Here is a 144,179-nt window from a genome sequence, read left to right on the forward strand (position 1 = left end):
ATGGCATCTTCCTCTCATCTGATTACATGACCTATCCATTTGAGGCGTGCTACCTTAATGAATTTTACAACGTCAGGTTCTCCAAATCTTCTATACAACTCAAAATTGTAACACCTGCGCCACAAACCTTGTTCTTTTATGCCTCCATATATTCGTCTTAGTATTTTTCGCTCAAAACGTTTGAGCAATTTTTGGTCATTCTGTGTTACTGTCCAAGTTTCTGAACCATATGTTAGCACTGGTCTTATTAGTGTTTTGTATACAGTCAGTTAAATTTTTCTAGGCATTTTTGAGGCCATCTGTCTTCTTAAGCCATAGTAACACTTATTGGCGAGCACTATTCTTCTTTTGATTTCTTCACTGACGTTGTTATCTTTGGTTAGCAGCGACCCTAAGTATATGAAGGTGTCAACACCTTCCAGTTCTAGGTCATCAATTATTATTCGTGTAGGTGTCGGGTTGCTTGACCTAGCGCAACACATATATTTGGTCTTCAGTTAACCGGACAAGATCAAACGGAATGCGAAATTCTACCATAGCAAGTAGAAGTTTATTTCTATTAACGGAGTCGTATGCGGCTTTGAAGTCAACAAATATGTGGTGGGTGTCGACGCCGAACTCTAGGGTTTTTTCAAGGATCTGCCTCACTGTAAATATCTGGTCCGTTGTTGATTTATTAGGACGGAAACCGCACTGATATCCTCCCACTATTTGTTCGGCGTAGGGGAGGAGTCTTTTGTACAATACGTTGGACAACACTTTATATGCCATATTGAGTAGAGTGATGCCTCTATAATTATCACACACCATCATGTCTCCCTTTTTGTGTATAGGACACAGTACACCTAACTTCCAGTCTGTGGGTGTTTCTTTCGGTTGTCAGATTGCAGTTATCAGTTTATGAATGTGTTTCATGAGGGAGTCGCCACCATTTTTGAAAAGTTCGGCAGGGAGATTATCCGAACCGGGAGCTTTATTATTTTTCAATGTTGCGATGGCTTCTCTAATTTCTTCTTCGGTGGGGGGTGGTTGCCGATCATCTTCATTCATTTGAAACATGGGATTCTCAATCTCGCCATCTTCGTGGTTGCCGCTAAGCAGATGTACGGCCACTACAAAATTCCCGGAACTAAAATTTGACAGAGATAGTTTAAGCAGAAATCGAAAATCTTTTTTCTCCACATGCGTCATTTTTCCAAATTTTATGCAGCTGTCAAAAATATACTAATCGTTACATCGCGCTAATATTCGACGTGTATGTTTTAAAAAGGTTAGACTTTCTAGAGCTAATGTTTTATTGAGATTTCAAGGCCCTAATCGGTGAAGGAGTTAACTTTGCATGCCACTAGATATTGCTACATTAAGACGTTTTACAAAGTCCAAATAAAAATCTTATAGATAATGGAAGTCCTTATTTTAAAAACCAATCATAATTCAGTTATTCTATCTTCACCAATCATTTTATCTATAGGAAAAAATGTTCCTTGAAACGCCTCTGGTCAGTGGTAATAGTTTGTTGGAGTAGGTCAAGATATTTATTTATGATTCAAGCTACCGCTCGATCCTGCCTTTGTCTGCCGGTGCAGTCGCTCAATTTTCTAATATAATAGCCAATTATCATGAAAACTGGATTCGGATGATACGATACTGAACGCCGACCTTTACCCAGACCCAATTTTTCTATTATTAGCTATGTACGACTTCCAACTACAGAAAAATGCTAGCAATCAAATCCGAGCCACCGTTATTCTTCCTTGTCAAATAACAAAAACGTTTTTCTTTCTGGTGTGGAGGTTTGTTTTTTATTTATTAAAGATATTGTAGTTATTTAAGTAATATTACCTTACAGAACCTGATCAAAAATATATTAATGGTTAATTAGTAAACTCAAATACTAGTAAAAATTAAAAGCTTAAACAAAAATTACTAGGTTGTGTAATCTTTATCACCTTTATCATCCCGGAGGTTGTGTAATAATTAGGATATGGATTAAAATAAATAATAAATGCAATTAGTTTCAAATATACTTTAGCCAAGAAATTTCGTTTTTATCAAAATCTCTTCGGCCTTCATTTTTTTTGTTGCAGTATTTAATATCGATTTTGTCTTAATATCTGGCCCAAAAAAGATGTTTCTCTAAAATGTTGATCTGTTAAATGTTCCTTTAGTACCTCATTACTGATACCTCTTTATTGGTCGTATTTTTCTTGGTTGTACTTTTGTGTCAGTGGTGTATGCTGTAAAAAGTATTTTACACATGCACATTTAAAATTTTTAAAGTTTTATGTATCCACATTTCCAATACATGTACATTCATAGTACTATGACTAACAAGATAAGATATTGAGTATACTGAAGCACAGTATATTGCTTAAAAAGAATTCTTTTTAAGCAATATACTGTGACTGAAGAGAGGGGAGATTGAAGTCTTGTTGTAGTTGGAGAAAAGCAAGTTCGTGATGTACGTTTAGTTTGAATGGTTCGCTTATTGACGAAAATGATCAAAACATTCTAACATTAAAAAAAAACAAAATCTTAAATGTACCAACTGGAAGTAAATCTAGTGCAAAGAAATTTTCTAAGTTCTTCTTCTTTTTCTTCCTCTTTATAAACAATTCTGCTTGTTCATTGGCGGATTAATACCTCTATGGAAGGTTGTCACTACATCTTTTGGACGGTCGTCCGATACTTCTTCTGTCGATTGGTGACTTGTCTCTTTCTCTTTTGACGTCACGGGTCTACTCCATTCTGCTTATGTGATTATTCCATTCGTTACATTTTCTTCTAATGTCTTCACTTCTCTTTCGATCTCTCAGCGTATTTCCTGTAATTCTTCTCAGAACTCTCGTCTCTGCCGTTTTCAGTAACTTTTGCCTTGTGGCTGTGTCTTATTTCTGAGGCATATATCATTATTGGTCTTACCCTGGCTTTAGAAATTCTTGACTTCATCTCAGTGTTAATGTGTCTGTGTCGCCATATTATTAAGGCATCCTGCCAGTCTATTTGCTTTTTTTACTTGATCTCTCACTTCTTTGTCTAGGTCTCCATAGCTAGACAGTGTAATTTCCAGGTATTTTATTTCCATTACTTGTTCAATACTGATGCCATAAATTTCTATTTTACATCTGATTGGTTCTTTGTTGACTACTTTTGTTTTAATTTTCTGAGATGAGATTGTCATATTAAATTATTTTGCTCTTATGTTTAATCTGTGGACCAGTCTTTGTACACTATCTTTATCTTGGGCTATCAATATTGCGTCGTCTGCGTGACAGAGTATTTTTATTTCTTTGTTTCCCATTCTGTATCCTCTTCCTTTGTTAACACTTTTGATGATTTCATCCATGAACAAATTGAAGAGCATGGGGCTCAATGAATCACCTTGTCTTATTAATGCTGCCTATTTCTACAGGTTCTGTAAGTTGTCCATTTATTCTGACTTTCGATTTTGTTGTTTTGGTAGACGTTTTCGATAGTTTTTAAAATATTTAGGGGACCTTCTTTATTATACAGAAGATGGATTACATCTTTGACTCTTACTCTGTCAAACGCTTTCTTTAGGTTAATCAGACACAGAAGTACTGGTCTATTATACTCTAGTGATTTCTCGGTAATTTGCTTTATAACTCTGATTTATTAACACTTGTAAAATTTTACTTGTAAGTTTTAGCGTAGTTTTTAACAAGTTTATACCTCTGTAGTTTTCTGGCTATTTTTTATCTCCCTTTTTGAATAGTAGAATTATTTCGCTCGTTCTTCATTCTTCCGGTATTTTATTGTGTTTTATAATTTTATTAATTAATGTTGTTAATTGTTCTGTCATTTTGTCATTAAACCTACATGCCTCTTATGTAATATTGCCTTGGAAAAAACAGTCCGAGACACACAAATTCGAGATGGCGGTACTATTTACAATAGATCGATACAAATCGATACGCTGATGACGTTGACGAAGACAAAACCAAGTACACGTTGGTTACTAGTGATTCCATAGCAAATTCACCTACCTTGGGTCGCTGTTAACTATTACCAAAAAAACAAGCGAAGAAATTAAAAGACCAAAAAAACCTTACAAATAGGACATACTGTTGAATTCTTCTTCTTCGCGTGCCATATCAGAATTATCCGACGTTGGCGATCACCATTGCGAAAGCTTCTCGATCTTCTGCAATATGGAATAACTGTCCTGCATTTGTTATCTGTGTCCATTCGCGAATGTTTTTTAACCAAGAAACTTGTTTTTTTTTATACCTCTACGGTCCTCTATTTTATCTTTAAGTTCCCAGATAAGACATTTTTCGATGTTTAACGGTCTTTAGCAGTTCTCTATCTTTGTTGACGCTCCTTAGTACTTCTTCATTAGTTTTCCTTGCTGTCCAAAGTATCTTCAGTATTCGTCTATGAACCCAAATTTCCAATGCTTCAATTTTGTTCATGATCGATACTTTTAGCGTCTACACTTCTGCACTATACAAAAGTATGGACCAAACATAACACTTAACCATTCTTTGTCTTAGTTCTAAACTGAGATGATTATTGCAAAGAAATGACTTCATTTTCATAAAAGTAGTTTTAGTCGTTGCTATTCTACGTTTTATTTCTATGTCTGGATCTAGTTGGTCCATTATCACAGTTCCCAAATATGTCATTTTGTGGACTTTCTCAACTTGAACTCCGTTTAATTGAAGTTTTGCATCGGGATGTGAGTCACGACTAAACACTAAAAATTTGGTTTTGTTTGAGTTTATTTTTATACCCATTTCCTCTCCTACCTCGTGAATACGATCAAGCAGAATTTGGTAACCTTCAATATTATCTGAAAAAATTACTGCATCGTCTGCATATCTAACCACATTAAGTAGTTCCCCGTTGATTTTTATTACATATGGTTGTCTCTCAAGTGCCTTTTTAAATAACTGATCCGACTAAATATTGAACAATGTTGGCGACAAAATGCAACCTTGTCTATCTCCTCGTTGTATGGAGATTTCATCGGTGTAGTTATCTCCAATTTTTACGATAGCAGTTTGATTCCAGTACAAATTTTTAATGACACAAATATCCTTGTTTTCTATTCCGATATTTTTCAGTATTTACATTAATTTTACATGCTGTACTTTATCGAATGCCTTTTCGAAGTCCACGAAACATGCAAATACATCTTTTCTTTGGTAACGGCATTTTTGTAATAGGATGTTAAGAGCAAAAAGTGCCTCCCTGATTCCCATAGCATTTCTAAAACCAAATTGGGTATCTTCGAGATCTTCTTCGCATTTTCGTCTAATTCTGTTGTAAAGTATTCTTAGGAAAATTTTGAGAGTGTAGCTCATTAGGTTAATTAATCGATATTCTGAGCATTTCCTCGCATTGTGTTTTTTAGTTATTGCGACAAAGTCTTACTATTACTTTTATGTTATCATTCTCTATTAGTTTCAGCAACTCAGTTGGTGCATCATCTGGACCACAAGCTTTTCTAATTTTAGCATTATTTATAGCGTGTTCTACCTCGCATTTCATAATTTCTGGGCCGTCAGTACAGTTTTGGTAGAATTCGTCAATATTATTCCTGTCATCTTCAAACAACTCTGATATATACAGCTGCCATTATTTTCTTATTTCGTGCTCATTTACAATAATTTTGTTATTATTGTCAACGAGTACAGAGGGAACACGTTTTTTAAATATGTTACTCATTTCTTTTAGTTTTTTGTGCATATTAAATAAGTCGTGTTTAGATATTACATCCTCCATTTCGTCGCACCTTTCTCTCGTCCATTTTTCTTTTGGTAATTTGATCTCCTTTTTTATTCTTCTCTGCAGGTGTCTATATTCTGTTTTATTAGATTTTGTCAGTCGATGTTGTTCCATTAATTTCAAGATGTCGTCTGTCATCCATTTATTTTTCTTGATTAAGTTTTTTCTATAATCATTATACTGTTGACACCATGTTCAACATCATACTGTTGACACCAAAAACAATTCCATTCAAGAAACATCCAAAGAAGAACTAATTATTATGTACAAAACACTACCAAGGCCGGTCCTCACATATGAAGCAGAATCACGGACTCTAACGCAGAAGAATGAAAGACAAGGGCAGTGGCCAAAAGAAATAATTTCTAAATTATACCAACTCTTTAGTAAACCAGATATCATAACGTTCATTAAAACACAGCGATTTGGATGGGCTGGACACATAATACGAATGCCAGTGCGTAGACACCCAATACGAAAGAATACCTGTAGGAAGAAGAAGCAAAGGGCGACCATGAATTAGGTGATTAGATAGAGTTGAAACCAACTTCGGAATATTAAAAATCAGAAGATGGCACCAGGTCGCTAGAAATCGAACAGAATGGACGAATCGACGAATCTTAAAGCAGACCAGGATCCACAAAGGATTATCGAGGAGCCAAAGATCATTATGATGATGATAACAATGTATTCAGAGCTTATAGACCGTGTCTGTAAATATTTCTTTCTGACACTTCGCCTGCAACTGCGGCAGACAATATCAAAAGCAATACGGGAGTTTCCAGGGATTTATTAGTTGGTCTAAATCGGCATTGAAATTTTAGGTGCGTCTGAGAAGATGTTTTATATTTTGTAGCATTGGGAGCCATATCCTGCTTAGATGAAGACACTCTTCTATACGATTTGAGTTAATTAGGTATTTTAAAAGTTCGATAAAATTTGGTGACTGTCTGGCAATACTATATTCTGCAACGGCTAATTTTCGCAGTGATCAAGACGACAGTTCCACTTGTGTTTACTCAAACGAGTATTCGCACTATGTTTTGTTGTTATCCTTTTTTGTTACTCCACTCAATCGTCTAAGCATTCTCATTTTCTCCACATCTTGGTGCTAAAAACTTGTACTTTTTACATACTCATCGAAAACTCCTTAGTTATTGAACGTCCACCACAGAATCTCTCTAAGAACTCTATCATTGGATTTCTTAAGATCAATGACTATCAAATGAACATTTGTTTCTTAATTCCTGGATTTTTCCATCAACTGCCTTATGATAAAAATTTCATTTGTTGTTGATCAGCCTTGCATAAAAGCAAACTAGTACATATTGCAGTACTGCAGTACCTATTGCAGATTTAGCTGAATAAGGATACTTCCTTCTATAGGAAATTCCTTAAAACACAATGGAAATCAAACTTCTTCGTCTCAGAAATTGTTCTTCTTCTTTGAGTGCCTCTCCTATCAGAGATTGGATATCATTAGGGCGATTCTAATTATATTTACTGCTGTTTTAAATAATTCGTTAGTGGTAGAGCCAAATTTCTCTATCTCTCTCAAATTTCTCATCCAGGACATTCTTCTACGGCCTCGATTTCTGCGTCTTTGGATTTTTCCTTGCATTATATTTTGTAGGAATGTGTAGTTTTGTCCTCTCATCAGGTGGCCTAAGTATTCAAGGTTTCTTTTTTTTATATTCAGTTGTATGTACCTTCCCTAACTTTCCAAGCCGCTATTTATATAGAAAATGCTGACTTGCCAGATACGCTACATATTTATAACGAACAAAATAAACTTACAGTTCAAAGTCAAGTAACAACTTGATATCTCGCAGCAGTTGATTCATGATAAATCATACATCGATAGGGTATCAAATACAATACCATGGAATACCATCAAACGTATTATATGAACTGAACCCAATTCGAATTAGTTTATCGAAAATTGCACAGAATTTAACAGCACAGAAGCACTGAATAAATTTCTTTACCATAGGATAGATTACCTTTTCCAATGTGGTACTTAGTTCGAATCAGAGAGTAAAATTTTAACACACATGCCACAAGAAAATAGTTAAGAATCTTTATAAAAGTTTAAAAATGTGTAAAGCTTTGATAAAATTAAAAAGCTACAGTTTATTTACTAGAATGGAAAAGAATCATACTAGAAAAATATCTAACCAACTCACGTCGCCAACGGATTTACGGGATACAAAAATATGAATAAAATGAGGTTTAACGTTTAACGTTTAGCTCTTCTTCTTGTTCTAGTTCCATGACCGTTATCGATCGTTGGATATAATGTTGGCTACCATATTCGCTATCGTAACTTTATTGACAGCAGCTCTAAATAACGATGTAGTTTATTTTCCATACCATTGCCTTTTTGAGCCATGATGTTCTTCTTCTACCAGGACCACGATTACCTTGGATCTTTCCCTGAATGATCAGATGTAAAAGATCATATTTTTCAGGGTGTCTCATAATGTGACCGAAGTATTCCAGCTTGCGTTTCTTTATTACATTGACCAGTTGTGTTGTTTGGTTCAGCCGTCTAAGGACCTCTTCATTTCTAACTCTGTCGACCCAGCTTATTTTCAGTAGTCGTCTGTATACCCACATCTCAAAGGCTGTCAAGCGTCTAAGGATAGCCTCAGTTAGAGTCCACGCTTCCACTCCATACAGCAGGACAGGAAAGATGTAGCAAGATGTCATTCAAACTCTAAGGTCAATGCTAAGATCGTGACTGCAAAGTACGTTTCTCATTTTTACAAAGGCTGCTCGGGCTTGTTCTATTCGGCTTTTAATTTCTGCGGTTGGATCCCAGTTCTCATTGATATTATTGGCGAGATACACGAGTTTCTCTACTCTGTCCAGTGTGACATCTCCGACTTTTATACCGTCATCCTGTATATAATTTTGTTTGATAACTATCATATATTTAGTTTTCTTAACGTTGAGTTTTAATAAATACTGATCACAAGTCTGTTTTATTTTGTTCATTAGATTTTGAAGGTCTCCGCAATTAGCAAGCACTAAGGTATCGTCGGCATATCTAATATTGTTGACGGTTACTCCATTCACAATAATACCCTCGGTTGTCTCCATTGAGGCTTCCTTAAATTAAAGAAGCCTTAAATTATTAAGGCTTGTACCTAAACGTTTATGTACAAGTAACTAAAGTATTTTTATATATATTTGGGTATCACATATGCAGCAACTTAAACTTATTAGTTCGTAAGGTATTATTATACAATTTTCAATTTATTTAAATTTTTCAATGGATTGTATATTTGTTTATCTTTTATTTTGTGATATTGACGATTTATGTAATTTTAGTAAATTTTAATTGTTATTGTTATTTTTTTGACATTTTGTAAGCTTTGTCCATAAAATTGTATAATTTTCAGTGACAATAAAGCATATTTCTATTCTATTCTAGGTATATTGTGTAATTGGGCAAAATTCTCAGACGTTCAAACGAAACACAGGAATAAAACAAGGGGATTTCATGCTAAAACATTTTTATCATTGTGTTAAAGTTAAGAAATATTTTAAAGAAAAGTCATTGTCAAACACAATAAACTAGTAATAAACTGCCTTAAATTCCATTATTCACTGGTACACGTATTATTCATCTCTGAGAACACTGAGTTATTCCTTAATTATTATTGAACCAGATTGGTATTTCTTTGTTTCTCGCATTATCTAGAAATTTGCAGACTATGTATAGTCATGTTTTAATATTGTGTAAGTTTAGCAATTTATATTGTAACACTTCCAAAAGTCGTTCAACTTTCTTATTCAAGGAACTTACAAGAACCTCTAAAGGGCGAACGCCATCGAGTATTATTAAGGGCAAACGACAATCTCTAAGACTCTCTCTAAAGCATTATGAGACTACTTTTATTATTTCTTTCTTTCAAACCAATTCATCCGTGCTTAAAGATAACAGGTAGAGCATCAATAAAGGAATCATTTCGGCAAAAGCAGACGACCTTTTGATCCTTTGAAAATTAGTGAACCTCACGCACTGCTGATTGTGATTTGTTTTCTGCTCTTCGAATACGGTGTAATTAAACTGTAATCTAGCTAAAGCTCAGTCGAGCACATTTTTACATAGGCGCATCTTGAACTGATATATATTTATGGTTGTGTAAACTGGACAAAATATCGTTTTTTAGCGCCAAAAAAGATATAGGTCAATTAGTTAATAATACCAGTATATGGGAAATAAGTCAATACTCACAATTTTAAGTAGTTTTTATTATTTAATGATGTTCATCATTAGTTAACAATATTTAATAATGTTCTTTTTTATTTTAAAGAAGTATCTAATCCTCGGTGGTTACAGAGTCAAGATTCTTCCTTAGTGTAAAGAAAATTTCGGTTCAAATACTACCGGAGTAAACATTTAAATAATAAATATTATTATTATTTAAAAAGTTTTTGAAACTGTTTTCTTATGGCATGTCTGAGTTAAATAGTATGTTTAGAGTTAAACCACAACTGCTGTAATGAAAATTACATTTTAAAATAACGTTATTTATAAATGTAATTTTTATTACAAATAATTGTTACTTAACCCCATACAAACATAATATTTATATTATTTGTTAAATCAGCACATACATTTATAACTAGGAACACATTATATATATATATATATATATATATATATATATATATATATATATATATATAATGTATATATAATTCATAAAATTACACTCATGATAGAAAAAAATGAGAGCTACATGTCGAGTATGAAGCATGTTCAATCATTCCGCAAATTCTCCCAAATGTTTGCTCTCACAAAATTCTTTTAGCTACGCCCATGGCTAACAAATTCTTAGAAGAATTATGCTACGCTTTCTAATTGGCATATTAAGGACAAATCATGGTCTCCTATAATCCTTTCCTTTTTTAGAAATAAGTCTTGTGTGTTTTGTCTATCCACTAACCCTTCACTTCTAAGAACGGGTATAATTCTCCCGCTTCCTAAAAAACCTCCGAAAATCAATTTAGTCCCTTTCACCCGAGTTACTTCTCAATTCTAAGGTATAATTAGGGCAAATCTCGCATGAGCCAAAAAAATCCCCTTTTTAGAGAAAATTTATGCTGTCATACTGATTTCGAAAACTATTACTTTATTTGTGTACCAGATTTAGAGTTAAGCAGGTCAACTAGGCGGTAAGTCGTTTATTCAGATTATGTCTTGTAACTGTCCCGCTAATTTCGATTGTTTTTTATTAATTATTGACTTTATGTCACTTCTGTTTGCCTTCATACATCATACATCATACCTTATACATCCTACTGCGCATATCGTATATTGTATCTTGTATCCGGAATGTTGTAAGTTACATATTGCCTATTGCATCTTACATCATACATCCTACTGCTGCATATGTCTGGCTGTTGAGTTCGCTAGATATCATCCTGCCGCTGTATTACATATGACACTGTTCGTGTTTCTGTTGACACAACATCGATGAATTGTTTATTGTCGCCCTTTGACAACAACTACTGCATTCTTACCTGAGATCATACCTCTCAGACACGTGCTAATATAAACATGTAAGTACATTTTAATAGCAAAAAATAAGTCACCAATCGGCAAAAGAAGTATCGGAAGACCGCGCAAAAGATGGAGTGACAAACTTCCATAGAGGTATTAATCCGCCAATGAACAAGCAGAGTTGCTTATAAAGAGGAAGAAGAAGAAGTACATGTTGTTGTTTTCTTTTATTCGACCCAAAAACCGAGAGTTTTACAAGCAGAGACACTAAATCCCGTTTTTACAAACCATTTGTATTTTGAGATCGATTTCCGAAGTGGAAATTGAAACGTCAATAAACGTAATTTAACCTTTAATTGTGGCTTATTCCCATTTAAATAGTAATTACTTTAAAATGCCACAAGAAAATAGCTTTAGAACAATAGTAAAGTTGTGTTTAAGTGTTTATCAAAAGTATTTGAAAATGCCAAAACAAAGTGCAAGTAAATCAATTCTTCTGACAAAGTGGTTTAATAGTAAAACTGAGTTCAAAATTATTGATGACAACCATATATTTTGCACGGATTTTAACAAACCGGTAAGTGTTATGTTTAATTTAATTATTGTTTGAATTTTTAAATATTTTTCTAAAAATACACTATAGCCCAAAACAAACAGTACTGAACTTGTAATTATTTTATTGTTTTAAAAAATACATAAATTGATGGTTTGTGGTGCCCGTTTAAAAACGGCAGTTTTAGCCATGCCACAAATGTATGCATCTGGAGATGTTAAGTCTGGAAAATGTCCCTCAAGAAATTGACGAACTGCGACAGCAGTATGGTAAGTTGCCCCATCCTGCTGAAAAATTGGTCTCGAAATGCCAAATTACGTTTATGACAAAATTTACGTAGATCAGGGATGAAGCGTGTTAAAATTTGTATGTACCTCTGTTGATTAAGTGCGACTTGCCTACCATTTTCTTCGATAAAGTATGGACCAACGATTCCGTTTTCCGAAACTGCACACCAGACACTCACTTTTGGGCTATGTAAAGGAACTTCTTGAGCTTCATCTGGACTGACAAAGCCCAGAAATCGATTTGTGCTACGATTTACATGACCTGAAAAATGAAAATGTGCTTCGTCTGAAAACCATACATTTTTCAAAAATTCAGGATTTTTATACTGTAATGCAATAATTCTGGCACAATATTCCACTCTACTGTAGTAAACTCTGGGATGTAATTGTTGATGTACCTGAATCACATACGAAAATGCACCCAGCTTCTTCAGGATTCTTTGCAAGGAAGTTCGTTTTAAGCCAAGATGCAACGCTGTTCTTGTCTGGCTGGCTGGCTTTCGGATTTCCCAAGATTCGCTCAAAAACACATTCATGGTTATCGTTGTTGTTAACTGTCCTGGGACGCCCTGAGTTTCCTTTTCGTTGACATAATACATTATCCGTATTATGTCAACGATTTGTCAACTTTTCAACAACGTTCAAAATTACAGCATTACTTGGAGAACGTTTATTAAACCGTTGTATGAATTGATCACACACGTATTGCACTATTACGTCGGCCGATTCCGTATGAGCGAAAATAATACTGTCAATATTAAAGGCCATCGTATGGTTTCTGGATTTTGCAGGACGGTCAAGTCTCATGGAGGTGTAGGTATATATATTAGGAATAATGTAAGTTTTAATCATTTGAATCTTGAAAATCTCCCTTCTGAACAGCATGGTGAGATTACAGGTATTTTATTAAATAAATCTAATGTGCAGCTTATTACTGTCTATCGTACTCCAGATAGTGATTTAGACAAATTCTTTACCATTATGGCTAAAGCTCTTAAAAAAATTAATGTTCATAAACCTGTTATAATTACGGGTGACTTTAATGTCCATTTTAATGAAACAGACATAGGAGCTTTAAAACTCTGTATTTTTTTTAGATCTTACAAAAAAAGTTAAATTTAATACTCGAGGTAATAGATGTCTTGATAATGTTTTCGCAAATATTGATGGTACCACAAAACCTGTGGATCTCACTCACACATCTGACCACAGAGGTATTTCCTTTCAGATAGCTTACTCATTCACAAATTGTGCAACCAGAGTTTGTTATAGACCTATCACAGGTGAAGGACTCTTCAATCTGAACCAGATTTTGGTAAATTGCAACTTTAATTTTGTATACAATGATAATTTGGATATTAATTTAAAATTTAAAATTCTAATTGATGTGTTATTAAATTCCTTAAATATCTCTTTTCCAGAAAAATCGAAATTGCTAAATAAAAATAATCCAGGTAAAAAAGTAAACTGGTTCAATGACACTTTGAGCAAAATGCGCGAGAGACTTCAATTTATTATAGCAATAAATAAAAACGATCCCATTGCTGCACCTAGAAGTACCATTATCAAACTTAGAAAAGAGTACAGGGAAGCCATCAAGCTTGCAAAATTAATGCTAATGATAGGTTTATAAAAAATTCTGGCAACTCTCAACAAGCCATGTGGAAACTTATTAATGGTAACAAACATAAAAATGTTTTCACTGATAATTCTAAACTCAATGCAGATAGTTTTAATAGCCACTTCTGCTCAACTGCTGAGAGAGTAATAAATAAACTTAAGGTTCCTCAGCTAACTCTTGATGACTATTTAAAGTATATACCACAGGAAAATAACCCGTGTTTTAGTTTTCAGCCAGTAAACTTTAGTACTTAGCTATTACAGAAATAAAAAATAGTAACAGCATAGATCCTGATGGATTTAACACAAAAATTATTAAAACGATTAAAAATATAATTGTTCAACCTCTAACAACTTTAATAAACCAATCAATATCTTGTAATACTTATCCTCAAGTTTTCAAAACTGCAAAGGTAGTACCTCTGTTTAAGAATAAAGGCTCTATTGATGATTATAACAATTATCGATCCATTTCTTTGTTGCCCATCTTATCAAAAGTTAATAAACGAATTTTAAAAAATCAAATTAATCTACATTTTGAATCTAATAAACTGTTTGCCATAAACCAGTACAGATTCCGAAAAAATAAAACTACAACTGTAGCTATTGATCATTTCACTAGCAATATTTTTCAAGGGTTTGAAAAATATCTTGATACTCTTGCATCGTTTTTAGATCTTACTAAGGCTTTCGATTGTGTCACACATAGTATTCTGCTTAGAAAACTTCCTTACAATAATTTTCATAGTAATGCTATTCAACTAATTGATTCATATCTATCAAATCGTGATCAATATGTTACCTTCAACCAGTGTGATTCTCAAAAACAATCTCTGTTGTTTGGTGTCCCTCAAGGCTCGGTTTTGGGTCCAGTATTATTTCTTATCCATATTAATGATCTAGTGTACTCACAAAATGAAACAGTTAACACTGTTTTATTTGCTGATGACACTACTTTCTATGTAAGCTATCACCCTTCTGAATTCGACACCCTTGATTGCCAAACATCTGAAAAAAACTTATTCAATTGGTTTTTAACTAACCGTCTCTCTTTGAACAACTCTAAATCACAAAGTGTTAATTTTACTTTAAGAAATAACACTTGTGTTGAAAACGTTGCTTTACCACAATGTGTAACCCGAGCTAAGTTTCTGGGGATATATTTGAATGCAAGATTAACCTGGGAACAACATATACATAATCTATCGAAAAAGCTTTCCCGACAACTTTTCCTCTTCAGGAACCTTGTACAAGTGACTTCCAGTGAAACTATTTTAACCGCTTATCATAGTAATTTTCAATCTCATCTGACATATGCTATTTTCTCCTGGGATTACTCTTGTCATATTGATAAAGTGTTTGCACAACAAAGAAAGTGTGTTCGTATTATTTCTGGACTCTGTTATAGAGCAGACTGTAGAAACTCCTTTAGAGCTTTAAAAATTTTAATTTTACCTTGTGTATACATTATGCAGTGTCTGTTGCACATTAAACAAAATCTTAGCCAATACAATGCGTTTGTAGATTTTCATAATTATCCCACCAGATTTATCCCACCAGATTTATCCCACCAGGTCGACTCAGCCTGAATAAAAATGAGTACCTTGGGTAAAACCAGGGGTAATAATAGACGGTTGAAGCGTAGCACTGGCCATGTTACCTTCCTTGTATACCGTAGGCCCTAGATATAGCAGACTACCCTGCTATACTCCCAAAGCCGCGACAGCGGTATAAAACGGGAGACTATTATTATTATTATCCCACCAGATTTAACAATAATCTTATACCAGAATTTGGACGACTTGAGAGATCCAGAGATGGTTCAAGGTATTTAGCCATAAAATTCTACAACTTAGTGCCAGCTAGAATAAAAGCTCTTAATTTTCATCAGTTTAAGGCAAAAATTAAGAGTTACCTTATAGTGAATGCCTTTTTTACATATGAGGAGTATTTTACTTCCGATTTGAATTTGTTGTAATTGTCAAGAGTATAAGTTAAAACACTGTATCTATGTTATATGTTTTATATTTATATTTACATATGTGTATATTAACTATATTGACATATATTTTTTTTTTTTTTTGATTTGTAAAAAATACTTTTGTATTCATTTATTACGAATAAACCATCTATCTATCTATCTATCTATAATGCTCCACAAGAAACACTTTCTCCTCTGTACTTAACACCATTTTTAACAATTAGACCTTAATAATTAATTGTGTAAGGATTACTTGACAGGTCTATACTAGTTAATTTGAATACTAGGCCTTAATAATTAATTGTTTAAGGATTACTTGACAGGTCTATACTAGTTAATTTGAATATGACAGCGCGCACAAAGAGACATCTATGTTTCAGTTTCAGTACTGTTTATTTTGGGCAATACTGTATAAACTAAATATAATTTTACGTTAAAATGTAAGTTTTGGAATAGGACTGCCATTGATTATGAAAAACTTATTTATTTTAATGCACTGATTTTAAAATTATTTTAGCAAAGGTGTAAACATGGTTTTGACACTGACCATTTCATCATAACAAAATACGTAATTTTGTTACGATAAAAGTGTGACATTTTACTAAAACCTCTGATATTTTTAACGAAAAATTCTACGATCAAATCTCAAAAAATATTTTATGTAGGAGATACTTCGGGAAACATGTTTTATAAAATTGTAACATATAGTGTGCTTGATTAATGTTTTTTGTCCGTTTAAAATTCACTAAGGAAATTGCCCTTTATCTTAATATCTTGTATATACAATTTTAATAGAGGTGAAAACTAATTAAATTAGGATATTATATAATAATAATTTTAAAGTGGCGAAGTACTACAAGTTTATTGGTTAACTTTTTTATTTCCAATTTTCAGATTGTATGTAAAAAAAAGTTTCAAGTTGATCAACACTTGGGTACTGCAACGCATAAATCTCGTGCGCAAAAGCCTCAAGATTTGGTTCAGCAGCTCATAACAAATAAAACGAAAGTTTCTTACCAACAAAATTTTAATAAGGATCTCTGCAGTTTGCTGATTGGTTGCAATATTCCAACAATTTTTAAAAAAGTTCTGCAATAAAGATGTTGTACAAGTTCCTTCTGCTACGGCCCTACGAAAAAAATATGTAGATTCCAGCATGCATTTTACTGTTGAAGCGATTAAAACTGCAATTGGGAATAATCCAATATGGATATCTGTTGACGAGAAGACTGATGTTAAAGGACGGTATATTGCAAATTTGGGTATAGGAATTTTAAACGGAAGTGGGTATAGCACCGGATATTTAGCTCCCGTTAAGGAGTAGCAAAAAACGAACAATGTAACTATTTGTAGATTTGTAAATAAATTTCTGAACTTTTTTTTACCTCAACTGATACCAACTGAAAAAATTTTAATATTGTTAAATGATTTTGCGTCATATTTGATCAAAGCTAGACAGCATTTAAAAATATTTTCCAAATTTGATACACATTTCCTGTTTAGCACATGCTAAATAGAGTAGCAGAAACTGTAAGGACATAGTTTCTAATGGTCAATACCCGTCAAATAAATAATATTATTAACCCTGCGGTGCACGGGTTGGGTCTGTTGGGCCCATTCAGTTTTTCTAATATCTCTATTCGGTCAGCGAATCTAAGTACGGTCCTCGCGGTCTAGGTACCTTTCGACGGCATGGCCAGCTATAACTAATACAATTTTTAAATGAAGATGATTACTTGGCAACATCGCACTTAACGAAGCCCTTAACGATAACTTTTCAACGAAATCATATTCCACTTATCAATTTTGCAGAGGCGTACCAAAAATATTTTTAATTATTTATTTAAACACATAAGTAATTACGTAAAAATTAAATCTAGGACCGATATAATTATTAAATTATCATGTGTCTTTTAACAGGTATCTTATAGTTGTCTAACAAAATAAAATAAAATTTTATTGTTATTATAGAGTACCTAATACACTGCTTCAAAAAACAGAAAACTTTGGAAAATGCTTATTTTTTTCATTAGACTAACAATCTGAAATTTTAACATACGTTCTCGTCATTACACATCATTCTCTATTTATAGAATTGCTGTTGCTGTAAACGTTATATCTGTTTTTCTTAATTTGAAAGTTTCCTTATGTTTGTTTATATAAATATAAAAACATAGTATAAAGTTCATATAAATTAAAATGAAGTAAGCTAAACTATTATCATGTGAATACGTGTATATAGTAGTGCATTTGTTTATTTTAGTAAATTCTTGAAATATGAAATGAAGATGGCACTAACTACCAAAGAGTTAATATCTTTGTTAAAAGAAGACTCAGACTGTGAAAATGCTAACTCACTTATTGTGGTTTATTTGCCGCCGAGATTAGATTAGAAAGTTTCTGATGTAGAAAACATTGATGATAATATTATTTGTGAAGAATCAATAAAATCGGATATTGCAGGTACATATGAAATACAAGTGATTGGAAATTCTGACGATTCTGATTATGATATTCCTCTGAACCACAGATAAAACGTCCAAAGAAAGACCCAGGCAAAAATAGTAAATCCAAATTTGTCTCAAGTTGTAACAACAGATACTCCTTCATGCGCAGTAGTAATTCAACATCAGTCTGATTGATATTTAGACAATATAAAAGCCAACCATGGAGGCAAGTCATACATTGAAGTTTTTTAACTTTTTTTTTTTTTGATAAAAAAGTAATTGAGAGCATTCTATATTTTACAAATATTTATGCATCGCATAATCACCGTCACGATTTTGAAATGAGTAAAATAGATTTAAAAAAATTATTAGCATATGTATATTATCTCGTTCACACTCTGCTTCAAGTTGAAATGCATTGGTCAAAGGATGAGGGTAAAGAAGTGCACATTATAAGAGAAAGTATGAGCCGACATAGATTTATATATATAATTTATAATAGTGAAGAAACCGCTACATCAGTGTCAAACTTAGTATATGGACGTCAATCTAAATTTGCTTTACCAGATGAAACCAGATTCGACACTATTGGCCACATTACAAAAAGAGACGATAGTGCAAGAATGTAGGATGTGCAAAAGTAATACTATTTATTTATGTAAAAGGTGTAGAATGCAACTACTCCCCGAATGTTTCGAAAATTTTCACCTTAAAATTTAATTTACATTTTAAATACAATGTGGTTCTTAATTAAAAATTGTACTGTTTTCCTTGAAAATGAGAAAAAAAATCTTTTTGGTTGTAAATTAGTCTTAATTTATGCGTTTTTATTCCAATCTAATAAATTAATTGTCAAATTTCTCTTTGTATATTGAGCGGCCGTTAATGGGTTAATACTATATAAAGAATAAACTTGCCTCAAATTTACTTTACTTACCTCAAAACTATTTTAAAGTTAATAATAAAGTCTATTTAATAAATATTTTCCCAAGAAATAGAGCACACTACGCCTATGCACATATTTAATGTATAACGAATAAACTAACATATCAAATTTCTGTCATTCCCATTCTTTCTAAGAACGTAAATATATATAGACCAGCAAAATATTGATAAGTTTACCGATGTTTCAAACTATTCATTGAACTTGTCTCACTATACACTCGTGAATCGCACCAATTTATATTGTTACGGGGGCAAATTTTTATGAAACTATCTTACCTTTTTGCTTATTTAGATGGGCGAAGCATGCACAATAAAAATGACCCCGGTAAGAATTTACTGCTAACATTTTACACGGTTGCCGCTATCGTTTAGTTCAATTTGTAGATTAGTCACCTTTAATTGAAAATTGTCCGACTATATAATCTCCCAGTTACTAATGCGTATTGAAGCGATAGTGTCGATGTTATATCTGTTTTCGTTCTCTCAGACCCAACCCGTTCCTTAATGTAAGTATTTTTTTATGAAAGTACAAAACAAGTGCATTGTTTTTAGAGCTTAGCAAAACAATGTATTCTTACGAGGGAGAGGTAAAACGTTTGCAATGTCTCTACGAGGAAGTTGCAACCGGCGAGGAAGAGAATTATGAAGATTCAGATTTAGAAATGAAGATGGTAATCATAACACAGAGTCTGAATCCGATTTATCAGACACTGAACTAAACTTACAAGAATGTATTCCACAAGGTGGGTCAAACCAACACCTTTATTACAATACCAAGGATGGAATGATATGGAATAAGACATGCGGATCACGAAATGTTGGAACTAGACGAGAAAATATCATCACAAGTTTATCGTGGAGGTAGAACTTCAATTTTTGAGTTTTGGGAAAAAAATGGTACGGGCATATGGTAATGACATATTTCCGGCAACGATGGCTCTCCGCAGATTTAGATTTCTTTTGAAGTGCTTACGCCTAGATGATATTTGTACAAGGGACGAAAGGAAACAAGTCGACAATCTTGCAGCAGTTAGAGTCGTATGCGAAGATGTAGTTATATAGAAAAATATTATACCATTGGTCAATATGTCATTATCGATAAGATGCTTTTAGGCTTTAGAGGTCGCTGTAGTTTTAGAATATACCTTCCAAACAAACCGGATCGATACGGTCTGAAGGTATATTCTTTGGTGAATTCTCGCACTTTCTATACTTATCAATTAGAAATCTATGCCGGTATACAACCATCAGGTCCATATTCTATCAGTTCTGTAGCCTACGATGTGGTTAAGCGGCTTTGCAAACCAATCTCCAAATCCAACCGGAATGTCACAATGGACAATTGGTTAACATCAAATTGAAGTCGCATAAAACTTACTGACAAATCATAGTCTAACAATTGTAGGCACCCTACGGAAAAACAAAAGGCATATCCCAACCGAATTTTTATTGAACAATAAACCGCTAAAATCAACTATGTTTGGATTTACTAAAGATATGACGATATTGTCCTATATACCAAAACCAAAAAAACATGTTGTTCTTTTGTCAACCTTACACCATGATGACCAAATCGATCCGACAAGGGGTGACGAAAGTAAACCTGAAGTAATAACGTTCTATAACTCTACGAGAGGTGGTGTGGAAACAGTTGATCAACTTCGAGGTACCTATACTGTCGCAAGAACTACAAAACGTTGGCCCATGGTCATCTTTTATGGATTGGTTGATGTTGCTGCAATAAATACAGAGAACTAACAAAGTGGATCTAAAAACAAGCAAAAGAAGATGAGTTTTTTTTAAAAGAACTAGGTCTTCAGTTAGTAATGGACAATATGAAAGAAAGAGACCAATCTCCTCATTTGGCACGCGATATAAGATAGCTTGCTGCTAAACTCAGTGGTGTTGGACCAGTACAAGCACCTCCGGAATTGCAAAATAAAACGGGGCGTTGTGCTTTTTGTAGAGATAGTAAAACTCGATACTCGATGTGTCACTATTGTAAAAAATTTATTTGCTTGGAACATACCGTACCTCTTTGTCGCATATGCATTGATGAAAGTTATATACAAGCTGTTTTTTTAAACATCGGCCATATTGTAGTACGTAATTTCTTATATATTTTTAGCTTTAGTATTATAATACAAGTTCATTTTCTTTTAATGTCTTTAAGTTGTCTTTAGTAGTAGTTCTAATATATGCAGCGCAAACCTGTTGTTACAAAATTAAACAAAAAATTCTTAGTTTAATTTTTGGGCTTCTCAGACCCAACGCTCTTACATGTATCAAAGTATCATCCGTGTACCGAAGGGTTAAGATGGGGAATTGTGAAGATAATTTAATTTTACAGGTAGAACCCTTAATTATACAATATTTTAAGTTTGCTCCTTTAACTTCATATGAGGTAGAAAGAAGTTTTTCAGCATATAAACAATTATTATGAGATAGACAGCAAAGTTTTTCTCTAGAAAATTTAGAGAAACATTTAATAATATATAGTTTTAACTGTAATAATAGTATAATAAAGAATTATGATGATGATGAATGATGATAATCATCAAAGAATAAATAAATATAATGATGTAGATAATACAAATTTCAATAAATATTTTTGTGACTTTAGCATAAAATAAATGAAATACCTTCAATACAAGTATTACTGCGTTTTTTATTTATATACATTAAATGCATAAAAGCATAAAAAGCATAGTTTAGTGCATATTTCAACTGTTTTTATGTATATTTGCATACATATTTTAGGGTTTTTTAAGTGCATATTTCCCGAGCTCTAGTCATCAGCGTCCACTGTACCTACTCCACTATCGTTTATGAAATATTTTACATCTGTTTTTATTTTTTCAATTGCAGCTGCCACAAAAATAGTAAGAGATAGAATACAACAGACTAATATTGACCATACATCGCCCGATAGGATGTTTAAAGCATTTGAGCGACATTAAAATGAAGGTTACTCAATACAAAAGTTCTGCTACAACTTATGGCATTCCCAGAACAACATTGAAGCGGAACACAGATAAGTTGAAAAACATTGAAAATGTAAGAACTGCAAATGACATAGACGTTATTATCAATAGATAGAAATGGAAAAAGAAGAAGGTAAGAGCATCCTTGAAAAGACTAGTAACAAGAAAGAATAACACAAACTATACAAGTTAGAATAAAAACAGATTAGAGTAATAAGTATTTCTAATAAAAAAAATATATCTTATATGTATATGATTTTGTCTGCCTGTCTCTGAAATTAATGTTAGTTTCACTAAAACATGTTTATTCTCAGTAAAGTATCAGATAATTTTTTACCATTTATCTTTTTCATAAAACTGTAAATTGGACGAACCTAGAAAGAACTTGGAAAAGCCTAAAGTTCCGCCTCTGTCTCATTAGCAAAAGCAATTTGGAAAACGGAAAATACCGCTGAATCTCTCAGGAAAAGTTGTTTTCACTTTCCACCTTCGTTAAACTTTCCTTCCATGGGTGAACGCCCTTAATATTGTCTTTTTGGTTTGGTTTATGAGGGGTTTTCTGTCCGTTAAATGCGCTGCTTAGATTTATTAGTATCTTATACAAGATTTTATCGGAAAAGGAAATGTATTGTATAACTGGAGTCAGTAAAAAAATAGCCAATAAAATGTTGGTTTATGGAGATTTTATACGTTCTTCTTCCATTGTAATTGATTACCGAAAGAATGTTACGATGAAGCTCAACAGTTTTATTATGTGTGTATCTCAATTTTTTGACAGTTTTCCGTGGTTGGAAAAATAATTGTCTTGTTATAGCAATAAGGAAGTGCGATAAATTAGACGGGAAAAAATGTAGTCCACATTTCAGTCCGTTTATCAGGAAATAACATTTTATTTTGGAGGTTTTAGATAGACATATAAATTTCAAAAAAACTGTGTCAAAGATGTATCTGGATTAAAGACCTAAGCGGATAAAGATATAATGTGACATTTTTTGAAAAAACTATTTTTTTGCCTTTTGTAATGTAACTTTTTTCAACTAAAACCAACACTAATGTAAGTTTTAGTTTATCAAAAATCTCCAGTAACTTAATATACAAAAAAATACCAGCTAATAAAAATATTACCTACCCTAGGCGTAACAATTGTTTTAGTGGAAAAGTATACCTCTATAATTGTTAACACACTCACGATTACCATATTTATAGATAGGTGTAAGACAACTATTTTTCCTATATTATGGAAATACAGATGATGATAATGATAAATTGAAAATTTGTTGCAACGGGAAAAAATACACTTCTTAATAAGTGCTGCAGGTATACCATCAGGCCCTAAACAATATGTAGTTTTTAAACGTATGATGCCCTCAAAAACATCAGTTAGAATAAATGGCAGAATCTAAAAATCCACACTATAGTCCAATTCAAAATTAGTTAAATTATAATCTCTATCATTATATGTACCTGAAAAATAAGTGGCAAATAGAATAATTATTTCATTACCACTCTGAGCTATTACATCTCCGCACCTTTATTAGACATTACATTAGGATAAGCACTAGACCCACGTGTAGCACTAACATGCCTCCGAAAAGAGCGAGGATTACTTGAAAGATTTGCTTGAATATTCTGTGAATAGTTCTAATAACATACTGCTTGTAATGATTTTAATCTTTCCTGTAAGCTATTTTTGTCTGTATGACTAGCTCAACTAATTCTCGTGAAAACCAAACTTTAAAGTTCAATGATTTAAACCGTTTGATAGGAACAAACATATTGATGGCATCATATAAAATATGGTAAAAATTTTCTATGCAGCAATTATCTGATTCATCTAATACCTTGAGGAATTGAAGCTAAATATTCATTTAAAATTAATTAATTAATTAATTACATTTTTTAAAATCATGATAGAAGACATCATATTTAAGAAACAAATTTAAATAAATTTTAAAATTTAAACATGCATGTAACAATATAGTATAAGCTGAATGAATGTAAAGGGGTAAGATCAGCTCCAATGCGCAAATTAGATCTCATTAAAGTTCTACGATGTTTTAAACATGCGATAACTATTGCTGAATCATAATCTGACTTTAAGAGGTCTTGGTTTATCTGTTAGTCGACCAAGACAAAAAGCTTTAAAGGTGTTGTTCGTTACACCTATTTTATTGAGAATTCCTTAGACCTCATTTCTATCGTGTTCAGCCCAAATGTTAGATTTACTGATATGGTTTTTAGATACATTATATATAATAATATTTTTGGCTCTCCAGGTCCTGCCCTGTATATCACCAAAAACTGCATCGGTACCTTTGACATCTGTCAATTTTGAATGTTATCATTTGAAGCACTACTTACTGATTTGTTGCCAGTGGTATATTCTTTACTAATTCTAAGATCTTTTTTAGTTTAAATTGTTTCAAAACTTGTTTCTAAACTTTTCATCTCCACGCTTATCTTACTAATTTCCTCCTCCAATTCAATGATATTCTGGGTGCTGGCAATGTTCGCTTCACTTAAAGTATTTTCAAGTGCACAGACACGATTGTTTAGGTTTAGGGCATTCATAATCCAAGGTACACAATCCTTACACAAGTAAGGCATGATTCTGGTAACTAATAATACACATTTTAACTCCGTTGAACTAATTCCAGCACAGCTCCTGCACATCACCCTCTTGAAAAAATCACATGAGTAATCAAACACTTCACCGAAGTTCTTAAGCTCTTTAAAAATGCAGTTTACAGAACACTTAAAACATTTGGCTTTCATTTTGAGGTTAGTTTTAGATAATGTCCAATTTACCAGTAAATTTAAAAATATACACCAAAGTTTTTTTAATTCTGAAGGAATTTGCAATAATTAGGATATAATAATATAGCACAAACAATTTTTAAACAACAATTTGAGAAAAATATTAAAATTTTAGAACACCAAGTAAACAATGTATTTAACCTTTTTTCTTCAATTCATATTGTGTAGGCCAATGATATGATAGTGTCTCTAATATGAGTTTCAAGTATAACCAAACAAAAATACACGAGTTGTACCGTTTTGAAATTTATGTTCAATTTGCCAGTCACAGATAATTAATTTTTTGAGAAAAAAAGCTCAAAAAGCCTCAAAAGGCTTAGTAGCTTGTGCGAAACTAGGTTTATTGAACGTCACACTACTACACTTTGTTGAACTTTGTTGAGTTATTTGAACCTATTTGTATCAGTCTCGAAGAAATTTCCCGATCTGGTCGCAAAAGCTCAGGAACAGCTAGTGCTAGGCTCTTGGTTTGTGAAAAGATCTTAAGCATTACGCTTCCATTATCCATATTTTTTTAAAGTGTTTCTTACAATTTCCTTAGTTCTATTAAATGTTCCAAATTTCCAATATTATCTCTACTCTGGAAGATTTAGAAAAAAATTCTTAAGTTGAATTTGAAAAACTCTATTTATGCCTCTAAATTACCTAAAGATATTTTTGGTACTGAGCTTCAAATTCCAAGAAAAAATAAGGGGTAGTTTAAACGAAAGATTTATCAATAATTAAGGTATTTTGATCAAATACTCCTTCTTAGTTTTACTAAACAGTTGACAAAACTATCTCCACATTTTGAAGATATGGTCTCTGGCAGAACTGATAGGAGATTATTTAATCTGGTTTAACAGGATATGAACTTTGAAGACTGATACAAAAGTTTGAAAAATTTTGAGTTTTGTGATAAAAGTTTTTTTTTAAACATCAACAGATTACTTATCAGTTTGTCCCAAACCCTTCTTTCAGTGCGTCACTAATTTTGACGTCATATACAATTTTAAGAATGTCGAGAATTATTGCATGACATTTTAGTTAAATCTGACAGTTGCAGGATCGTAATCGGCTAAATGTGAAAAGGTTGTTTTTTTAAAATGTGGAGTAAAAACTTTATGAATTCAATTTTTTTTTAAATGTACATATTAGAGGTTTTTCTTGAAGAGTATGAAGGGTAACATGTTGGCCTAAAGTGAACAAGAAAAAATGTAAAGACGCTAGTAATTATTTCAGTAGGTTATGGCAAACTATATTTTGATACAAACCTTCACTAAACATTCTGTATACACAAGTTCTAATAATATGTTCATATTTATTGGTTAATGAAGGTCCTAGATTTTCACATACTGAAGTACTCAGTGCAACAGAATAGCTAGCATCTGTTTGAATGCCTTCATTTGCCAATCGTCTTACTGTTGGTAACGATACCCCTAACGCCTCGGCAACACGCTAAAATGTATAGTATTTAAACTACCATTAATATTTTTTAGAATAATTTAAAACTTACTTCACGAAAGGCAGAAACTGGTAATAAATGTGTCCCAGCCTCTTTTTCTAATTGAAAATAATTTAATAATTATAATATTAGTTCATTCTCGGTATATCTCGGCATATTTAAAATATTTTTATATCACTGTAAAATGTCTGAAAATACTAACCCGGAATGAAAATTGTTGACATTGTCAAAGTATTGATTGGATATCTATTTAGCGTATTATAAACTCCAACCAATTATATATCCGTAAGTAGAATTCGTTTTAATATGCAAATACCCGTGAACGATACATAATTTTTTAAGTTCTATGTATAATAATCACAGACTCACGTTTTTTTCTGTCACTTCTAGCTTAACGCATTAGAGAGAATTCGATCAACTATGACGCACTGAAAGAAGGGTTTGGGATGGACTTATATTCCTATTACTACGGCCAGTGTTGAGCGCTTAATTTCAACTATGAGGCGAGTAAAAAATAAAATTATAACTATATTGGCTCTTATTATTATGTATGCCATTTTATCTTTTTTAAATAAAATTTGCATTTCAATAAATATTTCTATAAGTTAAAACATGCTATTATTATTATTTTTGGCAAGCCAAGATTTCCAAATAATATAATTTAAAAGTAATATATTAACCCTTTCAGTACCACTTTTTTTTTTCAGCAAACGAAAAAATATTTTTTGCCTAAAATATACTTCACACAGTTCATATAACACTTTTTGGAGATTAAAAAAATATAACATGTATATATAAAATATCTATTATGGGTTCATTCATACCCAAAAGTACTTAACAAATCTTAAAACACTAGCGCATATGAAACATAAAAAAAGCAATTTCTTTTCTTTTGAAGGAATTCCAAAAGTATGCATGTCTCGTTTATACTTTAACGAAGAGTTTCTTAGGGCCATGTCAACTGCATAAGAGATTAGTAGAACAGTCTTTCGACAAAAGACTGACTTTCAGACCCATTTCCTTGATATCTTGTTTACTAAAAACATTAGAACGAATGATCAAACAGACTGGAATGGTGGTTAGATAAGAAGAAATTACTTCCAGACCTTCAATTTGGATACAAAAAAGGATGTGGTACTATAGATGCTCTTGCTACATTAGTAACGGACATTCAGGATACATATTCCAATAATACATACCTACCCACAATATGTTTAGACATAGAAGGTGCTTATAATAACGTTTGTCTGGACATCCTTATGGAAAAAATGATTAGAAATTTTCATATACCAGCTACATTAGTGAAAACCATTCTCAATTTTACACTTCCAGAAAAATTTATTTGAGATCAAATAACAATAAACTTATAGGTCCTCGATATAACAACCTAGGACTTCCACAAGGGTCAGTTTTGAGCCCTTTATTATTTAATCTATATACATCTAATTTGCACAATGTCTCCCTAGTAAATAACAGTCTTAATATAATACAATAGGCTAATGATATTCTTATATATTCATCTTCCAAAACATATGAAAAGTGCATACAAATTTTGGGAAAAATGGACGACTACTCCAATAGCTGGTTTAAAGAATATGGGTTCGAAATAGCACCAAGCAAATCTAGTATATTTATTTTCACGAGGCACAATCTTCCAAAAATAGACAAGTTAACAGTGAACAGTCGGGAATATAATTTATGTTCTTCAATTAAATACTTAGGGATGATTCTTGACCGTAAATTAACTTGGAAGTTACACATTGACTTCATGTTAAATAGATGTAATAAGGGATTAAATTTCCTTAAAGCAATTTCTAAAACTTGGTGGGGAACCGATGTAGAAACTGCGTTACTTTTTTATCGATCGTAGATAAGATCAATCAGAGATTATGGATGTGTTTTCTATGGTTCAGCAGGTAAGTATATCTTGGGGAAAATAGACGTATTTCAAAATACAATATTACGCATTTGCCTAAGTACTATGAAATCAACTCCAACCAATTCATTATATGTTGAAGCACTAGAATTTCCACTCAAATATAGAAGAGAATATCTTAGTCAAAAATTTCTGATTAATATTCGTCATAGAAACCTCTCTCTTTACTGCAGTATTTGGATCTACAAAAATTCTCCTCCACTTTATGATGCTTTAAGAAATCTCTCAAACTGCAATTACACCAACTCATACACATATGATAATTTAAACTTTGAAGAATTTTATGATTTTTTGCAAACTATTACGGTAATTAAACCAAGGTACCATGTAAATACTGCAATCAGCTACAATATTTTAAGGAATTTATTAGAAAACTGGTCAGCATCAACAGTTATTTATACAGACGCATCAAAGTCTTCTCTTGGCACTGGATGCGCTTTTTATATTCCATCAAAAAGTATAGAAAACATGTTTACTCTGGATCATAATTTTTCAATTTTTACTGCTGAAGCTATAGTAATCTATGAAGCATTAAAGTATTTTAAGAATTCCAATGACAACTCCGCAATAATTGCATCTGATTCTTTGTCAGTTCTTATAGTCATTGAGACTATATCTTTTCCTAGCAAAAGCACAAATATTTACATCCTTCTAATTAAAAAAATTATTTTTGAATTACATCAGGAACAAAAAACAGTTAGATTTTTGTGGATTAAAGCTCTCATAGGGCTTGAGCATAATGAGAATGTAGATATATTAGCTAAGAAAGCCATTGATTCTGGTGCGAAAACAGATTATAAGCTCTGCATACCAGATTTATTTGTAACAATCAAGAATACTGTAAACAATCAGTGGAAACAAAAATATTATGAATATAGTCGACACTCTAAATCGCAATATGCCCTCATACAACCCTCAATCCCGAGTGAATTTTGGTTTAAAAATTACTCTGTTCCACGTAGATACATTACATCTATTATCAGAATGAAATCAGGACACGCATGTTATCCGGCTCATCTGGCAAAACTTAAAATTGTAAATTCCAATTTATGCGAAGTTTGTCAAAAGAAGCAGATTTGAACCACAATTTCTTTGAATGTACAAAATATATACAACAAACTGACGACTTAATAAAAAATTTAATGAAACATAAAATCCTTCCACCCTATAACATGTGTAACCTTTTGTCATTAAATAACAAAAATGTATATAACTACTTAACAGAATTTATTTCGAAAAGTAACCTCAATTTGTAAGTCCAGTTTAGTATCCTTTAGGTAGTAACCTTTGTTTTATCCCATTTGTTTTAAAGCTACTATCCGTGACCCGGTCTAGTTTGTGTTTTAATTTAATGTCTTGATCGGTCCATAGACTAGAAGCGAGTAACCATGTTTGTTCCATGGATAACCAAATAACCAATAATAAATATATCGTGATAATTATTTTCTTTTCTTTCCTTTGGGAAGAACTTAAAAAAATTGTGACTGGCTGAATGGCAAATGCCTATACCAAAAAAAAAAAGAAAAAAAAAATCTAACCATCTTGTTACTACAATTCCATCACAAGAGATAATTTGTTCCGTTGATCATCTCTCGTTTTTTGAAAAACATTTTCCCGCAGTTAGAGGTGGATTAGAAAATCTATTGATCCTCGCAGTACCAGCAACAAGTATTGATTTTTAGTTGAGAATTTGAAAAAGGTTGTAGCTCGTAAAATAATTGTCATAGTACAATGCATACTTATTAGGTTCAAGTACTTTTGATAATTGCAATACGATAGCTGCATCCTGTCCATATTTCAAATAAGTTCTATTTTTGTGGTACTACGCTGATGGATTAGAAAATTGTAAATCAATCACTTTCAACGCCTAATAAATACAGATTTCATGGATTGGGTTTGTTTTTGATGTATTGCTTTGTTTCTATCTGCAGTTCTCTACATCTCTTTAGGACTGATTCAAAAACTGGTCGAACTTTCCATAGTTTGTCGTTGCTCTGTCTGGGTTCTAGATTGTCAACACAATGTAAGTGGGTGCAAAGTTTGAAAAAACGATTTAATGTCTTACTTTTCATCATTAAATAATTCAGAAATGTAGTTTTTCTTATTCGTAGTTCAGAAATCATTCTTAAAATACCAATAAATTTAATTTAAAATGTTATAAATTAATATAATTTCTATTTTAAAAACGATTTTTAAAATGTAAATCGAAACGTCACAATAAACGTATTCTAATCTTAAATTGTGGTTAATTTAAAATAGAAATGGTAAATTATACTTGTTCTTGTTCTTGTTTGAATTTAGTAAAATATTAGCGAAAGTCGCTATATTTTTTTTATTGCTCACGAAAGAAAGTGTAATTTTTATTCATATTTTATATTTTGTGTACAATTAAATGGCTTACAAGTGATTTTTATTCATTGTTTTGTTTTCCGCACGTCATAAAGAACTTACTATAAACAACTGTTTTTTCGTCGTAACCTTTCCATTATTCACGTTCCTAATAAAAGCCACTCACCAGCTAATTAATCAAAATTATGGGCCGTTCATCAGCCCAATCGTTTAGAAGTCCACTATTATAAACGACAAGCTAAATACCAAATAGATTCGAGACCTTCAGACACAATTCCGTCCAGACGAAAACAGACCTTCAAAGGTCCCTTACATTCAGTCAAACTAGCAAGTGTATTGACTTCTAAAACGCGACCTACTACTTAACTTCAGAATTTGAACACAAAATAGAAATTTTACTTATATATAGGGCTTGTATACTGCTATTTTCCGGTTGATCATGCAAAGTTGATAGGTTAATGGGATATATTTTGGGAATGTGGTAGTTAGCGGGATAATACGAGGTTACCGAGATAAATAAGAAAATAATTTGTCATCGTAAATAAATATAAAATTTCAATTTAATTTATTTTTAGTTGATGTGTCATATTTCTCTTTCATGGACTTTTTGATTAAGTATCATTTTAACAGATCTTAAGCTCACCTCTTATAACCTGTAATTTTTATTAATTGAAATTTTGAAGAGACTTTATATTTTAAATATTATATTTATATGGAATTAAGGCACAATTGATTGTAATGAAAATTACATTTTTAACTAATGTAATGGAATGCCTGATCAGATCCTACAATGGAAACTAGGAATGCAGACGGGACTTCCCATCCCGCACTTTGTCCCACGAAACAGGACAGCGATTTTTGCTGCAGGACGGGGCGCGTGACGGGACAACGATTTTTCTGCGGAAGCGGACACGGAATGGGACTGGAGCTTTGTTATCGCAAAAACTGCACCTTTATTATTATCGGAAAGATTTGGTAATTAAAGTTATACAAGTATCTGCATTATGTTTGCAATATAAACATATTTATATAAATTAAAAGGTTTTCTGATTTAAAATTTCATATTGATTAAACACAATTAATACATTTAGAATATCAGAAAATTTTAAAAAATTTTTCGACAATGCTTTTTGATTTATTGCGATGCACGCCTGGTATGCAAAAGATTTTTTGGTTTAGTTCCTCCTAATAAAACGTCACCCGACATCCCCAGATAATGATAGCTTTGAATCTAACCGTGAACGTGATAAATAAAAAGAAATTTCTTTTTCCTTATTTGCTTTTGTGTAAGTAATTTAAAATTAATACCATTAAAATACAAGAAGTAGAATAGGATTTACTAAAACCAATAGAAGGTTTCTTAAAAAACTGCAAAAAATTTACAGACTTACTAAGAAGGGTAAAGTATGATACACTTCCCAGTGTGGTCGTATACATAAATTTATTACTCGAATTATTTATAATTATTTATAAATAAAAAATTATTTTTTAGCAGCAAAAAAAAAAGATTATCAAATACTACAATAAAACACATTGGGTGTACTGTATTTATCTAGTAATCAATCCCTGCTATAAATTCGATGCTTTCGATTTATCTTGTCATGTGTGCAGATTTCGAATAGAAATCTACACACATGACGAAATCGAATTAAGCCTAGCTGAGGTAAAAAGAACGATCAAAACTCTAAAGAACAAAAAAGCAGAAGGTCCCGGCGGAATACCAAATGAATTGATAAAAAACGGATCGGAAAAGTTATTCCGTATGATACATAAAATGTTTGAGAGAGCACTGAATGGAGAAGACTTACCGGCAGAATGGACCCAAGCATATATGACATCAATATACAAGAAAGGAAATAGAAAAAACTGCGAAAACTATCGGGGAATCAGCATTATATCGTCTATAGGCAGACTGTAAGGAAAGACCATAAAGGAAAAATTAGAAATATATATACAAGATAAAATCGGAGAAGACCAGGCAGGTTTCACAGCGGGGAAAGCATGCTTAGATCACATTTACACGGTCGAACAACTAATAGAAAAAAGAATGGCCAAAAATAGATCCGTTCATCTGGCTGTTATTGATCTTAAGAAGGCATATGACTCAATACCTAGAACCAAACTATGGGAAGCAATGGAAGACATCGAAGTTCCACGAAGATTAATAAACGCGGTAAAAGCACTCTACAAGAATAACGAAGTAGCTATCAAAACGGGCAATAGAATATGCAGTCCATTTAAGACGACAAAGGGACTACTACAGGGTTGCTCCACATCCCCCACCCTGTTCAAAATATTCCTGGAAAAAACCCTGAAACCATGGAAAAGAAAGTGCTAAGGAATGGGTATACCAGTAAGGAACGAATATCTATATACGCCAAGTTTTGCCGACGACCAAATAGTGATCGCACAAGACGAGGATGACCTCAGTTTTATGATGAGAAAACTGGAGCAGGAATATACAAAGAATGGGATGGAAATAAACCTAAAGAAAACTGAATACCTAACAACGGAGAATACAGAAATAAAACAGCTGGTAATAGACGAAGGTAAACAATACAAAGGAACAGACAAGTATAAGTATTTAGGCTTCATAATATCAAACAAAGGAACAACGGAGGAAGATATAAAAAATAGACTAGGACAAACAAGAGACTGCATACGAAAATTTAACCCGGTACTATGGGATAAGAACATCAGCATGAAAACAAAGAAAAAAATATATAATACCATGACAAGAAGTATCCTCGCTTATGGGTGTGAAAATTGGACAATAAATAAGAAAACCAAAAACAAAATAAGAGCAACAGAGATGGAACTCTTAAGGAGAAGCTGCAAAGTAACAAGAAGAGATAGAATAAATAACATGGAGATTAAGAGGAGAATGGGAATGAACTCCGACATAATAGACTACATCGAACAGAAGAGGTTAACCTGGTACGGACATGTCAGAAGAGCAGACCAAAATCGATGGATAATTAGAATAACAGAGTAGAGCCCGATAGGAAGAAGAAAGAGAGGCAGACCCCGAAGATCTTTCAGAGATGAAGTGGACGAAGCAATGAGTAGAAGAAACCTACAGGAAGGGGACTGGCTAAACAGGAAAAATTGGAGAAAACGGTTGAGTGAAGGAATACAGTGAAAACTGTGGAAATCCTTGTATATATATATATATATATATATATATATATATATATATATATATATATATATATATATATATATATATATCGATTTATCGGAATGGGACTGTTTCTTGAAATAAGAAACAGAGACAAAATTCAGAGAGTTGTATAAAAAAAAAATATGAAAAAATAGCTTCAACCCTGAAGCAACAACTAAGTTGATCTTCTTCGGGGTCCTCTAGTGGTAAGGACGATCTTAAAATTTTGTCACGGTACAAGAAAAGCTTACGCCTTGACGACGAACTGGATCGATATCTAGCAAAATAACGAGAAGGCCATGGCTCGTTTGGCCAGGTATACCCTATCAATTCCAACTACGTCCATCTCAGCAAAAAGGTTTTTCTTCAGAGTCGCCTTCACCATGAGGAAACAAAGTAGCCGGCTTAGCTGTGATTCAGTGGCTACGATCCTTTGAATCCATTTGTATTAAATCCATTGAATCCTTCCACATCCTTGAATTGTAAAATTCCATTTTACACAACATATTATTTTACCCACCATCCCGACGGAAAAGCCCATGCAGGATCGGCAATTCTAGTCAGATCATATGTTAAACATTTTACAAAGTTATTCCACACCTAAAATTCAGAGCATTTCAATCAGAATAGAAACATTCCCGGGGCCATTGATTGTCGCCGCTATTTATTTACCTCCTAGACATAATATCTTAGTTGAAGAATACGACAGCATCTTTCAATCCCTTAGCTCGCACTTCCTGGTAGCAGACGATTAGAATGCCAAAAATACTCTATGGGGATATCACGACTAACTACAACGAAAGGTAGAAACCTACATTTGGTCATTACAGAAAAACAATTCATTCTTCTTATCCACGGGACAACCAACATACTGGCCAGCAGATAACAACAAAATTCCGGGTCTTCTAGATTTTGCAATATTTAAAGGTATACCTAGCATTCAAAAATAGAGATTAGTTTTGATCTAAGTTCGGACTATAGCGCCATAATAATAACATTAAGCACAAAAATGTGCCATTACATATAAAAAAAATTCTAACCTAAAAAAGGAGAGTGCGTGCAAAATGGCAAAGGTCCCGAAATCCACTCGATAAAACACAGCTAAATAGACTAGCACACCAGCTAACGTCAGCGCTAAATCAAGCTTGTAATGACACCTTCAATTTTTATATTAACATCCTCTCTGCAGATGACTTCTCTATATGAAGAGCACCTAAAAGATTCAATAAACTTTTTGGAGTTCCTCAGAGAAGTGTCCTTGGTTCCTTCCTGTACCTAATCTTTACTGCTAACATACCTAGCAGACATAGCATCTTAAAAGCTGCAAAATTACTTGCATACATTAGAGACTTGGTTTTGACAAAATGGAAAATTAAAGTATAAAATGAAAAATCAGCTCAAATCACATTTACAACAAGAAGATGCACTTGTCCACAAGTTAGTCTAAACAATGCACCATTCCTGCTAGATATGTTATGAAATATCTTGGGTTGCATTTGAACCGAAAGCTCACCTGAAAGCAACACATGAATGCCAAAAAAATTAAAAGCTCAAGCTCTGCTCAATATAAAATTAAAACAAATCAATTAGTTACTTGGCAGAAAGAAACAACTGTCATTGGAGAACGAAATACTGCTTTACAAAGATATACTAAAACCAATATGGTTTTACAGCGTAGAACTCTGGAACTATAGCGAGTCTTTAAACAACAAAAATTTTGCAGACCTTTCAATCAAAAACATTGCGTATGATAGCTAACGTATGTGAGCATGCGAACGTGGTATGTGAACAATGCAACCATCCATAATGAGCTAGAAGCACCAACCGTCAAAGATGTCATATCCACTTCACGCGCCAACAAGGCCAAAGCACCATATTCAAATTGTAAGTGAATTATATCAGCCACCAATGGAGAAACGAAGACTGACGAGGACTTGGCCAGAAGACCTGGTTACATAGGTGAAAATGCAGAACTGTCGATGGACGGTACCCAAATCAAGCCAATATTGTCATCAAATTTACTAATTACTGAATGTACTGTTTATAAGTAGATTGTAAATATGCATTTAAAAAAAAAATAAAAAAATATTGTCAAGCACTTGAAAGATAATATTCCAGCACCAAAAGATATGCGTGGTAAACACAGCAATCGCCCGAATACGATGCGTGAAGATATAATACATCAAATCGATTCGCATATAGTACATTTCCCAAAAGATCCCGAAACCGAACCCAGATCGTTGCTAAGTCTATACGCAGACGATACAGCGATAGCTTAACAACACTTAACGAACTACAAGATTAGTGTATACAGTGGAAGATAGCTGTCATTGTTGACAAAACACAGACTGTCATGTACGAAAAAAGAATAAGCGGACCAAATGGGGTTCTATCCCTATTCGATACGCAAATAGAATGGTCAAATCAAGCCAAATATCTAGACATAACGTTAACGTTGGACAAAAAGCTGACCTTCACAGAACATGTCACAGAAACGGTCCAGAAAGCTAAAATAATTAGACGTCAACTCTCATCATGAATAGGTTGGAAGAGTAAACTGAGATTTAAAACAAAGATTAGGATGGCAAACTGTATAATTTTATCAACACTAACATACGCATCGGCCGCATGGGGACACACTTGCAAATCGAACGGAAATAAAATACAAATAGTTCAGAATCATATGATCAGAGACGCTTTGTATATACATAAATACGCTCCATTAAGGTACGTATTTAGTGACTCAGAACAAAAGAAAATCCTGAGAACAATGGAAAAAAAAGCACGGGTGATTTTCAACGATCTCAGGAACCATCCTAGTAGACTATTAGGAGAGTTAACAGACTATGACGAAAACCAAAGGACAGTACATATTGGACCCAGACAGCAGCTAGCTGAACCTAGAGAAGACACAGAAGAACAGTGAAGAAATGATAGCCATGCAGTAGTCGAATAAACGCAGTAACAGAAGGCTCGAAAAAATATATCCTATCCTTATATTGTAGTTCTTTTATTTAGTTATTTTTATTTTTAATACTTATAACCTTCTGTTACAGCAGCCATGCAGCACCAATACAATACAAAAAAGTAAAGTGAATGCTGATCAACAGCACAGGCAGAAAAGCTGTTCAGCTAAAAGGCCCTTCAGGTAGGGGAAAACGGCCAAGTTCGCGGAAATTGAGCATCGAGGTCACGGACCGACAAACGTGTGCTTGATGGCCAGACCCTTCGGGTGCTCAGCCGACGAGGAGAACAAAAATTATTTTGCCAATTCGGAGGACCGAGCACATACAATCCGGGCGCTGTCCGGAACACACATTTTGGTGCACAAGTCCAAAGTCATGTAAAAATTAAAATTCAGCCAGTCGTAAGGAGAATGCTCTTCTAGCTATTCCATTGGAACACACATGTCACTTGGAACGGGGTTCTACAAAAATTGTTGTGTGTGTGTCTCAAAAGATCGTCGCACTATAGCCGCACTAAAAATGAAAACAAGTGATTTGTCACCTGTGCTAAATATGCAAAAAAATTTATAGGCTTTATCTTCAAAAATACGAGCCTGATATATACGTTATCATTCAGAACGATAAGAAGTAAAGCCTCAAGAAAATACGACTACTTTTTTAGGCACTTTATTTCAAATTATAACTACTTGTTGCAGTTTCGCAACGATATATAAACATTTATATAATATTAAGAGACTTTGTGGTAGTTTTGATTCTCCCCGTATATCAAGATTCCATGTACAAGGGTGCATCTGTGTTAAAAACTACATATTACGAGACGGGCCATCTGCAAAATGACACACATTTGAGATAAGAATAGGAAGAGTCGAGTTTTATCTCTCAAACCACACACATGTGTATGAGCGTTTGGGTAAAAGGTACCCAGAGACTTGGCATCGATCCTTTGACCGAGGAAGTCGGTTTGATGCAGAAAAGTTGCAATATGAAATTTGTGGTTTCTGGTATACGTCGATGAAGACGTCGTTGGTAATAGCGGTTGGTGCTATGATTTATGGGGTAAGCTACAGTACATCATAATTTTGTTGCTGCATGGGCTAAGTACGTTTATTTGGTGCCCAATTATTACATATTGTGTCGCGATTTTGAACTTTTGAACTTTATTGAGAACATTAAACGTTATTACCTTTACGGAGATTTGTATATTTATTAGATTATAATAATTTCACTATTATTTTTGTATGTATATCACAGGGTTGTGTAGTTTATTACCTTATATATATTAACTCATAATGTGTATTATGAGTATACGTTTGAATTGAGTTTATTAATTTGTTTTTATATGACATATATATTCATATTTTTATTTTTTTTATAATATTATTTCTCTGTATAACGTGGTATATATACCAAATTATTTTACTGCTTTCGGTCAGTAATTTTTTTTAGAATCGACAGTTTTGTTTTGTTTATGGTTCTCTTTTTGTGTGTCGTTTTTCGTATTGACTAATATTTAAGTTTGTATATATTCTTCTTTAGTTATAATAGTATATTGGGTTATGTATATTTATGTTTAATTTTACTTCTTGTTAAAATAGAGTTTTATACAGTCCCCTAACTTTCATTTCTTTTATTTTAATATACATACCCAATTCGAAAGGGGGAAACCAGCGAGTTCTAGATTGAACAAAATATCTTCTCTCCCCCTTCAGGATGACCCCAATTTTTATATTGAGGTCATCGTATGTGCAGAACGCAACACTACTCATTTGGAAAGCCACGGTCGAACATTTAGTAGACTTGCGACAGACTAGAGAAATATTGGCAGAAACCGATGGAGACGTAAAAAAGGAATCTAATAACTAAAAAACGCTACATGAGAAGAAGGCAAATTATTTTTACACAAAAATAAAAGAGAATATTACAGAAATTTCGGAGAACAAGGATGAGAAGGAGCTGTTATTATTTGATTATCAACAGAATAATGCCTCTTCTCCATGTAGCCAGTGGAGATGTTTTTTTTAATTAACTGTGGCAATACAACTTTTGTGTCTTTGCAGCCAGTTCTGGACAATCCTACCTTTTCATGTACGATGAACCCATAGCCAAGAAGGAAGCTAATAATATTGTTACCTTTTTACATTATTTTTTTAAAACTAAACCATGGCTTAGTATTTTAACACTCTTGCAAATACTAATAAATTTGCTAAAATTATACAGAGGTATTCAGAACCAGGACTTCTGTGTGACCACAGCTTCAGATTGATTTAAAAGGAGGAAAGAAAACAGGAGAGGATCATATCACCAGAAGGATGGGTTACGCTGCTAAAAAATACATGTCGCAAATTTATAGTGGTTCCAGTTTCCTAAGAAATAATGTTAAACTTCAGTGGGAATTTTAAAAAGTGCGTGTCAAACCAAAGAAAACAAAAAGTTGGTATATCTACATATCGAGTGATGGAGTACACAAAGAAAGCCGTGGAAAGCAGTATTTTAGCCAGTTCTTTCCTTAAGGACCTATTTATTCTCCAGAAACATGGCATTACTTTGACTTTACCTCTTTCGCCACTACACCTCTACTCTTTTCTGTTACCTGTTCTATCTATCTATCTAATTAGCCTTCTTCGGTCCATCTTTGGACATAGGCTTCTCAGATCCTTTTTCATTCATCTCTGTCTGTCGCTAGTCATCCACCTAGAGCCCATGTGCTTCTTGATATCATCTGCCCATCTCTTTTGGGGCCTTCCTCTGCTTCGTTTATATTCCCACGGTCTCCAGCTTATAAGAATTTTGTTCTATCGGTCTTCTTTTTGTCTTATATTGTATCCTGCAAATCTCCATTTCAATTTTGCAACTTCTTGTCTAACATCCCTCACTTTTGTTTTCTCTCTTATCCACTCGTTTCTCTTTTTATCCATTAATCTTATGTGCAACATTTATCTTTCCATTGCTCTTTGGGTTTTTATGATTTTGTCCATGTTTGCTTTTGTAAATGTCCACGTTTGGCAACCATAAGTGAGAACAGGGAGTACGCATTGATTGTATACTTTGGTCTTAAGATGCTGTGGATATCTTTTGTTTTTAAGAATGTAGCTTAGTTTGCCAAATGCCGCTCATGCCAGTCTAACTCGTCTTTTTATCTCTGCTGTTTGGTTTTCTTTGTTAAGTTTTATAATTTGACCCAGATATATATAATCCTAAACTTGTTCTATTTCATCTTGTCCGATCCTCATTGTGATGTCTTCATCTGTATTTGTTATGATTTTGGTCTTGCTGTAATTCATATTAAGGCCTATCTTTCCAGCTTCTACGTCCAGTTCTTTTATTATTTCAAATAATTCTTCTTTTTTATCGGTTATCAATGCGATGTCATCAGCGTACCTTAGATGGTTCAAGCGTTGTCCACAAATTTTTATACCTTTTTCTTCCCATTCTAATCTTTTAAAAATATCTTCCAGAGCCGCAAAAGTTTCGGTGATATTGTGTCACCCTGTCTCACGCCTCTATTTATTTGTATTGGATTTGTTCCTTCATATACTTTAATTGTTGTTTTGGCTTCCTTATATAGATATATTGGCTATTAGTTCCGTATATCTGTGGTCAATTCTGCTGTTAATCATAGAACTTTTCACTGCCCAATGTTCGACACTGTCGAAAGCCTTTTCGAAATCTATGAACGCTATATATAGAGGAATGTGGTATTCATTTGCTCGTTCTATTTTTATAAGAATAATTATTTTATAATTATTCTTATAAAAGTTATAATAATTTTCATACTTAGTAAATGGTCACTTGTGCTAAAACCTGCTTGTTCTTTCGACTGGTATCCGTCGAATTTTGTCGTCAATCTATTAGTTAAAATTTTTGTTAGGAGTTTATACATTACATTGAGGAGTGTTATAGTACGGTAGTTTTTTATCTGCTTTATCCCCTTTCTTGTGTAGGATAATGGTTACGGATTCCTTCCAGTTGTTTGGGATTCTTTTTTCTTTTAATGCCTTGTTAAAAAGGGAATGTAGAGTATTAATTACCACTTTTCCACCATATTTCAGCATCTCTGCAGTTATTTCATAGGTCTAAATTTTGGTATTTTAAATATCATTTTACCGTTTTCTAAAATAAAATTAGAAGACTTTTCTAACGACGAAAAACAAACTTGTACTAAATATAAGCAAAAGCATAGCTCGTATATGGAACTTGCTTTGCTAAAAGACAGTTCAAATCGAGAAAATCATATCTACAATAGGGATGGGGAAAACCTACCGGTTTTAACCGAAAACCGGTTTTTTACTTCGCAATAACCGGTTTTATCGGTAGTTTTTTTGTCCCGGTTATAACCGGTTTCTTATTTTTAAAGTAAAAACCGGTTATTAGGTTTTTACGGTAATTAGGATTAGGTTAGGTATTATTTTGGATCTAAATCATAATTACTATTCTCAAGTAATTATTCCGAACAAAACCATAATTCAAATTTTATTTTATTTTATAAATAAAATAAAAGGGGCGTTTTGTCAAAAACCGCCATCCCTAATCTACAATAATACTCATAACATTTTATGCCCAAACACAAATGCTGAACAAGATGAAAACACAATTGTATTATTATATTAATTACAAAATAAACAATGAATTTTACTGCAGAGTATGTGTAAAAAAATTTGCATTCAACTCCTTTCATACATATATGAAAATAAAAATATACATTTTTATCAAAATATTGATTCAATCCTTCATTGTTAGTAAGTTGTTATTAATTCTGTTTCTCTTTCTGCTATGTCTTACCTATAGTAATATAGGCAATCATTACATATGTAGTGATTGTGCAAATTGACTCCCAAATAAATTTGTAACGGCGAATGCGTGTATAGAACCAGCAGTCCCACTGGACTGCCACACCCGTTTTTTTTTAAGTTTTTCGTTGCAAAAAGGGAGGAACTCCAAGGTTTTCTTTTTGATATTAATATCCAATCAAATTTCCAAAAATATTTTTGAATATATTCTATATGACGTAGTAGAGTTTATCTCTACATATCAATAAAACATATAAATTAATAGAATTCGTAATAAAATAGTTTTTTGCTTCTCCTGAAAACAAAGATGATAAAATGGAGTTGTATTCTTTTTGCACCCGTGTCTTCAATTGCGATGTTCATCTGATAATACCTGTTTTCCAGCATAAAGCTTCGCAAAATATCTTTAGAAACCGATTTACTGACGATCATTTAGCTTCACTACTACAAATTAGCTCATCTCAATTTCTACCAGAATATTAACAACTTTTAGAAGCTCAGTCATAATTTCATGTGTAACACACGCTTTTATACTCTTCTAATGTATAATCAATTTTTGTACCTTTTTAAGTTATAAAAAATTTGGTTTTTTCAATAATTGTTATTTTTATCTGGCCCTCCCTTTAAGAAGTTTGCACATGCCTGGTTTTCTACGATGCATTCAACGATTCACTACATTGTATATTGTCAGTAAAAGTCACTCAGTAAAACAGTAATATTGTCATCCATTATAAAATGACCAAATTGTAACATTTATATATAACATTATACTGATATTGTCTTGAATAAAACGTGTGGCACAAAAACAATAACACGATTACAAATGCATGGCAAATTGAGTTGGATTGGATCCAAAACGTTCTTTCTAGAACCGAATAAGAAACGTTACGAGGCACAAACCGAATTTATGGTGTACAAAAAACTTTTATCACAATACAACAACGTTTTTATACAGAATTGGATCGATTTATGGTAATTTCTTTAACTCTCTGATTAGTTTTAGATGTCGGAGTGTCGTGGGAAGTTTCAGATTTTTTGTGCGATGACCAAGCGAAATAACTATATATACATCGGCCAAAAAAGCCGATATAAAACAGATTATGCTATTGTGGAGACTGGATTATGTATTCATTCCAGATAAGTTAGTAATTTCTTAGATATTAACCAAATATGTTTATTATCAATTTTAGAGGTCAATGTCACCTTTCATACAAGAATCTAAGATGGGAATAATAATCGCAATATCAAAACAAAGAAACTCGATAAATACACGTAAATAATGTGTAATCAGTAAAAATAAAAATAAAAAAAAATTGTACGGTAGGCGGCACAATAGACTAAAGTATTTTCCACCTAAGAAGACCGCTTTGCAATTAAATGCTGGTAACCTTATTACCAGCGGACCAGATAAACGGAGATATATTTTACACTACCTTTATGAATAACCTTTTACTGCTCTGTTCTCAATCAGCACTGCTCAACAAGTTATCGTTTATTGGTATTAACATTTAATAATAACAGTGAATTTATTACATGTTAATTTGTATTTTTAATTTCTTCTGACGTATCGTATAATGTAGGTTTACCCAGTAATCAAAGTTATGCCTTTACAAGAACATATTATTTGAAAAATAAGGAGTACCATATGTAATAATAATTATCATCTCCTTTATACACACTTTAAAAATTTGTTTAGTAATGTATTTCTTAAATCCACACAATTCATACATTCATGCTATTTAAAAATATCTTTCTGTTATCGACAAAGTAGATCAAATTCAAACTTCGGTCATCATATTACACTTCTGTTTATCGTTAAAAATAAATTGGTGATCGTGGGTTGTATTGGTGTTATTTAATAATTTAGCAAAATACATATTTAGCAAAAATCTTATTTAAAACATGCGAACGGTTTTTGCAATCACAATCAATGCAGTGTTTATGCTTGTTTAGCATTGGCTGTTAAATAATTTGTGTTCGATTGTTTCATCTGTTGTACAACCCTCGTCCTTTTTAGGACGTAATAGTTTTAAGGATGTAGTAGTTGTATATAAGTACCTTTTTTTTATAGTAGTGAAGTGAAGCGGTACTTTAAAGTAAAATGAGTAATTTGGAAGAAAATAAAATACAGTCGAAACGTAGAGTGTTATTTCCAGAAGAACGGCGTTTAGTTTTGAAGGTGGAAAGTTATTTCAATTTAAATAAAAATAATGTGGGTCCATTGACATCTGTTATCGCAGTTTAGAAACGCACATGCGATGCTTGCGGTATCTCAGAGAGGACATTGCGAAGAATTAATAACGTGAGTGAGGATGAAATAAATAAAGTAAGCAAGAGAAATCGTCGACATCCAAAAACTTTAGATTTGTACCAGTCAATTAAACTTGCAATTAAAAATATACATAACATGTATAAAGCCAAAGAACATGTAACAATTAAGATGAACAATAAAGCGTCTGATAGTCCGAAGCAAGTTATATTTATAGATGAAACTTGGATTTTCGCTAAAGGAAATATGTCAAAATCATCCTGGCAAGATGGCACCACGAAATGTTATTCTTCTAGTAGTTCCGGTAATGGTAAACGCTACATTTTACTTCATGCTGAAATGATGAGGGTTTTATTCCTGACGCTAGTTTAATTTTTTCGTCCACAGATAATGCAGGTGATTACCATGTGCAAATATGGGTGCAAATATTTTTGAAGAATGGTTTGAAGAAAATTTTTTAAAAAAATTGGAGCGACCATCCATAATAGTGTTGGATAATGCATTCTACCACTCAAGAGAACAAGAGAGATTTCCTTCAAGCAGCTGGACAAAAGAAGAAATAAAGTTATGGTTGAGAGAAAAGAAAATTTATCACAGTGACATATTTTTAAAAGTCGATTTACTTCAAAGGTATGGAGGGCACAAAATTTAAAAGAAATTTGTTACTGGCCAAATGGCTCTTAAATATGGCCATGAAATTCTTCGACTTCCGCCCTACCATAGCCACTATAATGCAATTGAGTTAGTTTGGGGTATAGCCAAAAATTTTTATGATAAACATGCATCCAAAACAACAGACAACAAACAACTTAGTTTATGGAAAGTATCGCTAGAACAAATAAAGTCAGAACAATGGCAAAATGGTATTAGACATACGGAAGACATAATCGTTCAGTCTTTTCAAAACGAGCGAGTTATAGATGAGGTCCGGACTCTAATTATTCGGATAGACAATTTAGAAATTAAGATAGTGACGACTCTGATAGTGAAATATCAGACAGTGAATAGAACAAATCGTTTGCTAAAAAGAAGTAAAAAAAAGTGTTTCGGGAATTCAATTTGGACTTTGTGGTGTGTTTTAATTAAACGATAAAGTACCTTCGGTCTAATTACTGGACTGCATACTCTCAATAGCTTTGGTATTAATTACTGGACTACACGTACCGACGAACTATTCTACCCCTACCACAAAACTGAGCTCAAAATGAGCAGAATGAACCTTAGCGGTTTCTTATGGGATTTTACATGGTTAATGAGGCAGAAACGGCTTAGCCCCTTTACTTCTAACATAAAGCCTTAAATTCTTTTGCTTAATAAATCTTATCTTACAATTAAAGTAACTTATATTTTTAGCAATTTTGCGAAAATATTTCGACATTTTGTATAACGAACTTCCCTTCGTTACATAAATGGACTTTTTCAACTGTCTGCTGTAAATATAATAATAGTCGAACTGATAATTGTAAAAATCCGACATTGTATTTATATGAAATTATTTTAAAATGAGAAGTGTCATAAAAATTTAAATAGATGATTCAATATTGTTATTAATTGGATGACATTTATGACTTTTAAGTTTGACTGTTCGAAAATCGTTACGAATCGAATTCTACATAGTATCGATTTTTTATGTTTCTGTTTGTTTTACCACATTTTTTATTGACAGCAATTCTTTTAATTTTTTTAGTTTCTGCGTTTTTAGTTTTAATCGATATCAATAACCGCTATTTAGTGACGCTACCCGTGACGAATATTCGTAGCGCTCGCCTTACTATAGAGAAAAAAATAATACAACGCCAGGATGGAAGCTTCGCTTCAAAAATAAATTAAAATTACACGAAAAAAACTGTACAATAGGTCAGTGACAAAAGTTCTCCATAGAACTGGGTATGACTTAAACAGATTGCAAAAAGATATGGAGATAAGATTCATAAGAAGGCAAAGACCGGAAATGAAAGACTTGATAAACGTAAATCATATTACCAAAGATGAGTTTACAACATATCTCATACAACAAAATAAGATCAAATAAATTAACGCAAATAACAGAAAGCGAAGTGGAAGTGGAAGTTTTAGACGAAAGAATAGTATCGATCGAAATAACAACTGAAATCAAAGAGAGTCATTATATCCATACATCCAATAATATTCAACCTCATATTGGATTAGGTGACGGTGACTGTAACAAGTAAAAACGAAAAAGTGATACCAAATGGGAAATATAAATAACATAGTGTGCAAGTGACGCAGTCCTGATACGACTAGCAGAGAATGAAAACGACTTTCAGAGAATGCTTCAACCGAAAGGCTAGAGTCCAATATGAGCATATCGCCACAAAAATCAAAAAGGGGATCGCCTCCTACTTCTAGAGGTATTTTCTCCAGGTCTCCATTGTAATTAACGACAAATAATCAAACCAGTCTCGAAATTCGAGCATCTGGATGTAGAAATATCTAGGAAACTGTAAAGTCTATCTAGGAAACTGTAAACTGCAAAACTAGCAAATAAAATAGCTATTTTATGTAAGTATTAGGATGTGTAAGAGATGTAATGTGGAAAAATATGGATATGAGATAAGTTGATGATATAATAATGACAAATGCGATATAAACGAGAAATACAGAAATACATAGAATATAAGAAATGATAACCTTGGACATCATTTACTTACAAAACAGTGAGAGACGGAGTAACAAATTGTAGTATATTATAATAGAGAAAAGAAGAGGAAGTCATAACACATGTCAATGTCAATTGTACATAAATATTTCGACCGTTAGTTAAAAATATAAGTAATTTAAACCATGCCTAATCCTTTATATTCTTCCCTCACATCACACTAATTTGGCGACGAGGTAAATGGTAAAGTGATTGTGTATATTTTAAGGATTTCGTTTATGTACATATTTTTAGTGTAGACATTGCTAAAAATGCCAAAGAATGGAAGCGATATCCAGGCCGGGGAGCCATGTGGATTACGATCACAGCCCATAACAGTTGTACATGCAGGGAATATGTCTTCATTAGCAACGTTTAGAATTGGTGATGATTTTGAAATATTTGAAGAAAGGTTAGAACAATATTTATTGGCTAATTTAGTAGAAGAAGGAAGAAAAGTTGCTGTATTATTAACATTACTCAGTGAAGACATTTACAAAGTGTTGAAAAACCTATGTGCACCTAGCAAACCAAAAGAGAAATCATTTGATGATATTATGGCACTATTAAAAAGCCAATTTAAACCTCGCATTGCAATTTATAGAAGAAGAATAAAATTTGAAACATTGAGACAGGAAGACGAAACTATAAATGAATGGTATATTAAAGTCAAAAATATGGCAACTCAATGTGAATTTGGTGATAAGTTAATGTATAGAGTACAAGAGAAATTCGTAGTTGGAATAAAACCAGGCCCAATATTAGACCGTTTATGTGAAGAAGATCCTCATAGGACTTTAAAAGATCTTTTAGAAATAGAACTGGCAAAAGAAGCAGCTTTGAGGGAATCCAGAGGAGTGGACATAAATTATTCAGAAGCCAAAAGGGAAGGTGGTAAGAAAATTCAAGCAAGACAACCAGGTTCATCAAATCAAACTGACTGGTAGGATATTTGTAAGTAATAAAAGAGATAATTTGTGTTTTTATTGTAATAAACCAGATCATGATTTTAAAATGTGTAAGTTTAGAAAATTTATTTGTAATAAATGTAAAAAAGTAGGGCATATTGCAGCAGCATGTAAAGTTAGGGGAAACAATTTTATAGAAATGGATAATAATGTAGATGCTGAGGACAATACCTCAGAGGTAGATGGTATGGTGGAGATGCTGCAGATGGATGTTTATAATGTTGAGGCTTATATTAAACCAATGTCAATAACCGTTTTAATAAATCAGCAACCTATTGTTATGGAAATAGATACAGGAGCTGGTGTTTCTTGCATTCCTTTTAGTATGTATAATCAATGTTTTTCAATGGTAGAGTTAAAGCCAAGTTTGATTAAATTAAAGTATTATGGTGGACCAGTGGTAATACCAAAAGGTAAAATTGAGGTACAAAGCAAAATAGGTGATAGAGTTGAAAATGTTTCATTGACAGTAGTGGAGGGAGCTACTAAGGCACTGTTAGGCAGAGATATCTTTATAAAATTTAACTTATCCATAAAAGGAACAAAAGTCTATATTGGAAATCATGAATTAGGTTTTAGTAAGTGTACCCAGATTAATGAAATAAGTATAAATGAAATTGACTTTAAATCACAATTAAATGTTTGATTAAGAAAATATGAGAAAATTTTTGATGATGAATTAGGTAAATATATAGGTGAGCAAGTTCATTTAGAAATGGAAAAAGATGTTAGGCCAATTTTTCAAAAACCACATCAAATTCCTTTTGCATTTAGAGAGAAAGTAAAGGCAGAGTTGCTTAAGTTAGAGAAAGAGGGGGTAATAGAGAAAGTAGAAAATGCTTTGTGGGGTACACCATTGGTACCTGTACTCAAACCTAATGGTAATGAAGTAAGGGTATGTGCTAATTATAAAGTAATAATTAACAAATATTTAAAAGACTCGAATTATCCACTTCCTTTAATAGAAGATATTTTTGCTGCTTTGAAAGGTGGGGAAAAGTTCACTAAACTAGATTTTAAAAACGCATATAATCAGTTAGAAGTAGATCCTGAAACATCACATTTACTATCTTGGAGTACACCTTATGGAATTTTTAGAGTTAAAAGACTCCCATATGGAACAAAACCGGCTTGTTCTATTTTTCAGTGTATAGTGGAGAAAGTTTTGCAGGGTTGTAAGGGCACAGTCAATTATTTAGATGATGTAGTAGTTACAGGGAAAGATAATAAAGAACATTTAGAGAACTTGGCTGAGGTTCTTAAGAGACTTTTAAAAGCAGGATTTAGGTTAAATTTGAGTAAATGTGAATTTGTTAAAGATTGTATTTTTTATTTAGGACATAAAATTTCAAATAGGGGGCTGGAAACGGATAATAAAAAAGTAGAAGCAATTGTGAAACTGCCAAAACCAAAGAATTTGATGGAGTTAAGATCATTTCTTGGTATGATAAATTATTATTCTAAATTTATTCCAAATTTGGCAGATAGGGTGAATCCATTATATAAACTTCTAGAAAAAAATAGCAAATATGTATGGACAGATAATTGTCAAAATTCATTTGATGCTATTAAGAAGGAGATAACTTCGAGTCATGTGTTAATGCATTTTGATCAAAATAAACCTATTAGACTAGTTTGTGATAGTTCAGAATATGGGTTAGGTGCTGCATTATTGCATGTATTGCCAGATAGATCACAACGACCAGTCTGCTTTATATCAAGGGTCTTAAATAAGGCAGAGAGAAATTATGCTATGGTTCATAAAGAAGCCTTAGCAATTGTTTGGGAAGTACAGAAGCTTTATCATTACTTAGCAGGTAGAAAGTTTGAAATTTTGAGTGATCATAAGCCCCTGCAGGCACTTTTTGGTGAGTTTAAAAGTCTCCCGAAAATGGCCTCAGCAAGGTTACAGCGTTGGGCATTGTTTCTGTCAGGATTTGATTATGTTTTTAAATGTATTAAAGGAGCTGATAATGTGCAGGCAGATGCTTTGAGTCGACTTCCTCTAGAGAAAACAGTAAGCGAAAAAGAGGAAGATGTTGATTATCTACATTTTATAGAAGGGTTGACTCCCATTGATACCCTCAAGGTAAAGGTAGAAACCAGGACAGATCCGGTGTTAGGTCGTTTGTTTAACCATATTAGGTATGGATTCCCAGAGACAGTAGATGAAATAATGAAACCATTTTTAAATAGAAAAGAAGAACTATCTGTGGAGAAGGGGGTGATTATGTGGGGATTTCGAGTAGTAGTGCCAACAAAGTTAAGAAAACAATTGCTGTTAGAGTTGCACAGTACACATGAAGGAATTTCCAAGATGAAAGCAAATGCACGAGCTTATTTTTGGTGGCCAAGTTTAGATACAGACATTGAATCTTATGTAAATAATTGTAAAATTTGTTTAGGGTTTAGAGCAGAACCAAGTAAAGCTAAGTTAATATCATGTGAAAAGGGAACATGTATGTTTGAGAGGGTGCATGCTGATTTTCTGGGTCCCATAAGAAATAAAATGATTTTGATAATCATTGATACTTTTACCAAATGGCCAGAAGCATTTATTATGAATAATTTGACCGCTGGGGAGACTATTGAAAAATTTAGAGATTGTTTTACTCGGTTTGGTTTACCTAAAGTAGTTGTTACAGATAATGGCCCTCAATTTTCATCAGGTGAATTTTCAAAATTTTTACATAATAATGGTATTAAACACTCTACATCACCACCATATCATCCAGCAACAAATGGTTTTGCAGAGAATTTTGTTAAGACATTTAAAACCGCTGCTTTGAAAGGATTGAAGGATGATTACAACTGTAATAATTCTTTACAAACTATAATCAGTAAGTTATTGTTTCATTATAGAAATTCAGTACACTGTACTACAGGTGTATCACCCTCCAGTCTTATATTTAAACATAAAGTTAAAACCCGATTAGATTTGTTATGGACATGTAGTGAGAATCAGAGTTCTAAATTAATTGATAATAAATTAAATAGTAATGGACGAATTGAAACTTTTCAAGTGGGGGATAAAGTCCTTTGTAGAGATTATCGTTATCCTAATCGTAAAACATGGGCAAAAGCAATAATAGATGAACTTTTAGGTGACAGGATATATTTGTGTAAGTTAACACAGGAAGGTTTAATTTGGAAAAGACATTTGGACCAGATTTTGCGAGATAAAGGATCTGATTCTAACTACGATAGTCTTAATGAAACCATTGTAACTGATATAACTAATAATAATAATACAATTAGTAACAGTGTTGGACCCCTCTCAGCTCTAAGAGAAGGGGAAGTGTTAAAACAAAGTGATATTGAAGCAAGAAATTTTGAAGAGTCTGGTAATGAAGTAGCAAGTGAAGCAGTGGTTAGTAAGGTTAATGAGAAACCAGAGACCAAAGAAAGTGTGACAGCAGTTCCAAGTAGGCCAAAAAGAAATGTAAAACCACCTGTGCGTTTAAACTTATAGTGGGGAGGTATTGTAGTATATTATAATAGAGAAAAGAAGAGGAAGTCATAACACATGTCAATGTCAATTGTACATAAATATTTCGACCGTTAGTTAAAAATATAAGTAATTTAAACCATGCCTAATCCTTTATATTCTTCCCTCACATCACACTACAAATAATCAAATAAGAGATCTTTGCTGTAAAATGGGGAAGAACCAGCAAGTTACGCGAATAAATAATAAGGACTAGACTGAACACCCTAAATATTTAAGACCAACAGCCACCATACCACCAGGAAGACCCTTTAAAATTTAAAAGATGGCGAGATAGTTGACAGTTAACGTCATTAATACGACTACAGCGTTACGGTCGAAAAAGAACAGGACTAAGGTCCAAAATAAGAAGAAGAAAATTAAATTAATTCAAAAATTTTAATAATATAAGCATTTTTCCCAATTTTTATGTTTTCCCAAACAATTGAAAACAAAATGGATTAAATTATATAGTGGCACCATCTTTTGAACAAATGACACAGTTTGTCTACTTCATCAAAATAGATTTAAATTGAGATAATGTACACTAGAGGACGCATTCCCAGCACCTTCATAAATTATCTCGCATTGTTGGTTATTTTAGTAAAATATTTTTACCATTACTATTTTTTTAAATACACTTATTTTAAACTTAAATTGTGGCTTATTCCCAATAAAAATAGTAATTGCATTCAGATGCCACAAGAAAATAGCTTCAAAACAATATTTATTTTTGGTGCCCTATCTATTGATGCGAACCTAAAGCTGTTCATTTTTGTTTAGTTATTTAGATTTCAACTAAAAGTTTAGATAGTACATAGTACCCAATAAAGAACGAAATTACTAAATTTTGATTCGCTCTAAATACACTGCGCTCCAAAATTAACGCATAATTTTAAAATTCTTATTTGGATCTTTTCTGCTTTATGGTTGTTTTAAAACATCTTAAATAAAAACTTTCCCTTTTTTACAAAAATTATTGAAATTAACAATATAACATCATAAATCTAAACATCTAAACAAACAACTGATCTAAACAAACTAACATTATAAATTAATGACGAAATTGAAATTTTTGAAGTTGAAGAAAATACTAGTACCGTGTACTAGTATCGAGTATTGCCTCCTCTGGCATGTATTACTGCTTGATAACGATCTCTCATACTGAGAATAATCGTTCTGATTTTTTCTTGATCAATTTGATCCCAAATTTCAACCAACCACAAAAACAATTCATCTAATGTGTTTGGTGCATTAGGTAGTTGTCGTAGTCGTCTGCCTATGATGTCCCAAACATGTTCTATTGGGTTGAGGTCAGGACTTCTCGCAGGCCAATCCATGGCAGGAATTCCAACCTCCTGACGATACTGCTGCACAATTCTTGCCGTGTGTGGCCTGGCATTATGTTGCATAAGCATTAAATTATCCCCAATAAATGGTGCAAATTGCACGACATGCTCTTCTAAAATGTCTCTTATATACCTCTGCGATGTAAGCTGACCGCCATCTATTGTAACTAATTCCGTACGAGCCTCTAAATTAATCCCACCCCACACCATTACCGAGCCGCCGCGATACTGTACAGTCCCTACGGTGTTAAACTGTGCGTAGCGTTCCCCGGGCCTTCTATACACTCGGTTTCTCCTGTCATCAGAAAAAAGACAGTACCTGGATTCACCGGTGAACAATATTCTTCCCCAATCGTCATTATTCCAATCAACATGTTCACGAGCAAAATGCATTCTTTGCCTTCTATGGTCTCTGGTCAATAATGGGCCAATTGGTGCCCTTCCAGGTTGTAGGTCGTTTTCGGTAAGTCTTCTTCTAATCGTATTTTGGCTGGTTCTAAAGTTATAACGATCCAAAAATTTATTTTGTAGAGAACTTCTGGTGTCTCAGTATACGAAGTGTCAAAAACCGGTCTTGATTAGGAGTTGTAACCCTTCTACGGCCTTGATCGGGTCTTCTCGATTAGACTTCTAGTCTACTCGAGAGAACACTTCCAGTAACAGAAAAATGTATTAACAATCTTGTAATGGTTGAGTGGGTGACGTTAAAACGTACAGTGAGTTCTACTTGAGTGTATCCTTATCCGCGTAGAGTAACAATTCTAAAACAGTCACTTTCTGATAAATTTCGATTTTCTTGCTGCTGGTGGTTCATTTCAAAGAAAAAACACTTAATAAACTTGAAAAACCCTTTAAACGTTCAGCACAACGAAATCTAACCCAACTAAATTCGAAATAAAATGAAGCACAATTAGCATGTTTTTAATTTTTTTGCAAAAATTGGTAAAATCATCAGCGTTTTTTACCGTTCTTTCGATAAATTTTACAATATACGGGGGGTAACAATAATATATTAGCACAAAAATCGAAACATTAAAATTATTTGATTTACCAGGGTTTTTAAAATTATGCGTTAATTTTGGAGCGCAGTGTATTTGTATTTAGGAATTTTTTCACCGAAAATTAAAGCACAAAAGGTTTTGTGTCAGCAGTTAGAAGATGAATGATTTGTAGTAAACATTATACATAAAATTTGCTTTGTCAATTAATTATGTAGATATTCTATGTGTTTATTTATAGTAATACAGAATAGTTTGTCAGCTTACTGTTCAGTTAAAAGAATATTATCTAGTGTGGCATTCTACCTTTTTGTCGTATTTTTAGTCTGTCTTGATAAGCTACGAATAATAAGGCTTTATTACAGTGGTTCCCATTCTTCATGAATATTCTTATTGTTTCAAGAAAGTCTACATCAGTAAGTATATTTCGACTATTAAAAGCGGGAGGTAGTGATTTTTGTTGTAGTGATGAGTTGTATGAAGGTTGTATGTGTCCGATAATGACTATGTCAAAATATTCCCAAGCTCATTGAATCAACTACAGATAATAAAACTAATTAAGTAGGTATACTAAAATGCAGAAATCATTTACTGATCCTTCCATCACATGTAACCAAATTTAAAATAAAACACATACCTGTAGTATTATTTAACAAATAATTTCCGAGCTTCGAATTTTAGGATAAATATTGCTTATTCCCAGAAATGACAGTTACAATTATGGTGAGAGCGTTTTTGTCAGTTTAAGATTTGGCGAGAGCGCTAAATTATTTTTTTTTATTTGAAAATAAATACTGCATTATGTTAGCATTGTATTTTAAATTATTTATGTTCTAATTTTACTTTAGAAAACATTTACGCCATAAATATAATAATCCAGTGTACATACACATCTATGACTAAATTACTGAAGTACAGAATTAAATTAATTTCTTTTTAAGTTTAGACATTACTCCCTAGATGGCACTTATATGAATTAGATACAACTGGTTGCCTAATAATTAGTACTCATAGCATAAAGCTTCAAAGCTCTCAGGTGCATTCGTCGTCCCCTGCAAACTGCTCGACATTTCTGCCCATATTCCTGGCGAAAACTTAGCCGATTTTGATACATAATTATTGATCAGATAGTCCGTTCCAAATGAAATCGGCAGTCCTTCCATAAAACATTGTTCCAAATCTCAGTTACACCTTGCGGAATTGCGTCTTCAAAATCTGCAAATACTGTTCTTAAAGCGAGTTTTTTATTGAATTTGCCAATTTGTTCTGTGCAGTGTATATGTACGTTTTTGTTTATTTGGCAATAAGAAGAAACCCAAAGGTATATTGTGATTTTCTTTTAGACCATGGATGGAGAACATTTGCTTAAAGAACTTTAAGCAATATGCAAAAGCCCCATTTATAAAAATAGTGTCAAAATCTGCTAAATATTGTAAATTGCTCTTACAGGAACACATAATAATTTGGTTTTCCATGGTTTACCATTAGAAACTCCTCGTTTTTGTTGGTTTTCACTTTTTTTATTTTTAATATACCCTGAGTTTCTTCTATACATTTTGGTAATATAGGTAGAAGAGATCGGCGGGCGCTTTACATATTTTTTCGACCAATCCTACATCTTTGTTGGTAAAGGTACTAATATCGCCATTTCATTATTCCTTATGTTAAATTTTCATTGGTCGTTTACGGATGTTTTCTACGGCTTTTTGCTTTAAGGAATTACTTAAAATTTGACGATTAGGTACATTTTCGTTTAATTTACTATGATTGTTGTCATTCATAATTTCCGTCACCACGTCGCCCCCTTGAGTTTTTTTTTCTTTCGTCTGCGCACAACGCTTGCCATTATTTTTTAAAGGCTTTTAAAAATAATATTTAAAGCTATTCAATACAATCAATTCAGATATATCTTTCCCTAAATGCTTAAGTCTTTTGAAGTTTTGTAAACTTAATCTATCATTTGCATATTAATAGCTGCATTTTAAAAGAGTAATAGAGTTTAATAGAGTAAATCAACCACACTTGACGACGTTAACAGTGTTAATTTGGACATTATCAATCATTAAGGACAATTAGTGGTAATTTATAACGAAAGGTGGTGTATGATTATCAATAAAATTCCGTGTTTCAGAATTTTCAATGTAGATGGATCGTTGAATGAGCGCGGTTTTTCTTTTTAATTTAGAAAATTTTGGTTTTGTGAACACATTTTGTGAGTGCTGCATCTGTAGGAGGAGAAATGATTTCACCAAAAATGCGTTTTATGGAGGTACTTGCGTTGGCGCAAGTATTATCAGAGTTTTCACTTAGGTGATGTGGCTTTATTTGGAGGTACTGGAGCACACTCATACATAGTGACAGAAGTCGAGCTTGAAGTTTTATTTGTAAGATTGGCTGAAAGAGTTGTTTTAGAGAAATGTGGTAATGTATCAGCTTTCTTCAATTTTATCTTATGGAAGAGGTGTCGATAGGTTGGAGAATACTGCTTCCGAAGTGTCTTTAGTTTCTTGGAGATTATGGAGATTTGTATTTGAGCTTACAGTTGGAACATTACTGGGATTCGTAAAACACCGGCTAGCTATATGTCCTTTATGCTTTGCATTTATAGCAGGTTAGACTATCCTGAGAAATGAGGATTCTATAGAAAGTACTTTTGTAATTTACTGTAAACGAATCAGATACGGCAAAATTGTATGGACTGACAGACTTGTCTTCCGAAACTTAGTATGTCACTATATTCCGGTAGGTTTGAACCAATCCTACAAAAAGAAATCGGTGAATCATATTTAAGCCAATATTTTTTAATTCTACACAAAGTACATCATGAGGAATAGTTGGAGATACATTTGACAATATAAGTCTCTCTAAGCTGGTATTATAAGTCGACGTGCCTTTATAATTTCATCTTGAACTTCGATTGAGCGTGGGAATTCATACAACCCTCTAACAGTTGCTTACTAGATAGATATATGCAAATTCTACTATTTGATAAACGGAAACAGAAAATAATATTTTTGGGTCTTATTATGCTTCCTAAAGGGATAAGGTAATCCTGAAGACAAGCTCCAACGATTGCGCTGAAAAGTATAGCCTGATCTTTTTTTGGAAATTTCTGCTGGACTAAAGCTGTGGAATATGACAAAGGGTATTAATAGAAACAAATTTGATTTGCGGCTTAATAATTATTGCACTAAAACTTAACTAAAGACTATTCTTAAATCCCACCGTAAACTGCAAATTTTGTAGGACCGAAGAAAAACACTGTTTACTACTGTACCGTCAGGGATGCCCTTCCGCTAAAAGCTGTAAACTTTACTCAAACTCAAATACCAAAATATTGCTATTAATTAAATGTTGATGATTAAAGTGTACAAATTACATTATCAATGATTTACAACCGCAAACAGAAGTTTACAACCGAAAATGTCAACAAGACATCAAAGTTTCAATGTGACCTAAATTTTTTTACCCGCCAGTGTATTTTAAAAAAGATGAGATGTTAACTTTATCAATGACCAAAAACTTGATAATTGATAAATAATATACATGTAACTGACCAATTATTGCAATAAATTGACCTTTTTTGAACAATTGTTCAACTTTTGAGATGGTGGTATAATTGGTTTATTACATTAGCTAAATGGGGGATTATAATCACTTTGCTCTTCATGTCTCCTAGATTGTTAATGTAATAATCTCTTTCTTCTTCCTCTTCTTTCTTCTCCTGAGATTATATCTTGAAAGTTATTGATCGTCAATGAATAATTTAAACAAAAACAGGTGCACACACACAGTTCAAATAAAACTAGTAGAAATTTTGCCCCAAGCTTTATTTTGAAAATAAATTATAAATAGGATTCATTTTTACAACATTAATACATTTAAAACATGTATAAAAATGCAATTATAATCCAGACATCATAGTCGATGCGTTCAGATTTCCCTGTTTATTTACAATAACTGTACAATATTAAAAATCATTTTTTACTAACTGGAAATCAGAACTCGTCCACTACTAACTTACTAAAATCAGTCTCGAATATATAAGCACATTTCTTCAAGATCTACAAAAGTTAAAAACTAAAAAATACTATTAAATACATAACAAAAAGGTATAAAAAAACATTCTCGACTCCAAAATGGAACATGATCTATACGTCAAGTACTGAACTAAAAAAATAACTCGTTACTAAATTATCATGAGGCTTTTTCTTTGATTTAAACTTGCCAAAATGGTGTAGTTCTCAAATCTAAATAAAATATTATTTTTAAATATTTGCAATATTATTTAGGTTAACACAAAATCTGTAAAAGGTGTTAATGGGATTGGATCAAAAATGTACCATGTCAAAAATCTATATCAAGGAAAAGAGATTAATAGGAATATGTAATAGGCAAAGAATAAAATGCTCTTAGGACTAGTACTGATTAGACAACCAGCTCATCCCATCAGTCATTACATGTTTAAAATAGTATTTTATAGTTAGATAAACAACTTACATCATAACATTCGAGTAATTAACTTGCCAATGTAATGAAATTTTGAGTCTAAATCTTGTAAAGCACAAGTATATGGATTTGCACTGTGGATATCAATGTATAACAAGTAAGGATAAATGAGGAACTCTATCTTAAAGGATACAGTAAAAGATCTTTAGCAGAAATTGGTTGTGGAAAAATCATTGTAAATACCACTTAATGTTAGATTTTGGTAGAAAGAAAAAGTCAAATACCGAATATATTAAAAAAAAAAAGATTTTGGTTAACCTAATCTTTGACTGACGAAAACAGTACAATAACACAATACTGAACATAAATTTAATAAAAATCAACTATTTCAAGTCAATAAGTTTGTTATTTTTGTCAAAAATAATTAGATCACATAAAAATTTGAATATTTTTGGCAGTAAAAGTGGAATATCAATTAGCAATGAAACATTCCAACCTCATTAATGATAAAGTAATATTCATTAGAATTAAGTTATTATTTGGTAACTAATTGTTTTTTAATTATAATACTTCAATTCGATTGAGTTAAGTCGCAATATGACTAAAATAAAAGAAAAAAAAAAACAAAATATGGTTAGAAGTTTTGAACATAAAATTCACCAATTCTCAGAATCTAAAAATGATGTCAATATATTGTTATTTGCATTTTGTCTAGTTGAATTGAGAACTGTTTCTAATGGTTCATTAATATACAAAAAGATTCCAAATATATCAATTATATACTGTAAATATTTTATTCCCGAATGGTTTTACTTTAACTGCACACAAAATTAAAACGCTACAGTGTTGTCACACTGCATGATGATAACTTATTCTCGGATCTAAGTATGATATGGTATAGTCTAAACAATACTTTGTCTTTTTTTCTTTATTGTTTATTGATACAATAACAAATAAAAACACAAAATTAAAACTCGACGTAACTTTTTACTATAAAATTGGAAAGACCAACTGACAAATATTAAAATTACACATTTTTGGCATTTTTCCTAATGCTTAGTTTATATGCAGATTATTGCAGGTGCACGATTCGTAAGTGGTGGTGAGAGAATATGCATTTTATTTATGTTAATTAATAATATAATACTATTAGAGATTATTAATGTATCCACAAAAATATCACAATATGTGACTTGTTATCAGCGGCGGATACAGGGGTAGGAGAAGGGGACCTACAACTCCCTCCCTTCGTTACATTTATCTAGATTTTCGTTTACCCTGTACACATTTCTGTAGGCAGAAAGAAAGTATTTTACTACTGTTGTTTAGCTTATACGTTTGTCCGGTTTAGAATATTCGTTTAAGGCTTTGATTGATGTGATTTGACTGGAATCTAGTCTAAGAGGATCTATGATGACGATTATTTAATTCCCCCTTTCGAAATTTGTCTATATCCGCCTCTGCTTCTTTCTTCACAAATTCACAGTCATGTTTTGAGAATTTCTTCCTCGGACGAAGCCAAAGAAAAAATTTTTCGAAAGCTTCCTGATGGTGTTTCTTAAGGTTACACTATTAGTTCATCCATCTTCCTCTTTAACTGCTGGCTGCTAAGTTTCTGTTTGAGCTGGAAATAGCTGTTCAGTCTGGTGTTGGCGAATTCCTGAAATAGAAAAAACATTGTGAAAAACTAGGTAATAGGTTTTTTAAATTTTATTTTCATGAAAATTTTCCATTCAAACAAGTGGAATTTTATAAATGTTTCTACACTCGATCGCAAAATTGTCTACGACACTCTGATTTCAGTTGTTTCAGATCGTTAATTCTTATAAGTGGTTCAAAGATTTTATACAAAAAGTGATTTCAGTAGATATTTTAATAAAAAATAAAACCAATGACAACCGAAGAAGCAGCTGAAGTTACAACACCAGCAAATATAGTGTCTGATGCACGTATACGTTTATAATTTAGTTATATATATAGTCCATTGCATATAATAATTAATTTAATGCTATAATAAACTTCAGTAAGTTTAATACAGTTTTTAATTTTTTTCAAAGAAAAAATTGCATTTCTGCTATAGCACCTTTAGATAGGGGTGATATACTTTTGGGGACGGGCATTTCGTTAAAAACTCGTACAGACTTTTGACAGGTACATCATGCTGTCTCGAAGAACACGTGATACCTTTTGATCGTGCCTAGACTATTCAGAAATAGTAATAATTACCAAAGCAAGTTAACTACCCCATGAAGTCACCTCCTGGAGGGACCAATCTCATTTCTTTGTATTACATGCAAACTATATAAAAAATTATTTGTAAGAACACTTCTAATTTCGACTAATCTATTGATCAAGTACACTGTATCCGAATTTAAGGTGCAATATGAGTTGCGTAAAATACTTTTACACAAATTTAAAAGATTTTATAAGTGGGTTTCATAGGCATCGTTGCCAACCCTACTGTTTGAACAGTAGATTAACTGTTTTCGCCATTACATCCCTGTTTTCTGTTTTAGTTTGTATTTCTACTATTTTTTGGTGATGTATCCGAATTTCGAACTGAGTAAAAAATAATTAATTCCAAATCGCAGCAGGTTAGAGCCAACATGTCAAACTTACATTTATATTGATATTTTATCAAACAAAATAACCTTTTAAAAAAACAAAATGAAAAATGATCACTGGGAACGCTTTTCGAAAGAAATGGAATATGATTTTTACGGTCTGCAAAAGGAACATGGCGCTTCATAAGAGGTTCTAAGAACGGAGGTAAAGAAACTAATAGAACCAAAACACATAGAAAAGCATACGTGGATGAACAAATGAAGAACTTAATATAAATGTACAGGAAGTTAGGAAAATACTTGAAAACCTAAAGAGCAGAAAAGCAGCAGGTAAAGACGGGATACCAAACGAATTATTGAAATGTTGTAGAGCGACAATGGCAGAACAATTAACAACATTAATATTATTATAAATATTATATTACAAAAGACAATACAATACCGGAATAATGGAAAACGAGCGAACTAATTCTACTATTCAAAAAAGTAGATAAAAATCAGCCAGAAAACTACAGAGGTATAAACTTGTTAAATACTACGCTAAAACTTACAACTACAATTTTACTAGCTAATAAATCTGAGGATAAGTTTAGCACATGATCAACAGGGTTGTTGGGGAGATGCCTTAATAACACTATATGGCGAAACAGACACATTAATACTGAGATGAAGTCAAGAATTTGTAGTGTAAGCCAGTGTAAGACCAGTAATGGCATATGCTTCAGAAACAAGACCCGACACAGCCACAATGCAAAGGCTACTGGAAACGGCAGGAAATACGCTGAGAGATCGAAAGAGAAGTGAAGATATTAGAAGAAAATGTAACGTACAGTGTGAAAATGAATGGATACAAAATAGAAAAAAAAATGGAATAACCACATAAGCAGCATGGAGGCGACCCGTGTCGTAAAAATAGCAAGAGATAAGTCACCAATCGGCAGAAGTAACGGATGACCGCGTAAAAGATGGAGTGACAACCTTCCATAGAGGTATTAATCCGATAATGAACAAGCAGAAATGCTTATAAAGAGGAAGAAAAAAAAACAATAACGACAGTTTTTGTATGCGTCGGTCTCAATGATGTTTAGAAGCATATGATTTATAATTAAACAGGGAGAGAAATATTCCACAGTGTACCTCAATTACCAGATATTAAAATTGCCACATTCGCTGATGATATACCGTTAATATCTGTCTGTTGATGTTGGGTAATTGGAAGAAAATCTACTTTGTTCACACGCAACAAAATGGGCTTATAGTGTACAACTGTGGGGATAAACCAAAAAACTATTCTATTTCAGAATAATGTACCAAGAAAATTAACATGATTAATGCTCCTTCCATCCTCCATCCTATTGTTCTACAGCTCAATTCGAGCCTTGGCTTGCTTCATCAAATCTTTCCATTCGTTATGGGCTGTAGCCTTTACGATGGACTGCCAAGGAGATGTCTTGCGTCCTGATCCACATCATCCTCCCATCGCTTTCTCAGTCTCCCAATAGATCACTTCACCAACATTCTTGCATTCAATAGTTTTTTTTGAAGCCTGTTTTATTCCATCTGCCCATTGAAGTTGCTGTAGACGGACATAGTGAGATAAAGGTGAAGGTGATTCATAGAAATCTAGGTGCTAAAACGGTCAGTAAAGAAATCAGAAGATGCACATGGAAACATAAAAAAAGGATACGTAATAATCACACTAATATGCGCTTAACAAGAAGAGCACAAAAATTGTAGAAAGTGACTCATATTTTCAATACAGACCTTTGCGGGTTTCAGGTGAAAGGAAATCGACAAGTCTAAAGCATGCGGTTTTTATTAAAAAAAAATAATCAGGAGTTTAGGACGGAAAATTTTAGGAAAATTATTTTCTTATTTTATAGATGCCTTAGATGAAGAAAACTGGTCCTTGTTAAATAATTTTTTTGGAAAAAACCCCGATGACTAATTCAAGGATTAAATTTAATTATTATTGTCAAATGAGATTTAATGACATGGGATTAGAAAAAGGGTCGTCTAGTAACTTTTAGCACAGATAAAACTGAAACTTAAGTACTTAAACAATTCTTGGTACGAAACAGTACTAGTAATAAATGGGTCACCTTAACTGAATACTTATTTCCTTAACTTATACAGTTAAAACAGATGTTCAAAGAGGCAAATGACATTGTTCCTGCTGGGCAGATGCTGTTGAAACTATGCCGCAACGGAAGAGAGCTGCTATATACGTAATATTTCGCCTATTAATCTCAAAACGCTCATTTAAATTTAGACAATTGTTTAAATTGCGATTTTTTGAAAAAAAAAGCAAATTATTTTGTCGAGTGCAAATAATCATTTATCATATTGTCATCCCACAAATTACAAATTATCCAATCAATTTACTAAATAATCTAACCTTGAAATATCAAATAAATTGATCTCATTTATCAATGAATATGCAAAAATTAATGAAGCTTAAAGTAGGAAATGCGGAAAACTTCAGTGCAATTTAAATTGCCAATTGATACAGAAACAACGCATTAAAATCGTCAAACATTAAATCACAATTAGTCGTGCTGGAAGATAATCAAACAATTTTAATTGGAAACAAAAATAGACACAGAAAGAATAATGAGCAGAGTATAGTCTTTTACTGAAGTGTCCTTTTCATCACAAAATAAATAATATAAAATATTCGGATTTTATAACAATAAAATACAGAAAACTATTATTTTCAAAAGCCAACAAGAGCCAAAAGAAAAAGCACTGTTGGTGTATACAAACCTAAATGTAGCGACTGCCCAAAAACTTACATCGGTCAAACTGGTAGAACTTTTAACAAACGTATAGCAGAACATAAAAGGGCTTTCAATAATAGAAAAACGCGTATTCATCAGTTCTCCCAAACGTAAACTCCCCTTCCTAACCACTAAATTGCTGACCTTAGACAGCAACGAACTCCCTGATGAATATATGAATATCCTGGAGGAAACTCCACTTTTTTACTTTTTTACTGCCGCAACAGATAAATAGCTCACTTCGAGCTCTGCTACGGGCAGGGAGGGATCGGTCTTCTGTGGTTTCCCGATCCCATTGCACAATTATACCTGTCTATAGTGAGGATACAGCCCTATTAGCGATTCACTTCATTTTATACATTTATTAATTAAATTACTCATAATTCATAACTATATATTTTTTCTAATAACTTCGAAAAAGGAACGTTTTAGTTCAAACCCTTTCGCCTCTGACCAACCTGTTCACCACTTTCTCCGCAGGACTACAGCCACCGATGCGAACCACCAGTGAGACGTAACCCAGCACCCAAAATAAAACAAACACACATCTAAAACGGGACAACAAAATCAACAAAAAAAAAAGACAACCAACCGAAAGAACAACAAGACAACGATGCAAAAATAGACCACTTGAGAAATGCACGCTGCCGAAATAGCTGTAGTGATGAGAATTTGTAATAAATTTTTTGGAAGTTTTGAAAATAAAAGCTTTCAGTATTTTATTGTTATATAAAATGAATTTCCATCAAGTAATGGTGGAATCCATCATTATACGGATTATATGTCCAACATATTATGTCTAATATTCATCTATAAAATGATACTCCGGAGCTCCTTATTCCATCCACAAATCTCAATTTTAAGATAAAACTACATTCAGCAGCCCTAAATTAGAAGTGCAGTAGAATTATTACATATTACAAAATGAATAAACGTATATATTTGCTGATGCTATATCGATTTGGGAATTATTTAATATGTAGATCCCCTTGTTGATGAATTGATCAATCTGTCTGTTTTATATATCGTAAAAAGCGCAGTAGATAAATACATATTTGAATTTAGTTTCGCCAAGTAAGAAATCTTCGGATTTCTTTCTATTAATTTTATTTAATATATACAACTTACCCAATATCCGAAAGGAATACTTGAAGTTTCCGCGTTAATTAAAGCCCACACACTCCAGAAGAGATGCGGTGCCAAGGTGAAGACCTCCACTTCTCTAAGGATCTTTTTCGGGTTCTCTCGTGAACCCCTTTCACGCAAATAGGCTCTAATGAAGGCCAGTCTTTGTTTTTCCGTGGGATATTTGCTGTGATCCTCGCTGTAGAAGGGGTATTCTTTGAGAGTGTAGTCGTAGACCCATTCTAGGAAGTGATTCGCGATGTCGAAAGATCTGTAGTTGTAGGAGCAGTATTCGAAGTCTGAAAAAGAAAGACAGAGTATGCAATTATAATCGAAGATTATAAATCTAGTATGTAGGGTCTTCTAAACCTATTTATGAGATAAGCACTTATTTGACTGGTATTTTATGACAGAGTGCTTAAAAATGTTAATTTTCTTTCCTCTGAACATAGTTTAACTGTACTGAGGAATACCAGTTGGTATAATAAGCTAAGATATTATGATTACAGCTAAAACTATATTAAAAATGGTTGAGTTATACATAAAGTGGACAATGATTAGTTTAGGACAATAAATATAACCTAAGATTTATTTAGCATCTGAATATACAGTACGTTAAGTTTTGAAAACGAGAAAACCATTTAGTAACACATAACAACGCAAGGGATATGCAACTCCGTCCGTCGATTTTTGTTTTGCTTACGTACACCCGGTTCATTTCTTGTAACATAAACTCGATAAAAATACACTGACCATTATAAGGCGGTGCATTTGTATCGGTTTTTAATAATGCGAACAATTTTTTGTGGTTGAATTAAAAATAAAAGCGCATTTGTTTAAAAAGATAAAACAAAAAATATACTTCTTCATAGAATTGGAGACTTCTCTGATTCGGTTTCTTAATTCATCCAAATTTTAGGCTCTAGCCTCAGGCTGATCGTAGATGATGCTTTTTAGATGTCCCCAAAAAAAGAAGCCCATGGGTGTAGGATCTGGACATCGCGCAGGCCACTTAATATCGCCTGTTCCACTGATAACTCGATTGGGTAAAATATTGTTTAAGTACTCCCTAATTATGTACAGTAAATGCTACATCATTTCAACGTGAGGACTAAGGTTCAATATGAAAATAACCCCGCAAAAAAAACAAAAGTCTAGTAATATTCAGAGATCTTTTTTTTGCTTATTGGCTTTGGCTTGGAACCTTTAGCCTCGTAATTACATATGAATATTAGTATTCATTCATACAGGATTGTACAAGAAGGACTCTTTTCACGCTCAGAGATTCATCAGAGCGAGTTTATTTTAACTAACAAGACATAAACCACGGTTAGGTAGATGGGCAACATATATGGTAAACATACAAAGGAAATGTTCATGCATACGATCAATTTTACACTCATACCTTTAATTTAATTTTTACAAGAAATATCATAATGATTTTAAAATTTTTTATATTGTCTTCACTTAATAGAAGATTTACGTTTAATGGTGTACTTAAACCCTCTTTTATCAATTCTTTTAGCTGTCACGTGCTTGTATTACGATGTAGTGAGCAGTTGAAAAATATGTGATTTAAATCAGCTATACTAGTTCCACACTCACATCGGTCTGTTGGGAGAACTCCTATTTTGTGTAGATGTTTCGGAAAACATCCATAATCTACTTTTAATCTTAAGACAGTTGACACTGTGTTTCTGCTTAGTATAACATCTTTGTAAAATTGTTTTACAGCTACTGTTGGTTGTAATTTGTATAAATGAGTGCCTTTGCTTTCACCAAACTGAATCAATCGTCTGTCCCATTTAAATTTAATATGTTGTTTGATATAGGTATTGATATAAGTAGGTCACATGTGTTGAATTCTTCTATCACCATATGTGGGTGCTGTAATGGATTTTTAGCTATAGAATCAGCAATAGTATTGCCAAAAATATCTGAGTGTCCCTTAACCCATACAAATTTAACGCCATATGGATAGTTTTAGAAACCGTTGAAAATTTTCTAATATGAATATATTGCTATTGATTGTGAATTTAAGGTTTTCTAAGAAGTGTAATACTGACAGTTAATCACTGCATATGACAATTTTGTTCCACTGGTTTTCACAGCACAATTTAAGGGCTTTGTATATAGCACATGCTTCAGCAGAAAAGATGCTGGATTGATTATTTAAAATAAATGATTTTTTAATCTTTATTTTTGGTACAAAGTAAGCACTGGTTGTACATGTTGACGATTTTGACCCGTCTTTATAGATCACAATATGGTCTGAATAGCCACTTAAGATTTCTTTGTGAGTAGCGTAACAAAATTCGTTTTGGTATTTAGGAATAATAATATTTGTAGCGAGAACACTTGTTAGATGTGGTATATCCAACGATGCCCAGATAAGATTACAAGGGGAATTTATTAACTTGAGTTCGTTGCAAGTTATAATTGCTCTTGCAAGTGGTGGAGAGTTTTTTTTAATGAAGTATGTAGATGTTAAATCAGCTGTATTTAATTAATTCATTATTTTTGCATTATATAAACACCAGTAATCTATAATAGATCTTATATAGGCTCGATAAAAATTCAATGCAATGTTTGATCTGCACCCAACGATCTCTTACACACCATTTTAAGAAAATTAATGCCTTTTTCGCAGCGACCAATTGTATAATTAATATGTTGAGTCCAAAGCAATTTTCAGTCAAGTACGACACCAAGATATCTAAATTCCGAAACAATTGGAATATCATTGTCATGTAAGGTTATAGCGTGATCTTTAATAGGGTGTTTTCTTGAAAAGAATACTACGGCACATTTTTAGTACGAATTCAAAGATTTAATTTACTAGATTTATATTATTTAATTCCAGGGGCGGCTGGTCCTATGAGGCAGGTGAGGCAGTGCCTCACCAGTATCAATCGACTATTTACGTTCTTTAACTACAATTTAACTTTTTGGAATTTTCTAAATAACTTTATTTTCATTATGATAAAAAATTAAAAATTAAAAAAAAAATTAAAATATGTACACCCCTGATGTCTTATCTTTGTATATTTCTTCATAATCTACGGGCCGGACAAGGGACAAGCTTAAACCACAAAATATTAAATAAACAACGGCTCAATTTTCCGCGCCAGCTTCTATCTGTGCATCTCATTCTCTCTTTAAAAATTATAGCCGCCGAGGCAAGCCTCACGGCATTGCTCTGTCTGACATATTAGACATCACATTATCTAGCGAAATTCAACATGATTTATTTATTTTCTGCCCACGATTTCACCGAACAAGAGAGGCATGCCGCATGCTGGTTTGGTGTAGTTTTTTAACTAGCAGCGTTGCCGTTTGGGTACAAAGGTACCCAATTCGCTACATTTTTTCCCTCGGGGTATAAAAGTACATTTTAAATAAAACATAGATTTTTATTTGAAAATTGTAACAACATTGTTATGTTGTAGTAGAGTATTTTCCTTTAGTAGATGGTACTATACATATTGTTCTATTGTTTTCCGATTTAACAAAAAATATTTTTTTTCTATGCATTTACCAGATTGGCAACATTGGTACATTTTGGAACATTTCTGCAAATTGTTGTAGTAAGAGTAAGTAGTAGTTAAATTACTTCCTGTTGACCTCTTTGTGCGGCAGGATCACGTTTGACGTATCTCGTGTTGTTTTTCATTAAAAAAACAGTAAGATTACATGTTATATAATAAGTGCAATTCTAATTAAGTTTTTTTAATAATTTTGGTGGGTTTGTTGTTTGTTTTTGTCTGCAGGATTTTCGGTTTTAGTGAAAAATGGATTTAGCACCGAGCACTTCGTCACAACTTTCCCAGGTAAATGTAAATATTCGTAATACTTGTGATCTCGTAAATTTTTTAGTCAATCAGCAGAATTTTTCAAGTCATTCATATGAAGATAAATTATATATAGTTAAAGTCGTAAAACGACCTATTCCAGATTTAAGTAAACATCTTGTTTCTATCGGTGGCGTCGGAAAACCAAATCGGGGATTTCAAAATGCATGGTACGAAAAGTTTGACTGGCTTACGGGTAGTATAACATTAAATAAATTGTTTTGTTGGCCATGCATTTTATTTGCCACAGCTAATACTAGCGACAAAGTTTGGTTCAAAAGTGGTTATACTGATTTGAAAAATTTGTCTCGGAGTCTATTGTTACACAATAAAAGTTCTCAACATATTACATCGAATTGCAAGCTTACTCTTATGAGAAAACAAAAGCAAAATATCGCCACAGCACTAGACAATTCGCGTAAAATAGATATTGAAAATTTCAATGCTAGGGTTAAAGAAAATCGGCAAATTTTAAAAAGCCTTATAGATATTACGTTACACCTCTGTATGCAAGAGTTACCGTTTAGGGGGCATGATGAATCTAATGAATCTTTAAATCGCGGGAATTTCAAAGAGCTAGTTGTTCTTGTTAGTAAATTTGACACTAATTTAAAAACATTTTTAGAACATGATAATGACTGTAGATCAGTTTTTTCTGGGACATCTAAAACCATACAAAATGAATTAATCGATTCAATTGCTTTTGTTATAAATAAAAAAATTGAGGAAGAAATTTCAAAATCATTATTCTTTTCCTGGCAGGTGGATGAGACTACTGATATAAGCTGCCATTCACAACTATCCGTTATTTTTCGATACGTAATAAACGATAAACCAGTCGAACGATTCATGGGATTTTACGATGTAAGTTCCGGGCGTTCTGCTCAAGATTTATTTGAATTTTTATCTATCAAATTTCGAAAGTTCAACTTGCATAGTAAATTAGTGGCTCAGACATACGATGGATCTTCTGTAATGTCGGGAGAAGTGAATGGTCTACAGGCAAAAATTAAATCTATAGCGCCTCAAGCCATGTTCATACATTGCTATGCACATGTATTTAATTTAGTTTTAAGTAACGCATGCAGTTCAATTCAACAAGTTAAAGTTTTTTTCTCAACCTTATCCGGTTTTTCTTCATATTTTTCTAAATCTACAAAGCGTACCCAAGTGTTAGAACACATTGGAGGAAATCGTATACCTTCTAATGTAGCAACTCGCTGGAATTTTACTTCACGCGCAGTTCTCACAGTTAATAATAATAAGGATAAATTACTTGAGACCTTTGATTTTATTATTAATAGTCGCGATTTTGATGACAAAACAATAAGAGAAGCAGTAGGTTTAAAAGCTTTTTTAGAAGATCCTCAGAACATATTTTTTTTAGAAATATTTTCGTTGATTTTTCATCAAACTGATACTGTTTTTTCCATTCTACAAAATAGAAATACAGACATTGTTAAGGCCAGAAATTTACTTCAAAATACCCTAAGTAAAATACGTGAATTTAGGAGTAACAGTACTTATTTTGATACAATTTATGAAAAACTGGATACCGCTGCGTTACACTCGAAACGTCGTCGTAAGGGAGTTGAAATGACTGATAAAACTCAACAATTAAGGCAAATTTTTTTTGAAATTCTTGACATTATAGCAACCCAAATAGAGGTTAGGTTTTGCGACGTTGAAAAATTACATTTCTTTGATCTGTTGAATATATCAAAATTTCCCATTTTTGCTAAAGAATTTCCTCACGATCTATTAAAAAACTTGACAACGCAGTATAATATTTTTGATATAAATCAACTAAAAAGTGAGTTATCCGCTATGTACGGGAATGATATAATAGAAAATTGCGCAAGCCCTTATGAAATGTTAACTTTTTTTCACGATTATGATTTAAAACTTTGTATGCCAGAAGTTTTTAAATTATTATGCATTTGTGTTGTTTTGCCAGTGACAAGTGCTTCTGCAGAAAGAAGTTTCTCCGCGCTAAAAAGGATTAAAAATTACATCAGAAATACAACTGGACAGACACGATTGAGTAATATGGCAAAAATCTCAATTGAAAAATCATTTATAAAATCACAGGATGAGAACGTTTTTATAGACGATGTAATAGATCATTTTGCAGAACAGAAGTCTCGCAGAATTCCTTTAATTTATAAAAAACTTTAAATTTTAGAACTCAGTTTTCCTTCTAGAATTTATATTTTTTGAAGTTTTTCTAAAATAATTATAATTTTTAAAAATCGTGAAATAAAAAACCAAAAAACAAAATTTAACCCTTTGTTTAAGTTTATTTAACGTAAACGGCCTCACTTTATGATGTCACAAAATCGACCTTCCGACTAACATCTTACGACGAGAACGATCAATGGAGATATGCTAGACCGAAGCTTCAACTGAAGGGATATGTGAGAGCGTGAAGAAGATGGCACTAGATTAGCAGTCGCCATTTATAACACTTACTAACAAATCTCCCAGATAAAAAATACCTACTAACCCCCAAAAAAATATAAAAATCCCAAAAAAATTAATAAAAAATATAAAGATTCAAAAAAAATATAAAATAATAAAAAATTATAAAAATAAAAAAAGGCCACGGGAGATGCCACCTAGATCCTTGAGGCTACAACTTGGCCGCTAACCAAGGTGCAGGCTCGAGGATTAGAGCTCCCTCGTTTTTCGTTCGCTTTTATCTCACGATACGAGATTTCATGATAAACCGGAGTAAGTCGCTTAACGACACCTTGGGTATCATTTAAGTTACATTTATGAGCACCCTATTACACATGGTGCTCATAAATACAGCTCAATCGCGGACTTTTTCAAAAAGCAGTCAGCCCTTATGTTGCACCTTCAGTGCACATAAGGGAGGGTGGAGGAGGGCTTAGGAGAGCTTTGAGGTGAGGATGACTTTTGTTGATCCGCGCGCGTATCGTCAGAAGTCCTTCTCACGCCAAGTCATTGTTTGCTGGCGCGAGCAATGCCTCCTTAGCCGGGTATGACTGGAGCAAAGAGAAGCTAACCATAATAATAATAATTTTCCTTAAGTGTAGTGTGCCTCACCATCTTGTACTATCACGAGCCGCCCCTGTTTAATTCATGATTAAAGGTGAAATGGTTTAACTTAAAATTAATTTTTTCTCTTTGTGTACTTTGATCAATTGTTGATTGCATGCTTATTTATTTCGAGATACAGTTAATCCCAAGAGGACTTGCTAAATTAAGAACTTTTGTTTTTAGTTAAATTTATTTATCTCATTTTTAGTTATTTAAAAATACATGAATTTCTATCTGATATATTGCTATATTCAGTTGCATTCTTTTTGTATAATGAGCATCCCATTTCTGTTTTTTGAGATTCAAATATCTAAACACAATTTAGTTTTTGAAGAATTGTTTTTCCCCTTTTCTTTTTTTTTTGTTGTTTTGTGTATGTCTTTCGCGTGTTTCTCCCTAAACGACCCCGCTCATCGTCTACAACGTTTAAGCAACGGTGCTTTCGATTTAAGTGTATCCGTGGGCCTACTTCTTAGTGGTTCAGTTCTCTGTGTATAATACAGTTTAACAAGATAAGGAGAGTGGAACAAATGCGATATGAATACAGAAGCAATATTATTTTAATACCTTTATAAAAAATCAAAGGGGATTTTCAATAATAGACAAATTAAAGGGGTTTAAACACATCAAACAAATATGATATTTTAAAATTATGTTGGAATGAGTAATCGTTTGATGTTTACAGCTTATGAAACCCTACTTACTATTTTAACATCTATAAATAATTCTATAAAAGGTTAATAGTCACATTTATCTATTTATAACAAAATCAATATTTATAAATATATTTCTGTAACAGATACTTTGTCTGTTAATATTTTTTACATCATTGACTCCACGAAATGATAAATTTATCGATTTTCCATCAAAAACTTAATAGCTGTTTACCCTTAAGAGATCAAAATGTAGGTTGGGTATTTTTAGAAAAATACGTTTATGTGGAAAACAATACATGCTCATTCATGAATGACTATCTTTTAAGACACAGTTTACAAATGTTTCGCCTTTGTATTTGATGAAACATTCATTGGAATGAATTTTATTCTTTAGCTGTCAGCAGTTACCAAGTATTAGAAAATAAGTATCTTTTAATAACGGCAAGAAAGGAATCATGGAAGTGTATAGAAAATGTTTAGGCTTTGTATAGAAAATGCTTTTCAAATTTTATCAAAAAGGGATTGATTATTCTTTAAACACTCTAAAGATTAGAAACGCATTTTTACCATATGCAATTGAATGCTGAATGTTGTGTTATAGACATTTCTATTTTTTAATATTTTCAGCTTACATATATACAGAGTGATCTTGATATTTCTATAAATCATACAAATTCGAGTAGCCACCGAACTATACCTGTCCCAATTTACCATTTTATTAGTAAATTTTTATGAATATTATTATGCCGCATTTATCGGAAACCTGAGAATAGAAATTTTAATACAGTTTGATTATGACAATAAAACACGAATGCACATAAGTATTTGTTAGCAAAATAGCAAAGCAATTTCGTGTAATTGAGCATGTTATTCGTATCGCATGAAGAATCCATGAAATTTATGACGATAAACGATTAGATGTTATGTTATGATACATTTTGAATGAAACACAAAAATTCGGTTTAAAGAAATTTATGTAATAGTAAGGTAGTATTGTTAATAAACAGTTCGGCATCTGGTAAATGGTTAAACATAAACATTATTGCTTTCTTGAATATGAGTGTACGTAAAAAAATCAAGAAACCGTATTTAGCTGAAAAGAGAATTTTATAGCGGCGTGTTATACGCTACAACTCTTCATTTAAAAAACTTATATGATGTAGTTGAATGGGAAACGTAAACCGTAACCTTAATCTAGAGATCCGCACAAGAATGCTACGTTGTTACGTTTTTTCTACTTTACTATACGGCATGGAAGCGTGGACAATAAAACAGTCTGAAATCAAAAAATTAAACTCCTTTGAGATGTGGTGCTACAGGAGAATCCACAGAATATCGTGGACTGAAAAAGTAACTAATATAGAGGTGTTACAAAGAATGAAGAAAGAATGTGAAGTCATAAAAACTGTTAAAATTAGAAAGATTCAATATCTGGGTCATATAATGAGGGGCGAGAAGTACGTATTACTTAGATTAATTATGCAAGGGAAGATACAAGGGAAGAGAAACCCAGGACGACGCAAAATATCCTGGCTAAGAAATTTGAGAGAGTGGTTCGGTTGCAGCTCATTAGAATTATTCAGAAGCGCGGCCAATAAAATTAAAATAGCGATGATGATTTCCAACCTCCGATAGGAGAAGGAACCTGAAGAAGAAGAAGGGAAAGTTAAATAATTTTATTCAAAAACTATAGTTGTTTTCAAGAACTTTTCTTAAAACGTGTGTATATAGCCTACAATGTATATGTATAATAGTTGAAAGTCTACGTTGGACTTATTCATCACCAAAGATGTTATCATAGAAGATGTAAGAACTCACTACGAATGCAGCTCCGAGTGACAGGAAGAATGACGTCAAGAATCGACCTCTCAACAGTTGAACCAGTAGAAAAATGGAAATTGAAGGAAGCAAACTGGCCAAACTATAGAAGACAGCTAAACCAAATGGAAATGAAGAGAGAGTTCCAATCAACTGAAGAAGTGGAAAGAAAAATAGAAGAAACAACAAGAAAAAATTCAGCAAGCCATGAAAGACAACATCCCTAGAGAAATTACGAACAATAGAGGACTAATCATACCAAACGAGCTGAAAGAAATGATCAAGGACAGAAATAGGGCCAGAAGAGCATTCCAAAGGACAATAAGGCAGGAGTTCAAGGATTACGGAGATGAACTATCCGAAGAAATAAGAATAAGACTAAGGAGTCTCACCGAAAACAAGTGGCACAACAACATCAGGAAAGCAGAAGAAAACCATGGAAACGTATGGAAAATGCTGAAGACCAAACGAAGAGGAAAACAGAAGATGCCGCAAATAACAGACGACGAGGGAACATACAGAATTTTTTTTAAAGAGGGAACTTTTAATCTTCAAAACCATCACAAGATTAAAAGGAAGCAGAGCTTCAGGTGCCGAAGGAATCCACAACATACCTCTCAAGGAACTACCAAAGAAGTTAGTAGTGCAACTTTACTATATCTTTAAATATTGACTGGGAAAAGAGCATTTTCCGAACAACTGGAAACATGCTAAGAGCACCCCTCTACTAAAACCAAGGAAGAACGGAAGAAGACCGGAAAGCTATAGACCAATATCACTACTAGAAACAATAGACAAAATGCTGGAGAAGATCATCTAAAGAAGACTGATGAAACATGCAGAAAGAAGAAGTATCATTCAGGAAGATTAATTCTGATTCAAAAGAGGAAAAAAATGCGAATTCCAACTGGCAAGAGTTATCAGCGACACGAAGATCAGATTCAACAGAAAACAGAAGACAGGAATGGCCATCCTAGACATCGAGAAGGCATATGACACGGTCTGGAAGAAAGCCCTAATCTACAAGATGGACAGCTCTAGATGACCTCACTAATTAGTTAACATATGCGACACATATTTAACTAATAGTACTTTTCAAGTTTACAAGCACTTTTCAAGCCGACGAAAAGATGTCCATAATTCAAGAAATCCAAAGGGCAGTATACTCTCGCCCATTAACATTTTTGTTTCAGATTTACCAACAGATGCAAGAACAAGTACAGCCGTCTACGCAGATGAAGTATCAGTCAAATACCTAGGAATCCACCTCGACAGGAAACTCTACTTCACGAAGAATACGCAACAAATCAAGGTAAAAGCAAATATTGCAAAAAGACTAATATTTCCTTATATTTTTTGGTCCAGAACACTATCGAAGGCCAAGAACTGATCCAACTATACCAGGCGTACGTTAGATCAGTAATACTTTATACTGTCCCAGTATGGAGCTCCACCGCGGAAACCAACTGGAACAAGCTAGAAAGAACAGAGACGTCATTCTACAGGATCATCGATGGATCTACATGGGAAGACAGAAGAATAAATGCTACCGTCAGAGAAAGGCTCCAGTATACACCACAGGGAGGTGGCTGAGGATAGGACAAGATACTTCTTCCACCAAGCCACAAGAAGACTCATAAAAACAAGAGACATCCTCGCCAAGAATCGGATACAGATGATATTATACAGATTAAAACACCGGCTGATTGACCATCTGATCAGGGTCTAGCCGGGTGGTTATCGAAGACAATCAATCAGGAGAGTAGGTACGATGCCAAAAACAAGTAACTACAGAAAAATATGGCAAGGAGTCCAAGACAGATAAATCCACGATCCGAAGAGAAAGCGATTCAATCAGTAGATGGTGCAAAAGCGGTATATCAAGAAAGAAGGCTAAAATATCTTAGGTTTGAAATGGTTCTTAAGTATCTTAAGTGTGAAATGTATATTATTAAGACAATAAACGTTTTTATTTTTATTTTATTTATTATAATAGTTGATAGACCAGGGTCGATAGAATAGATAGATAAATGAATGGATATGTATATTAGGTAGTTTGTGAATTTTCTAAACGGCTATGACCTATCTGCGCGTCGGGTCGTCCAAAATTATTAAAATTTGTACGGTCGAAGCGTAAATTTGTAATTTGCGCATGAAAAGGTCATAGCCGTTTAGATAATCCACTACTTCTAGATAGATGTTTATACTTTGATTATATTTTAACCTACCTATTATTACGAGTTTTGGTTCTTCTTCATTATTATTTTCCAGCTCAGCATCTCTGGGCAACAATATATTTCCTACTTGCATGTCGTTGTGGCAAAAAACAACAGGACTCTTCTCACCCTCCAATCTGGTTCTCAACCACTCGATTTCCGACCCGAAATTGACCTTTTCCAGGATGTGTTTGGTGCTTTCCGGCATGTTGGTCAGTTGCATGTTCTTTAAACTGTTCAACCACCTATCAAGAGTGTTCCACATCCATTCGGGCGCTTTGTGTAGAGGTACCTGAAAACCGTTGAAAACCGGTTGAAATTTGATGTCGGTGTAGCAAGATTTTTGATTATTATATTATTTTAAACAACGTGTTTTCTGCAAAAATGTCTTGTTGAATTTATTGGAAGCTTTTTAAAGATGAATGAATACGAAAGGGAATTTTAAAATATTCAATATTTGTGGGTTCAATGTTTCTCGATCAACTTAATCTAAAGAAGGTGTAATGGCTTGTGTATACATACATTTTGAAAACAGTTTTATTTAGAATAAAGACGAAATGGTCATAATTTTGATTATGTATAAACAGGCCATCACAAAAGTTACTGAAAGAGCAAATTCCAATCGTTTAGAATTATCTTAAATCTAACCATTTTTAAACGGTTTGGAACATGAGACCAAAAATGACAATTGAAATTTACTCCAAATTAATTGAAACATTAATTATATTATATTGTAAAAATGTCAAAATGTCCCTATCCGTCTACTTTACGTGTTCACTCTATATCAACGTCTTTGAAAATAATTAAATGTTTCTTTTGATATTACTCGAGGTTCTGAGAAAATTTGGAACCGCAGATAAAACAATGTTAAAAATTCATTTTCTCTAATATAAAATGTTACAGAACACTTGTTGTAGGATGCCCGACAACAGTTAACAGCCTGCCAAATTTTGTGAGCTAAAAGAATCGAAAAAACAGCATAATTGAAGCTATAAATAAGTTTGTTTTGATAGTACTCGAGGTTCTAAGAAAGTTTGGAATCACAGATAAATCCACAATCTTAAAAATTGATTATCTCTAACATAAGAGGTTGTAGAACACTTGAGTCAAAATACTTGAAACTACAGCTCTTGAGGCGCATGAAAGAATAAGAGAATCATTCAAATCTGAAGCAATAAAAGATTCTAACGTCATAAAAGCAATTTGACTAGAAAACCTACTATCTTACTACAAGACAGTAGTAAGACAAATGAAAACAAAGACCCGAAAAAATCCAGAAAATAGATAAAAATACATACGAAGGTTGCGGAACGCAACAAATAGAAGAAAAATTATTGTAAAAGTTTTGTCTATTTAATTAGGATAATATACACTCATCAAATCTGAAAGAAAAAAATTACATAATGAAAAAAAAACACTATTTAGAAATTTCCTATATATGAAAAGAGCTTTGCCAAATTTCTCTTAAATCATTTCTACATCAGCTCACCAGAAATAAAGGTGTGGTGCAGACGAGGCTGATACGTAGACATCTCCAACTGCAGCTGAAATACCGAAGTACCACTATCCTTCCTCAACCTTGGCTCCGCTCTTAGTCCAAAAATCATCTCGTAAATCAACCACACATATATTTCTGTTGAGCTGCTTATAGAAACAGAGATGGCAAAAATATTTCCATTATGTTAATCTATTTCGTCATACTACTGATTTTTCAGCACTATTATTAATGTTTACGTATCTCATTGTAGATATGAGGACATTCAACTTCAACTGGTATTATATCTACTGTTATAAACTGCTTTTGTTTGAACATGACTCACAAGTATCGTACGACTTATTTTAAAAATTACCATGTCTATGGATGATTATAAAAAAATTTATGGATTTCGTGGCAAAGCATTAACACTGATGTCATTACATTACAATACCCAATATAGCTGGAGACAAATGACTGATTTTAAAAAGAACTAGAAAGTTTGGATGATTTAGAAAGTATCTATTCTTCAAATTGCTTTTATCGAAAACTTTTTTTTCTTAACTTCAATTTCTATGATTATCCTTAGACTCTTTTAAAACTATATGTGCCACTGGTAGTGTAATCAAGTGTACAGTGAATGCTATTCTACTCTCCAACTAGATTTAGTTTAAGGAGGTAAAAAAATCTAAATTTTGTACGCAAATAATATTTTGTACTTATTATAATTCATAATGAGAATATCTGGGTACCTTTTGGGGTAATTTAAAAAAACACCTTAGTTTTTTTTTCATAATCTGAAATGAAATTCGATGTTATTCGATTGGTGGTTAAACTTCCAGTCGTTTAAGCTACCAGAATCATATATTCAAATATTGAAAAAATGTAAAGAATGGGAAAGCATTCATGCAAGCATTGATGATTTTTTATTATAGAAAAAAACAAGTTTCCAAATTGAAAACAGAGGTTGAAACTCATGCCAGTATACCATGCTGTTATGTCGATATTGTTTATATAAAACTAAGCAGTTTATAACACTTGTTAAATCGAGAAACATATAAACTATCAATTTGCGTTACGTAATTATAAAAAAATGAGATGATCAGGTGATGAAGCTCAAAAACAAAAAGCAGGTGATCAAGCTCTGAGCGCACAAACACTCACAAGTGTTTATACCTTTATAAAAAAAACCCACGACAAATAGTGCAAAAAACAAGTTGTTGCTAGTTTTTAGGTATGATTTATATTTCCCTACGATTATATTTCGTCCGTCGATTTGACAGCCCAGAGGGCCGGCTTAAGGGCAGCCAATGGCACGCAATTTGTCGCAATTTTGCTAGAACATAACAATCACATACCACATATGTGTGATAGAATGCAAAAAAAATTTTTTGTCAGCCCATGGTTGGATCAAAATGAAAAATATCTAAGCGTACCATAAGCTTTATAAAGAATAAATTTATAAAGAATCAACTGTATAATATTTATCAGTAAAAAAGCTTTTTCCCAAAACCAAACACATTAAACAAATGCCTTAAGAGATTTCATAGAGTATTTTCAGATTAGGTATAAATGTCTAATGAAATGCACAGTTTCTAGCTCACAAAACCATATCATTCAAAAATAAACCGCTGAATAAAATAGTTTTTTGTGCGATTTTAAATGCGAAATCGTTTTCAAAAAATGTTTCATGAAAAATAACCCACACTTATTATTTATTAAAACTTGGGCTTCATACTTCCGATTTAAGGTATCAGAATCTTATGGGAAACTAATTGAAAAATTAATTTAATCACTGCGTTGGAAGAATGTGCCGTGAAAAAATTTTAAAAATGGCGGAAATTACTCATCTATCAATTGTTCAAATGTCATTACAACAAACAATATATTCAAAATAGTACATAAGACGGAGTGGCTGATGGAAAAATATTTATTTTCTGACAATACCATCTTAAAAGTTGTCTTGATGACTTTGAAATGTGTAGATTAGACGAATCTTTAGCAGTGGAGTAAAATCATTCTTAGATAAAAACAAAGACTTACTTGTATAAAAAAGTCATTTGCTGTATTGATCAATACTAGTAAAATAAGACTTTTACATTTCCTCAGGCATTATCGAAAAATGTTTTTTTAGAAAGTTCGAAGATCTTAATATATTGAAGTTAACCCCTTTTTTACCTCACTGGAGAACGGAAATTTGACTCAAAAATTCAATGACACTCACAGAATGTTGAAGATTCTGAAAACCTAAACATTCAAATGAAAGAGACTGAATCGCCAGCTGCGAAACCAGTTTCTTTTTAAAGGGATACGAGTTATATGAGTGAAAAGGTGTAACTATAAAAAATACAGCATTAGAAGATTAAAAAAAAATTGTGAAAAGATTTTGTTATTATATAATATAGTCACTGGAAATATTAGTTTCGGTACTGAAAGCTCTATTATTGTTACATTGTTATTGCATTCGATTTAGAAATATTTTTTCGGGAAATCACTTTTAGTTCATTATATTGTGTTTGTTTATGACAAATTCCGTTAGAATATGCAGAACGTCTGCTGGTGTCTTATGGTACGCTTAATGTAAACTAATCATAATATGTTTCCCACTATAAAGAAATTAGAAATTGTACATGTATCTCATTTATATCGCAAAGATTATAATAATTTTGTCACTAGATAAAATCTTCTGCCTTATCATTTTATGAAGAACATTTTGTATATTCTTTTCACTATTAAATATTTTCTCTGCAGCGGGAAAAGTACTAAGATTATAAGCAATATGGAAAAATAAAAAAGAATTGACTGGATTTTTAATGTTTAGTATGCAAGAATTATTGTTTATTTTAAGACATTCATAAATTTTTATGATACTGTTTCAGCAAAAAAGGTTTTCTAATATTACATCTATAATTTCTTTAGACCTAACACGTAGATGCTGAAATTTTGGATATTGGTACACGCACTTACTGGAAACATTTCATAGCACAAAACAAAGTCTTAGAAATAAGAAACAAGTAGGTCTAAAATAGACAGTCTAAGAGATTATGGCCAATTATGGATTAAGACATTAAACTGTATGGCCCTCTATATCTGTGTACGCTGAATTATACACAACACAGATACATGCAGAGGAGTTGCCGATGATCAAATGTGGATGTGGCACATTAAGAAGACGGAGAGATGAGTTACAAGACCAATCTTTGAAAAATATCAGCTGAAAGGAAAGATATGATGTGATGACTACAAATACCTAGGAGTAAAGATCACTCAGGACGGAAAATTAGATGCAGCCATTAAGGAACGAAATACACAGGGAAGGAAAGGCATAGCCTTACTGAACAGAGTACTGTGGGATAAAAACATCTCTAAAGAAAATAAAAGAAGAATATACAACACCATAATAAAAAGTATCACAACATATGGATGCGAAGTGTGGGCCCTAAAAGACAGAAGAGAAAATGCTTAGAGCAACAGAAATGGACTTCTGGCGCCGCTCGGCGGGAATCTCCAGACGCGACAGAATAAAAAACGAGAGAGTCCGAGAAATCATGGGGGTTACACATAATATTGTTGATGACATCAAAACGACACAACTCAGATGGTACGGACACGTAAGGAGAATGCCGGAGAATAGAATACCAAGACAAATTCTTGAATGGCAACCAAGAGGTAGGCGGAGACCAGGAAGGCCTAGAAGAAGTTGGAGAGAAGGAGTTGATAAAGAAATCAGAGAAAGAGAACTGGAGGACGATATATGGAACGATAGAATGAGATGGAGATTGGAAATCGGAAGACGTCGAAGAACGTTGTAAACCGACATTATATATAAGGAAAGATACAAGGCAAAAGATTTGACGAACTATCAAATCAAAAGAGCAATGAGGTTGGGAAAAGCGTTCGGTCAATGAGTTGGGTCCAATAAATTGCCTCATCTTTTCATAATCGAGAAGCTGTTAATAGGGAAAGTGCATGGATACTTGTTGCAAACGTGTGCGAAAGAAAATTTTCCTTATAGGGGGCTTTTTGAACAATAAATAATTTCGGTGATAATTATTTTTTTTATTTACGTATTTGCATATTTGACCAGGGTCAAATTAAAAGACGTTATCCACTTACTGTACGCAAGAGAGATACCTCTAGGAATAATCAAAACGATCGAAAATATCTACCAAAACAACACAATAAAAGTAAAAGTAGAAGAACTAACCGACACTATTGAAGCTGACAATGGGATAAGACTCTAAGACCTGAGTCCTCTATTGTTCAACCTGATTATGAATGAAATAATAAAAAAAGTAAGAACTGAAAAGAATACCAAATGGGAGAAAAACAACTTAAAATAATCTGCTATTAAGACGACGTAATACTACTCTCTCAAAGTGAAGATGATTTACAACATATGCTGCACCAATTTAATATAACCGCTAGAAAATTTAACATGTTAATTTCCCCAAAAAAGACAAAATGCATGGTTTCAACAGCAAATTTACTAAGATGTAAATTGGAGCTGGAAAGTCAGATGATAGAACAAGTGATGGGGTTTAAATATCTAGGCATCACATTATCTAGCTACGGAAAGCTCGAAACCGAAGTGGAAGATCAAGTGAATAGAGCAAACAGCCGCAGGCTGCCTAAATGAAACAATATGGAGAAATAAAAATATCGGGAAAGAAACTAAAGGCAGAATTTACAAAACAGTCATCAAACAAATAATGACATACGCGGCAGAATCAAGACCTGACACAGAGAGGACAAAAAGGATGTTAGAAACAGCAGAGATGAAAACACTTAGAAATATTGATGGTAAGACACTATGGGACAGAGCTAGAAGTAAAGATATACGACGTAGATGCAAGGTGGAGAAAATCAAGAACTGGGTAAAAAATAGAAGAGTAGAATGGAACGATCATATAAGCCGAATGACAACAAATAGAGTAGTAAAGACGGCGAGAGACGATTTCCCAATAGGAAGATGATCAGTAGGAAAACTTACTGGAGGCACATTGAAAAACAGATAGAGTCATGTCTATATAAAAAAAAGAAGAAGAAGACGACGTATTTGCATATGGAATACACACTATAAAAATGATCATACGATTATAAAAATGACAATCATTAATTATTATCAGAAAATACTAGTTATTATAGTCACAAAAATGGTTCGATAAGTCTAAAGTTCAAATGTATTAAATTAAACCTGAGTTAGCTGTTGTTATCATCGCAAGTTTGATAACGATAGAAAACAATTACGTCATAAATTACTTCCGTTAACCTGCTAATATTTTAAATTTTTGCAAAGTGAAGGAGTCGTTATAATTTTTTATCAACTTGAACCGCTCTGAATGTTAAAACATACAGATTAAAACCTGTTGGAATATTACGAAAACTCAAAGATGGACAAAAATATAAAAATGGATCTAAAACAAAAATAATTGAATCAATTATAAAACAAAACTAAAGGAAGAAAAATATCGACTTCGTATAAATTGAACTGAAATAGAATACAAATTACAGATTCATTGCTTAATACAGAAAACTGACTTAAGCATCATTTAAAGCCGCTGTCAATACAGCTACGATAGCGATTATAAAAAAAATGATACTCAAGGATCGATAACGGTCTTGGAACTAGACCACGAATCCAATGTGACAGATTTTACATCACTACATCTTCCCTGATTAGATCTTAACTTTAGTAAAAGTAATGTATAATGTACATGTAAAATAATACAATTGGCCTTGGATTTTACAGGTGCTATTTTCAATTGCTTATTCCATATTAGTATAAATGTGATCTTGAAATAAGAATTTTGCGAATGCTGAGATCAAAAGAGGAATATCCAGGAAATAAGAAGAGGAAGTGGTACTCGTACTCGATTATGCATCAGGCACGATACCTGATGAGCTATTGAGCAGAATGACTTAAATTAAATCCTCGAGAACGCAGAAAAAGATAACATTCACGAATACCCTATGCTCCAAGAGTTAAAAGGACTAAGTAAATTAAAAAAAATCATTAGTTAATTTAAACGCATTCCATAGACCTGTAGAACAGCTCTTTCAATATATAAAACCATAAAGTTGTGGAATTTTTTTAAAATAAATATTGCGTTTATTTAACAAGGCCATTTATAATTTACTGCATCATTATCTTTATTGATATTAATTAGATTATGGGATTATCTTTGTCCTTGGGCGATGTGAAGTGGCTGAAGTAATATACTTGAATTTGTAATTATCGCAAATATCATAAAGATAATATATAAATAGAAAAAAACTAGAGAAAATATAAAAGGTTCTAAGACAGTTTCGCAAAAAGCTAATATACTTTTTTAGTAGGAATTTTTAGTAGGAAATATTCAAAGTAATAATATATATAATAATAAAAATTATTATTATAATGTGGAAAACTGGGAAGGTTACAAAGTAGGACCACAATCGGTAAATTGCCAATAAATACTTCACAAAAAAAAACTCATTTGACGCATTCTCCTTCTTTAACTCTACCATTAACTCCTGAATGTAGGTATCTTCTAATTGCTTCCAACTTTCTATATCTTGCGCCAATCTAATCCACTGTTTGCTGCTCTTATGTCATCTACCCATCTCTTTTGAGGCATTCCCATGCTTCTTGTCGTCATCCTTGGTCTCCATTTGACGTATTAGGAAGTAAGAAAATAAAAATTTATACATTTCGGGAAGTCTTGGTGAAACACCAATCACTGGCACCAATATGAACTGCAAAATTAACGATCAATAGCAAATAAATAATATACACAAACAAAAACTACTACCTTCGACGTCGTAGTTGAACAGTTGAAACATTTGGAGTAGTTTCATAAATGATCTAAGGAGAAAAGATTAAAGCATGGAACAGAATTCAACGGTAAGTATATTATAAATAATTAACATACCGACATTTTTACACATATCTTATAGTTAATTGACGAAAGGAAGTTCCAATGCTATTGTGTAAATCTGTGATCAATGTATAAAAACCACAGGATGTCGATAGCACCTTTTCCAAGGTTATCAGTGCAGTAAATATTTTTTCTGTAAGCGATAAGTGCATCGACAATGTATGAGCATTATCTCAGTATATTTCAAAACTATTTTGTGTAAATGTATGCAATTGAAAAGAAATTATATAAAAGGAAATGAACATGCAGACGAAAGCTGTATCTAACAAGATTTTTATTGTAAAATGTTTGAAAAATATAAGATAGTCAGGCAATGGACTTTGGACAATTTTCTTAGAAAGGCGAACGTAATAAACAAATTCTGCAGAGAAAGGTTAAAAAATAAAACTGGATTCGTTTCGTAGGAGTTTTCAATAGAATTGAAATAATAAAAAATGAAAAATTGAAAAACTGTTCTACAATTCCTTAGGATATTCTGGCGCATTTGAAAAAATAAGTAAATTATGATGGAATAAATAAATAATTTCCACAAGATTTTCTAAAACAACAGACTCGGACATTAAAATAATACTTTTTCAATTTTAACTAAAAGTAAACAAAAAATTAAATACAAGGAGGAAAGAAGCTTGATAAAAAATATACAATAAATCATTCGGTCACAGAGAAAAGACAATATAATATCCACAGACCAAAATGAAATCATCGGCCATCACTCAAAGTCCTGGGACCTATTAAAATACACATAAACCAAAAACCGATAAAAATGGACAAGCGACAAGGACATACTATATCTCTCAAATAGTTTCACTGAATTAAAAAAAATGTTAGAAGAACTACGAGAAAAATCAGAAGTGATAGGAGTAACAACAAGCACAAGGAAAATAAAAATAATCCTGAAAACAAAAAAATGCAATACGCAAATTAATTTTGTCGAAAAGTTGAAAATGGTCGAGATATTGAACAAAAAAGTACATTTATATCGTGAAGTTAATAGTAAACGAGATAATTCAATTATTATCTCTTAACTCGAAAAATATCGACCGCACGAAAAAATTTTCAAAGAAGAAATTGTAGCAAATCATATTTGCCACATGTATCACGTGCCGATAACATGGAGTAATAGTAGTCCGAGGAAATCCAGAGGGAATAAATCGATCACCAAGCCGATCGACTGATACAGTTGAGAAGTTTAAACAAGAACCCAAAATAAGAATAAATACGAGAGACAGCGTAAAAAGAACAATAAGATCCCTGGAAGAAACGCAACATTCATAATCATTAGGCATCTGTTAAGATGTATAGATTTGAAGGAAGAAAGTTAACAATGCATGAACAGACCTGTGGATCAGACGCTAGACCAAAATAAAAGAGAATTGCAAACAGTGGGAAAATCAAAATGAAGATAGGCATGGCAAGTGGTTATGACAAACACTGACAGGGAAACAAGGAAAACCTGGTCCTTTAATGCGATGATATGATTATATACGTAAAGTAGTTACGAAAAACTGGATCGCAGAGGCCCAAAATAGGTTCACATTTTCCAAAAACTATGGCACTTAAATATTCCAAACTTCTAAAATGCAACAAATAAAACAGTTATTTTACTATCAACTACTAATTTGAGGTATTTATTTTTATAGAACTCTTGTTTTGACTAGAAACGCTAAAAACACAAGTTCGATGTAGGGTCAATCACGGAAAACCAATCTATCAATAACGTACTGACCAGTCCCTGACCCGGTTTCTTTTATAGGTGAGGGACTTTTCCCATAAAACTACATCAGACTTTTATATCTGGCTATTATAGTCTTCGGTCAACATAATTATAAAACAATAAACAATTCTATTTTTGTTTTAATGGAAATGAGTATCGGGGTTGAAGCGTAGTATATCGGTATAACAATGATAAAAAGAGAATGTTTCGTTATGTTTTTCTCGTTAATATAATAATGCTTTAAAAACAAAGTAAATTTTCAAATGTGTACAATAAGAAACATTCTCGAATGATAGATGGAAAAATTCACAAATTAACTTAGTAAATTAAAAAATAATAATAACAATACTTAGAATGTCCATGATTACGTATTATTTTTATTCTTAGAAGTTTTGCATAAAATCTAATTTGTTAATCAACTTTTAATACAATATCAAGTTTAATTTGTATCTAAACGTATATCATCCAATTGAAATTAATAGAAAAAGAGCAAAATCGCAAAAAAAATTGAAATCTTTTGAGTGTTATAAATTCACAAAGGACATCCATGGCAGTGTCTTCCTCCCTTTCGAATTTTCTACACTCTCGTTGATTCACTCTACCTATAGTATAGAGCTAAAAGTATCGTCACCGTATCTGTTACCATCTACAGTCTCGTTTGCTAAGACCAATTGACTAAAAAATATAGTCGATGCTGTTTATGATTTTCCTCATATTTGTTTGCCCTGTTTGTAGAGCGAGCTAATTCAGGATTCATTCAAACTGTGCAATTTGCTTTTCTGATTTCGTAGTTCAGTTTTAGTATATGTACAGCTAATTTTACTTCCCATCTTTATTGTAAATGTTCGCAAACCTGCGGAACAGTCAAGTGGCATATAACTTGGATTTTGAAATGAAATCATTGTATAACCTTGAAAATATTGTAGCATTTTCTTTTACTCTGTATATTATAGGAATCTATATAGTTCCTAAAAGTACTTAACGTTTTGCGTTTTAAAAATCTCTGAAGAAAACACTAAGTGACACACAAGTCTACAGTGAAAGCAAGTATAGTGAAAGAAAAGAAATTCACAGTAAGTTTTTACCTTTTTTATCATGCTTCGGGAGATAATTATTAAGCTGCATATTTCCGATTGATTATCAATATGAAAACGGAAACGTATCTCATTTTTGGCTTCTACGTGTAGCCAGTCCAGTGTAAGTGTTTTTTAAAGGGGTACATCTCGTAATTTTTTTGCATGTTTTATACCATTGCTTTTTATATAAATATTTTATATAAAAGCTTGCTTTTTTACAATGTAGAATAAATTATAGAATTTATTTTTAATTTAGAAACTGTGAATTTTTTCATCCAAATATCGCAAAAAAGTTAAAACCATGGGCTTGACGTAAACCAAAAGACTTAAAACTTAAAAAAAAAGAAATAAATGTTTCTTTACCTCGATTTAAAAATCTAAAAAGAAATTGAATTAATGAAAACCATTCAAAAACTTACCTCCATCGAATGAATAGCTGCCATTTTTTTGGCAATTGATACCGACAGCCGTTCGTCTGACAACTCTTTAGTTAAAAGAGGCCTGGCATCGATGTACTCTTCGATTCTTCCTCCGGGGAAAATCCCGTGCAATTTTGGTCCTAGATTACGTTCAGAGAGTAAGGTGAAGATTACTGATTCGGTGATGAGGGCCTCCAAAGCGCCTTCTCCGTGGGTTTGTCCATAGACACGGATCAGTACGTCTTTGGGTTCGTGCTCGACGTTGGCATCAGCCGTCTTTAGAGAGTCCGGGAGAGAGACGTGGAACAGATGGTTGGAGAGCCCTCCGCTGGAACAAATATATCTATTAAATCTATGTTCTAGAAGAATTTGAAATAAAATGTATATATCAGCCTGGATAGAGGTCAACTGTCACAATAAAATAATGTATAATAATACTTGTTCGAATAAATCCATTCGAACATCTAAAAAACTATTTAAAAATATTTTTAATTTAGTAAAAAAAGTTTATCTTCACTTTTGACAATAATTTGCCAACGTCGCAAAACATAAATATATGAATGACAACAATGTTAGTCTTTTGTGTCCATTAGACATAAGTATCAAATTGATTCCCACAGCAACATTGTTAGCAACATCTCTGATTCAGAAGTCTTCAAAAATCCGTCAAGGATTTACTCCAAATATAATGCATAGAGTGCTCTCCGATCTGTCAAAGATTTGTCCCACTTTTAACATAAAAGGAATTGTAAGTTTGTAGTATCCACAAAAATTCCTTTTGTGTAAACCACATGTGTGTAAGTTTTCGTATGACCTAATGCACTGATCCTGTTGGAATTAAGGGGTCCGGTTTGGTTAGCGATAGAAATTCTGATTCGGGTCGGATTGCCAAGGAACCCGATCCGGAACATCCCTAATTTATATGGGATTAAACCACAATTGACTGTAATAAAAATTAAATGCTACCTACGTTTCATTTCAATAATTTCACATCAACGCCTATAAATCAAGAAAACAATATAACATCATTTTACTATGAAGTAACAATATATTACTATGAAGTAATTTAAAATTATCGGAATTTCTTGCAAGTTCGCTTATTATTCTCTAGTTGTTTTTATCGTTTTACCAAACAACATTTTCAACAGCAAAATGCAATATTTGCCTTCTATAATCTCTGGGCCAGTGGGTGCCCTTCTAGGGCGCAGGTCGTTGGTCGTTTGCGGTAAGTCTTCTCCTTATCGTATTTTGGCAGATTCTAAAGTTATAACGATCCAAAAATTCATTTTGTAAAGAAGTATTGGTAAGAAACCTTTGTCTCAGTGTGCGAAGTGTCAAAAACCTGTCTTGATTAGGTGTTGTAAAGCTTCTAGGCCTTGACCGGGTATTCTCGAGTTATTTCCAGTAACAGTGAAAAACGTGTTAAGACTCTTTTGAAATGATTGACTGAGTGACATTAAATCGTTCAAGGAGTTCAACTTGACGGTATTCTTCTTCGCGAAGAGTAACGATTCTAATACAGTCTTTTTCTGACAAATTTCGATTTTCTTGCTGCTGGTGGTTCATTTCAAAGGAAAAAACACTTAATTCAGCCCAAAGTATTTCAACTTAACTAAATTCGAATTAAAAGGAAGCACAACTAGCATGTTTTTAATTTGCTTGCAAAAAATGATAAAACATCAGCATTTTTTAACCGTTCTTTCGATAAATTTTTCAATATATCGGAGGTAACAATAATATATTATCACAAAAATAGAAACATAATTATTTGAATTACCAGAATTTTTAAAATTATGCGCTAATTTTGGCGCGCAGTGTATACACTGTTATTATTTATTGACTATATAGTTTTATTATCGTAAGTTAATGCGAAAAACGTCATTTTACCGCTTGTAATTTTACATATGCATATTAGATAGTCGTGTGATTTACCATTAAAAGCATTCATGTATTTTGTATTAGAACAGAATAGTGGAATCAACATAGACTATTGCCTTGAAAATTACGTCAGACGCAATTATCACTTATTAGGCGCTTAGTAAATAAATTATTTGGCCATTTGTTCTAATTCTTCTACTAAAAAAGTTTATCGAAAGATACTAATTTGTTGAAAATACAATATCAATTTGTATTTGGGAATCTAATAAAATTGGATTTTCCAAAATTTATTACAGAGAATATTACCTACATATATCACGAGTTTATAATATTTAGTTAAACCATTATGTTGTAGTGATATTAAAAGGACAATAACTAAATTATATGGTAATGACATGGTAGGAACGCTATTGAGAGAAGTGTGAAAATGTCAGTAATAACACAAAAACGCATCAAAATGAAAACAGCAGAGTAATATCATTGGAACAATGATGCAACATTATAGCAACCTTCTCGTAGAAACATGACGGAACGCTACCAGTTCAGACGAAAAAGATTAATATACCGAGAAAATCGATGCGAAACTGAAAACACTGTAATAACGATAGAATAGTTTAGATATAGTTGCGGCGCAATGAAATATGGTAGATGATCAGTGCCGAAAGGAATTTTAGTAGAACTGATAAATATTGATTGATTGATAAACGTCAAGTTCATATTAATATATAAAAATATAAAAAAATTTTGGGTGATAAAAATTTTCCTCACATTACAGAGACCTAAGTGCTATTATGTAAATTAGTAGACTGCACGGCATAATAATCAAAATTAAATTTAAATGCATAACAAAACATATAAGTGAATACCAGACTAGAAGGCAGGAAGATCAACCGTAGATAAGTAGTTAATCACTAACAAAATGCGCAAACCACAAACTAATAAAACCCAAAAAAAGAGCAAGAGGGGCCCACATTCTTGAGAGCTGAGTCACCGAACTGGGCTTAGTTCTGAGGTCCGAGCAAGCAATACAGATCGATAATAAGTCACTAGAGATAGCGGAAATAGAGTGCCTCACGCTGGTCTGGATTGTTCTGAGTAGGATTTCGTATGGGCCTCCTTTTCCCAGGACTCCTACATGACAAGCACTTTGCTGGTAGAGAGACTTTATAGCGCATCAGAGTGCTATCGGGGAGGAAGTGGATGGTCTGCTTGCTAGTATAGTGCTGAATAACTATTGCTTGCTTACTTGCCGTTTGTTTTAAAGCAACTAATAGAGAAATGTGTCAACAAAAAACCCTGAAACACACTTGGCTTTTATAGATTTAGAAAAAACTTATGTGTCCAAACAAATCCTATGGAAAGAACAAAACTCACATTTTATTATGGTAACAAATCATATGGAAAGATCTAAACTCACCTTATAATGGTAATAGATACATTGCATGCAGAAGATTGAACTTATATTAAGTATAGCGACTCATCTTCAAAACCAATACGACCAACTAATGGTCTGTTACAGGAGTGTAGCCTTTCTCTATTCCTCTTAAACAGATACTTAGAAGAGTTTTAGAAAACTGGAGAAGAACCTGTTGGGTTATGGAAATCCAATTGGATATAGACATCTTTTAACGAGTTATGCGAACGATTAAGTAGTCATAGCTCAATTTAGACTTTATGCTTCGTAGATTATAGCAATATTATAAAAAATGGGGTTTAAGAGTAAACATCGAGAAAACTGAATACATAGTCGTGAATTCGGATCCGATGTTTTCCATATTATTAATTACTAATAAAAAAGAAGTACAGAAATTACAAAGATAAAACAAGAGTAAGAAACATATTGGTAAGAGTAAGACAGATCTTTCTTGAGCTACAGATCTGAAGTGTAGATTTAAAATGATGTGCCAGAATTTCCTCAGTCTGATCACAAATTGCGGTAATCACGTCACATGGACAATAAGCTGAACGTCCAAAAGATTAGGGGAGTAAATTTTAAGTGATAAGAGCTAATTATGTATAATTAGAATTATAATTATGTATAATTAGTATAATTAGAACTTGTTTATTTTTTTAACATCTTATAGGACTTCGTCTATACTGGCATATATTCGAAAGGACAGATACCTATCTGACAAATGCACTTTGGTGCATTGGTTATTGATCGCCAAAAACAGTTTCCTCAACTGTTTCGGGGTGCGAGGTAGTGCCCTCTATGATATATTTTGGAGCTCTAGTAAAACAACACATTATTACTACGGCAAACAATAAGAGACTCTTTCCCACGCTGGTGTTTTCCATATTTTACTATATATGCGAGACATGGACAGTGAAACAATCAGATAGACGATGTATAGACGCTTTTGAAGGCGTCTCTCTAGTACTGTTTACTTTAGAATTTTTAAGTTCTTTTGGTCATATCCATCGTAGTGATCACAAAATGGAGCGTTTGGTGGCCCAAGAAAGACCTCACAGTCAACGGCAATATGGCAGATCTCCACAGCGATGGACAGACATTACAAAAAAGCTTCCAAACAAACAGTATACTGAGGCAGTAGGTATATGTAACAGATGACCTCGACAAGTGGAGAAATATCATTAACCAAACTATCCGAGTTGCTGAAGGTCAATGATGAACTAAAAATTAATGACTATGATACTGATACAACTTCGTGTTTGAGTTATCAAATGACGGATTGATACAAAGATCTCACGACCTAATACTATTATAGTGATAAATAGTGTCTCCCAAAGGGGTACAAGAACAAAGATGAACTCAGCATAATAAAATGCAGCAATGCATCAGCCGATTGAGTTGGCTGGTATCTTTTTTCGGACAATAGAGTTCTTGTTTCGAGAAGGGATCAATATGTTCCCTCAAAGGAAAATCTTTTAACATCAACCTCGTGTCACATGTGTCACATCGTGTCTATTAAGATATTTTCATGATGATGGTCTGATAAGACCGAAAACGTTCTGAAATTTTTTAATCCGTTTGGATAATTTAGATTTTATAATAAATATATATCATTATACATTAAAAGTTGTTTACTTCATTATAAGTTTATAAACTATGGTATACAGCCAACCACTGGGATTTTCCTTTTTATTAGTTAACTTAATTTCGATTAAGCATTGATGAACGTTATTCCCATTTATTACTTAACTTAATATTGATTAGGCATTGATGAACGTTATACACAAACAGAAAACAAGACCGGGATTGTTTACTACGAGTATAGATTTTTAGTCGCCTATCATAGATTCGAACTAGTGGAAATTTTAGGGCGGTTTTATCGAAAACATAGTATTGTAAATATATAAACACGATAAAAATTTATTCTGGCCTCCAAGAATGCTTTGTTCAGTTATCTTAAAGTATATGGTGAAGGTCGATAAAACCAGAAAACGGCCTTGAACTTAAAATAATCAAAATTTATTATAATCGAATAATCAGTTTTTTCGGTGCTAGGCACCACTAACTAAATATTTCGGCTTTTATTTGAGTTATAAATAAATATATCTTATGGTCTGTAGAAAATATAAAATACAAATGATTTCGTGCAATTATTATATACTGGAAACTGATAAAGAAACATTACAAATGCCTGGTGCTTGCGTTTGCCGAATATGTATTAATAGCAAGAACAAAAAGGGAATTAGAAGAAGATCCAAATAATTCGAGAAGGCAAAACAATAAGATTCAAAAGAATGCAACCCGATTTACTATAAACCGTAAAGAGTATTGTTTCAACAAGGCGCAAGAGTTTGAGTAACTAAGGCTTATTCGACAACAAAAAGAAATCAAAGTGAAGAAATTAGAAGCTAATCGCGAGAAGAACTGTTGGAGCTTGGAGCTCCAAAAGTTCTCCACTTGATGGTAGGAAACGATAAATGCAGAAATATCTAAAAGATTGAGTTGTTTGAAAACATTGTTGGCTCACCTGAAGAGTATGGCAAATGTAAGATGAGCCAAGGATTCGTTGTTAAGAGGCAAAGAAGAGAACAACTACGAAAACGTATGTAAGGAAGCTTTACGAAAAACGAGTAAAATTAACTGAGACTGATGCTACAACACTAAAATAGAGACTCGATCCTCAAGTCTTGTTCGCCATTCAGTACCAGCCATTGCCAGTTTGTCACAGCATACTCATCCACATCGTCTTTTCATCTAAGTTTTGACATACGTCTAAGTCTACTTTCACCTGAATATATCTACCTGAATATATCACAAAAGTTACTAACTAAGCTGTTTAAAGGGTATACCACCGAATTAAAGTGACCAGTGACTACCTTAGACAACCAGAAATGATAGATTCTTCCTCATAAAAATCGGCACACAAAGGTCACATCCAGCCATTGGACAGTTGAGTTTCAAGGCGTAGAAATTTGATTCGATAAAACCCAAATTAAACAAACGTTACGCGAACAGAATGTGCTTGTATAACAATGAGAAGACGCCCGCCTACGGAAGCCCTGGACGAAAACTATTTACCAAACGCTACAATGCCGAAACAGTCAGTTTTCAAGGTGGGTGTTAGAGTGGTATTTCTTACGAAAAAAAAAACCAGATATTCTCCATGACCAAACTGTTCTTTCTGCTGGGTACATTCGTGACAGCTTTATGGTAAAGAATGATAACGATTGATGTCACACAAAGCGTATCACCAAAAGTTACCTAGTTGACCTGAATATAAAGTTAATAGAGCAACCTCAATTGAAACCGGACATGATCCTCGAAGACTTATGGAATGAACTCCTACGCGCAATCCAGTACCAACAACAGTTGAAAGATTAGAAGTTGGGTTAAATGAAGAATGAAAAGTGATTCGTCAGGAATGCATCAGAAATTTTTAATCCATAGGCGGCAGAGACTGATTTTTGCTGATTAACGTTTTTTGTTCATAACATAGTAATTTTATAAATATAATTTGCTGGCCATATCCAGAGAACAGAAGTATGAAAGTTGGAAAAAAATAATTATACATTTGAGACCACGAAAATACAAACGACAAAGAGAACGACCCCAACTTAGAAGGTTAGATGACATAAAAATATGTGATTAAATCGATATAAAATGATCTTCGATAATTCTTTTTGTTTAATATCATCTGTTCTCTTCTATTTCAAAGCTAACTAGTTTAGATTTCCTTTCTTTAAACCCATCAGCTATTTATAAAGTTAATCTGCTGTGTGTATTATCTAATGTTAACCATACTAATTTCGTTGTATCAGATCGCAGGTATACATTAGTTTTAGATGTTTTGTAGGGCAATGACCATACTGTCTGTTCATGCATTTCTCACTTTTCTTATGTCTATTTATATACAGGTTATAATTATTTCATGTTGGGTTGGGCTTTTTTGCGTTTTGATTTATGATTTACTATAGTAGTTTCGAAATTGAGGGGTGTAAAATCAAAGTCGGCAATCTCCCATTTCCATAATTTTGGGAAACCGCGAAAAACTGTAGAAACTAACAAACTTAAATTAAAATAATAAAACTGATGATGAATCATATAAAATTTGGTTTGTGGTCGGATGTACACAAATAGGCGCTTAAAAAATTATTTATTTTCCTTTTTTTTAATATTTTAGTTTGGAGATTGCCGTTTTTGTTTGCAATGCTTGGAGATTGACGGATATGAAAATGATCTATAAGGATATTGCCAGTTTTGAAACTAATAAAACGTCATTGTGCGAGTTAGATAATAAAAATATATTTTGATATTGAAAAATAATACATGTAAAAGTAATTTATATGCATATCACTTAAACTAAAATATCCGGAAGTTCAGGTATATATTCACAGGTTCGACAGACTCTAACTCTGAAACAGGATTCTCCAGGTTCTCGTTTCCTTCTTGTTCATAACGTTGAAAAAGCTCTTTATAATAGTTAAGCTGATCAAGTTGGGTTCAGTCTAAACCAAAATGTTTGGTCAAAAGATTTCGCACATCACGCAGTTTTAAATTATTTACTTTGTGAGCATCGGAGATAACTTTTTCTGGATTGATCATGCCAATCTGTTTTCCTTTTCGTGCAATACTGAAAAAAGTTCCAAAATCATTTTTGTAATGAAGTTCACCTCGTATTAAAACATTTCCTGTCCTACATCGTTTTAAAATGTACCTTTTACAGTTCTTAAATTGAAAACCCCATGCTCCTACTGGTTTAAGAACCTCCTGAACAGCAGACTTCCAATCGTAAACACAGCTTTGCTTCATATCAACGATAGTAGAAGATTCGGAAATAATTTCCTTGTATTCATCAGGTGCCGTTATTACTTCTCTTTTTCGTAAATTCTTCTCAATTTGTGTTCAAAATCAGTGTTATTAAGTCGATGAAAGACTGCAGAGGAAATTTCATTTGATCCTTTGCCAAACATGTCCTCAATCCAACAGTATGAAAATACATTTTCCTTGAAAGTGGAGACTTTGAAGAACCTTCAACAACGGTAAAGTTATAAAAATAAAGCTGCCTTGAATAATATGCACTCTGATCAGGAACTTTGGAGAGGACCAAATTTTTTTGACAGTCAAACGACAAAGTAACTAGGTCTTCTCTGTTTTCTTGAAGAAATTGGAAAAATGCTTTGGCTCGAAGTTTGTGGAGCCGTTTTTCAGTTATGAGTTTAATTTTAGATTGCTCATTTTTCTCGTATTTAATGCGTTCACTTAGCTCTAAACACTTTGAACAAACGTCTGCTCTTGGGGTTTTAAAGCTCAAATTGTATTTTCTGTTAAATATATAGCGAAAATACGATCTCTTTACAGTCTCAGATGGAATTGTCTGAGCAGTGTACATTGAATACAATTTAGAGACGCTAAGTTCAGATGGAAGGTACATTCTTTTAGTTACTGAACAGCAATAATGGGATTCAGTACATTTTAATTGGATTATAAACTTTTGCACCCCTTCCAGCTTGTCCTGATATTTCGCAGATTTTCGATCACCACCTCTGCGTTCAATCGGTATTTGGCCTGTTTCAGTAAATCGTTTTGTCGAGTAGAAAAGCCTATGTTTTGTTATTCCTAGCACGTTCAAAAAAGCTGATTGGCACACTGGAATTTTCTCCTTGGATAAAAAATTACTAATGAAACATTTTACCTGGTGCTTCTTGGAGAATGCTTTTCATTTTTCGGCCGACGCTGGACAGTACGATTCACAGTGTAGTATTTCGGGCATCTTGAGTCGCTTTATCTTTGGTCTCATAGAATAGGCTATGAAATTTCTGTATATCGTTCATTTTCAGCAAGCAGCACTTATATGTTTTTGAATTGTGCCCACATGTTGGGTATTCTGGCATATTCTTCGCAGAATATCTACAACAAAAAATAGTTATGAACATATGTACTGAAGTGGATTCAAATCTTTTTTTTAAGAAAACAAATTTTTAAGAAAAATGAAAAAAAAAAATAAAATTTACAACCGGTTTTAAATGGAATCATAACATTCACAAAAGTACTCACCTTAGACGTTTTGCAACATTTTTCTTCCATTTTTCAGGTTGTCTTATCCGCTTTCGTGCCTTCGTTGGTGTGACAGGAGATGCATTAACTTCCATGATAAAAAATTAATACTTTTTTTGTATGTAAAACTAATTTCTTAGACACAATATAGTTTAGGAAAAGCACAAAAACAATGTAACGTCTCCCAAAACTAAAACAAACTATAATATCACGAGCACGATATTACGGCAAATCTAACTATGTGTTGATCACGTGCGAGCGCTACGTGGTTCTTATTGGCCGAAGCGGAGATTGTCGTGTTTGGTAGGCACTCAGCTATGGAGATTGCCACTTTTGATCCCAACACGAATTTTTCACTGCGATTTGTATAAAGATAAGACCGCTTTTGGTTCTTACAAATAGTTTTTCCTAACAGGTAATAAAAAAACGCAACAGACAGCGCCCCTAACTCAAAACAAGAAAAAGTGGAGATTGCCGCTTTTGATTTTACACCCCTCAATTGTGACAAATTCCAGGAAATGGTGATGACTATTCTTGGTTTTCCAGTGGCGTACAAAATTTTTTTTGTAAGAGTAAGAGGTACCGAGAGAATTTTCTTCAATGTCATTTAATAAATCATTGATTTTATCAAAACTCAAACTTTACATTTAAACATAAAACAATAGATGCTTTAGTTGGCTCCCAAACATATTTTCACTTTTTTTTAATTGTTTGGGAATTCCCATTATATTGTATATCAACAACTGGTTGATTGATAACGACTTAGTTCATGTTATTACTGAAATACATCAGTACTGTAGTTAACCTGAAACAGTTAATACTTTGTTTTTGTAGAGTTCTGACAAATATAGAAGACGAAAATAGTCAAAAGAAACGCTGTCGGCGAAATTTTTCAGAAGATGAAAAAACTATTATATACAACGTGTATTATGGACTCCCTGAAAGAAATGAAATATGTTGGTCAATGACGTTGTAACTATAATATGTAGCGCAAAAGATTTAATCCAGAGGAAGAAAACGTATTCAGCTTGAAGATAACATTAAGTATGCTATTCGGAGAAAATTCCAAGCTTTCTCCTTCCGAAATTAAATTCGAACCTTTCAGAAAGTCGCAGCCAAAATAGATTCCGACGATTGGATAAACAAATGACAAATGAACATTAAATATATGAAAAGAAGTAGGAACAGCATTCTTATAGAAAGAGAAGATATTATTTTGTGGCGGAGACATTACCTGAAAAAATCCAAGACTATCATCATGAAGAAAAAAAATTTACTATTTAGACGAAACTTGTCTAAATCAAGATCATACTGTCTCAAAGGTGTGGCAAAATTTTGAAGTTACAAACCATCGACAAGCTTTTATTGAAGGGTTATATTGAAGTTGATAAATTATCTATAATAACAACCTGGCAACAGCGTTGTCGTTAAAAGTCAATTCTCATTTCTCAGAATTTAGTGTCTACATTTTTGATCCTCAACTATAAATAGTCCCAAACTATTTTTTGAAATCCAATTGTTTTCCTGTGCACCCACTCGATCCGCCAATGCTTATCAGTTATATAGTATGTAAATGTAAATCGTGATTTAATTTATTAAGAAATTGATTGGATTACTATCTTTATTTGAACATTTTTTGCATATCTCGTTAATTATTCGAAGTTCATTTCCTACTATTTATAGAACGTCTACCTGGTACAGTATGCCCAAGGCGCAGAGATATTTTAGGATGTTTACTACTGAGCAATGTATTTTGAAATATCGAGATCAACTGGCTTGATAGTAACCTAGTCACCTGATTTTTTTAGCTTGCTTGTTTTGACGACATATTTAGTGACGTTTAAAAGCGAATGTGGGCTAATTAGGGAAGAGAAAACGTTTTCCTCTCAAAAATTTAATAATGACAGACATTAGAAGTACATCCAAGTAATTACTCGTACAAGTACGCTACTGTGTTATAGAGTAAAATAATTATACCGGGTATATCAAAAACTTTAAACAATAAATAACAAAAACAATTTAGGGTTTTAGCGTTTTTGATAAACATAATATAAATTATAATGACAAATGTTACAAGTACTTAGTGCTTCCGATTAAATACTGGTAATCTACGAGACTACAACTGATAGAGACTGTAATATTGAAAACATTCGGTTATTTAAAAACTTTAATAAATACCAAACCAATTTGTCATTTTTATTTATGTTGATTAACATAACAACTATATCGTTGCAGATAGATTGGTTACAAGCATATCTATTTAATTATACAATCCTATTAATCGTGATTTATATCAAAAACAAACCATTAAAATATTTTAAATACAATAACAAACCATAAACAGTGTATTGAACTTTCATGATTAGATCATTTTAATACTTTCAATTGTTGTAATTATTGTTTATGATATGTATAGACACGGTCAAATTGTAATACTTATGAATAATCCAGTACAATTATCCAAAAATTATTGAAAATTTATGGTAATTCGTAAAAAGTTGCCATATGAAAAATTCGATCGATTTATGTATAGATGAACTAAACCAGAATTAACTCGACCACTTATGATGAAGTAGAACATTGTTGACACAATGAGATAATTTTAAAAAACATACAAAGACTTGGACACACCTGTCAATACAGCCTTCCAATCATACTCCCGTCCGATATTGCTCCAAAAATCTGGTCGGCGCCAGGACCCAAACGACTCGTGTACTTGGCGAATAATCGTCACTTGCGTATACCTGCCATGTCCTGTGAGTGGGTTACTCGTACAATTATTTGTCACCCGTTGGTTTTCCATCTGTTGCCGTTAAAAATGTCGAGCACTTAGGTCGAGGAGTAAGACAAGAAGACAATATTGCTCCAAAATTGTTCACGGCAATTCTAGAGTCAATGTTTAACAACACTTAAGAAGATTAGGCGTTAAAGACGTCACTGAACGCTTTTCACGCAAGGTGGAACTGAGCAGTGCACTATAAAGTGAAAACACAAGCGGGGACGATGGAAAAGACGAATCATGGAATGAAGGCCCAAAAAATTTAAAAAAGCAGTAGAAAACCACCGACTAGATGGACCAACGAAGCAAGCGGCCCAGTGTAGAGAACATTGGAAGAGACTGGGGGAGCAGTGGACACGATTGGCTGAATAATGAAATTGCATCTGAAAAGTGTATTATTTTTATGGTTGGTTTTGAGCAAGTAACTTGCAAAAAACAAAGATATGGTCATGTCACTTATAAATGCTAGTAATTTTACACGTTTTATAAGCTTAAAAAATATATGGTTTAGCCTTTTCCAAGTCTGATCAAGATGAGATAAGATGATAATCGCAACATAATAACATGTTCATCTAAAGGAGCTTTTTCTTTTTCCCGTCACTGTTAGATAACGGTCCCTCTAATCTCTATTTGCTGATAAAGAGGTCGTTTGCTATCGTAGACCTTTTTGCACCGCGATCTGTATCGCGGTTTATTTTTATTCTTGGGGTTAATGACTTACCACCCACGAGATGCCAAGTCTGTTAAAATTAATGGTAAAATCAACTATTAACGACACTTTTATGTAGACGGCTTATTGATAAGATTAAAATCGAAAGTGAAGGATTATCTAGGATTAGCAAAGAATAACTGGAGTCAGTCTTTCAAAACTTCCACGCTAACAAATATTGGCCATTATTCTCTAATGATTGTCTCATCTCCCACTTCAAATGCCAGACCAACATAAGATAAACATAAATTTGTGTCTAGGTTGTCTATAGACAATCGCCCCATTCTATCTACATATGGTTGACCACTCAATATAGTCCTCCCTGATATTTGGCACTACTCATTGGATTTTGTAAAAATGTTAAAACATCGATTTTTATTTCAAAGAAGTCATCTTTTAACGACATAAACATCTGTCATTTGTCAACTCCCTCCCTTCCAGTACCACAAATCCTTAATTTTAAATAGAGAATAGACCATATGTGGCACATCATTAGATATGTATTTAGCTAGAGAATTCAAGCATCCATGATTTTTCTTTTTATATTAACTCTGTTCTTGAGAAAAATTATCACTTTATTAAAAGTATTACACCTCCTAAAAACCAGACGTAACGCCTTTTGCTGGTGTTAATGAAAATTTTTCTGTTACGTCAAAAACTATATTAAAAGAAATTTGAAAAAAGTTTAGTTATTTGAACTGTTGTTGGTAGCGCGTTTAACAGCGATATTAAAAAGTGTTTTTCAAATTCGTTCGAAATGGTAGTCTATTGCAAAAAGCGTTGAAATTATTTTTATATTTTATATGTATATCAAAAATGAAAAATGTACAAAAAGAAGTGCGAAATTATTTAATTAACTTCATCAAGCTAAGCAACTTACAGTGGGTGATCAAATTATTAGAGCCACCTAGTAAAATTCAAATATTTTTTACAAAAAGGGTGTATAATTGAGCTGTATAATATATTAAGCGTTTGTTTCCATTTGATTATCTTGCAAGACTGTAGGAAAGTACAATAAATAGTCTAGCAACTCAAAACTCAAAACTGAAATTCCATGCTATAGGTTTTGAAGTTTAGGAACTAGTCATCATCATCATTCAATCTTCGCTTATCCACTGCTGGATATAGATCTCCCTCATAATTTTCCATCTATTTCGATCTTGTGCCTCTTGCATCCAATTTCCAATAGGAACTAGTAATCGAAACTTAATAGTGGCCAGTCAATGAAAAGGACAGATTGTATTGATATCATGAGAATCTTAAAAAATGGCAAAAATCGCGCCACGTTTATTTATTTAACACGTTTATAAAATCCGAGTTAATTTGCGGCAAAATAAAAAAATTGCATACGAAAGCTGAACTCTTTACCTCTAAACCGCAACTTGATTTTTATCCATAGGACACTTGAATCAAAATATATCGAATTTTTACCGTCGAGCTGATACAAATTTTATTGAACATTGATTTCACGTGCGTAACTGGCATTCAAAATTGAGGGTCGCTTCAACGAACAAAGTGCTTCTACAAAAAAAAGTGCCAATAAACATTTTTGTTTAAAACTATCTCAGCTACACTTTTTATTTAAAACATTTTTTTTGTACGGCCTAGAGGGGGTGAAAGTGGTAAACCATTGCATTTTTTGGGGTCCCAAAATTAATATTCTCGGCAAAATTCAGGTTGTTAGTATGATTTTTAGAGGTTCAGTGGCATTTTCGTCTCTGACGACTGGAGTACTGATAAAAATAGGGTTGTGAAAAACATGTTAGGACTGAAGCGGCAAAAGTTAAAATTTTAGGTCATGTTAATTTGGAACCTAGTTCAAGTACTAAAAAAAGTGGCACAGTAGGCGGTACTGTAGAATAGCGCGAAGCTTCATATTATGTTCTGTGTATTTTTAAATTTTAAATACTTAATATTTTTAAAATTGAATAAGTTTATTATTTTTTTGTTATTTTAATTACACGTTGTAACAAACCATACTCTCTATGACGGTGATGCCTATGTACGGCGTTAATGTGCATATATATGTGATCCAAGAAGTGTTTATCATCTGATACACACACTCAGATAAAAATACTGACGGTATTAGTTGAGTTAGTACATGCGTATTTCTAATAAACACGTAGTGAATCTATAAGTTTACGTGTTGTTTAACGGACTGCCCTCGTCACGTAAATGGACTCTTCCAACTGTTTATAATGCCTTATCAAGGAGCATCTGTAGTAGAAGTAGCGTCACGAAAGACGCTATTTCATTGACGCCGTGTCGTCAACATTTTACTACAAAGAAAAAGTAATACAATGTCAGTATAGAAGCTTCACTTCAAAAGAGAGTCACTTCTTAAGAGTCTGTTTTTTAAGGTCGTGGCATATTATCGTGCACGTTCCGTTTCCAGCACATAGCGTTTCCGAAAAATATAATTTAAATTATTTAGTAGTATTTAAAAAAATAATTTTCGAGGCTATTTTGTCATTTATGCATGTGTTTTTATTGCTTTGTGACAATTAATCACGGAAGTGATAAACAATTAGGAATTTAATAATAATTAATAGGTTTAACAATTATTTTAGAATGAATAGGATTCAGTTTAAATACGTTTTAAATTTAATTTCACCTTCAGTTAAAAAACAAAATACTACATTTAACGAAGCCATACATATCAAACCAAAAAGTATTTTTAAAAAGAAGAGGTATCACTTCCGTACAAAAGTCCTAATTGGTTACTTCCGTGTTTAACTGTCACAAAGCAATAAAAACACATGCATAAATGACAAAATAGCCTATAAAATTATTTTTTTAAATACTCTGTATCAAAATCAAACAAATACCTAAATAAACAAGGGGAAAACGACGGACATCTAATTCACATTATCCTTACCAACCGGTTACGGTTCGTTACGTAGCCGTCGGCATCAGTAAAATATTGTTTTCAAATATACTGAACGGAAACGTTAAGTGTCTGAAACGCTATGTTCCGGACAGTGTGTGTTGTTCATATTTAAAACCATTTAAATTATATTTTTCGGAAACTTAACGCTATGTGCTGGAAACGCAACGTGCACAATAATATGCCACGACCTTTACTCTCATGTTTTTTTACATTACTGTCCGCACTGATGTCTGCAGTGAATTAAAATTGTAATTTAAACGTTTTTTCCTTTCCGCGTATAATTTCGATTTAATATCCAATATACTTCTTGTAGATTAAAACATCAAAAAAGAGTCATTGTTCTTTTGCTGTTCCAACAGTAAGTTTGATATATTTTTGAATAGTGTTCTTTTATAGATTTACATCATGGCCAATGATTACAATCAATGTGTCCTATGAATGAAAATATTACACTTCACGGAAAATGTACGTTTTACACCTAGTTCCCAATGAACTTGAACTGCTTTTTAATTCATTGTACAATTCTATTTTTAACTTCAATCACTCGCTCACGCAGTTTTATCGAATTTTAATAGACAGTTTTAATAACATCCAAGCTATTTTTAAAAACGGCAAAAGACGTAATTCAATTTATTTTCAAATGGAACTTTTGTAATAATTTTATTTTAGAACAATGTTTTTATGCTCCTATTTTCGTTTTTTTGGTGCTGTTTATTATTTTGTAAAGCTGGTTAATAGACCATTAAAAGACTAGTGAATTAAACTTTTTTATGTCTGGGCATTGTTTATTTATTAACGCTTATGCTTAAACTTAATTGCAATTACATTTACAACTCTAATTCAATTTAAATACCACTGGAATTCTAACATATCTCCCTGCTTTACTGACCTACCAAAAGTTTTATTATTTATTGTTAACCTTGGCTCTAGGCAAATAATGAACAAACACGTACAGCCCGTGTACAAACAAATAACCATTTAGCAACGACCTAACTAAAGAAGAGATAAAAATTGTAAATTAAGAAAAGAGCCAGAAGAAAAAAAGAAAGTAAAACATACGAAAATAGGCTACCGAAAGATAATTAATTATAGATGGACAACTATGGAAGTGAAATAATATATTGGAAGAAACAAAACCAATAGTTTCAAAAAAACTCAAAGCAAAACACACAATACAAATAAATCAAAAGCAGACTAGCCTGCAAATAAATCCAAAGACCAGTACCAAATAAATATTCGGCAATTCCTCAATCGAATACTTCGAAATTGGTGGATAGTAGACGGATCGATGGAATAGCTAGCAGGATCTCCTGATCTAATGCCATTAGATTACTTCTAAGGATGGAAAAATAAATTTAAATATAGCAAAAAAGACGAAATATGGTGCCTATACGTTACGTCTATCGTTGTTCATTGGGTACCCATTATATAGCCTTTCTTCGTTGGTAACTTTACCTATTTAGGAAATCCTCAACATGCGTCTATTAAAAACTAACGTATACTTTGCATTAAAAACAATATTCGGAAAGAAAGAAACGTTTTTAACTTCTCCATTTGGTGCCTATCCTCTGTGGATGTTGGCAATCACGTTGGTCCATACAACTTTGTTGACAGCTGCTCTAAATAGATGTATGGTAGTCATTCCTGCCCACTGTCTGATGTTCTTCAACCACGATGTCCTTCTGCGCCCTTAAGATCTTTTGCCTTCTATCTTGCCATCTAAAATTGTGAAATCTTTACATCCAATCCATCGATTTGGAAAATTCGCATTTTAAAAATTTCTTACTTATCTAAAACTTTTGTTGTAATTGGTCATTCTGTTGAAGTCCAGGAATAATTTGCTTAGTTAGTAAATTCAAATATGTGTCACCTATCAAGTATTTGGTCTGTGAAAAATGGGTCCATAAGATTATTTTGGACAATTTCCTCCCAAACAAACTTGTTTAGATGCTGTTCTAACATGATCACCATAATCGACCATTATTAATACAATCTTTTTCACATGAACCATTTTTATTCTAAAACTTATTACTGTGAATTGGTTTGTCAACAGTTACCTACTGCATACTAGATAGGAAGTATGAATAATTAACACAGAGGGAAAAAATTAATTTTACCGCTATTTTCAAGTCAATCTTTTGGAATTTCCATGAAATTTCTACTGAATTTTCACTGTATAATTGAATGACTTTTATTAACTATATTACTGAAAATATACAACTATTTCAAAATCTGAAACTCTTTATAACACACGTTTCGTAACAGTATAAAAAGTATAATCATTATTGAGACACACCCAGAAGATGGAGAAGCCCAAATGTACCATATAGAAGAAATGAATGAAATAAACAAATGCCCTATGACTTAGGAGTGTGTTATGTACTAAGAAAATATTATTTTCTGTAAGAAAATCATTCTCAAAACACTAAAATACCCTTTATGAATCAACTAGTATTTATGGAAAACTACTGAACACTATTCAAAGTTTATAGTAAACAAAATAAATGACATGAATGGTATTTGCAAGGTTAAAATAAAAGAACAAAAAATATCAATTATTTTGTTTATACAGTAATGTTATCTTAATTGTACTTTACATTAAACAAATAAATACAGAAACACCCTTAATTAAAAGTTGTTTTTTGTAAACAAATATTAATGAAAAAAATATTTACATAAATTTTTAACTTATTTCCGAAAAACACTATGGTATTATTACAAAATTGTGTTTATCTCTAAAACTACATACTGAATTGACAAAACCCCAAGTATGACCAATGTTATCATATTCAACATAATTATCATATAGGACAATTAATTTCTATGGAAAACTACAGCTGATTAGGGGACCAGAAGAAACTATTACTTTAGATAAAAGTATTATCATTATGAAATGATGCACATTAATTCATAGAACACATAGGTTTAGTCACTTATGTTGCAATTATTTCCAGTTAAGTAAAAACCTTGTGCATGTCATAAACTATCTGTTTTATAGAATAAAAACAACATATTTGGGTAAATTACCAATTATTAAGCTTACTACATTTTCTCTGGGAATGAATCATATTTGTAATTAAAAATTACATATTTTACTGACATTTCAATTTCCAGTTTCTTTGCTACCTCTTTTTTAGCGAACTTTTGAATTTGTTATTTTCCACTGGAAAAATTATAATAGTTTTTTTTTATTTGGTGGTAGTGTTCCAGAAGGTTAGAGTGAAGAAGAGAAAAAGAGAATGTTTGTTCAAAAAACTTACAATCAAGTAAACTCTTCAGGTGTAAATGGTATATTTAAAAAATTATTAAAATAATGAAAATATCGAAAAGGATTACCATTTTCACTCAAGAACGTTTTTGTCTTATTAGCACACAGGCAGTGAAAACTTGAGTATTTGCAAAGCAAATAGCCACTTTAAAAGGTGTAAAAACCTATGGATTGCATTTTAAATGTTGTAAAGGTTAAAATTGTAAGGACATAAAGTCGATAAATGTAGATTTAACTGAAAGGGAATATAGTGACCCTAGCTCGAAACGGTGACCATGTGCGGATCTGGACAAAGATACCAGCCAACTCTTTGGACTGGAAAGTTGCCTCCAGGACATCTGTATTCAACAGGGTTTAAATTGCTGGCAGAAACAAACAGTTTAGTAAGGTCAGGTTTACCAGAAAGATAAGAAAGTTTTTTCTTTAGAGTGTTTGATGAATGGTAGTTTTTATATTTTGAACAAGAAAAGTTTTAAGGGTGTAACTTCTGCTCAGATAAAATAATATCTCATTACTGGCAATTATAGTTTATGCAGATTATTCCATTCCAAATTTATTAGTCTTTATATTCAGTGATATAGAAAAGACAGTTTGCTTTAAAAATTGTGGAAGGCACAAATTTAGGCAATAAGCTGAATTTCGGTTTCGAATAAGTAGAAATCTTTGCATTTCTACTTTTTGTTGTTTTTATATTCAATAATTATTTGTATTCAATTAAAAACGAAACTTTCCATATTCCAATAAATACATCATTATTATGGGGTCTCCAAAGATATGAGTCACATTATTAAATTTAATGCAAATCTAGTATAAACAAGATAAAACATTGAGAAAAATTGGTGGTATAATATTCCTAACAATTGCAACTTATAGATGAGATCATTCATTAGGTTTCTTTAGAATAAAGTTGTATAGTTTTATGTTTTATCAAAGAATATAGACGCATATGCGTCTATATTCTTTGGTTTTATGTTACTCAACACATACTACATATTTTTCCTTTAGGGAAATGGGAGGGAATCTCCAATTAGAGTAGAATTAAGAAGTCGACCTCGTTCAACAGACAAAAAAATAGATGTTTTCCTTACCTGATATGCTTGAAACCAATGTTTTTGGCATTGACCTTCTTCCAGGCCCCTTGAAGGTAATCCCTGCAAATTCTCGCCGTCAGTTCTTTCATCTCATAGCAGTCTCCAGCAGCAGGCTTCAAAAACAAATCCAGACAAATTTTATAAGTAACTACAATCGGTCTCATAATCACATCACTAAAATCACTTTCACAGGATTTGTAAGAAATATTCGGGAACGCCGCTCTAAAATTCAAATGTCGAAGGTACCTTTGAGGACAAAGATGCCCAATATATACCTGAATATAATATGAAATCAATAGTTTAACGCAGACGTTTCAAAACAGCACAGGCGTGTAGGGCGTGAATATTTCAAAACAAACCCTGGAAAATTTTACATGCAACGCAAATTTACCTTATTCTTTGGCACAATATCCAACATAGTGAAAAAAAATCACAAAAACAGGAACTTAGAAAGGTGTAAAAATAAATAACCGAAAGTTAGCTACAGGTATATCACAGTAACGAAAGATCTCAGTTGAAGTGTATTAATCTGAATAAATTATGAATTAATAAAGTCGATTTTTGGTTTATGATTCACAAGTTTAACTTCCAACGAATTTTACTCAAATGTTTTTCACGACTTCAATACCCGACTTAAATAATCTTCGGACGATAACGACTCGATGTTGCCAGCTGCATTAGCAGTTTTAAGAATTACCAAATATTTTTTATATAAACAATATGTGTTTATTATGTGTTTACATTTAAATTTAAGGTGATAACATATATCTTTTTCAGTTTTATTTTTCTGGTTAATAATACTTTTTTTTGGCAAAACTTATCTAAAATATGTAACTTATAAAAATAAAATATTGAAAAATAACTAAATTATTTTTTATAACTCACTAGCTGGCAACTATGCATTGTCGGTGACGTGGCTACAACGTCGATGTGGAACTAATACGTTTAACCATAGGCGTAACAGAGAAAGCAATTTTATAATAATGATATTTCTAATAGGATATGAATTTGGAGACGACTAGATCTGAGTGTTAAAAAGGACTAATGTTCAATTTGTCATCTTAAGATATTAATTGGTAGCAGTACAACTGGTTTATAACAGACGGTTTAAAAAAAAGGGAATGTGTAAGGTATTAAAAAAGGTTTGCTATAGTAACTAATATCTATAGTACCTAGACGTTTCGTTAAGTGATTCTACTTCTAAAGTAACATTGACATTGTTTCGATTTCTTAACGACCCTCTTCTTAAATATGCTCTTGCCAAACGTAAGAAAATTGACCAGCTTCATTTTCTACTGAGACATTTTAATATCCACAAGGAAACTAAGTTCCTGTAGCTGACTGTATACCATGTATCACAAAAAAATTTAAGTAAAAATCCTTTATAAAAGGTATATATAAATTAAAAACCCAAACATGCTATGTCATGAAGACAAAACGTTTTCGGAAACCATGTTCCATCATCAGTGTCTAGGTGTAAATGTTTTGAGCCACTAAATGTCAGGGTAAAAACCCGTTAAAATATATCTGTTACAATTTGGTTTACATTATTTGTTATTATATTTTATAATGTTAGAGTTACCAGTAGATATGGTAACATGGCGAAGTATGACTCCACGTGAAGTTGCTGGTCCTGAGACGAAGTGTCTACGAGGACCTGATGAAAGCATCAGTTGCTACCAATATAAAAAAGTATTTAACCAAGAGTTCAGTATAATACTTATCGTTTCACATCTAGAATGGCACCAAAGTTTTTTGAGGACGTCGGTTCATCGTGTTGGGGATCTTCCCCGTCTTCTTTTGTCTGCCCGTGATCATCACTCAAGCAATTTTTTTTCCACCTACATTCTTTCATTCCTGCAGCATGTCCCGCCCATCTCCATTTTTGCCTTGTAATACGTTCGATAATGTCTTCCACTCCAGTTCTCTTCCATTCCACTGATCTCTCCATTTTACGTTATGTCCCTCTCAACTTTTCCGCTGACGTATTCGTGAGAGTTATATTTTCTGCTCCGTGATCCGCTATGTGAGCATTGGCAGAACATATTAAACCGCAAATGCTTTCTAGATCCTATTTCTTAAGTGGATCAGTCTTTTTTGTTTATCTTATCTTCTTGACAATATCTCTCCATCTTTTCCTGTCTCTAGTTCTTCCTCTCCATTCTCTGACTCCTGCCCTTTGGAGGTCTTCTTCAACTTCTTGCAGCCACTTTGATCTCGGTCTTCCCCTTCTCTTTTTTCCTCCTGGATTCCATTCTATCATTGCGTGATATCCATGTCACTGCCTCATCGCCTGCTCTCCAAATGTGACCTAACCATCTAACTCTGCATTGCTTTATTTTAGTTACGATGTCTTCCTTAAGTTCTTCCTTAATTCTGCATTTGTTCTGCTTCTATATTCATTTTGCTCTGTTCTGATTGGTCCTAGTATGGTTCTCATAATCTTTCTCTCTGCTATTCTTAAGTCTTCTTCCTCTTTTTTAACCATCGTCATTGTTTCTCCTGCATATAATAATATTAGCCTAATTATGGTGTTATAAATGCTCATCTTACTTTTTTTTTAGTCAGTGTTTTGCTTTTAAGTAATCTTTTGTTTGCAAAATAAGCTTTATTCGCTGCTAATATTTTTTCTTTTATTTCGGATTTCCTTTCTCCGGATTTACTTATTGTAACTCCTAGGTATTTGAAGTATTCTACTTCTTCAAACTCAGAACATCCTATTTTGATTTTTTCTTTCATTGGTTTTTTCCCTAATCTTAATATTTTTGTCTTTTCTTGATTTAATCTTAGCCCCATTACCTCCTCTTTCTCTCTTATTTCGTCTAGCATTTCTTTCATTATTTTTCTGTTCTTTGCAATAATAGCAATATCGTCTACATATGCAATTATTTGACCACCTCTTGTTCTGAGATTTCCTTTATTTATATTTCGTAGTACATATTCTAATGCTAGATTAAATAGCGTTGTTGATAAGGCATCTCCTTGTTTCATCCCTTTATTTATAATGAAGTCCTCTGTCTCTCCTCTTTGTGTATTATGCTTATTTTTGTAGTTCTCATTGTCATTTCTATTAATTTTCTGAGTTTATGTGGAATTTTTAATTTTTTAAGTGCTATCATTAATCCGTTCCTTTTAATCGAATCAAATGCCTGTGTGAAGTCTATGAATAACATTTCCAATTCTAATTTATACTCGTTTGCTTTTTCCATTATTTGTTTTATTGTGTGTATTGCATCTATTGTAGATCTTCCTTCTGTGAATCCACATTGGTACTGTCCTACTGTCTTCTTTGTGATCTTTGATAACCTCTTTTTTATTATTGATGTCAATATTTTATATGTTGTATTTAGTAACGTTATTCCTCTATAATTTTCACAGATTTGTTGTACTGTTATGATCTGCCCTACCTCCCAGTCCCCTGGCATTTTCTCTTCTTTCCATATATTTTTGGAAGAACATACTGGTTGAAAACTTTCCTTTTTAAATGGATTGGGGTATTTGTTTTAAACACGGTTGTCACTCATTTTTCCGAATTCAGCCCAACGTAACTTAGCTACTGTTCTGAGTACATCTAGATTGAAATCGTCATGCATCTGATCTTATTTCGTGGCCCAAATAGACATATTTTTCACTGCTATGGGAGCTTTCTCTATATCTATTAGCTCATTGGGGACGAGATTTGTTATCATTTTTGTTTTTCCATAGTTTATTCTTAAACCGACAGTCTGTGTTACTTGCTGTAGTTGTTATTGACTTCTCCGAAGTCGTCTGTTATAAAAACAATATCATCACCATATCGGAGAAGATTTAATTTCTATCCATCGATATTAATACTCTTTGAGCCCCACTCTTATCGTTTAAATGCGTACTCCATGACTTATAAATAGTTTTGGCGAAAAATATCTCCCCGCTATAGCCCTCTGACAATTTTTATCTTTTGTCATGCAATGAAGGTTTACAGTTTTTACATTTTCGTATATCTCTTGTATAATATTGGCATACCTGTGGTCTATTCTGTTTTCTGATAGTGCTTTCAAGATAACGACTGTTACCATTATGTCAAATGCTTTGTGGAAGTCAACAAAAATATGAACCAGAGATGTATTATATTCGATAGACTTTTCAACTAGAGCCATAATACATTAGTGCCCAGTGTCCTCGTTTGAGGACGGTTTGTGGAGGTGGGGATAAAACAATTTCTGTATGAACATTTGGCAGAAGTGTATGTATTGGTGCTTTATTTTTATTTGACGAAATACTGGCCCAAGGTGAGAAGTACGTAAGTACATAAGTTATTTTATTTGCAAAGGTGAGTTCTAAATATTTGTTTTTCTTATTAGGTTAGATCCACAATTTGCACAAAAAAATACAAAAATGACACATTAAAAAAGTGTTAAAAAAAATAATAACAGTATTATGATGAAGTTGTTTACAACCACATCATAACAGAAATAAAACGATATGCTACAGAATAAAAAAATAAACGTGATTACTCAATAACAGCTGAAGAAATTAAAATTTTTATTGGATTTCTAATTTTAACTGGATATGCCAATTACCCAGCCAGAGGGACTATTGGTCTGAACAGGAAAACTTCTGAGCCTTTAGGTACAAGAGTCGTTTCAAACATGTTGAGTATTGTAAAAACCCACAGAGACATCTTGTATACTTTGATAACTTGTTTACAAGTTACAGTCTCCTTTGCCAGTGAAAAGAAGAAGGATATTGCGCTACGGGAACTATTAGAGAAACCCGAACTGCAAAGTGTCCTACCAAACAATCAGAAGATCTAGAAAAAAAGTCCCGATATACAAATGGAACGACAGTAAATGTTTCTGTTGGAACCTATATATATGAGGACATCCGAACCTATAAATGAGAACAGTTGTTTTTTCAAAAATTTGAAAACAAAAAACAAAAACTTTGATAGGAAATCAATTTGTAGATACGGCAAAATATATATATATATTTTTTTTTCTGAAAAATGGCTTTAGCAGAGCCAATTAGCCAGACTTGTTTGTGTTTATTGTTAAAATCGACTGAATTTCAATTATTATTGATTGCAGATTCATAGTCAAATGTTAGTACTACATATAGCTAATATTTTTATGGATAGGTACAGACATTTTGTTTTGATATATTTTTATATTGTTTTTTTTTATTCTTTTATTATTTTCTTGTTTTCTTTTGTTTTGTTTTGTTGCTGTTTTGATTTTTTTTTTGTTTTTTGCTTTTTTTGTTCTTTTTTTTGGATTTATTTTTTTGTTTTTTGTTCTATTTCTATTTTCTTAATTGTTTTATGTTTTTTTTTTAAATTTGTGGTATACTTTTTTTTTGTTTTTTTTTGTTTTTTTTTTTCAAACCATATTAACAGATTACGCCTATATACTATTTACAACTTATATTTACATATTTTAACATGTTTGTAAATGCAATGAAGAATTTCCATATTATTTGAAAATATTAAAAGATTAAGGTTTGTTGGAAAACAACACTTAGAATTTATTAATTCCTTATAAAGTTCGTTTATATTAATAATTTGTAAATCACATTCTAATATATGTGTTAGCCTATTTTATCACAAGTACAATTGGAAGTATTTGATAAGCCGATTCCATGCATGTAAGATGGCGTAAGAGCATGATTTGCTCTCAGCCGATTAATGGTCTTTATAAAATGTCGATTAGATTCTGTGTAGAACCATCTTATGGAGGGTATCCTAGTGTTACAATGATAAAAGTTAAGCCAGTCTTACATTCTCTGTAATGTAAATGCCAATTATTATTAAGTTTTTGTCTACTAACGGTGTCAATATCTGTCGCTGGAATTAAATTTCTGTTTACTTTTTCTCCAAGCTTGTATGCTGATTTAGCCAAATTGTCAACGATCTCATTGCCTTTTATTCCCGAATGGCCCTTGATCCATGTAATTATTACGTTTAATCCTAATTGTATAGTTTCATAAAGAATTTTAAGAATTTCCAGTTCAATGTGGTTTATTTGTTTAACTGTTAGAATGTTGTTAAATCTGTCGACCACGCTTTTACTGTCAGTAAATATAACATAGTTGCTAGTCGGATTCAGTACTACATACTGAAGAGCAAACATTATTGCCATCATTTCTGCTGTGTATATTGAGCATTCACTGGGTAAGCTATATTGGTGATGGTAATTTTTATTTTCGTGGAACATTGCACAGCCCGTTCCATTTGCATCTTTTGACCATCAGTAAAAATGTACTGATACTTTGTCCATTTTTCTTTAATAATTATATCAAACATATTTGGGAGTAAATGTGAGTTTAAGTAACATATCCTAACCTTTCTAGAAAATAGTGTTTTTGCCATTTCACCGTAATAGGGCGGAATTTGGCTTTTATAGAGAATATCGTTATATTTTACCGTACTTAGATAGCTTTCTACCAAAGGTATAGATTTTTTAGTTCTCCAGTACCTATGGGTGAGATCTAAAACTGATAGCTCATTAAGATCTTGAAGGTATTTACAATTTTTGGACATAATTCGGACTGTGAATTTGTCGCTAAGAAATTTTCGGCGTAAATGCAATGGAGGTTCCACCTCTTCATTTTCCATTATTTGGACTGGAGTGGATTTTAAATAACCTAGGCACAATCTCAGGCATTTATTTTTTTGGATTTCAAGTTTGTTTAGATGTGTATTGGACGCTGATCCAAATAAATGACAGTTATAATCGAAAATCGGCCTGATCATGTTACGGTAAAACATCAAAGCAATATTTGGGTCTGCTCCCCAATTTGTTTTACAGAAAGCTCTTAAAATGTTTATTGAGTTTTCTGATTTTTTGACAATTTGATGAATGTGATCTTTCCATAACAATTTCCTGTCTAGATAGGTACTAAGATACTTAATACAGTTTTTTATAGGGAAATTAAACTTTCCCACATTAAGATTGCCTTGTGGAACTCTATGTTTTTGTGAAAAGTAACACACCTCAGTTTTTGTGTCAGAAATTGATAAACCTATTTCTTCATAGTACTGATTTACGATTTCTAATGTGACTTTCAAATTATCCTCACAGGTACTTAACAATTTTCCTGCTGTGTATAAAACAACATCATCAGCATATTGAAGAATTTTTGTATGGTTCGGTATACTAACTTCAAGATCTATGTTGGAGATCTTAATACTACCCTGTGGCAATCCAATATTAGTGAGTCGAGAGTATGAAAATTCCTAATTATTAATTTTTAAAAAAGTTAGTCTGTTAGAATACAAAGATTTTAAAAAGAGAGCAAATGATCTAGGGATTCCAATATACAACATTTTTTGGTAAAGAATGTTTAAATTAACATTATCAAAAGCAGCAGAAACGTCAAGGAACGCAGCTGCTGTAGACTTATTTGATGTAAAATTAAGCTGAATTGAAGTAACCAGAGGTGTAGTTGCGTCTTGAGTGGACCTAGACTTGCGAAAACCATATTGGGAACTTGGAAGTATACCATCGTGTTCTAGCCAATGTTCAAATCTATTTTTAATTATTCTTTCAAATGTTTTTAAAACACATGAAGATAAGGAGATAGGTCGATAAGAACTTGGATCACGTTCTGGTCTGTCAGGTTTTTTAATCGGAATTACCAGGTACTCTTTCCAACTATTTGGTACTGGTGTCTTATTTTTCCAAATATTGTTGAAAATGTTTACTAGTGAAATTTTATATTCTATAGGTAAGTTGTATAACAGCGAATATGACACATTGTCAATACCTGGAGAAGTATTATTTCTTTGTTCAAGGGCTCGATGCAATTCCCATAAATGAAAATTTTCGTCAAAATTGTGGTTTTGTCGGGGTACTTTTTGGATATGTTCTTGTACAGTATCGTCATTTGGAACCCATGCCGGTGCAATTTTTCTATGGAATTCCTGCAACCATGTATCTTCGGGATCAATAGGTACTTTGTTGGCTTGTTTGCGGTTTTTAAAACAACTAACTTTTTTCCAGACATCTTTTATTGGTGTTCTTGAGTTAAATTTTTTTGAGTTGAAGAAAAAGAAGAATTGGATTTTTGCAAAATATATTACGAAACAAAAAATTACGTTAAAAAAACAAAAAAATAATAATTTGGGCGTTAATGGATTAAGCCGCTGAAGTTGATCATGTGTTCTCTTGGCTGATCAAAACCCTGCTTGTTCTTTTCGGTACTCTATGATCTTCCATTTTTTGTTTCGTTTTTTTTTACTAATTTTTTATTCTTTTTGGGGATTTAGGCCGAACTTATTTCTTCGTTTAGGTTGTTTACATCCCTTGTTGTTGTGTTCCTGAGTAAAGTATTGCGGATATATTTTTCAAAGTCAAGTTCATTCGTTGGGCGTATCCAAGGTATAAAAGTTTTTACTTTTAATCATCTTCAGTCTTTCTAGCTCTCGGACAATTATATAATCCCTTACGAACGAAAATTGATTTAATATTGTAACATCAAGGAATATTATTAGAAAATAAAAATCTTTAGTTATTAAAAATGTAAATGTTTTTCTTTCTGAGCGTATTTTTTTTAGTATATACTTTTTTATTCTCCTGCACTGTCGACTATGCTTCCCAGGTACCCAGGTAGCTACATTCCTCAATTTCTTTCAGTTGTTTCCCGTCTACGGGTATGTTTTTATTTGTTGTAAGAATTTTTATCTTGTTTGTGTTGATATAATATAGTTTTGACCTGTTTACATTTGGTTTGTCGTACTGATACTGATGGCAAGGTAATAGATTCGAAACTTCCAGCAATGCAAAAGTTTTCCAGTTTATTCCAGCATGTTCTCGCGTTTTTATATGTATCACCTAGTTAATCACAATTAATATGATAAATACATTTGTCGCATTCCGGATTCTGCATATATCGGTTGGATTAAAGTTCCACCATTTGCCATGTAGTTGTTCTATCTAATCTTTAAGGAGTTAAAATGGTCCAAATTTTGTCTCCGTTAACTGGGTGAATTGCTTTATAAAAGCGGATCAATTATTTTTAATTTACAAAAATATTATCGATATCTGGTCTTCGCGGCCTAATCTTTGATTATTTTCCTCTTAGATTTTTATTTAATACCGTCTTCATTATTTCTATTGTTATTCGAGTCATGATTTTACTCGTTGTGTATAAAAACGGTTTTGGCCTGCAATTTTCGCATTTATTTTTGTCCTGTCTTAGGAAGTTTTATTTTCATGTAACCATGCAATTGGTAATTCTATTTCCATTCATATTTGATTTATTAATATTGACCAAAGTATAGTAGTTATACTGATAATTCCATTTGGTCAATAATTTCGTCGCTTACACATGTTTTTTCATTTACAGGTTATTTGGCGCTTTATTTATTTTCTGAATTCTTTAATGCCGTTGTTAATATTTCTTGAAAAAATCCAATTCGTCTTCAATGAAATTTTCGATTTGTTTTGTAACGTTGTCCACTTTCGTTAATTTTTCTTGCCGAATTTGTGAATTTTCTTCCTATTAAACCATGGAAAAATTCTTTATGATTGTTTCTTTTCGTGGATTTTTGCAATTTGCTCGCTAATGACCACCAACGGCAACTTTAAGGACTAGCTAGATGCTCTCATCGGAGTGTGAATGGAAGAAGCGAGATACTGACTCAACCTGAGTGGAGGGTATCCCAGAAAAACCGGTTGCCAGGTAGTGCACCCGACCATGCCTAACCAGCGACGGTTGGCTGCCTTTTCAGCTGGCCAAAAATCTCGCACATCCTCTTGTGCTAATTGGTGATTGTAGGGTGACTGAAAGCAGGGGTGTACTGGGTGTAGAAAGCAGGCCTCTTGGTTGAAGAATATCAAGGAGTGGACAGGAATGAGGAAAGCTGAGCAACTCTTTAGAATAGCTCAAGACAGAGACAGTTTCGCCATGTTAATCGCCAACGTCAAGGGGACTTGATAGGGCACGTTAAGAAGAAGGGTGACTGAAGGGTAAATTCAGAAGCAGCCTGAAATTTCTGGTCCTCTGAATAATAATCATTATAGTTTTGTACCGGGTCGCTCTGTAGAGTCAGGGCTAAACCAAATAGTTTTGAGACTAAAGAAAACAATTGTTGATGGTCAGTTTGGTCCAGAATTATTCATGGACATAGAGGGGGCCTTCAACAATGTAGACTTCGACTCGCGAAGCGCTCAATGGTACGATGCCGTATCCCGAGCCAGTTGCCCGGTGAATTAGGTTGATGATGGAGCCCGGGTAAGTTACCGTGGAGTGTGTGGGACAAAATTAACTATGCCCATTAAAAAGGGATATCCCCAAGGGGTGATCCTTTCTCTGCGGGAGGGAATATAGTGATGGAATTTCTCTTAGGAGAAATAGACAGTTATGGTGGCTTTGCTCAGGCATATGCGGACGATCTTGCTGTGTTCTTTAGGGGAGACAATCTAATACATTGCATAACTTGCCACAAAGTACAAGTTTTTCAAGATTTGAAAAAGTGAAGTCGGAACTTCTCTTCAGTCCAAGGAAGTTAGAGGTTAGTCTTTACGTGGAGGCGGAAATTCCTGTTGGACTCGCTGATACTAAAGTCTCAGGTAGTGATAGATAGTAATCTATCGTCGAAACCACATGTGGTTAGCAGGACTCGCAATGCCATAGCGATTCTGATACATCGCAGAAGAATCATGGGTAGGGCCTGGTGTATCAACCCAAAACAAACACGATGGATCTATGAATCGTTTGTCAGATCTGTACTTGTCCGCGAATATCTGGATTAATGCAGTCAATTTTGGATGTCATTTGAAGTCTTTTCAAAAGGTATAAAGGTTGGCGTTCTTCGAAGCTAACAAAAATTTAATATACAGGGTATAAAGGAGTGGACACAGAACACAAAAAATAATGCAATAATATCTTAAGTCGAATGGAGGTGGCCAGACTGATCAAGATAAAGCCTCCCATACAGTCTTCAATCTGCTAATAAACAAGCGGACTTGCTTATTGAGAGGAAGAAGAAGAGGTATAGGAGAATAAGAGTGTGTTCCTGGGGACAATATTACTTAGCTAATATCGCAATGTATTGAATTATTAAACCGAAGAATCCTGAGAGGAATATTCGGTGGCATCTATGAAAATGAAAATGGTATTTGAAATAGGAGGCACAACTATGAGATATACCACAAATACAAACAAATATCTGGTCGTAAAGAAGCGATATCTCTTAAAAATGGGAAGAGTAAGATGGGCAGGGCATCTAGCAAGATAGCTGCAGGCAACATTTGACAATTTATAGGACTGACTGACGAACTATATGTTATGTAAACTGACCCGGTTGGATCATATAAAAACCATACTGCTTTTAAAAAGAAAAGAGAAATCTGTTAAGAACCATTTGCTGACAGAGAGTTATGTTACCCAACGCATAGCGATCTACGACAACGTCAATACATTAGAATCGTATTAAAGTGCAAAGAGTAATAGCTGCGTTTTTCTTGATTAATAACATAGAATTAAAACACCGTCGACTTCCAGTTAGAGAGGCAAACCTCACACTAGGCTGTACTATAGGGCTGTTTAACGTTTAAAAATTATTATATTAAAGTATCATGTTGATAAGATAATGTTAGAGCCAGATTTTAAGTGTATAAACTAAAACGTACTGTTCTCTGTTATCAAAGCACTTTTGAAACCAATACATTTAATTTAAAGTTATCTATACTTCCTATGTAAAATTAATTATTTGCGTGACGGCGCAATAAAATATTACATTTAACAATAACATGAAGCTATTTAGTATGCAGCCTTGGATCGTTCGTCTGAGTCACCTTGGAGTCATCTTGGATCAACCCTATTGATACATTATAATAAACAACATAGATAGTTTTCTTACCTTTGAAGTGCGGAAAAATATAAGCCGCTGTAATTTTAGCGAAGAAAAAGAGAGGTGCGTGAAGGCAATCCAACTTTTCCATATCCTAGAACATAAATTTATACTCGAACAAACATAGTTCATGATAACTTTAAAAAATAAAAAAAACTCAACGCAGATAATAAAGGTCACATATAATGTGGAAATAATTAATATAGACCCCAGTACTTTTCCACAATCCAAATAACTCAATGACAGAAAAGATAAACTGGACAAAAAATTTTGGTTTGCTTTAGTTTATATTATACATATAGATAAATAGGCGGTGTGATAAGAGTCGCGAATGAATGAGGCTGGTACCAAAATGACCGTGATATATTACATTGCGTACATTCTATTCTTTATGAAAGATGTATTCTTTATAAGATGATGAAAATTTCATGAAAAGAAGTTTTGGCGTTATAATGTTGAAAAATTTTCAAAACAAAGTATTAAATTCATATAAAATTAATGGAATAGTACTACTTTGCTTTTACTATTACTTATAATTTTACAGTTTTATTTCGTGAATTGTAGGATCTAAGTAGCTCATGATCTCATCTGACAAAGCTATAGACATAACTGATTTTTTTGAGGTTTTGTAAAAAGTTGTTAACAAAAATTCAGTTAATTTCAGTTTCAGTTAATTTTATTGACCACTAGTGTCGTTCACGTCAATAGTAGTCAGCAATGTAAAATAGAAATTGATGGCAGCAGTATTGAACAAAAGCATCAATTGATGGCATCAGTATTGAAAAGCCCAAATAGATGATAAAGACCGGCGTATAATACAAATTTATACTGGAACCAATCAGCCACAATAAGAATAAATCTTGGAGATAAAGCGATCCAGATTCTGCGAGGCGTTAAACAAGAATGTATACTTTCACCTATATTATTCAACCTATATTCAGAGGAAATATTTAGTGAAGCCTTGGAAAGTTGCGAACATGGAATTCTTTTATAGTTTATTTTTATGAACGAGAGAGTAATTAGCATAATTTTAACTGGTAGCTCCGACCACTCCATGGGCGTGCTCAAGATTAATTGAAAAATTACTTTGAATAATTGTAAAAAATAAATGAATTATTTCAGTGTTATAAAGTGTTATGTGTATGTAAAAAAAAGTGACCTATTTTATCACAGACTATATTAGAACTGACTGGCCTACATTAAAAAGGGTTTTAAAAAATTCACATTTTTTTTAATTTTTAAAAATTACAAAAGAGAAAAAGAGTTTTTAAAACCGTCTAAGGTATGTTAAATAGATGAATAAAAATATTAATATAAAACTTACAGCTACTTGTTACAAATCCAAATCAGATTCAGAAGATGAACTTTCAGAACCAAGATTTATAATAACTGGCTCGATCATTTTATCAGTAATATTGTCCAGCTTCCACATTTTTTCCTCTTCTTTAATAGTGTGATTTACTGCCTTTTCCCAGTTTTCAGGTTTTACATTATTTACGGCCTCCAAAAACAACTGTTTAACATCATGAATTTTAAAATTGGTATTTTTTCTTGAAACTTCACTATTTATCTGTGCCCATACCAGTTCAATCGGGTTTAATTCACAATGATATGGTGGGGATCTAAGTACTGTCATTCCACGATTTTTGGCAATTTCATCAATTTCGTATTTTTTAAATTTTTCTTTATGAAGGGCACACAACGAATAAAGTTCCTTTCTTATAGATCCGGGATGGTACGTAATATTTTTTGAACTCAGCCAATTCTGCAAGTCTTTTTTTAACCACTTGGTTGTTGGCAGTCCTTCTATAAGTCTGGAGTGATAACTTGCATTATCCATTACTATTACACAGTTCTTAGGAAGAAGATCTATCATTTGTTCGAACCATTCTTAAAAGACATCAGCGTTCATGTCTTCATGGTAGTCACCGGTACGAGTTGATTCAAAAGTTAATAAACCACCTTCAACAAAACCGTCTGAACTGCCAATGTGTACTATTATCAGCCTCCGTCCCTTTCCTGATGGTGGGTTTAAACCAGTAGATAAGTTATTTACAAAAGCGTGCCTTTGACTTGTAACAGTTTCATCCTGCCAAAATTTATTTGAATTAATGATCCAATTAAATTATGATTTATTAAATATGATATACAATTAAATTATAATTAATGATCCAATTAAATTATGATTTATATGATTTATATGATATTAATGATTTAAATGATCCATGTTTCATCAAGATAAAATATTTTTCTTTTTTGGTTTCTCATTTCCTTTATGGTTCTTAGAAAATGTCTTCTCCATATAACAATATCGCTTCTTTCTAATAAAATAGACTTTCTGGGATTCTTTTTCCAGCGGAAGCCTATTTCTTTTAAAAGTTTCCATAACGTACTTCGACTCATTTCTGGGTAATCCTTATCATCTCGAACTGAGACAAGAACTTTATCCAATGTTGGAAATTCTTGTCTAAAGAAGAATTCATGCACTTTCCGTCGAAGTCCTTCTTTAAAATGATATTCTATTTGAAATTTTGGTTTCCCTGGAGCATTACGTGGCATTTGAAAACTACCACATTTCTCTTCTTTAATAACTCTATAAATCGTAGATTTCCCAACACCAAGTGTACTGCTAACTAACTCAACGGTCTCATCAACACTTTCACATAAACGTTTGTCTGTAAATGATTTAAAACAATTAAATATTAATGTTTTTTCATTAACTGTTAGAGGACCAATTTTTCGGCGTTTACAGGGCACTTCCAAATTTTCCATAACACTAGTATACACAATAAACTGCACCTTGCAACTGAAGTACCTACTTTTAGTGAACTGTTAAGAATTTTGAATACGCCACTTGGACCTTCCTATATACAAAATGGAAAAACCCACTATCACATTTTCTGTGGAATAAGTTTAGAAGGTAATTATCTAGTCAATTACTGTCGTAGATTCCTGGAATTAAAGAATTAAATGTTTGATTGTTGAAACCCTTACTTCGTGGAATGCACTCATTTCAGATAAAATAAAACGTTTTATTTTATCTAAAGAATTAAACTTTATTTTGCAAATAGGCAAAGAATTAAACTTTATTTTGCAAATAGATAAAATAAAACGTTTTATTTTATCTAAAGAATTAAACTTTATTTTGCAAATAGGTAGGTACTTATTAAACTTTTATTGGTTATATATAACCAATAAAATAAACATCTTACATTTCTTGCAAATTCATTAGTACCTGTTAACCTCCATCACTCCGACACTGGCAACCTTATTTAGGGATTAGTAAACCTCACAACTATTGTATTCTATTCTGCTCCAACCTTTATACCTGGTGGTCATACTCAATTTAAAATTGTTTTCCTATATACTTCTGTAAACTTGTTGACAAATATCTGTTTTTCATTGAGTCACCCGTATCAACAGTTTAGGGATTTGCATACATAGTTTATTGTTTTATTACTCTCTCATACATAAAAATACACTATAAATGGAGAATGCCTAAACAACATCCGCTATGCAGATGACACCGTTATTTTTGCAGACAGTTTAAACAGTTTACAGCAACTAATAAACAAAGTAAATGAAGTAAGTAGAAGATTTGGACTACAAGTAAACATATCAAAAACTAAATTTATGCTCATCAGCAAAAATAAAATTAAAGATGTCCAACTGCTTATTAACAGTGGACCGAGTAAAACAGTTTACCTATCTTGGAACGATAATAAAACAATGGGATCACTCACAAGAAGTAAAATGTAGAATAAAGTAGGCCAGAAGTGCATTTAACAACATGACCAAACTCTTTAAAAGTCACAACCTTAATCTGAATATAAAAGTAAGGCTCCTACGATGTTATATCTTCTCGATATTATACTAAGGAGTTGAATCCTGGACACTCACTGAAGCGATGGAGAAAAAACTTGAAGCCTTCGAGATGTGGCTATACAAAAGAATCCTAATGATATCATGAACGGACAAGATAACCAACGAGACTATACTACGAAGAATGGGGGAAAAAAGAGAAGTGATGTATACAATTAAAAGGAGAAAGTTAGAATATCTCGGACACATAATGAGAAATAGCACTAAATACAGATTACTGAAATTAATCCTTCCAGGCAAAGTACATATTCGGAAAGCGAGAAATTGGGAGAAGAAGAATATCATGGTTAAAAAACCTGAGGAAATGGTTCTCCACAACAACAACAAATCTATTTAAAGCATCAGTTAATAAAATAATTATAGCCAGAATGATCCCCAATATTCGAAACGAGTAGGCACTAACAGAAGAAGAAGTATTGAACAAGTAATGGAAATAAAATACCTGGGAATTACACTGTCTAGCTATGGAAACCTGGACAAAGAAGTGAAAGATTAAGTACAGATAGCAAATAGACTGGTAGGATGCCTTAATAACACTATATGGCGAAACAGACACATTAACACTGAGATGAAATCAAAAATTTATAAAGTCAGTGTAAGACCAATAATGACATATGCCTTAGAAACAAGACCCGACACAGCCACGACGCAAAGGCTACTGGAAACGACAGAGATGAGAGTACTGAGAAGAATTACAGGAAATACGCTGAGAGATCGAAAGAGAAGTGAAGACATTAGAAGAAAATGTAACGTACAGTGTATAAATGAATGGACACAAAATAGAAAAAAAAGAATGGACCACATAAGCAGAATGGAGGAGACCCGTGTCATCAAAATTGCAAGAGATAATCACTAATCGGCAGAAGTATCGGACGACCGCGCAAAAGATGAAGTGACAATCTTCCATAGAGGTATTAATCCGCCAATGTATAAGCAGAATTGCTTAAAAAGAGGAGGAAGAAGAAGAAGAAGATTAATGTCGTTTACAGGGGATTAAAATCTTAAACTACAAGTTCTAGTATAGCTGCAGGTGAATCAACCGTCAATTTAATTCAAGCAAACATAACACAGTGCAAGGAATAGCTCTAATCAATGATTGTCGTAGTCGTAATGTTATGTCGTAATGTTATGTGGCTAATGTATTAAGGTGTTAAGCAAGCAATAATTAATCGGACAGTTATAAGTGTTATTAAAATAGTTATAAAAAATCTAATGCAAGGTCAAAATGCATCTAGATTATAAATGAAAGAAATGATAAATTTCTTAGAAAATTTCTCGCTTTAAGAATGAAACTATGGACCAGTTCTTAGTTTAAAAAATCTCTATAATAAGGCCAAAATGAAAATAATAAGGTGGATTAGGTTTTTTTTTCCATATGTGTTATTAGGCCCAACTATTTTTATTATCGAACCAGATAATTTTTAATTTATCAGAATTTTAAAATATTACAGTACATGCTGCTTAACTTGCAAGTGTCTGTCTTATAATATAATTAATTGACTTTTTGTTTATGTGGTACATTTCGAGAAATAGTATTTTTTATAGTTATTTTCTATATCCCACATCTTAACATCTGATAAACTAAATGTGTGGCCTGTTGTGTTAGGACGGTGTGCTACTGCAAAAGAATTTTTCTCTATTTTACAATCACTTTAGTGCTACGTTATTCTTTGTTTTAACCACTGCGATATTTGCCTTATATACTGCCCATCATATTCGAGACAAGAAATGTCTTGTCTGGTCTTTCAACTTCGAGAATAAGCTGTAATTGGATATGTTGTTAAATTTAGCAATTGATTGTGGGAATTCCACTCAGCAGCTTGATTATATTGTTAGTGAATCCATCTACGTAGTGTAAATTTTTGTAAATAATAGGATCTGTTGGTCTGTTACCACATTGCCGTGATGTAACTCTGTGTTGTAGATTAGTTGCTTGAGAATTCTACTAGGATAGCCGTTATTATATAAAACTTATAATTTAAATATAATTTAAATTTTATATAAAAATTAAAATTATATTATATAAAAATATGGTTATTTTTAAATTCTTTTGTAAGAACATATCGCTAACGTGCAAAATTCTGTTCGTCATCGCAACAACAGTGTTATGTTTTTAGCTTTTTGAGTGCTGAGTGATGAATAATTTATAAATTTTTCAGTCAGTTATTTTTGATGCCAATATTATCTTATGTAAATTGTAGGTGTTTGTGAAATACATTGAAGATATCTAGTATAGTTTGAATATTGTCCTCGGAGATAGCACTTATCAAATCATCCACATATTTGTATATCCACGGTAATTTGAACGGTAGTCGCGGAATTACGATATTGAATAGATGTTCTAAATCTATGTTGGCTAGAATGGAGCTGATCGGAGAGCCCCTGGGAGTGCCAAAGATTTGTAAGTAACAAGTTCCACCAAAGGAAAATTACATTAGAAAAAATAAAGTTTATCAGCTTAAAGAACTTATTCTCACTTAGTGTGGTATTTGGTCCCACTTAGTGCCAATTCTGTTCCAAAATTTTAATGATTAGATTGAGAGGAATGTGAGCGAAGATGCAGGTGTTTTTGTCCTTACACCTTGTCCTGATGCCTTTGTTTCGCGCACCAGTCATAGGTCACTGGTTTTTTTTCCTTGGGGAACAAGATTTGTCCTTAGGGAGACACGTTCACTTTATATACTTCTTTGAAGGACCACCCAGAAAACTGGGACAAATGAAAGTTTCGAAAAGAACGTTTTAACAAGTCTATTTAAACAATTATTACAACAACGTATTTTGGATGCCGTTAACTTGCTTACTAACTAGATCACTAGATAACTTGTTGGGAATACAATATTGACACGAACTGAATAAACTTATTAATATACCGACTGTGTTAGACCTTCTGAGGTGCGGCTAGCGCGGACAGGAGCCTAGCGCGCTCATCCAATGCTGGATTCGAACTGATGCAAACTGATTTCAATCACTCGGCTCATAATCGTTTCTTAACATTTAGAAATCTCCCCCTGACCCCCTCGACGTATCTAAAGGATATGTTTACATTTAAAATACCTTCGACTGTTATTTTATTGGTAAAATTACCTGAGAAGGGTAACTTTCGTTAATGTTGGGAAATTTCAAATGACTCAAACCGATAATTTGGAATTATTAATCCTTTCATTGTTATGATTCTTTGACGATTTTAGAAGCTTATGTCTAGAAAGTTATTTGAATGCAAGTTATCGGCGCCGTACAGATTATTAGATGGTACAAAGGAATTTTATAAATCTAAACTAATATACAGTGTGATATAATGATATGATACAAAAATAAACTAAAAATATTATATTTTGTTGTTACGCAACAGAATGTTCGTGAAAAGAGATACCGTATCTAGGGTTATAAGTACATAAATTTGAGGGATTGTAACATTCCTAATTTGTTCTTCTTCTTCTTCTTCTTCTGGTTCCTATCCGTTTCGGATGTTGGAAATCATATTGGCAATCATGACCTTGCTCGCTGCGGCTCGAAACAGCTCCGTTGAGGTTTTCTTAAACCATGTTCTTAAATTCCGCAGCCATGATATTCTCCTTCTACCGGGTCCTCGCTTACCTTTGACTTTACCTTGCAATATAGACTGCAGCAGGGAGTAACGGTGCTGATTTCTCATAACGTGTCCCAGATATTGCAATTTTATGCGTTTGATCGTAAACAGAATCTCTGGTTCCTTCTTCATTTTTTCTAGAACTTCCTTGTTCGTGATCCTTGCTGTCCATGATATTCTCAGCATTCTTCTATAAAGCCACATCTCAAATGCTTCAAGTTTTTTAATAGTGGTGTCTGTAAGCGTCCATGCCTCCGCCCCGTACAACAACACAGAGAAAACATAGCATCTCAATCTAATTTGTTAGACAAACGTAAATCTACCTATCCTTGTGAAGTTTATGACAATTATAGTAATTTTAAGGATTATTACAATTATAGTAGATTTAAGGATTAATGTAAAGGCATGATAGTACATAGTAAAAAGGAGTGTAATTATAGTATGTCTACTATAATTATAGTATCGTTGCTAACACTGGTTCAAAGACATAAGAAACTGGTGCGACATACCTATTATCAGTACAATAATCAGAAGAGCAGAATAAGTAGCCCTACGCAAATTACAACCAGCATAAAGGCCTACACGCTGCATAATGTACGACACCAGAAGAAATAGTTCTTGTTCAAATCTTGTTCTTGACAATTGATGACAGTATATATGTGTAATTATTCGTAAGTCTTTCCAGCCATCGCCCTCATCTAATCCAACTTTCAATATGTTTATTTTTGTTTTCTTCCTATTTTTACTGGATTCATACTTGGTACGCACTTTATTTTATCCTCTGGTATGCTGGTTATTTCTTATTTTATTGTATCATTTGCCAGCTTTTCTGTATAAAATAAACTGTTTGAATTTTCACCCTTGTAACCATTTTTAATTTCGGTATACACGTCATTTCACAATGTAGAAACCCCTGCATCCCAGCTACATGGCCCGACACTGATATGTTTCTTCAGTGGTCATATTTAACCATTATATATTACCTATTTTACCATAAGATTCCATCTGATATTGGCTTTGATTTTGTCCCTTTCGCATTTCGATCCAATATTACTTTTTCAGGTGTTCCATATTTTGTTATTTTCATCTATAACGATTTGTACATCGACGCTTGTTTGATTTTCCTTCCACTTGATAGCTGTAAATATTGTGTTTTCTTAATATCCATGTAATTTAACGATTCTCTTCATTCACGACCATATAACGAGTCTATTGTCTACGATTCATTCATATCATCAAGGCACTTAATTTTTTTAAGAAATTTCTATTCTTAAGGCTAAAACTTTAATTTCGACAAGATCCCTTTTGTCCATTTTGTCCAAGGTCCCATAAGCAAATATTATATCGTTGTGTTTACCTGCATGGCCACTTGAGCTTGTCACATTGAACTTGTCTCAAGTCTCACTACGGTGTCATTTCTCCTGACCTTCAAACGTTTCAAAAAATCAAAAAGATCAAAAAATAAGTTGAAGAAAGTTGCACAATTTTTAAAGAATAAGGATACACAAGCTTGAATAAAAGATTTTCTGGCATCTTCAGAGATCACTTGGAAATTTATTCATCCTCACGTCCCTCAACATGTTCGAATCTGAGAAAGCGCAGTTAAAAGTGCAAAGTATCATCTCCACAGGCTTAGTGGAAACCTAATGTTCACTTTCGAAGAATTCTCCGCGGTATTGACTCAAATAAAGGCTCTCCTCAATTCTCGTCCCACTGTGCCATGTCCAATTATCCTGGAGATCTGTCGGCCCTTAATCCTGTTTATTTTTAAAAAGGCAAATACCTCATCTCTTTTCCAGAGGATAATATAAGTGAAATACCATAATCTAGATTTTAAATTGTACAAAAATCTGGATTTCTGGCGAAGATGGAGTACAGATTATTTAAATAGGGGACAAAACCATCCCAAATGGCTCACATCAAATAAGAATGTTGAAGTAGATGATCTTGTCCTTTTGAAGGAAGATTACACACCACCTTTATATGTATATTACTCACTTGCTAGAGTGATACAGGTCTTTCATGACAGGAATGATAAGGTCCGAATTGTTAAAATTAAAACCAAGGGTTATTTCTAAATACATATGCTGTAAGGATCACCTTGTATATTTTATAGGACTATATTTTTTTATTGTATACATTTTGTATCCCTCGGCATTTAACGGTAGAAGAGGAAGGATTATGTAAGTATGTATGCATAAATTTTGTTAGGTTTAACCATTGCATCATTATGTTTAGCAGACTCTCTTATGTGTCAGTAGTTGTTGTTTAATGTTTAGGTAATAGTTCTAGGTTAATAGCACTTTAATATCACCACTGTATTAGGATAAGCGTTTTTTATTTACTCTCTTTGATCTTGATTTATCGTTTATATCTAAATATTTTTCTTTCGAAGCAATGCTTCCAGGCCCGGCAGTATGTTAAAAACCAACCATAAACTTATAAATTTGTATTATTTTAAATTAAATTACCAACATCCCTGAAACTTGTCAGATGTCCGAATACCGGACAGTTGGAAGTTGTCAAAGGCCACTCCTCCTTGACATTCAGATAGTTTCCGCTTCCTCACAAAAAACCACTTCCGCCTCCTCACAAAAAATCACTTTCGATTTCCGTCTTCCGCCTCCTCGCCCGCACAGTCTCATTAGGTCAAAAATTGCATAAAATTAACAAACATCAATTTATTTCGAATTGCGGATTTTAAATAATATTTATCTAACCGTAGATATATGTATGACTAAGTAACTGGAAATTCCAATGTTCATTTATTACCGATAGTACCGTTTGAAATTCCTATTATTAGCTTACCCGAGATAAAATCTACAAGTTAAGATATTTTTTACATGTAGACAACTGTACAAAAGGCTAATAAACTTTGGAAAGTTCAACCTGCTCTTAATATTGTACGAAGTAAATTTTTTAATCTTCGAAGATCTCTCGAGTTGTCAATTGACGAACAAATGATTCTGTTTACTGGCACCACAAGTCTACGACAGTATGTCAAGAACAAACTTAATCCTGTTGGTTTGAAGAATTTTGTGGTTGCTTCAAAAACAGGATTAGTTTTGGATTTCTTTAGTTATCAAGGTTCAAATACTTGATCTGATGCTGCTTCTGACAAATCTTTGGGCATTGGAGACTCTGTCGTGAAAAAATTGTCGATGAACTTGTGTCCAGGAACAACAATTTACTTTGATAGATATTTCACCTCTATTAATTTACTCGATTATTTATTACAAAAAGGAATACTTGGTATTGGTACCATTATGAATAATCGAATTCCATGAGTACTTAAAAGCAAAATAAAAAAACTACTAAAAGAAGAATTTTTAACAAACGAAAACAGCTTGGACTTAAATTGAGAAATATGTATTGGATCATTGGACGCAATTCAAAACTATCTTTGGATAACAAAATTTTACTCTACAAGTCCATCCTCAAGCCCATATGGACTTATGGGATTCAGCTATGGGGCACTGCTAGCGTCTCCAATACAAACATCTTACAGAGATTCCAAAACAAGGTGCTGCGTGCCATAGTCAATGCGCCATACTATGTATCCAATGAGGTGATTCAACACGACATCCGCCTAGCATCCGTGAAAGAAGCCATACAACGTTTTAGTGCTAAATACTGTGAATGAGTGCTAGTGCATCCTAACGCGTTTGCTCGACAACTAAATGTGCGGAACGTCTTTGAAGTGCGTAGACTAAAATGGCAATTGCCGTCCGACCTATCCAACTGAACATAATAAGTGTATTCAAACTAATAAAATTTTAATTTTAGAATTGTAAAGAGGTTACTCTTCCGACTTATCCGACTAACGAGAATGACAATGTCTAACTTAGAAGCCACTGTTAGAATACAGGGAGAGAATTCTAGATCCTTTGAGATAAAGGATGGACTCAGACAAGGGGATGCTCTGGCTTGCCTCCTATATAATATTGCCTTAGAAAAGGCAGCCCGAGATACACGAATTAGGGACGGCGGTACTATTTACAATAGATCGATACAAGTTTTAGCATATGCTGATGACATTGACATAATAGGGCGTAGCAAGCGAGATGTTGAGCAATATCTCCTAGAATTGGAAACAGCGGCGAAACAGAACGAAGACTCAGTTCAGAAACAGAACAGAATCATCAACGAAGACAAAACCCAGTACATGTTGGTTACAAAGGATCCGATAGCAAATGAGGAACGAGAAACAGTCTTTGGAAGTCATACCTTTGGACGCACATACCTTAGGTCGCTATTGACTGCTACCAATAAAACAAGCGAAGAAATCAAAAGACGAATAAATCTTACAAATAGGGCATACTATGGACTCCAAAAGCATTTCCACTCAAAAACATTCAAAGAAGAACTAAAATTATTATATACAAAACATTGCTGAGGCCGGTCCTCACATATGGAGCAGAAACATGGACTCTAACGCAGAAAGATGAAAGACTTTTGGGAATATTTGAGCGTAAAATACTCCGCAAAATATTTGGAGCTATAAACGACCAAGGGCAGTGGCACAGAAGATTTAATTTTGAATTGTATCAGCTCTTTGATGAGCCAGATGTCATAACGTTCATTAAAACACAGCGACTTAGATGGGCTGGACACATAATACGAATGCCAGAAAATACGATTGCTAAAAAGCTAACCACAGGAACACCTGTAGGAAGAAGAAGCAAAGGCCGACCGCGAATTAGGTGGTTAGATGGAGTTGAAACCGACTTACGGATATTAAAAATCAGAAGATGGCAACATGTTACCAGAAACCGAACAGAATGACGACGAATCTTCAGGCCAAGATCCACAGAGGATTATCGAGCCAAAGATGATGATGATGAAAGAGGTTACTCACTGGAGTAACCTCACTGGAGTAACTCTCTACATGTCTGCATTTTTTACCATACCAAATGCTTAATACCCAATGGGCAGATTGTTGTACTCAATGGAGTTAATAAAAAAAAAGGAGGCCGAGGGTCCCATGAAGAATGGGTACGTGGTGATAATAAAGTATCTATTTTGAAATGGACGGGCAATAGATCTGTGACAATGGCTTCTACATCTGCAGGTTCTTTGCCATTGGCTGACGTACGAAGATGGGATAAAAAAAATTCAAAGTAGAATCTGATGCCATGCTCAAATACAATTGTTAAATACAACCAGTCAATGGGAGGCAATTGTGTGGCAGATTTATTTCATACTATAGAATCCGTATGCGCATGTGCGAGTCTTTTGGCACTTTATTCATCTTGCATTGACCAATTCACGGATAGAGTATCGTCAGGATAGTGCAGCGTTTGGCGATAAGAGATCAAAAGTAATGGATTTACTGGAATTTAAGCTATATGTTGGAAGGTCACTTGCTCTAGGTGGTAAGCCTACAAGCGGGAGACAAGCTATTGTGTCTATTTCAAGAGAGCCGGAGACATCTGAAGATGAAGAGCCCATAGTTCCTGTAAAAATATCTAAAGTTGTCCAATTACCGCCTATAGATGTAAGAAAAACCAGTAATGACTATTTGCCAAGATGCTCTGGCAAGAATAGAAATCCTTACATGCATTGCCGAAACCCTGGATGCACTAAGAAGACGAAATTTTTTTGTACAAAATGAAAAATGTATCTACTTGTGTATTTCTCCTGAACGATGATGTTTTTTCAGTTTCATATTTAAATTTTATGACAGTTAAGTTCTGATGTCTATTATGCTGGACCTGTCATAGTACGATTTTTTTTAGTTTTTATAAATTTTTGTTTATTGTTTTTACAAATAAAGAGAGAAAATATTGTTAAAATAATAAAAACTCTTTTCTTGGAACTGAAGAGGATATGTTTTATCATTTATTTCTATTGGTTTTGAGAAACATGCAAAACATATTTTGCAATTCTCAAAATACATCCGATTTGTTTACTATTATTCGTAAAACAAGTGCGTATGCATTAATTTTTTTCCGAATATACTGTAAGATAAATAAGAATGGATGTAGATAATAAATCAAAATTAAGACTCACTTATTAGTCTGTATACCATTGCAAAATATATAAACCTTTTCAAAATATAATAACAATTCATATTAAATCGACAAATACCCTTCTAATTAGTATCCAGTTTTGTTATTTAACTTAGAATTAAGTCGAGGGCATTAACATATTTGGTTTATCAGTAGAAAAACCACAGTATATATTATACTGTTGTTAAAAATATTGTAGATTCAGTGTGACCTCCAAAAATATAAAAATTTGTTTTGTTATCAGCAACTTATGTTTTTTAACAAACCATAATGCCTAAGATTTGCTTAAAGTCTGCTTAATTGGAATCAAAAACCGAATACAAACGTTTCCATGGTTGGAACATATAGAAAGATTCTCCCAAAGCACAGTGAAAAAAAGGTGCTAAAAATGGAACGATGGCAGAAAATAAAAGAGCAAAAAGTAAATAACCAACTAGATTCTACTTGAAATAGATGAATTAGTACAGGAGTTTCCGGATATTGCCTGTAGAAAGTGTCTAATGTTTAATGCTTATGCTACAACAGTTATCTCAAATTCAAATAATCCTATCATGTGTCAAAAGTGAAACTAATCGTTTCACAGAAAGCCTTGCAGGTAAAAATAAAATTATTCTGTTCTATGAATTACCTAAATAGGTTATCAATTAAACTACCATCAATCTTATTTACCGTTAATATTCAGACACGTCCACCTTGGACAATACCTCGTTCAAACATTCAAACAATCTAAGTCTGCCTGTTTTCAATAAAGATGAAGATGAACAAAACCATACCACAGTACTTCAGTCCTTCCTGCCAATAATTTCACATTATAAAGATTATTACTTCTTATATAGTGATGCATCCAAAACAGATATCTTAGGAGCTGCCGTTATAGATTCTGATTAACAGCACAAATTCAAATTTTCATCTTCTTTAGGTCTGTCCGAATTCAGATGTTGGCCATCATTATGTTAACAATTTTCTGAAACCTTTTTCTATTGGCTGGTGAGCGAAATAATTCTTCTACTGTGGTACCATTGTCTAATATTACGCAGCTATGACAGTTTCGTTCGACCAATCCATCTCTTTCCCTCCAGTTTTCCTTGTATTATAAGACGAAGTACCTAGATGGTATTTGGGTCCTCTAATTATATGGCTAAAGTATTCTGTTTTTCTCCTCTTAATGTTTATGATCATAATTTTAAGAACATCTTCATTGGAAGTGTGCGAAACCCTTCATATTTTTAGGATGCGTCGATAGCACCACAATTCGAATGCTTCTAATTTGTTAAGCGTTGTGGTTTTTAATGTCCATATCTCACAATCATATAATAGGATAGAAAATACATAACATTTTAGAACCTTCTTGCGAAAATGCATCGACAGGTTTCTATTACATAAAACTGGTTTCCAGGTCATAAACGCCTTACGTGATATTTCGATACTGGTTAGTATCTCTTTACAAAAGTCACAATTTACATTTAACCAGCTGCCAAGGCATTTAAAATGGTTTACGTATTTTATTTCCTCTCTATTAAGCAAAAGCAGATGTTGATCTATATATTAATCTTTCCAACCGCAGTCCACTTTGTATATAAAATGTTAATTTTAAGGCCTCTCCGATAACTTGCTTTACTGTTTAGATTTACTAATGTCTGGAGATCTTGTAAATTGTCTGCAAGAACGGCTGTATCGTCAATGTATCTGATATTGTTGATTACTTCTCCGTCTAGTCTTACTCCCTCTTGTCTCTCATCCAAAGCATCCCTAAAGATTTCTTCAGAGTATAGATTAAAAAGACTAAGTGATAAAACACAACCCTGTCGTACTCCACGTTTGATGGGTAATTTTTCAGTACGACTATCTCCACTTTGGATAGAGGCTACTTGACTGCAATATAAGTATTTTAGCAGTCTTATATCGTATATGGTATACCCGCGGAACTTATTAAATGTGAAGGTGCTACTCTGACTAATCATATATATATAAAATCATACTGAGAGCCTGGAATAAGGAACAAATCCCAGAAGAGTGGTGTATTGGGATCGTTTGCCCGCTACACAAAAAGGGCGATTAATTGGAATGTAGAAACTATAGGGGAATAACCCTCCTTAATACAGCATACAAAATATTTTCGAGTATTTTATATGGTCGTCTGAGTGCATATTCAGAGGAGCTTCTTGGCGAATATCAAAGTGGTTTTAGGCCTGGTCGATCAACAACAGACCAGATCTTTGTGCTAAGGCAAATACTGGAAAAAACCAATGAATTCAATATCGACACATACCATCTTTTCGTAGATTTTAAATCGGCCTATGATAGTGTCCTAAGAAATAAATTGTATGAAGCCATGGATGAATTCCACATCCCCGAAAAAGTGATAAGATTGGTTAAGGCTACAATGCGCAAAGTTGTTTGCAAAGTCGAAATACAGAGCGAACAATCACAGGCATTTGAAACGCATATTGGGCTGCGACAGGGAGATGCGCTGGCGTGTCTCCTTTTTAACATAGCTCTGGAAAAGGCGGTCAGGGATGCCCAAATAGACAAGAGAGGAAACATTTTTAATAAATCATCCCAAATTGACCTAGTTGCCCGCACAACACTCAAGCTAGAAGAAATGTATACCACCTTGTCAAACGCCTCAAAAAATATGGGCCTGCAAGTAAATGAGGAGAAAACTAAGATAATGGCATCAACACCCAACAATAGAGCCAGAAACATCGGCCACCAGTTCACGGTTGATAACTCTACCTTTGAAGTGGTGGACAAATTCACATACTTAGGCTCCCTGATCACCAAGGAGAACGTCATGACGGAAGAAATCAAGCGAAGAATAATCCTAGCAAACAAATGCTATTTTGGACTGAGTAGACATATGAGAAGCAGAAAATTAAGCCAAAAAAACAAAAATAACCATATACAAAACCCTTATACAACCAGTGTTGACATATGGGTCGGAGACATGGACTATTTCTAAGGCAGATGAAAATCTCCTGCATATATTTGAACGAAGCATCCTGAGAAGAATATTCGGTGGCATCTGTGAAAATTGTGTTTGGAGAAGGAGGTACAACTACAAGATATATCACAGATATAAACATATATTTGGTGGTAAAGACGTAGTATCCTTTATAACAATAGGAAGACTGAGATGGACAGGATATCTGGCAAGATCACAGCAGAACAACCCTCCTAGAAGAATCCTTATGTAACAACCTGTGGGAAGTAGAAATAGGGGTAGGCCAAAACTCAGATGGAGGGATGGTGTAGATGAGGATGGTAGACAAATAGGCGCAGCAAACTGGCAACAGTTGGCAATGGATAGAACTGACAGGCGTAATAGACTTGGGAAGGTCGAGGCTCTTTTATAGGGCTGTAGCACCAATGATGATGATGATGATGATAAAATAGTGGTCAAATCCTGCTGCCGGCAGGCAATCGAAAAGTGTATCTTTTTGTACTCGGGCAAATGCCTTCTCGAAATCGATTAAATAAACATAAATGTTCTTTCGGAACTCACAGCTTTTTTGTAAGATAACGCGCATACAAAATAGTGCCTGTCTAAGTTCTAGACCATTTCTAAATTGCTTATTACCCATTCTACTTTCGCACAGAAGGAATACTCGGTTTTGTATAATTGATAAAGGCAATTTAAGTGTGAGGCTCATCAAACTGATTAGTCTAAAATCGCTACATTTGGTGGGCCTACTTTTCTTCGGTAATGTTATAAACTGTGACTTCAACCAATTATTTGGTATTTTTCGTTCGTTGTAAATTTTGTTAAAGCAAGTGGTTAAGTAGGTAATGTTTTCCTCGTCCAAAAGTTTTAAGTAGCTCAGCAGGGATTTGATCTGGTCAGTAATAAATATGTTTACAGTTCTGAGCCATACGATGCGTCATCATCTATTGTAACACTATTCTAAAATACCAGATTTATTTCATCCTGCAAGCACTGATAATTATAAAGAAGAACAACTATAGTAAGGCAGTAGATATCGCTGACTCTCTAAGCTCCTTTCTGACAATTCAGCAACTGTATCCAAAACATCTAATTGGTTCCCTTGTGAAGACTGAATTAGATATTTTACACCAAAAAAAACACTAACATCGTAATATTTTGGGTACCATCGCATGTAGATATTCGAGAAAACGAAGAAGCAGATTCCTATGCAAGAGATTCAGCAAAACGAAAAATCAACAACAGTAAGTAAAGTGGTTGCTAGTGACGTTAAAATAGTAATTAAATCCAAAATCCAGTGTAAGTGGCAAAGTGAATGCGATAGCTCCTAATCTAAATTAAACCATCCATATAAAGGATGGATGGAGAAAACAAAACATAAGTCGTACTAAGCAGGTTAGAATTATTTATCGATTACGTCAGGTAATACACGAATAACACATATTTATTCGATGGAAGGAATCAACTGGAATATGATACATATAAGACAACTCTAAATGTAAAATAATTATTAAACTGTGCAAAATATCAAAAAGCAGGTGAAAGCGTACGGATATTAATTAACCTTTCAGTAAATAAATCAAAATATCCTGAGCTAAAAATTTAAACTAATTTGGTGTCAATTTAAAGTTCATTTTTGTGGTATTTCAAGTTTAAAATGTGTCTAATTTGATTGTGTAACAATTGGTTAATCTGCTATTAACTGAAAATAACTCTGTATTATTATCCTTTTTTGTGGTAATTTACAAAAAAACAGAACTTGTCCATTATCTGTAAGGCAATTGATAAAGCTCATTAGTAGACTTTTAGTGTACAGGACCGACTTTCAAAATTTTTAAATTAGAAAATGAAGTGTATGACATGCAAGAAAAATGGTACTGAAGAAGAGATGCCTTATTGTGAAGGTTGTGAGCGACCAGTTCACAAAGATAAGATACTTATTGTTCTGGTCTTTGTTCAATAGAGATTAGGGATGTGGAATTAAAGAAGAATCGTGTTCTGCAATTTTTGGGCCAAGAATGTAAATCTTGTACGAAACTTGTTCCAAAATTGGTCAAATTAATTGAAAAACCGCAAAACGAGGTCAATATTATGAAATTACAGAATTCTAAAAACCAAGAAAAAGATGTTCTCGATGAGGTGTATAAAAAACAAAAGAGAATGATTAACTTAATTATTCATAATCTAACGGAACTTGTGAATAAAAGAAATGCAGCTTCTGATGATGTAGCTGATTTGACCTCAATTTTCTAGGGGATTACTTAAGATGAGATTAAAGTTGTCAAGCTGTGAGATTTGGTAAAGAAAATAAAAATGTTGCTAGTTCTATAAAAATGGTTTTAACTAATTCTTTGGATGTAATAAATATTTTAAAAAATAACATTGAGGTTGTCAAAGCAAAAAAGATATTTATAATTTCTGATCTCATCATCATCATCATCTTTGGCTCTAAAACCCTGTGTGGGTCTTGGCCTGTTCAAGAATTAGTCTCCATTCCCCCCTATCTTTCGCTCTGGCTTTCCAATTTCTGACCCCTAGATTCCTCAAGTCATCTTCGACTTGAGTTTTAAATCTTGGCCTGCCTCTCTTCCTGGTTACTACTGGCTCTTGATAATATCTGTCTTTGGGGGTCTCCAGTGTCCATTCTTACAAGGTGTCCTAGCCACCTTAGTCTATTAATTTTAATAGACCGGACGATGTTGCATTTTTCATAGCATTGATTCTTCTTTATGTCCCGTCTTCTACCGAAGGTTGGTGACCATCAAACGATAGGTTTCTCTGTTTTGTGCCGCATCTATTATGTTCGCAGCTTCTGGTATTTGGAACCATTCTCTCAAGTTTCTCAGCCTGGATTTCTTTTTTCTGCCCAAACCTCTTCTTTCTGTCCATAGCATTGATCAATTGATTCTATCAATAGCATTGATACAACTCAAAATTGTAGCGCCTGCGCCGTATCCCGCTTTCTTGTACTCTTCCGTATATGTGCCTAATTATTCTTCTTTTAAAGCGGCCTAACAGTTCTTCGTCGCTTTTTACCATAGTCCATGTCTCTGGCGCGTATGTCAGAACAGGTTTAATAAGAGTTTCATATATTAGTATCTTGGGTTTTCTGCTAATTATGTGTGATATTAAGAGCTGCTTTAGTCCAAAGTAAGCTCTGTTCGCCAGGTATATTCTTCTCATAATTTCTACGCTTACTAGGTTGCTGTTATTTAGTTGTGTTCCAAGATATATAAACTCCGAGACCCCTTCGAATGTGTGTGCTTCTGTTACCAGATCTTGTGGTGCCGCTATTTGTGTGCTATTCGTGACCTTCATGTATTTTGTTTTGGATACGTTGACCTACAGTCCCATTGTCTTTGCGGCTTTTTCTAATGTTTCAAAAGCCTGTATCAGGTCTCTTTTTGTCCGTGTTACTGTCAATGTCATCTGCGTAGGCCAATATCTGTACACTTCTATTGATGATCGTACCTCTGGTTGTTATGCCCGATTTCTCTATGGCTCTTTGTAGCGCGATGTTAAACAATAGGCACGATAGACTGTCTCCCTGGCGTAATCCAGTATCTGTTTGAAAAGACCTTGACACTCTGTTTTGTACCTTGACTTTGCACTCAACTTTCGAAAGAGTTGCCTTTACCTAGATTTTAGTATCTAGTTCTGCCATGGCATTATAAAGTGCGCTTCTGTCTACACTGTCTGTGCGCTTTCAAAATCTATGAAGAGGTGGTGGGTATCGATTCCATATCCATATGTCTTTTCTAAGGTTTGTCTGAGAAGGAAAATCTGATCAATTGTTGACCTTCCTTTTCGGAATCCACATTGGTATTTGTCTATTTTTTCCTCAGTATATACTAGTAAACGATCATAAAGTATATAAGCCAGTACTTTGTAAGCCGTATTTAAGAGGGTAATGCCTCGATAGTTGTCACATATTAGTGGATCCCCTTTCTTGTGAATAGGTATTATAATACCTACATTCCAACTGTCTGGGAGTTTTCCTTCTCTCCAAATGGATGCAACAAGTTTTGTTATGTATTTTTTAACGCGTTTACTCCATACTTAACCAGCTCAGAGGGTATACCATCTTCTCTAGGGGATTTGTTGTTTTTTAACCTTTTTATTGCCTTGGCAACTTCTTCTTCTGTTGGTATATTATTTTTCTCCCTCTCATCGTCTACGTCTCCACTGTGGTCATTTATGTCAGTCACTTCTCTGTTGCCTATATTTAATTTCTCAGCAAAATTTTCCGCCCATCTCTCCACTATTTGATCCGGCTCATTGATAATTTCGGCTTCCTTACTTTTTATTATGGTCATTCTAGGTTTAAATTCTTTCCTGTAGCTGGTTTTCGGAATGTCTTTTGTTTTAGTATCTTTTTCTCTGCTTGTCTCATCTGTTTGTATTCCTCTTGATTTTGTCTTGTCCTTCTGTTTTGGAGTTTCCCATACCCCTGATTCTTTTTTTGAGTTGGCCGTGCGCATTCCACATCATACCATTCTGTCCCCTTCCTTTCTTGTTTCTTCTTTCCTAAAACTGTTGTTGCTACTTCTTTCAGGATATTTTCGCACTCATTCCAGTAATTATCTATGTTTTCAACAGTACTACTAATTTGGTCTTCTAGTTTATCTTTAAGTTTGTGTTCAAATTTTCTAACTATCTCAGGGTTTCGCAGTCTGTCCACCTCGAATTTATCTTCTTTGCTTCCTTTACGTTTTTTTTGCGTTAGAGATTCGTGCCCTTAGTTTAGCCTGGACCAGGTAGTGAACGAAGTCAATGTTTGCTCCACGTCTGGTACGTTCATTCATAACATCGCTGTAATGTCTTGCGTCCACAACAACATGGTCAATTTGATTGACCATGTTGCTGTGGCTCAAAGCTCAAAGCATGTGATGGCTATCACCATATTCATTGAGGCCGCAAGGTGTATTAAGCGTGTTCCATTGTTGTTCGACTCGTTATGGAGGCTATATTTTCCAATGGTGTCCAGTTCTGTATTATTTCTTCCAGTTTTTCCTAAAATTCATTGAAAAATTTTCCCCTAATTCTTATGTTGCATATTCTGTCGCTTATAGCTTCGAAGTCTATAACTAGGTGCTTCACTCTGCTGCTGACTATGAATCCTGTTCCAATTTTATGCTATGTTGGGTGGCAACTATAGTACATTGTATATTTCTTTTTCTCGTATATTTTTTTCCCAACCTAACCTCAGAACCAGAACCTAACTTCTTGAAGCGCTATGATGTCTATGTTATATTTATCTATGATGTCAAGGAGTTCCCGCAATGCTCCAATTTCTGATCTCACTCCCCAGAAACTCAACCAATTCAATAGTAAAATAGAACCTTTAAAACGTCAATAAGGGGAGAAAGATATATTTATAAGATTATTTTAAAGGTAGGTGAAATTGGCAAAAATGATAATTACGCGCAAAAATTGGTAGGTTGAGAATTAAACTAAAATCTCTGAAAATTGCCACAGCTCAATGTAATTATCAAATAATCATTACGGTGGAAACTTTGTTAACTTGTGATTATACAGTGGCATGAAATTATTACTTACTGCTTCTACCGAAAAAACTAGAAGTGGAGGTGCGTTAATTGGTTGTAAAACTGAGTTAATGCGTAGAAAGTGATAAGTCCTGATTGTGAAGTAGAACAATTTTTGGTATAGTAAAAAATTAGCAATAAGTGCAAAGTTTTGGGTGGAGTTTATATCTCTCCGTCATCTGACCTAAAATATGTATATGCTGTATTGCAGTACAGATGAATATGCTACGGAGAATTTCGAACACTTGTTACTGTGTAGTAATTATAATTTACCTTTTGGTTGGAAACCAAAAAAAGGTCATGTAACAGTTTCAGAACAAATAGGTGGTTTTCTGAATCACGGGTTTCTACTTCAAAAAAATGGGGTGATTCCTTCTGTGCGTATTACCAGAGCATACAGTGCAAAATACTAATAAACGAAAACGAGAAAAAGATGGAAGACGTTCGGAAAATAATTCCATATATTTCATTAGACAAAAAAGGATTTGACTGAAATATCCTTACATGGGCAACTACTCCATCAGATAACATCATTGAGGAAGAAGGGCAATTTAGAGAAATATTTTTTTTTTTGATTTGTTTGTTTTTGTGTCTACAAGGACTTGATGAGTCATGAGTCATCAAATCTACGTAGACACATCGTCTCAGGACCAGCAACTTCATATGGAGTCATACGTCGCCATGTTACCAAATCCATCAAACTTTAATATCATAATACATATTTAATACCATATAATGTAAACTAAATTTAAACAAACAATTTTTAACGGGTTTTTACCCACATATTTAGTGGCTTAATACATGTATACCTAGACACTGATGATGGAATATGGATTCCGAAAACGTTTTGTGATATAGCCCGATTGGGTTTTTACATTATATACCTTTTATAAAGGATTTTCTATTGCAATTCAATCCTCTCCTTGGGCTTTGTTATTTTTCATTTTTCTTATCGCTTATCGAATCTCATCTACCTTCATTTCTGGCATTAGTTCGGAACCTCGATTCATGATCTTCTTTGAAATGGCTGTTTGTATTCCTGTTTGATCTTCTCGTCTACTTCCATATAATTCGAAACAGTTTTATTTATTTCTCTTAGAATGTAGCTGTCTGCATTCTTATCGCTTCTCAAATGTCTTCTTTGATCTAGCAGCGTTTCAGTATATAGACTTATTTTACTATCTGATTTTCTTCGCAGTGATTTCTTACTCTTACTCGCAGAGTGTTCGCAGTATCACAGCCGGTTAAATCAACTTGATTGCCGCTTGCGACTTTGTGGTACCGCACCTGTCAGGAATTGTATTCCTCAGCCACGGCGCACTAATGACACAGCTGCTGACGTGTGTCATGTCCTCAGTTGATCCACGGGTATTTATTTGGTTAAGCCTTATTCGTACCTGTCCTGCATATCTACAGAAACTTCCCTATCAGCCATTGGGACGCGCCGTGTCGGGGTTGAGGACTCCTCCGCTCAGTCTGTCTTGCGCAGAGTACTGAAGGACCCCTACTAAGTTCAGAGTCCCTCCTTTACGCAAGCTGAGACCAACACGGGTCTCAGCTTGCTGCGATGTGATTATTAAACAAAAAAAATTGAACAGAGAGAATAAACAGTTTTTATTGATTTTTAGGAAACAACTTCTACATCCATACCACTATCAGAGAGTACAAGATTTACAACAAGGTGATCTTCCTCTAAAACGAACATTCTGTAGGTGGTTTCAAGATATACTCGTCAGAGAACGTGAATCCATCTAGTGTTATGTGCGGATGAAGCATGTTTCAAGAGAAACGGTGTGTATAATTTTCATAATTGGCACATATAAGATGACGAGAATTATTATTTAATACGTAGGACAAATTTTCAAAGAAAATTTAGCATAAATTTAAGGGTTGGAATAATTAACAATCGTTTGATAGGACCATATGAATTACCCAGAATACTAAATGGAGAGGCCTGCTATAATTTCTTATAAAATGTTTTGCCGGTACTTCTTGAAGACGTGCCTTTGCAAACACGTCGTGAAATGTGGTTTGTTTACGACCGAGCTCTAGCACATTTTTGCTGAGCTGTTAAAAATCTTCTTGATACCACTTATCCTCGTTCACTTTAAACATTTATTTTAATAATTATTCTCAAGTAAGTACAATCTAATTTAATTTTAGTTCACAAGTAAACAAATTACTCATAGTCCGAGCATAGTAACAAGGGTTGGTATTTTAAATATCCTAAGTCACAAACGAGTTTTTATTCAGAAGCGCTATCACTACGTATGATGTCGCCAGATTATTCAATATTCTGAAAATAAAAATTTACGTTAAAAAAACGAAATTGATTAATTAATAAATTAATTTACTAATGTTTGTATTTTGAGAACGATTTCCGAAGTGAAAATTGAAACGTCAATAAACGTACTTTATCCTTTAATTGTGGCTTATTCCCATTTAAATAGTAATAACTTTGAAATGCCACAATAAAATAGCTTCTTTACATTTTACTAATGTTTATATTTTAAAAACGATTTCCGAAGTGGAAAGTGGACAATAATCGTCAATAAACGTACTTTAACCTTTAATTGTTTCTTATTCCCATTTAAATAGTAATTTCTTTATAATGCCATAAGAATCTATCTTCAGAACAAAAAATTTACGTATATGGAAAACAATGGAATTTTTTTTTGAAATGGTTAAGTTTAGAAAAAAGTATCATACCTTAACCCATTAGCGCTCAGTCGCAACTTTAGTTGCCAGTGACTTTCAACACCCGTAAAATCTCTTGTGTATTGTGTGGGGCCTATTTTTAAGTGGTATATAATTTTTAGCGTGTCCACATGTATTTACAACCTACAAATTTGCTTGTAAACTTGTTAGGTGCTCGTTAGTATTTA

General features: G+C 33.1%; 1 protein-coding gene across 2 annotated transcripts; it reads right to left on the reverse strand.

The window, feature by feature from the left end:
* Positions 1-57,094: 57,094 nt before the first annotated feature.
* LOC140436663 (choline/ethanolamine kinase) lies at positions 57,095-119,494 on the reverse strand. Of its 2 annotated transcripts, none has more exons than XM_072525669.1 (6): positions 119,335-119,494; positions 107,490-107,605; positions 87,410-87,737; positions 75,819-76,098; positions 64,203-64,498; positions 57,095-59,390 (listed from the first exon to the last, which is right to left on the reverse strand). In XM_072525669.1, exons 1-6 carry the CDS (start codon positions 119,455-119,457, stop codon positions 59,295-59,297), a joined length of 1,239 nt encoding a protein of 412 aa, XP_072381770.1. In that variant the 5' UTR covers positions 119,458-119,494; the 3' UTR covers positions 57,095-59,294. The 2 variants fall into 2 exon arrangements, with proteins under 2 accessions (XP_072381770.1, XP_072381771.1); XM_072525670.1 differs by lacking the exon at positions 119,335-119,494 and adding an exon at positions 107,884-108,115.
* Positions 119,495-144,179: the final 24,685 nt, after the last annotated feature.

The sequence above is a fragment of the Diabrotica undecimpunctata genome, chromosome 3, assembly GCF_040954645.1.
Source record: "Diabrotica undecimpunctata isolate CICGRU chromosome 3, icDiaUnde3, whole genome shotgun sequence".
NCBI lineage: Eukaryota > Metazoa > Arthropoda > Insecta > Coleoptera > Chrysomelidae > Diabrotica > Diabrotica undecimpunctata.

Bases quoted from the DNA above. Each gene is read 5' to 3' on its own strand.
- LOC140436663 (XM_072525669.1), bottom strand. From the start codon at position 119,457: ATGAACTATGTTTGTTCGAGTATAAATTTATGTTCTAGGATATGGAAA. The intron at 76,099-87,409 runs GTAAGTTTTTGA...AACGGTTTTCAG, and splicing joins CAGCTATTCATTCGATGGAG to GTACCTCTACACAAAGCGCC. The intron at 64,499-75,818 runs GTAGGTTAAAAT...TTTCTTTTTCAG, and splicing joins ACCAAAACTCGTAATAATAG to ACTTCGAATACTGCTCCTAC.